The sequence below is a fragment of the Polypterus senegalus genome, chromosome 1 (genome assembly GCF_016835505.1).
Source record: "Polypterus senegalus isolate Bchr_013 chromosome 1, ASM1683550v1, whole genome shotgun sequence".
Classification (NCBI taxonomy): Eukaryota; Metazoa; Chordata; class Cladistia; order Polypteriformes; family Polypteridae; genus Polypterus; species Polypterus senegalus.
Window position 1 is genome coordinate 157,023,834 of NC_053154.1, and position 144,179 is coordinate 157,168,012.

At 38.8% G+C, this 144,179-nt stretch overlaps 1 protein-coding gene across 1 annotated transcript; it reads left to right on the forward strand.

The window, feature by feature from the left end:
• Positions 1-5,819: 5,819 nt before the first annotated feature.
• tmtopsb (teleost multiple tissue opsin b) lies at positions 5,820-91,433 on the forward strand. The gene is made up of 4 exons (XM_039760890.1): positions 5,820-6,334; positions 44,790-45,118; positions 71,825-72,058; positions 89,016-91,433. Exons 1-4 carry the CDS (start codon positions 5,968-5,970, stop codon positions 89,256-89,258), a joined length of 1,173 nt encoding a protein of 390 aa, XP_039616824.1. The 5' UTR covers positions 5,820-5,967; the 3' UTR covers positions 89,259-91,433.
• The last annotated feature ends 52,746 nt before the right edge of the window (positions 91,434-144,179 follow it).

Sequence of the window (144,179 nt, forward strand, 5' to 3'; positions counted from 1 at the left end):
TTAAGAATCCAGAAGATCAAGTGCCCTTGATGTCGTCTTGTCAGCCTTCTAAAACATTATTCAGCAAAAGATATGGGAAGAGCATAAATAATTTGATTTGTGGCCCTCATTGTTCCTAGAGTGGTATATCTTATTACTGTAAGCAGAAAGGGGTGGAAATTTGAAAGGAAAGACAGCAATGTGATGTAGACTCAGGCCTGAAAAATTATTTTGTAAAAAAACAAGGCTATCAAGCAAACCACCCCAGCCCATGTAACCTCAGTCTAGATTAAAAGCTTTTGTAGTGTTGGGACTAATTGACAGTACAGGATCTGATTCTTCACTTTGTATGAGGTGTAGGAAAGAGTTGGACACAGACAGGTAGACATTGTTTGGGCTATCCAACACACGCTATTTACTATATTTACACAGATGACACACACACACAACCCAGCAGTGTCAAGAGCACCATCACCGCGAAAGTCCAGCCTTCAACTCTTCAATATGCCTTTGTTTCGTCTCCTGCCTCTCCTCTCCTCTTTCACACTCTGTCCACTTCATTCGAACCAGCCTTGAACACAGGTGCTGCCACTTCTTACGCTCACCCAGACGAGCCCCAGAAGGACTGGAAGAGGACTACGCCTCCAGACCTCGAGTGACAGCCACCCTGGCTGGTATGTGAATCACGGGAATAAAGCTTGGAAGCCCAACCCTATAGGTGCCTGTGGTTATCGTGCTGTAGCCTAGATGCCTGAAGAGCCCTTGATTCTCAGCACTTCCGCCATACCCGAAGTGCTAAAGAAGATCAGGGACAGCCCCTGAGTGCTTCTGCGCGCGAGTCGGGTTCTTCCGCTACACCAAACAATCGAAAGGCCGGGCGGAAGTTCATCGTATGTCCTATACGCCTATTGATATGGGGTGGCCGCCCATCCATTCAATGGCTGGATTTGGGAGAGAAGAAGGACAGAGCCTCGGAGAAGAGGAGTGGAGGCAGACCAAAAGAAAGAGGCATTGTGCAGTAAAGCCTGACTTTGGGATGAAAGTGGGTTGTGCACCTGTAAATATGGACTGTGTGAATAAACGCGGTGTTGGGTTTTGTACCTACGGTGTCTGCCCTTGTCTGTGTCCGGCCAAGCTTCCCTACAAAGGGTAAGTGAGAAAATGGAAATGCACACTATACTGATTCCAGCAGTATTACATAATTTAAAGACTGGTTGGCACCTGGAAGTGGAGAAATAGTTAAAGAAGGTGGATGTCTTTTCTAATGTCCAGGATAGACACACAATGTTAAACTGGTGTAAACATGTGAAGAGCGGCAACCAATGAAGCAATGGACTAATAGTTTGGGCTCTTTTACAAACCCTACAGCTAGTTATCCATTAGTGTAAGTGGCTGTAGAAATGGCAGGCCCATTACCCATTTTAGATTTTGATACTTGTTGTTGCTGATTACTTGAGAAAATGGACAGAAGGAATTCCCCATTTTGAACAAGAAAATAGGCAATGCAGCTAATGATTTTGCTGAGTAATTTATATGCAGGAACTGCAAATATGATTCATTCTGGTCAAAGAAGAAATTTTGAATGTACACTTTTTTAGGAAATCCACAGTTTTCTGGATATTCATAATACTTCCTGTCATTACAAGTCAGTGTAATGGGTTAGTGAAGTGGTTTAATCAAGATTTAACTCTGATGTTGCTCATATTTGTTATTGTTAACCAAATGAGTTTGCCTCACAGACACAAAAGCAATTTTATGACTTGAAAGCTCAATACCAATTTTACGAGGAAGGGGAGGGTGTCTGGTTATAGGACAGAAAAAAGAAGGAGAGGATGATGTCCAGAATTGCAAAGATGTAGTTAAGAAAAACATTTTTCACCTTCACTGTAGATTAAACAGTAACCAAAGGGGTGCTTTTAATTCCACAATAGTAACATTTTATGATTCCTGTTTTAGATATCCATCTGTTTATCCTGATAAGCCAAGTCTTGGATCAAATCAAAAGTAAAGATTTTTATAACTATTTAGAGCTTATCCCTAGACATACAAATAGTTATAAATGGCAAAAGAAACTTAACTGTTGTTTTAGCACTCCAAAGAAGAACAGTGCAGTGGCAGGGTGATGGTGCATTCTATAACTCAATGGTTGCTCGTGGATTGTTTGGAGGCTTACAGACATGCTCAACATCAGGATGCACATCCGAAGCCACTGTGGGAGAAAAAGAACCAAGTGTTAAGTGTGAGAATATGGCGGCTTTAAAGGCTGAGACAGGAAGTGACGCTATCTGGACCTGAATCGGAAGTGATGTCATCGGGACTGGAAGAGGCACCATCAATCGCACTCAGAACCGGTAGTGAGGCCAATAAGCAAGAACTTATACATTTGATGGTCAAGAAACCACCTGGTGACCCACAGATTTGACTCCTTGTGTAGGGCTATCCACTGTAGGGGTGTATGATCCATAACAAGACTGAATTCACAAGAGGTAGTACCTCAACTGCATAATTGCCCATTTAATCACAAGGGCTTCCCTTTCTACCGCGATACCTGGTCACCACCATCGATGCTCTGGCTCAGCGCGGCACCCGGGCCTGTGTCTGAAATGTCAGACTGGTGAATGAAAGGAAGTGAAAAGTTAGTTTTTTCAATACTAGTGCTGATATAAAGGTCTGTTTTAAGTCACCAATTGCAGCATCTGTCTTATCAGTCCATACTACGTTGTTTGGGGCCCTCTTCTTTGTTAAATCACTCAAGGTTGCCACCGTCTCCAAAATCCAAGGTACAAACCGGCTGTAATATCCGGCTAAACCGGGAAATGCTTGGACTTGCCATTTGGTTCATGGGGCCAATTCAATATGGCATTTACCTTCGAACACTGTGGCTTTACGGTACCCTGACCTACCAGGTACCCTAAATATTTAGCTTCCACAACCCATGAAAACATTTTTCCAATTCGATTGTGTAACTGCTCGATATATTCTAATATATTTGTAGAGGGAAGAGCCTCTCCTTCCCAGCCTTCTTTCAAAATATCAAATATTCCCCAAGATTCTCCTCCATATAATAATTTGAAAGGCAGGAACCCCTGCAAAGGCTTGTCTGTGGTTGGCCTTGTCACACATGTGTGATTGGGAGGCAGCTAGTGGGCCTGAATAATAGTAGTACCACACCAGACTGGGGGTGGCGAGCTGCACTGACTTTCTCTCTCAATCCTCTGCACACCATCCATGGGAGATCCCACTAAGTCTTGCCGCTATTGAGGATGTCATTACTTCTGGTCCCGGTGACATCACTTCCTGTCCCAGCCTTTAGAGCCACCATATTCTCACACTCAAATCAGTTCTAGCTTAGGCTATTGACCACATCTGCACTAAACCTAGCAGTAAAGAAAAGTCTTTAATTTTGTATGTATTAGTAAGAAACAGCATTACTTCCAATTGTACATATTTTGGGTGGAAAGAATCTATGGTTGTGGGTGCTCATTTTTTTCTTCATTATTGTGTTTGTGCTTAATTTTTCCATTTTTGTTTAGTTTACTGTCTAAGAAAGAAGAACGAGGAAGAAGTTGTTTTGTTTTTTTAGTTTTCTGATCACTTTTTGCACTTTAATTAATGTATATAGCACCAATAATTATTTTTCTTGTTTTTTTTTAATGTTCTTGCCTTGAACTGTGCATAATAATATATAACATTATTGTAAATATTTTTAGCATGTCTGGTATAAACCATAATTTCTGTTTTTGAATAGTCATCATTGTTTGTGTTCCAGTTCTCTCATTCCATAGTCACTTGGTTACAGCTCAAAGGTGTCTGGAATCATAAGTTTGTATGGGGTACCACAGCAATAATGTCTGAAAACAGACAGAGAGCCTTTACATTAGGAGTCTAACAGTCATGTTTTAAGGGCTCTATAGATAAGACAGAACAAGTCAGTAGAACAAGTGACCCCAGGGCTCAGAGTGGGGAAATGCTATGTTTCAAAGGAAGCAACTAGAAACTACAAGAGAAATTCAAGGTGATATTTTAGGTGCAGAACCAAAAGAAAATCTTAGAGGTGAGCTGGTGTGGAGATCTACAAGAGAAGGGAGACAAATCCTTTTATTCCAGGATTTTGGTACCTCTTGGTTATATTCTGGGATGTGTTCGTAGAATGTGGTAGTGTAATGAATAGAGTTTATCTTCTTGCAGTAAGTAGACATTTGAATTAAGCACAAGAAATAGGTGATTCCCACAATGCGAGCCACTTCATTAACACAAGTACAGAGCAGGATAAAAAGAGAACTGCAGCAGACACTGAGGATCAGATTGTGGATGGTTAGAGTAGAGGGCATGCAGCAAGGGCTGAGCTTGGTTGCACTTTTAACAGCGCTTGAAGAGCCATTTGACTGGCTTTATACACAGCATGGTCTGAGATAGGTTTACACAGTTAACCGTGTCTGAAGAGCAGCTCTATTGCTGTTGATGTCGAGACAAACAGTCAAGTCTTTCAAGAAAAGTCCACCATTGGTCTATTACTGTTAAGCAGCAAAATCAAATTATTTTGCAATTTTTAACATTTTACATATTTTATTTTTACATTTTGCCTAAATGTAAATGACTTCCCAGGGAAGTTTTCTTTACTCATTTAACTTTAATGTTGATGTAAGTCGACAAATTGTCATTAGTTGTTTTGGTATTTTTATCAAGGGGTGAAAAATAAGGGGATTTTATTTATTTGCACTACAGTCCTGCTTGTGTAGTTGTTACATTTATTTGCTTAGCAGACGCTTTCACTTCTCTAGCAAGTTTTTAACATTTAAAGATCCTTTTACTACAAATCCAAACATTTTACAATTTAGTTACATAAAAAATGAATACAAGTGATGCTGCATTTGCCTTCTAAAAAGAATAAAATATTGTATTGCATCTTTGCAAATTCACGCTATATATCGTACTGTATTCATTTTCTAAAACAATAGGTAAAGGATAAAGACATGCACTTGATACATCATATTCTTTGTGTGTATTTAGAAATGTTTAATCGCTAGGAATTCTTTTAAATTAATTTTCACACTAACGCTCCAAAATGAAACATTGCACCACACCATTGAATTTAAAGCATTACTTAAACCAGATAACTAAGTTCGTCCTTTGACGTTACTAACTAACAAGAAAAACTAAATTTAGGATTTTACCCACTTTTTTGACACTTCATCGCGAGATAAGAGATCCCGTTATTTCATTTAAATCGGTTCAATCTATCGATCCACTGGTACAATCATTTTTTCAGACAAAGGAATACGATAATATAAGTAAACTTTTAAATCACGACCCACCAAACAACAGACATTTAGAATCAAGTACTTTGGAAACTGAGAAGCGCCAGCGGAGAGCACTCCGGGATTGCCCCAGAAGAACGGGTCACGGCGCACATTCAGCTCGCCTTAACTTTACCTCGGGGTTTCCAATTTCGGTCATGCAGGTTGCTACATTTTTGCAGACTACCCTGAAGATACGTTATCGCTTTTCAAGGCGAATTCCACCTTTCTGTCCTTCCGTCCCTAAACAACAGTTAATCGAAACCAGAAATTCTATGGTGACGTGTGACGGCTTCTCCTATGTTTCTTAGGTCAGCTGTCGCCCCTCTTTATTGCTGCCCTCTTGACCTACATTTCATCTCGGATCATTTCTCCAATGAAGACGTTCGTCGTGATCTGGCAAAACACGTCAGCTGTACGGGAGAAGACCTGTGATATAAAAGCGGGTAGTTTGTCTGGTAGCGGAGAGCACGGAGGCCGCCACACGGTGGAGCAAACGCAACTACAAAAAAAAAAAAAAAAAAAAAAGAGGTGCATGTGGAAACAAGTCAAGTAATTTCTGCAAGAGGGAAAGTTTACAATTTTTCTAAATCCGGAAAAAATAAACACATAGAGGTTTAAATAGTGCTTTTATATCCAAAGTTATTAATGTGAATTATATTCCACCCTCGCCTTTTCACGTAGACAAAGAATGTTGGTGTCTAACGTGAGCCTCAGCTGTACTCCGGACAAAAGCATTTGGTGCCTGACAGACTCGAATGGGCATCGCGAGGCAAAGTTGGATCATAACCTCACGCCAGCCGGACACCTCGTAGTAGCCATTTGCTTAGGTTTTATCGGGACGCTCGGTTTTTTCAACAACTCCCTGGTGCTCGTGCTCTTCTGTCGCTATAAAATCTTGCGGTCGCCCATCAACCTGCTGCTGATGAATATTTCAGTCAGCGATCTGCTCGTCTGTGTGGTCGGCACGCCCTTTAGCTTTGCGGCCAGCACCCAAAGACGCTGGTTAATCGGGAAGACGGGATGCATCTGGTACGGCTTCATCAATTCATTTTTAGGTGAGTTGAACACACCCAGTGGGTTCGGTGTTTTGGCAATGATCTACCCACTTCCCGTTAAAGTAATCTGCATTTTCACAGGAGAGGGGACGATTCTTGTATTTACAGTTAAAACGGTTGTCCGCAAGCATGTGCAATTGTCTATACATAACGCAATCAAAGTTACTAAAAAGTGAAGTGCATTGACGGAGCAGGAGGCAGTTGTGTAGCGTTACAGGCACAACAAGCAGTTCATTTGGATTGAATATACTGTATAACAGTTTGATTGCACGAAGGTAAAGTTTAAATACACATCGAGAAAACGGTAAGAAGATGAAAATGACATTTTATAGGTAATAACTCAGGGAAGCTGGCACCTGTTTTAAGGTACATCTTGCTTGTGCCTATAAAAACCTACAATGGAAAAGGTGACACCAGCAGAGTTATAATAGTAACATACAGACATTATCATTTGTCTACTACTGTTATTGTTTATCGGCGTTTTTTTTTACGTTAGATATTTGGGAGGAGTGGACCTTTGGGTTTGAATCGTTGTTCTTACTAGCTGAACAGAAAGGTTACCGTGTAATATCAAACCTTTGGAGCAGTGATGTGCACAAACCTTCTGGTGTGCATAACGGGGAGAAGGGGCACTATATAAGACAGGATTTATTACTTTTTGTAATGACCAGTTTTATTTTAGTGGTTTTAATTTCAATGGGGAACTTTTGGGGTATTTTAATATCCACAAACCTGGTAAAAATATTTGTCCGGGATCACTCATAATGCTGGATTGTCAGAATATACACTAGACCAGTAGTGCAAATATACTTTATTTGTCTAATATACCGTACCACATCTTAACAAGGCAAAACAAAAAATAACACAATTTCCATCTAGTTACTTGAAATATCAAATGTATACCTTAACAGCAAGAGTTCACCTCACAGCACAACACTACAACTTTAAATGCTGTGTCTTTCATTTTATGTTATATGATTCTAACCTTAAAGGTAGAATAAAGATATATTTCTTGAACACCGTCATTCATTGTATGACAGTAAAGAATAAACACCATTTTCTGCTGCCACATTTGCCTTGTACTTCATTACATTTCAGAAATGCATTGTTACCAGTACATTATACAACTGTGCCAAGACAATAGTTCTGTTATTTTACTTTTATTTACTTATTTGACCGATGCCTTTATCCAAGGTGGCTTATGGCATTTGATATACATATATTTCTTTTGTTTCCCAGTAGGTGCTCAGTCAGGTGAAGTGACTTGTTCATGGTCACCCCATGTACAGGCAAGACAGTATGACGCAATGGTTAAGGATTTAGACTTTAACCCATGAAGCTGCCGGTTCAGTTCTGCTGTTATTATAATCTTTAGTAAATATGCCTACTATTTTGTCCTTGTCCATGCCATGTATATGTGAATGTCATTAAAGGAAAGACAGTATGTAATATGTAACAGAAAACCTCATCTACATCTGTACTTTAGTGCTTAATATGAACAAGTACTTTAAATATCTTGTCAGCTTACTAGCATTTTTATCAGTTTTTGTATCCCAACCTCCTGATACATTAAAGAATAAAGCACTCCTGAATTAAGCCAACAATGTCCACACGAGGCATTATATTGGATGGCTATGTAGGATGTCAAATGCCTGTTGTCTGAACAACTTGCCAAGAAAAAAAAATGCCAGCCTCTGTCTCTGTTCAAAAATGAAAATAATGAGGCTTCTCTGAATTGCTGTCCACAGCATTTGTGTTTCACATCCAGCCATAGTGTGCTAACTGAGCCTACTAAGAACCCCAATTAAACTACTATGGTACACTAAACATGACTCTTTACCATTTCTAAAATGTATAGTTTTATAAACTACAAACAGCAGCAATACCCTAACTGTACCTGAAAAACTTCAAAGGCTGGTTTTCTGTACACAACAAGAATGCACTAAGCCTCTACTTCTAGGAGTTCAGATAACAAAAGGAAAACCGGTAAATGCATAACTTAAAATATCAAGTACAGTTTGCATCAAAATTGGTAACTATTGGTAGATTCTCTCATAAAGTGTTTAAAAATGACATGTTTTGAAGGCTTATGGACCAATGCATGTAAACAAATGTGTTGTATTACCTAAAGTGTGAACAATTTTTTCCCAAAAAAAGAAATATAGTGAGCTCAAGAGGTCTTACCGAGACAGGTTAAGGTGTGAGGCATGCATATAAAGATCATTTTTCCAAATGTGGATGAATACACAGATATGAATCCTAACTGATATCACAGTATCAACACACAGGTATAATAGTTGCAAACTGTACTGTAGTAACCAGAAGATTACCCAGAAGATAAGCAGGGCTGGATGAGTGATTGACATTCAGATGTCACCAGGTATGCTGTGCTCTACATTCCATGAACCGCTGGAACATTCCATGCACTTTCCAAGACCGAGGGAGGTTCAAGAAGGCAGGAGTAGACTCCTGAGATCCTGGATAAATAGAGCCTCAAAGAAAATAAGGGAGGATCATGGCGAGGGGCACAGAGCATCATGTAACTCTGTAAGAAAATCAGGAAAAGTGTAGCAGTGGACGCAACTTCAGTAGAGTACAAGAATAGCTGTGGCTAGTTTCAGTAACTGTTGCTTTACAAGGCGCTCACTGTGGTCATAACAGCAGGAATGAGATTCTTCTGGAAGTACAGCTGTGGATCATTTATTGTTAAATAAATCAGGCTTAACTCTCATTCAGTGTGTGTGTCTTGATCTTTTGGACATGCTGACAAAGTACATGTGCAATGCCACTCCTTATTGACACATAGTTTTAGGAAGTCACTGCGCACTGGAGAGTTTTCGAAGGACTGGAAAATGGCAAATATCATCCCATTATATAAAAAGGGTGACAGGGCAGATCCAAGCAACTATAAGCCAGTAAGCTTAACATGCATCACAGGAAAATTAATGGAAGGAATTATTAAGGATAAGATTGAGCAACACATTGCAAGGACAGGAGTTATTCTGAACAGTCAGCATGGGTTCAGAAGAGGGAGGTCGTGTTTTACTAACATGTTGGAATTCTATGAGGAGGCAACAAAAGGATACGATCAAAGTGGAGCTTATGATATTATTTATGTGGACTTTCAGAAAGCATTTGATAAGGTGCCACATGAGAGGTTGGGCATCAAGTTAAAAGAAGTGGAAGTTCAGGGTGATGTTTTTAGATGGGTGCAGAATTAGCTCAGACACAGGAAGCAGAGGGTGATGGTGCGAGGAACCTCATTAGAACTGGCCAATGTTAAGAGTAGTGTTCCACAGGGGTCAGTGCTAGGGCCGCTGCTATTTTTAACATATATAAATTATTTAGATAGGAATATAAGTAACAATCTGGTTAAGTTTGCAAATGATAACAAGATAGGTGGATTAGCAGATAATTTGCAATCCGTTATATCATTACAGAAGGACTTGGATAGTATACAGGCTTGGGCAGATTTGTGGCAGATGAAATTTAATGTCAGTAAATGTAAAGTATTACACATAGGAAGTAAAAATATTAGGTTTGAATACACAATGGGCGGTCAGAAAATCGAGAGTACACCTTATGAGAATGATTTAGGAGTCATAGTGGACTCTAAGCTATCAACTTCCGACAGTGTTCAGAAGCCATTAAAAAGGCTAACAGAATGTTAGGATATATAGCACGATGTGTGGACTACAAGTCCAAGGAGGTTATGCTCAGCCTTTATAGTGTGCTGGTGAGGCCTCATCTTGAGTACTGTGTGCAGTTTTGGTCTCCAGGGTGGAAAAAGGACATAGCAGCACTAGAAAAGGTCCAGAGAAGAGCTACTAGGCTGATTCCAGGGCTACAGGGGTTTAATTATGAGGAAAGATTAAAAGAGCTGAGCCTTTACAGCTTAAGCAAAAGAAGATTAAGAGGTGACATGACTGAAGTGTTTAAAATTATGAAGGGAATTAGTACAGTGGATCGAGACTTGTTATTTTAAAATGAGTTCTTCAAGAACACGGGGACACAGTTGGAAACTTGTTAAGGGTAAATTTCGCACAAACATTAGGAAGTTTTTCTTTACACAAAGAATGATGGACACTTGGAATAATCTACTAAGTAGTGTGGTAGACAGTAAGACATTAGGGAGTTTCAAAACTTGACTTGATGTTTTCTTGAAGGAAATAAGTGGATAGGACTGGCGAGCTTTGTTGGACTGAATGGCCTGTTCTCGTCTAGAGTGTTCTAATGTTCTAATGTTATTCAAGAAATGATCATTTACAAAAGTGCGACGGCAGCTTCCACCTGCAGCTATAGACATGTTAGTATGCAAGCAACTCTCCATGCTAGTTTTAAGATCTGGCAGTGCCATGCTGACACTTCGTTATGCGAGCAATGGTACGAGAATGCAGTCAGATTTCTTTTTTTGGGCTATACACCGTCAGATCTATAGCTGCAGGTGGAAACTGCCATCGCACTTTTTTGTAACTGATATTTTCGTAAATAAGTAGTGGCATTGCACATGTACTTTGTTAGCATGCCTATGTTGATCAAACACAGGAAGCTGTGCAGTCTACTTGTGACTTTATGCTGTAAGAAGATGAGTAAATAAATATAGGTAAGCAACATTCAATGTGGCGTTAATATAAGTAACATGTACATGTTTTTCATATAAAGACCATCAAGAAACATAATTGAAAGTGGAACTTGCACAATACCTTTGCAAGCTCTGTAAGCCCTGCTGCTTTCGTTGATGGACATGCGTGTGGCAGATTGACTGGCAGGATGACGCTAACCTGTTGCTGCATCCAAACGGTGCCATCTTTCTCCTTTATGCCTGGTGCAGCGGCATTGTTCTTATGTGTGAATGGATGTTTCTTGCGGGGAGAGCTTCTGTTCTCTTTTTCAGATGTAGAACCCTCATCCTCATCTGGGTTCACCCCTGCTATAGCATGTCTTTATTTAAAAACAGCAGTGTCAGATGAGGGGAAGTGTGAACGTGACTGAGAGAATAAAACTGAATAAAAAAAAACCGCTAACCTTTACATGTACCATAAATTTACACTGGCTGTTACAGATCCAAATCAAATGAATGTTTTTATTCTATAATAGTAACAACAAGAGTAGTTCACTACTCAAAAGGGTAATTCTAGGAAATGGGCGGAATCGATCCTGTGACCTCTTCATTATGGGTGAGCAGTTGTTAGTGCTGCACCACTGAAGCGGTCGTGTCAGTGTCATACCCCAAACCAATTTCTTTTTCTTCGGTTATATTCTTGAATAAAAGCGCACTTGTTTTGTTATATTTGTACCTTTTGTGAAAGTGTTTATTTGATATTTGGACTCCAGTTTTCATACCTTATACATTTCATGTCAAAATTTTGTCATTAGTACTATAAAATGAAAAAAGTCTCTGTTTTAGGTATGTGTTCAGCATTTGTTGCATTTCCTGTCATCCTACATTTACCCAGATCGTTGTAGACATGGAAAACATATGAAATGCATATGTTCCAAAAACAATATATTATTTACCCAATACAACTCCAGGTACCTTACACCCAGATAAACAAACTTGAAACGGGAGAAGTTTTTGCACAAGTTGAGCTGCGGTGGTGGGGTGGATGGGATAGCGGGCTGCTTACTGCTTATGCTGATCAACACATTTACAAAACAAAAGACGCTAATGGAGAGGTGTGAAGGAATTTAAGGTGGCCCGGGATTATGAATTTTTTCGTAGGCTTCAGGGATTCTAGAGTTAAGCTGAAAAGTTTTTCTTTCTTGAAGATCCACTCAAAAGTTTTGTTGGCCAGCACATTTCAACCCCAGCCTTTTCAATTATGCCTTTATATGATAATGAGTACAGTAAGTGCAAAGAAAGCTCCTCAGATTTCCCATCAGACCATGTATGCAAACTGGAAGTGAATGTGCTGCTCGGTTAGTAGCTTTGCACCTCTTTTGAGCTCATTCATGATTACATCCTAAATGTTGTAATTTATGAACTGACTTAAATTTTTTAAGGGATCATCTGTATTGATACATTGCACCCTGGGGTGCCATTTGATAGCAACACTGAAAGTTAGCAAACACTATTGTCACATCACGCGTATTCAGAAATATCATCAGGATCATCGCTTTACCTGTTGAGCAAAATCATAACTTTTGTATGTTTCATTTTAACTCAGACTAGAATCTATCATGCTGTTGCAAGCCATTTCTATAGAACTGTCACTTCTTTCACAGGATAAATTGCTTTCTTCATCACATGCTTTTACACTCTGATTGCTAATGTTCTGTCAAAATATCAAATCTATTGAGCAGTGCTGCTAATGATTATTGTGCGTAATCAAGTCCCCATTATTCCATGTTTTCTTGTATTTTGGAGTGTGCATTTGAAGTCATGCTGCTTCAGTTTTTGACGGAGTGTTTGAATATTCACCTGGGGTGTTTGAGAATTATGTGGAGACTTTAACAGTATATGTGTTACATTTGGAATAAATAATCACTTTGCTGTGCTGTTTGCACAAGTTAAAACTTCCAACTACTGTCAATTAAAGTGCAGAACAAGCACAAATACATATACCCGTACAGTCGGTGCCCTTTGTACACTTACAGACAACAGTCGCTGTATATTACTGTTAAGTTAAAATATGGTAAATAAATAATGAGTTTGCATCTTTAAATGAAACAACTTTGTCTGGATGTGTCTACTTTGCAGTGGCTCACAGCTCAGGTCAGGACGATGGTCTGGCTGTAATTGTTAGACCAAAACTGAACATTAAAAGAATACCAATTCAATCTTGTCCTTTGAGTATTTCACTCTAAAACTGATAAGAATATATGGTTCTTTACTATTCATTGTTCTTTACTATTCTCGAAAATATGTTTTTTTTTTTTAAAGTGGTCTGAGTGTTATGCTCTCTGGGTATTTTAATATCTACATTGATATTACTAAACATTAGGTTACATAAGGTATGTTATGTGTTGATTTTTTCTTTAAATTTTTCTTTTTTGATTTTTGGTTATTTTTTACTTACTCTAATTCAGAACTGTGTGTTTCATCCATCCATCCATTATCCAACCCGCTATATCCTACAGGGTCATGGGGGTCTGCTGGAGCCTATCCCAGCCAACACAGTGCATAAGGCAGGAAACAAACCCCAGGCAGGGTGCCAGCCCGCGCAGGGTGTGTTTCATGTATTATCTATTATTTGGTGTTTACTGTTCGATATTAGTTTCTATCCAGTGTTGTGGATGGCCGGGGTTTTTGCCCAGCCGGGATGCCTCCAAGCTGGAAGGACCGGGGAAGCAAGCATGGTCAGAGTGTTACCTCCCCCGGACTGCTAGATGGCAGCCCCACTGGGTTACAGTGGTGCCTAGGACTCCAGCAGGGCTTCATGAGAGTTGGAGTTTGGTGCAGCCCTGTTGGGATCCGTGGGCACTGCCAGGGGGTACTACAGCTGCTTCTGAGCCCATATGGGCAATTCTTTCAACACACCCAAAAGTGCTGCTGGGAGTAGGTCATCAAGCACCTGGTGCACTTCCAGGTAACATACAAAAGGAGCCAGCAGGCAGTACTCGGGTAGCCAAAGTCGGGAGGAGGGAGTTGAAGCTTTCCGAGGTGGAGTGGAGGAAAAAGAAGAAGAGTATTTTGTAGAGGTGTGTTTGTGCTTTGGGATTGTGTTGTGTACTTGTGGGAACAGGGAAGATGTTGCCCACAAGTGAAGAAACAAAAATAAAATCTGTGTGTTTTTATAAATGTGACTCCTGCATCTGTCTGTGTTGGGTTGGGTGGCTGGCATGCACTTGTAGATTTGTCACACCAGTTTTATTTATTTGATCTTTTTTCTGTGCTTTTATTCCTTTTGTTTATTTTGTATACATTTTTGTATGCCTCTTACTCATCACAATGTGGTATAAAATACATTTAAATTCAAGTTGGATTGTATTGTCAAGTACTCTTATATATATAAACCTCAAAGAAAGGGGGTTGGGGGCAGGCTGGCGGTAAAATACATGCAATATTGCAGAGAACTGTGGTGGCGATGTGCCACTACATCTGGGTTCGCAAAGCACAAACATAGAACTGCCAGTATAGCACACCCACCCACTTCAAGCCATATGTACCGCACAAGCCAGGAGTGACAGTATGCTTTGGTCAGTTTAAATTCTTGTACAGCTCAGTAAAGGCAGAAGAATTCACTGTCATGTTATTGAAACAGTCTCTGGATTCTTTAAGTCGTAATAATATATATATATATATATATATATATATATATATATATATATATATATATATAATATAGTGATAATAATGATAATAATTAGACCTCATAAAGGTTTGGGAAGCCACCTATATATTGTTTTCCGGCTACAAAAGTTTGAGTGTTTGAGTTTTAGGCACGTAATGTGCTTAGAACATAGTCCAAAACAGAACTGATTCTCATAGACAAAATGAAGGCTTTAAAGGCCCATACAGGAAGTGACGTCAGCAAAAGGGCCAGAATCGGAAGTGATGTCTTCTGGACTGGATGTGACGTTAGCAAAGGGGCCAGCACCGGAGGTGACGTCAGCAGAAGGGCCGGCACCGGAACGGATGTCTTCTGGTTTGGAAGTGATGTCAGCAAAGGGTGTGCGGTGATGTGTTCTTAGGCTCTGGAACCTTGCAGGTTTTCTCTGAAAAGGTCTGTAGGGAACTGAAAAAGACAGTCAGCTGTTCGGATCTGTTATTACAATTACTCAGGCCCTTTAGCTGCCTCCTACTCGCACGTGTGTAATGAGGCACCCCCCTCAGCCCAGATCCTTCGGGTCTGGTGTCCTGTACTGAGAGGTCGTGGGCCCAAGAGAGTGCTTCAGTGTTGGCATGGAGAGAGCCCTTATGATGAATAAGCAAAAACTTATAAGGTTGAAGGTCAAGAAACCACCTAGTGACCCGTGGATTCGACTCTTTGTGAAGGGCCATTTACTGTAAGGGAGCATGATCCATCACCAGAATGAATTCCCAGCCCAAGAGGTAGTGCCTCAACTGCGTAATTGGCTATTTAATTGCAAGGGCTTTCCGTTCCACCGCTGCTTACCTTGTCTCCCAATCCAACAGTTTCCAGCTCAGGTACATGATGGGGTGTTCAACACCATCAACGCTTTGGCTCAGCACTGCCCCCAGGCCTGTGTCCGTCTGGAGAATAAAAGGGAGAGAAAAATTAGGAGCTTTTAATATTGGTGCTGACATAAGAGCCTGTTTTAAGTCACAGAATGCAGCGTCCATCTTATCAGTCCATACCACATGATTAGGATCCCTCTTCTTTGTAAGATGAGTCAATGATCTCTCGAAAACCAAACGATCTCTCCGAAAACCAAGGTACGAACTGGCGGTAGTACCCGGCCAATCCAAGAAATTCTTATACTTGCAACTTGGTTCGCAGACAAGGCCATTTTAAAATGGCATCTATTTTTGAACACTGTGGTTTCACAGTACCCCGACCCACCAGGTAGCCCAAATATTTAGTTTCTTTCAGTCCAAAGAAACATTTCTTTGGATTGATATGAAGCCCGGCTTCTCCCAGTGTTCGCAATACTGCTGTGAACTGCTGTACATGTTCCTTCCATGTGCTGGAATAGATGACGACGTCATCCATATAGGCAGCACTATACGCATTATGGGGGCGGAGCACTTTGTCCACCAGATGCTGGAAGGTCGCAGAAGCCCTGTGTAACCCAAATGGAAGGACATGATATTGCCAGTGCCCGCTAGGGGTGCTGAATGCCATCTTGCCTTTGCGGAGTCCGTTAAAGGAATCTGCCAGTACCCCTTTGTCATGTGTGAAGTGTGGTCAAAAATTTTGCTTGTCCAAGCCTTTCGAGGAGGTCATCCACACGTGGCATGGGATAAGCATCAAATAGGGAGACCTGGTTAAGTCCGGAAGTCATTGTAAAATCTCCAACTGTCGTCAGGCTTATTAACCAAGACAATTAGACTGGACCAAGGACTATAACTTTACTCTATCACTCCTAGTTCCAGCATTCACTTGATTTCCAGCTCCACTTCTGCTTTCTTTGCCTCAGGAAGTCTATAGGGTGTTCTTGGACTATAACCCCTGGTTCAGTCACTATGTCATGTGCAATCAGAGAGGTCCTTCTTGGTTTTTCACTCACCACCTCCAAGACAGACTGGATGGCTGTTTCCAGCTCCCGCCTTTGTCTAGATGTTAATTCCTCAGCAAAATTAAGGGTGTTGGTGTGAGCAAAGAATAAGCAGGGCTGAGCGGAGGAGGCAATAGAATCCCTCTCCTTCCATGGCTTCAGCAAGTTCACATGATAAACCCGCTTTCTTGGTCGATGATTGGGTTGTTTAATCAAATAGTCGACCAATCCTTTTTCTCCTTTTCTCATAAGGGCCTTGCCAATGGGCGAGTAATTTAGAATGGGAGGTGGGAACTAACACCATGACACAATCCCCCGGGTGGAATTCTTGGAGCGTCATGCCGCAGTCATAATAGCGGGCCTGTGCTGCTTGTGCCTCTTCCATATGACTTTTTAGAACAGAATTTTCCCAAATCTATCGCGTAATTGTGTGATATATTCCAAAATATTTGTAGAGGGAAGAGCCTCTTCTTCCCAGCCTTCTTTCAAAATATCCAGTATACCTCGGGGTTGTTGTCTGTATAATAATTCTAAAGGTGAGAACCCCGTAGAGGCTTGTGGGACTTCCCGATAGGCAAAGAGAACGAGGAGGAGGAGGAGTTGATCCCAATTCCACCAATCCTCGCTGACTATCTTGTGGAGCATCTGCTTGAGAGTCTGATTAAACCTCTCTACTAGACTGTCGGTTTGAGGATGATACACTGCGGTCTTTAAGTGCTTTATTTTCAGTAATTTGGCTGTTTCCCTGAACGTCTCCAAGGTAAAAGGCATCCCTTGGTCCGTTAGGACTTCTTTCGGGATGCTGCGTCACGCACCCCTACTAGTTCCCGTGCAATTGCTTTAGATGTAGCTGAACGCAAGGGAACAGCTTCTGGGTATCGGGTTGCATAATCTATGAGGACTAAATCATATTTATGTCCTCGGGCCGAGGGCTCTAAGGGTCTTTCAATATCGACCTAGATTCTTTCAAAGGGGACATCAATTAAGGGAAGTGGAACAAGAGGAGCATGGTTCCACCTAGGAATTTGCTGTAATTGACATTTCGTCCAAGAAATACAAAAACAGCAAACCTCCTCGTTAATTCCTGGCCAATAAAATCAGAGCTTGATCAGCTCTAAAGTTTTTTCAGAGCCTAAATGGCCTCCAAGGAGGTGGGCGTGTGCTATCTCACAATCTGCCACCGGTAGGTTTGTGGGATTAACAAGAGTTTCTGGACTCGTACCCAACCGCCCCTTGTTCCACGACCTCACTAAGTGAGGTCCCTGTGGCATGGGCTAATGTGTGCGTTGGCCATTGATGAGGATCAATTATTTGCAAATTTTAGCGATTCAACTTTCCACTGCTCCCTTTTAAAAGAAGCTGGCATTTTTCTAAATTGAAAGTGTATATCGGAGAGAGGGTGGATGACGTATTCGCCTGCAACGGCCCTGGAATCTCCCCATCCTCCTCGTGGACTTCCATATCTCTCTCCGCCGGCTGTGTACATGACATATAGGCAGCTTGAGACGAGTTATCCCCATTTATAATGAGGCCTAAGTTTTTATCGGGTGTAGTCAATTGTTTACCGCATTTGTTATCAGACCAGTCCCGCCCTAGAATCGCTGGGAAAGGTTGATTAGGGTGAACCACCATGGGAAATTTTTTTAGCGATCTACCGTGACTAACGAAACACAGGGCGGTACTGTACATACGGATGTCTCTGTGTATACATTTAATACTGGTCTTTTCTTTAATTCTTTGTCGCAGTAAGACATATTGGCAATCAACAATAGAAATGTTGCTACCAGAATCAAACAAGGCTATGATTTTATAGCTATTAATGACTACAGGTTCCGTATATGATAATGTCAGGGGGTTGGCCAGAGCACACGAACCATCCCACCCCCTCCACCTACAGTCCGCCTTGTCTCCAGGTAGATCGCACATCCGGCAGCCGGGGAACTCAGAAACAGGCTTCGATTTATGTGGGAGAGATTATTTTGTAGGACATTATCTCTAGGAAATCTCCAAGATTTCAAGACTGGCCCGAGCGGTTTTATGAGCTGTATAAGCTCTTCAATTGAATGGAATTCTCCCCAGTCCAGCTAGGCAAAGTTCTTTGGAAGGCCCTGAAGAAAAATAAAACAGGCTACCTGCTGTACTGTTTGGCAGGTGGTTAGTTCAAATGGCCTTAGCTATAAGGCCACCTGCTCTTGGATTGATCTCTCTGGATCAAATTTCCATTCTTTTATTATTCCTGCCTGCTGGACTGGGGAAAGCCAGTATTTAACTGGGACCTTAGTCACAATGGGCAGCTCAGCTCTCTCTTCCGAGAGGGCATAATAAGCCCTTTTCGTTTCATCCCCAGAAACCAGCCTACATCTGTGTGTCCCTTTCACACTCTCCCCTTGATAGGTTATAAGCCCGGATTTGTATTTTGGGAGCTGAGCCTGTACTGAGTCCTTCCTGACCCCCAAACGCACTCCCCAAGAAACTCGGCCCTATCTGGTTTATTATATGTTCGTGTCCCGGTTAATTCTGGGAATTCATCCTGCCGACTGTGCCACTGTGATAATAATTAGACCAAGACATCATAAAAGTTTGGGGTGCCACCCGTATATTGTTTTCCTGGCTGCAAACGTTTGAGTTTTTAAGTGCACAACGTGCATAGAACAGTGTCCAAAACAGAACTGATTCTCATAGACAAAAATGGAGGCTTTAAAGGCCCATATAAGAAGTGACGTGAGCAATAGGGCCGGAATCGGTAGTGATGTGTTCTGGATCGGATGTGACGTCACCAAAGGGCCCAGCACTGCAAATTATGTCTTCTGGTTCGGAAGTGACGTCAGCAAAGGGGTCAGCACCAGAAGTGATGTGTTCTGAGGCACCGGAACGTTGCAGGATTTCCCGGAAAAGGTTTGTAGGGAACTGAGAAAGACAGTCAGTGCACTCCGTCGACCCCTGGTCGAATGTTTAATTACAATTACTCAGGCCCTTTAGCTGCCTCCTACTCACACGTTTGTGACAATATATACTTCAGCTATAAAAGGATTAATCTAAATTGAAATAATGTTTCAATAAACTTTTACATTCAGATATATCAGCTCCAAAAACCTGCAACACACCATTACACTGCCACAGCCAACCATCAATGTTAGCACCAAACTGGATGGATCTATGGACACTTAAAGCATTCATTTTGCAGGTTTTTTTTTTCTCTGAGGTGTATACACATGCAGTTTCTCCATGCCAGCCCACCTGCTCTGAAAAGCATTGTGTGCTGATGTGATACTGCTCTTGACTGAGTATTCATTTACTTAAAATGGAAAGATTGCTCAAAAAGTGTCCATTCAGTTTGTGTGAAAAGACAAGGGCTTATTATACCAAAGATTCAGTTTTTCTTGTGTTGTCAACAGTAATGAACTTGCTAAGAGGGCGCCATTTGGATGAAACAAGTAAGACTCAACATATTTAAACAGCGTTCAAGGGCTGAGCCTGTTATATTGAAGTTTGCAGCCTTGACAACTACTTTTGTTAAGAAATAAGAAGCATTGCAGCTGGCAAAATAAAACTGTGAACATTTTCTAGTTAAACACACCACTGACAAGCACGTTGTGAAACTAAGCATTCTTGTCTATTTGAAATGCAGCCCAGACACTTAGCCATTAGCTTTTTCACATCACACTGTGAGCTAAGGCCGTCTTCTTTATTCTAAACTGGTCAAGACAAACCTACTGCATTGAAAAATCTACCTTTAGTACCAGACGCCAAGGATTAACATGATAAGCTGCTAGCTACTTCTTTACAAAATAGTTTCTTTAGTGGCAATGATGGGAATTTACTTTAATTAGCAGATAGTGGCACCACTGCACTCAGCTGCATTTCCTGAGCAGCCCAGTTCTGCCATTATATAGTATTTTACATCAAATAAAATGTCAGGTCTTATCCCTTTCCTTTTACATTCCTTGCCAATGAGGTGTCATTTACATTTGAGATGAGTGTTTAGCATGATTTGACAGTACAGCTATTCATACATTTAATGGCCTTTATTTTCTTTCCTTTTAGTTACATTTCTAAAATTACACACATTTTATAAAATGCTTCCGTTAATGGATGAAAAAATGGTAGCTCTAAATTGATATGTAATTTGACATTTAATATAACATCGTTTTTTCTGGACTGATGTTATCATGTTCCTGAAAGGCTCTATGTGAAGTAAAAACCATAGAGGATGAATTACATTATATTATATATAAATATTTTTTCTACTGCTTCAGAAATTATCACGAAATAATTACAAATTAATTAGCATCAACACCATCTGAAGACTGTAAATGAGGCACAAACAAGGCATAAAAGTTTGGGGCACCCTTAGGCAAGCCCCAGATAATCAAAAAGAAAATAATAAACATGGTTTTCATGTGTCGTTTGAATAATGTCTTTCCAGATGTGAGTCTGTGACAACACTGAGGCAAGATGGTGGTGGAGCTGGCTAAGAGATGCATCATTACCCCAGGGGGGCTGGAACACAGAAGTGATGTCATGCCATCTTCCTGTCAACAATCATCAGGTGTGCAGGAGAAGAAAGGCATTAGGTGATAGTGCCAACCCTCAACTCGGGGTTGAATTACTATTAGATGAGCCCTGATGTTGACTCCCAAGCATTTTATAGTTGTTTGTAACAATTATAATGGCGTGTACATCTCAGATAGTTTAGAGCAGGGGTCTCCATCCTTTTTTCCCCCTGAAAGCTACATTTACAAAATGAAAATGGCAGAGAGCTACTCATGTTTTCTAACGTTTATTCTGAAAGCTTATTTCAACCCAAACAAACCGAATAAGCTTGTTTTGCCTGAACATTTATAAAATGTTGGTGTCCACAACTCACATTTTACATAAGACATCACAAAAAATATTTAGTTCACCTGCAAGTGCATTTTGTATGTCTGTATGCATTTTCTAGTGTATCTCACAGTATTGAATTAAAACATGAATGCTGTCAAAACAAAACAATGCAATTACAAATATACAGATATTCCTTATTCATTTGTTACATGTCACTGTTTCACTTCACAAGAGTATTCACATGTCCAGTTGCATGTGTGACATGATTTTTAGTTAATGAGATGACTGGCACTGCATGGAGTCAACAAGAGAGGTGTATGGTGGAGTGTAGCCACTTAGATTCACTCTTATGGAGTAATTTAAATGTTCATCTGTCAGTTTTGTTCTGAACTTTGATTTCATGACATTCATGTCAGAAAAGGCAGACACACACAGGTACGTAGACCCAAACAAGCAGACATTTTCAAAGCTGCATTGTGAAGATTATTATAGTTATCTGTCTCTAGTAAGCTCCAGAAATGCTGAGAATGCTGTTCAGACTTTAACTGCACATTATTTTGGAGGTTTACTAATATATAATATATAAAATCCAATGTCTTTCTGTCTGTCTGTTTTTCAAGAGAGAACTACTTAACGGATTTAGATCAGGTTTTTTTCTATAATTTGCTTGAACATTCTGGTTGATTTTGCGACTTCTCTCATTTCGCTGTGTATCATAGTTCGCTTGTGGTACCGATTTATTTGCGCGAATCCAAGATCCATGCCACGTGCCGAGGGGAGGGGCCTTCCTCGCTCACTCGCCATCTTCGGGACATGTTCCTTAACTCTGCTTAGCTAGCAAACGAAGAAACAATTGAATTCATCTTTGTTTAATAAAGTGTTACTTAGGTCTAGATGAGTTTGAGTCAAGATATTCTCAAAATTGTATGCCACATTGAAAAGACAGATTGCAATTCAGATTGTGGATCGTGATTTTCTGTTAAAAGGATCGTGATATAATTTTTTGGAAAGATCGCCCACCCCTAATTTGACTAATCAAGATTTCAAATTTATGTAAGATTCATTAACTCTTTGGCGAGCTACTTGGAAAGGGGTTTGCGAGCTACCGGTAACTTGCGAGCGACGTGTTGGAAACCCCTGGTTTAGAGTGTCTTATTTTCATAAACAAGTGCCTGCGAGGCTGCTGTGTAATTTGTGTGAATATTCATTTTAACTGCCTTATACTTCAGAGTAACAGTGATGCCAAGCATTTCAGCTGCATTTAAAATGTCATGTTGTGAGGGTGTGGTGTCACACTGTATGTAATCATATTGAAGTATTCTACAATACTGTATAATATATACTGTACCCTGTTTACAGTATGTATACAGTTTGATCTGCTTCTGCATAAGCCCAAGAGACAGTGTTTGAATCACAGCCTGGGCTCTACCTGTGGTGAATTTGTACTTTTGGTATGACTCCAGGTGCCTTGGTTTTCCTCCTACATCCCAAGATGTAAGGGCCACACTGAGTGGTGTCTTATTGAATGGGATGCATGGTTGATTTTGACCTACAGAGGTAGGTCAGGGCCAGGGCTGATTATTGTCTTGTACTTGATGATGCTTGATAGCCTCTGGTACACCAATGATTCTTGAATTGCATTTAGTCTTATGATGGTGTTAACCAAGCTAGCCAATAAGCTGTCAAACCTATGAAAAATGTTTAGAATTAAATCATTTTATTTGTTACTGTAGTTAACTCTAGTATGAATAGATATAAAGTTTTCTATAATATAAAGGTTAATTTGCACTGTTAGATGGTTATTGCTCTAAGTTCATGTGTGAGTGCAAATTATTTTAATGAATGTCAACAAATTGCAGCCCTCAATATAAGGAAATTAAATTAGGACTGAGCCTGAAAGGCACAAACATTATATTACTTCAATTCCTTTGAGACTTCCATTACATTTATTTCAAGCATCACAAGTTACAAGGTTGTCTTTTGCTTAGTGTAAGTTCAGCTGACTTGAGTTTCCTGCTCCTACATAGTGGGTGTGAAAATGAAGAGCCCAATATGTGCCATCTCTATCCATATCCTCACCAAGGACAAGATAAGCCAGTAAATACGTAACCAAGTTGTTGTCCATACACACTATGGTATAAGTACATAACTCAGCCAATGGTGGTAAGTGCTTCTTGTTAAAATTTTCAGTGACTCGGATTACACTCAGCCAAAGTTTGTAACATTCAGTTATTCTGCATGTACGTATCTCATTAAAAACATCACCAATGAAGAGGCTTTTGAGATCCTTGAAGCAAACCATGAAGCTAAGAAAAAATAAAATACATTATTCATATAGAAATATTGCTGAAAATATTTAAAACCCATACAAGCTGCTGTACTGAGCAAATCCAAGAAGCAAACAGATATATATACCCATGTGACTCACTAGGATCGTCAGCAGCTACATTTAAATTTATGTCACGGTCAGTGTGTGATTAGGTGTTGACGCATTTGTCCCAGGTTTCAATGTTTTATTCCTATACTTCTGTGGCTGCACCCTATTAGGATTTATCGTGTATTGTGTCACTATTAATAACATATTGAATAGATCTGTGTTAGTTTCAATTATCCATAAATATTTGCAGCATTAAAGCATGCAAGACTGTTAACATTGTCTGTGCTGTTTTAAGATATGTACAACAGACACTATTCATCATGAACTAATTTACTCTTTTGCTAGAGGGGGTTTCTTGTGCCACTAACCCTTTTTTTTTGTTACTAATTATTCAACAAAAGCATAAAAGCACATTTTAGATGTAAAAAAGGAGCACTATGGAGGCTTTCTCTTTGGTGGTTTTGTGCAACAATATGAAATGATTAGTTTATAATAGCTTTAATCATAAATAGCCTAAGTGAACAGAACTATTATACTGACAACATAAGAAAGGGGTCATTTATTAAAAGAAAAGGTTGTAGAGACCAGGAAATGTGAGACAAATCATGAACAAAACACAGGCCAGGGTCAAATCCAGGAGATGAAAACATCAAATCAAATAAATTGGCTAAAAAAATGTCTTCCTGAAAGTATTTTAGCACTAGGTACCACATGAGATTTGATTGTGATCTTCAAAAACATGGACATCAGGATTGGCATACAACCATTTTTCATAGACAAGAAATGATGACTCAGAATGTCCAAGCAGAAAGTTACAAAATGGTGGCGAGGCTGTGAAAAATAGAACGCAAATATGGCCAAGATCCTAAACAACTTATAAAATTCTGGAGCAAAAATGTCATAAACATAACAATAAAATGTTTTCAAAATCCAATGATCCATGAAAATGAATTTTGAACCCTTCAGCCAGGTAAAAAAAAACCATGACAGTTTAAGACTGCATTAATTAAAATACATGGGCATTAATTTTTATACTGTAACTGTATTGTCAATATAGTTAGGAGGTAAACAAATACAATTAGTATTGAAAAGAATGTAAATAAAGGATATTCTACCCCACCAGTACTCATCCTGTGAGGGTGATAGTGAGGGAGATAATAAATATATAAAGAGTCTTTTATAAGAGAGGGCAACAGATCACAACCGGGCCAAAAGAGAAAGAGCCAGCAAATAAAATGGGCCTTCATGTCACTGACTACTTACTGGCTTACCAGCTACCAACAAGTAGAGCACAGGTGTCAAACTCCAGGCCTGGACGGCCGCAATGGGTGAAGGTTTTCTTTCTTACCGTTTTTCTAATCGGTGTCCAGTTTTTACTGCTCTTTCGCTCTATTTTAATAGCCCTGTTTTTCAGGATTAAGTCTTCTGAATTATTCTTTTCTTCATTAAATGACAGCCAAACAGAAATGAGACATGAAACGAGCCAACAGATGACCAGCTAAATTGGTGCTTCAAATTCCAACCAGTTCCTTAATGAGAAGTTGATTCTTGCTGTTAATTAAACCCGTTATTTAATTCCAATGGCATGTTGCTGCTCTCTTTTTGCCACAGCAGACATTTCCAAAACTGTTGATATTCTGTTTTTTTCTAAGAACTGCTAAAATGTTTTGGTAACCTGAGGGATCAACCTTACTGAGACCTTCATTTTTATTTTCAGATTTTGTTTGATGGATACAGGTGAGTTGGTCTTGTCCTGCTTGTTTTATGTCTCACTACTGTCCGGCTGCTAATTAAGGAAAACACAACTAAGGGGCCTGAGTCAAGCTAATTAAAGCTAAGGCTAAAGAAGTTAATTAGCATCAAAAACTGGTCAGTAATTAAGGAGATAGTTAGAATGAAAACCTGCAGCCACTGCGGCCCTTCAGGACTGGAGTTCGACACCCCTGAAGTAGAGCAACAGCTGGAAGGAAGAGAACTCAAGAAATATCAAGTTATGAAAGGTGGACTTCAATAAATCAACAGAAAGGGGAGTATTTTTTCCAGTAACAGGTCAGTACTGTCTTAAAAACAACTCATCTACAGGTAAAATAATCTTCTGAATAAAAGTAAAGAGAAAAATCTGCCTAAGGAAAGACATACATGAGATGATAGAGGAAATGTCAGTAGAGAGACACAGAGAATAGAGGAAAGAAATTTACAAGTGAAAACCAAAAGCAAAAAACAAAGGGACAAGTCCAAAACATTTTGAGGAAATTTCCAAAAGCAATTAAACATTATTCATGACAGTATGGGTCACTAGCCAAGTCCACAGTAAAACTTTTTTGAGGTGTAATTATAAACAATTCATAAATATAAAGTGAGTATGATATTGATTGGGAGGTTTTGCAGAAAATAGTTTTATTTTTAAAAATGATATTCCTAGATAGCTTGGTAGAGGATGGAAAGTCATGCAGCTAGATTAAACAGTTATGCAGTGGCTTGAAAACTGCTTTAGGAAGTGTTGCATATAAAATAGTGACTGGATTTTTCAGGGAGAAAGAGGACAAAATAAAAAGACAAGAGGAGAGTGGCAGGGAAAATCACAAAACTCCACATTTTAAGCACTGACCTTAGCTGAAGATAGAAGAGGAATGAATAGGAAGGGATAGAAAACCCAGAGCTCAGGGACTCGAATGTACAAAATCCAAAGCAGGGGTCTCCAGCTCTGGCCCTGGAGTGCTACTGTGCTGCAAGTTTCCATTTTAACAATTTTCTTAATTAGTGACCAGATTTTGCTGCTAAGTAACTTCTTTTACTTTCATTTACAGTGACTTGTTTTTTTTAAGATTCATCTGAATTTCCTTATTTCTTCCTTAAATGGCATCCAAACAGAAATGAAAGGTAAAGCAAGCCAAGTGATGACCAGCAAAGTTGGGGACTCAAACTCCAGCAGATTCTTAAGTAGAGGCCAATTTTTGTAGTTAATTAAACCCATTATTTAATTCAATGGCTTGATGGTGCTCTCATTCTGCCACAGAAGACATTTCCAAAACTGTTAAATTTCTTTTTTCTAAGAGAACCATCAATTTTTTATGAGATCAACATTACTGAGACTTTCACCTTTCTTTATTTTCAGATATTGCATGTTGGACACAGTTTGGTGGCTATTAGTGATGAGCAATCATTGCCAAATTCACTTTACTGTGAGTTTCCCCGAAATTACGGAAATGTTTGCAATATTTGCCAAAGTTGGCGAATTTCATTAAAGTTAATGGGGAAGGACAAATTGAACTAGATTTGACTGGTTTATAATTGTGTAGTTGTGTTTAATGTGTCCCTGAAGTCTAGGGAAACATCGGCCAACTATACTGTGTCACGCTTGGGTCACAGATTTGCATAGAAACAAAGGAGGTTGGAGACAGGAACTTTATTCAAACACTGCAAACAAACATTTGTCTCTTTTTCAAAAGTTTAAACGTACTCCCCACGACAAGACATAGATGACAGAGAGAGAGAGAGAGAGAGAAGCAAAACAACTCTAATACTGACAGGTGCTGTACATGCTTTTAAGTATGCAGAGTACCGCATGAGAGGTTTATCACGTGACAGCGTGCAAATAAGGTAAGGAGCAATGTGAAGGTAGTCTATCAACGTTTTTCAGGGGTTTCCCCAGGAACGTCTGTATTCTCTGAGGGTGCGATCAGCCCCCCAGTTCACAACTGGACCGATTATTGTGGCCTAAAAGCTGACCTGAGCTGTGCAGCAGCTGTGCCAACCACTGCACCAAAGTTCCTCCCTGATATCAAAGAAGAAAGTCCGCAGTCAGAGATGCACAATCATATATTTCATCAAAACAAATTGGAAGTGCAGAAATTGTAGTCAAAAGTCAGAAAAATTATGTAGGTCTTTTAAAGGCAGAAAATTAAACTGGCATGTCATGATTGAAGCCACTGGCTAGTTCTGTCTTTTGAAGTTGTCCTGAAGGCTCTTTAAACTGTCTGTGCTGATGCTTTGCACTTTTTATTTTATCAAAAAGAAAGAAACAACTTGTAAATAGCAATACATCTTTTGTAATTATTTATTATTTCATAGTCTCCTCTGTTTTGTCAGGCTCCTCAAGGTTTGTTTTCACTCTCGCTGCGCCATGTGTCTAATTATTATGTATACACAGGGCACGAGCCTCTTATGTTGTCATGGATCTCGAAGATCGAAATGCATATTTGAATACAAGCACAAATAACTTCGTCGAGTCTGTAATGCAGATGATCAGCATTATATACCCAGGTCACAGCTCCAGAGGACGTCTCATTGGCTTTGCAGAGCATTATGGGGTGCTGGTATTAAACAGAAAATTCTGCTGCATTATCAGTAAATAAATTGACGGAAAAGGGTGAACACAGCAAATTCGCTGCAGATAATGCTTTGGGAAATTCACTGAGTTTGGGTCTGAGTCTTAAAATATAGCAAGTCAATTAATATTAAGGCAAAAGAGTTAATTAGCAGGAAAACATGCTTACAAATTATGCAAAGGGTTAGAATGGAAACTTGCGGCCATGGTAGTGCTCCAGGACTGGTTTTGGCAACCCCTGGCCTAGAGTCATCAAAATTATCCCCAAGTGTATTAATACCCAGGTACATCTGGCATGGAAAGAAGATGGAACATGCTTTGTGAAAGGCTAGTGTGTCTATATGTTTGAGAGTGTCTATGTTTTTTTTATCCTGATGCCAAATCCCAAGATCACAGAAGATAAAAAAGACCAAAATTAAGGAACTGAGACTTTACTTTTAAAAACATGAATAACAGATCAGAGAGAGAACAATGGGGAGATCAGTTTATGTTCAATATAGATCAAGGATGGTGGGCTAGCAGGATGGTCAATCAAGCTCCAGCAGAGGGAAATCAGAAGGCGTATGCCCAGTGATATACTGTACTTCTAAATCTTATGTTAAAAATCTCATCTAATCTCTCATGGATTAAAGTTGAACACTTAAAGGAAGGTCTTTTAGCATTCTGAACAAGGCAGGAGGAGGAGGAAATTGACTTTGGACTAACAAAATTAAGGCAGTACAAAATTAATTTTATTAATAGCAAATCCAGAATAGAAAGATACAGAGAGATGTGATTAAGAGGAAAGGGACTCCACAACAGTATGTAGAGGCTACAATGTCCTGAATTATTTTAGTATTGTCTTTGCCCAGGTACTTAAATGAGCTTGTTATTGGGATGGATAGAAGAACATCAGGCTGCTAACAAAGGCAATTCAAGGCAAACAGGGGTGATTGAGACCAACTCATTTTATAACCCAGCAAAACTTTATGAGAAGTGGGCAAATTAAGAATAAGTGTAATGTGTGCAAGAATAACCAAGGAAGAGTGTTGTTGGCATACAGATACACTTTTAAGATACTCCATTTGTAACCATCTTTTATATGAACATTGGAAAATACAGCACAATGGAAAGAACAATTTGTTGAACTACTTGAATGATCAGCTCTGCCTCATTATTGTGACCTTTAGCAGGTCAGTTACAGCAGTACGTCTCAAGTTCAGTCACACATAGCCCTCCAAGGGTGAACGTTTCTGTTCCAAGCCTTTTCCCTCCAATTGATCTCATTGTTTAATCAGATGGACTTATTGTTCTATTAATCTGTATTTAGAAAAGGCAAAGCAGTATGAGATTTACATTTCTCTCTATTATAAAAAAAAAATCTTGAAAGGAGATGAGGTGATTTTCTCAGAGAGACACTTTCACGTCCCTCAAGACAAGTCTTTGTGCCAAGAGATTTAACCACGCCAGGGGCTGGAAATAAAAGACAAAGAGTAGATGACAAAGTAGAATGTCATAAAGAATTCAAAACTGTTGGCACGGTACACATGCAGAGTAGGTTAGAGATAATGGAAGTATGAAAATTTGAAAGTCTCAGAAAAAGGATAGTAAAGATTGCATTAGCGCAAACAAAAGGAAATTATTACTTGGTGAAATAATGGAACAGCGAAAAGAGATTGAATATATTGTTTGGATTTAAACTTTAAGTCAGAGACCTGTAGATCATCTAATTTGTGTTGCCATCAGGGAAAAAAAAGCAGTGTTTCTTCGCAATGAAGAGGCGTATCCGTGGGAATTAAAAGATTTGTTGTTTAGTGAAAGTAAAATCCCGCAAGTGAAAATTTCAAGCCCCGCGAGACAAATTCACTCATGGGCACTTATACGTTGCATTGTCACGACGTAATTCCAAACACGGAATCAAAATTCAATGCGATATTGATGAAAAGGTAAAAGCGAAAAGAGATCGAATATATGGACATAGGTGATATGACAGAAGTATGTAGATATTGTTTCGCTTTAAACTTTAAGTTGTGTTGCCATTAGGGAGAAGTAGTGTTTCTCACCAATGAAGAGGCGAAAGTGAAATCCACTTACGCAAATGACAGAGACGCGAAGTTGCTGACACACCCCCCTAGTATAAGTAAATTACAAATATCTGTATTTTTGACATAGCTTTACATGCTTAACTCTATTTTTTCATTTTACACTGATTCACCTTTTCCTGTGGAGTTTGCTCCCATAATTGTATCCTAATAACAAAAATTAAAAGCAAAAGGTGCCTCCTCATTAATGAATAGCAGATTACATAACAAGATCACCAAGAAATGAAGAATGAAACTCATGATTATGATGAAAATCTTAAAAACCAAGATAAAAATATTAAATCATTCATGTAGCATATATGAGTACTTGCTACATTCCAATAAAAATTAAGCTAACCCAATTTTGTAATGTCTGACTTGACATCAAACACGGAAACTTTGGAATAACTGCTTGCTTCATTAAGGTAGGAGTTGAACTAAAAGAAGGATTTTTATTTAGACAAAAATCTGAGCTTACTTGATGCTTTTGTGACAATTATGAATGATTTCAACAATACTTTAAAAATGTGTTGTTTTTTTTTTTTAATTTTATTATTTTTTTACTTGAATGTTTTTAGAATCCATTTAAGTCCACCACAAGGTTGCAGAAAGCAAACACCTTTGTATTGCTGGGCATTTCACTCCCTGCACAATAATTTACTTACACACCCACATAGTGCTGCTTTCACTGAAATCACAGTAAAAATCATAAGTAGTAATTAAACTTAAAAAAAATAATCATACACAATAGTGCTGTGAAAGATGGGAGTTAAAAATTTAGTACAAGTTTGTCTTTGTGCAAGTGAGAGTAAAATCAATTAACCAATAATCTTTGCAAGTTAAATAATGTTTGCTGTGTAACTAATTGTTAGCTTTATAAGATACACAGGTACGAAAAAATGAATGCTTTGAATACGCTTTTAACCTTTTGGATGCATTGTGTGATATTAGTCTATTGCCCATTAGCATTATAAAAAAATGCTAGTTCTTAAAAAAGAAAAAAAAATGTAAAAATATGTACAAGACGTGTTCTTTTAGCTGCCTACATGATTAATATTCATATCAGGTTGTGTTAAATCAATAGTTTTTTTAACAGTAACAGCAAGCAGTGGTACAGTATAGATTCTTAATAAAAGGATAAAACACTAGTGAAACACATACCTACAGTCCTAAAATAAAATGCCACAAAAGGCTTGATATAAACAACATCAAACTCTCCACCTGTTTAATATAAGAACTTACACTTTATTACGAATTCTTAATACATACTGTAGGTACCATGTCCTAAGGGTTTATCAGTACATAGGCTGGCAGTAACTCTGCTTTAATTACCATAGTCTTTTCTCTCAACCAGTAAAGTGCCCATCAGGTGGCTTCTACCTAGAATTTCCAGGACATATCAGGTCATAAGCCTTTAATTAAGACCAAGACCAAGGTTCCAGCCCTATTAGTTCATGACTAATTGCATGACAGATGGACAAATATTAGCATTTTAAATATACAGATTATACTGCAGTTTTTAAGCAATATAGAATCTATAATTTACAATTTCAGCACAAGCACAATAAAACCACATCTTACGGTAACAGAGGCAATGGTGCTGTAAGAATTATGTTTTTGGACTTCTCTAGCACCTTCAACACCATCCAAACTCTGCTCCTTAGGGACAAGCTGACAGAGATGGGAATAGATTCATACCTGGTGGCGTGGATCGTGGACTATCTTACTGACAGACCTCAGTAAGTGCGTCTCGGGAACTGCACGTCTGACATTGTGATCAGCAACACAGGAGCACCGCAGGGGACTGTACTTTCTCTGGTTCTCTTCAGCCTATGTACATCAGACTTCCAATACAACTCAGAGTCCTGCCACGTGCAAAAGTTCGCTGATGACACTGTTATCGTGGGCTGCATCAGGAGTGGGCAGGAGGAGGAGTATAGGAAGCTAATCAATGATTTTGTTAAATGGTACGACTCAAACCACTTACACCTGAACACCAGCAAGACCAAGGAAGTGGTGGTGGATTTTAGGAGGCCCAGGCCCCTCATGGAGCCCGTGATCATCAGAGGAGACTGTGTGCAGAGGGTACAGACCTATAAATACCTGGGAGTGCAGCTGGATGATAAATTGGACTGGACTGCCGATACTGATGCTCTGTATAAGAAAGGTCAGAGCCGACTATACTTCCTTAGAAGGCTGGCATCCTTCAACATTTGCAATAAGATGCTGCAAATGTTCTACCAGACGGTTGTGGCGAGTACCCTCTTCTGCGCGGTGGTGTGCTGGGGAGACAGCATAAAGAAGAAGGACGCCTCATCCCTGGACAAACTGGTAAGGAAGGCAGGCTCTACTGTATTGTAGGAATGAAGCTGGACAGTTTAACATCCATGGCAGTGTGACGGGCGCTGAGCAGGCTGCTGTCAATCATGGAGAATCCACTGCATCCACTGAACAGTGTCATCTCCAGGCAGAGGAACAGCTTCAGCGACAGACTGCTGTCACTGTCCTGCTCCACTGACAGACTGAGGAGATCGTTCCTTTCTCACACTGTGCGACTCTTCAGTTCCACCCGGGGGTGTAAACATCTATATATATAATTCACTAAGGCAAGACAACCATAGAAAGCACGTCAGAAGGGGTGTGGATTCACTAAGCTGCCGACAAGTGAAACACCTATGGCGCACGCAGGAAGGAGCCACGCCTACCAACTCCAAGACCATTGGATACGACGACAACTCACAGAGCCACGCCCACCAACTCGAACGCGACGACACAGAAAAACCGGCCTCATTTATAGTTGTCTGTCGTAGAGGTCAAATGCAGCTCCGACCCACGTTGACTGTTAATAGAGGCATGTTTATCGCGGAGGTGAATCGCCATATGCACCGTGTAAAACTGTTTGCAAGGGGTATCCCATGGGATCCTTAAAATGTTACTTTACAACTGAGGTTAAGACACAAAGAAGTGAGCAGTCTTTAAAAAAACAGTTTTCGGTTACGACGCATGAACGCGTGCACTATAGCAAACTGTTTTACACGCTACATACAGCAATTCGCATCCGCGACAAACATGCGTCTTCTTAGATACTCCTGCACTTTGTACACACCCCCCTCCCACCGTGGTCGGGTGTCTTGGTGGATTATATATAGAAAGGTAGCCAAAACCGCACAGAGCAATGAAAAGTCTACGTGAGTCACAGGTGCATCTGGACTGTACAAAGACGACAACGACTCGAGTGATGAGATGGAGGTGGGCACATGAGCAGGCAGTGTATACCGAACGAGAAATCAGCAGACTAGCATGACGGAGGGAGCGGAGTGGATGTCCTTCTCCTCTCCTCCCATTCCACCCTGAGCGCCGCACGGACGATTGTGTGTTGGTTCGTTCCGTGCATTGGTTAAAACCCAATGAAGGAAGCACTCTTTAAAAACCAATAAGCCCTGTGCCTCTGTTTCATTACCGTCTCACCTGTTTCACCAATGCAGGCCCACAACAGGCGATTCGGCGGCGTCATTCCCATGACCCGCTGGGCAGCCAACCGGGTAACCAAAGTCTTTGGGTTCAGGGGGGAATATGGTTACAAAGCTGAAACTTAAAGGAATTGACGGAAGGGCACCACCACATGTGGAGCCTTTCGCTTCATTTGACTCAACACAGGAAACCTCACCCGGCCCGGACACGGACAGGATTGACAGATTGATAGCTCTTTCTCGATTCTGTGGGTGGTGGTGCATGGCAGTTCTTAGTTGGTGGAGTGATTTGGCTGGTTATTTCCGAAAACGAACGAGACTCCCACCTGCTAAATAGTTACACGACCCAACAGCGGTCTTCTTATTCTTAGAGGGACAAGTAGCTTTCAGCCACGTGAGATTGAGCATTAACAGGTCTGTGATGCACTTGTATGTCCGTTACTGCACGCGCGCTACACTGAATGGATCAACGTGTGTCTACCCGGCATGGGTAAGCTGTTGAACCCCATTCGTGATGGAGACCGTGGCTTCCAATTGTTCCCCACGAACGAGAAATTCCCAGTAAGTGCGGGTCATACGCTCGCACTGATTATGTCCCTACCCTTTGTAAAGCCCCCCATGGTCGGGTGACTTGGTGGATTATATATAAAAAAAAGCAGCCGGAACCGCAAAGAACAATGAAAAATCAGCATATCTATCTATCTGTGATATCTATCTATCTATACTAATAAAAGGCAAAGCCCTCACTCACTCACTCACTGACTCATCACTAATTCTCCAACTTCCTGTGTAGGTAGAAGGCTGAAATTTGGCAGGCTTATTCCTTACAGCTTACTTACAAAAGTTGGGCAGGTTTCATTTCGAAATTCTACGCATAAGGGTCATAACTGGCAGCTATTTTTCCCATATAATGTAATGGAGTCTTGAGTTGGAGATGGCGGGGGGAGTTTAGTGTGACATCATCACGCCTCCTACGTAAGTGCGTAGAGAACAAGGAAGAACTCCAGCGATGAGCACAAAGCGCCATTTCACAATTGAGAAGGCAGAAAAACATTATGAAGCAAATGATGCATACAAGCATATTCATAAGTACAGCTACTGCGGAAACAAAGCAGCGTGAACCGTAAGTTTATATTAAATTAAGTTCATAGACAGGCTGCCACTAGCGTTTGTAATTTAGTGCCTGCCCATATATGGCCGTCCATCAGCGGCAATCCAATACAAACACTGCGGTAAATATTCACGTGTGAAGGACTGTGCTTATGCAGAGGAAGATGAGATGGTCAGGGTGGTGTTTGGCACAAACTCATTGAAACTGCGAGAGAAACTTTTAAGTGCGGGTCTTAGCTGACATTACGAGATGGCACCAGTACAGCTGGGAACCTTCGATGCAAGAACACCAAGCGGCTCCGTGAACTGGCGCGTGCACAGACAAAAGCAACAGTTCCAAAGAGTGCTGAACAAAACCGAATTACACAATTGAGAAGGCAGCAAAAAAATATGAAGCGTCTTATACATACAATCATATTCATAAGTGCAGCTACTGCGGAAACAAAGCACGGGTGGAAAAAGTGAATGTCCTGCTAAAGGAAGACAGTGTAAAAAAAACCCGTGCATGCAGTTTGTCACATCACAGATAAAAGGAAGGCGAGCTGTTTATTGATGCAGTAAGGAACTAATCGATGAATGAAACCTCTTATCTTTACAGCGATTGACAAACACGGAATGTAACTTGAACACATCCTACAAATCGAGCCTGATTGAAAGAAATAATGATAATCAAATCCTTGATGACAGCAACATTCAATAACACTCACAAAACAATTACTGTATATTGACAATCATGTTACGTTATTTTTAAAATGTTCCCTTTTCTTTTCATAACTTCTACTTCTCCACTGCGATACGGGTATATATATATAAATGTATATATATACCCGATCTACAATACATACTTTAGCATAGACAAGCCACGCTGTGGCTAATTGTAGAGTCTTAAGCCTCTAACGCCGACATTGAGGTTGATTCGAGAGGGTGTACTGACTATGTGCAGCTACCGATTCATTTACCTTAGCATCTCCTTGGTTTGGGGCGTATGAAAAAATATTAGGTTAGCAGAATCATGTTACGTTATTTTTAAAATTTTCCCTTTCTTAGCACAAGCACAGCTGAGAAGCTTGATGCATGTACTCCATAGCAGCGTTAAAAATAGCATTTAATCACACTTTCAATTCCAAGCAAGCGGGAACTTTTGTCAATGCATGATTTCCTGGTACATCCATTACACTGATGCACACATCACAGCTACAAAAATGTTAGAGTCGGAATAAAGCGTTCCTCGACTGATCATTTCGACTACCAGAAGCCTTGATAAAAGCATGGTTTTGTGCACACTGAAAAGCAAGCAAAATTAGATGCATTACAGAAGCGGACTTTGTGGCTCTTACTGGGGATCATTGGACTTCCGTGACCGTTAGTAATTCTAAATACATCTAATTACAAAATGTTCAATGATCACACTGTTTTAGCCTAATGTACAAAATAATTTTGGCTAATGTTACTCAGAGTTTAAAGAGTAAGCTGGTCAAATTACCTTTTATGTTTCTGACTTATTTTTTAAGAAGAAAAACTGCATTTTATGTTGAAATTTTGGTTATTATTATTTAAAGACAATACTATTCTGAAAATGTACTTAAAGTACTTAAACTACCACTTTATTTTTAAGTCTGCCCAATTTTAACCAGGGATGATATTTTTGTTTCTGTTTTGAATTCAAATGCAGTTTAAAGCTTTTTTCAGAAATTAAAACAGCTTCAGTTTACAATATTCATGTCCATGTCTATTATTTGATTCTGTAAGCCCACTAAAACCGTTTTAAATAAAAAAAAACATTTGCGATTTGGGGCAAATTCGTGTCGATTACATACGATTAATCAAGATTAATTCTTACACAGCCTCTAATTAATTGGATTAATTTTTTAATCGAGTCCCACCTAATATATATATATGTAGATATATATATGTAGATTTGTATATATATGTGTATATACAGTATATATGTAGATATGTATATGTTGTATATACAGTATGTATATATATGTGTGTGTATATATACAGTATGTGTATATATATGTATATGTATATATATGTATATATATATATATATATATATATATATATATATATATATATTATATATATATATATATATGTTTATATATGTGTCTGTGTGTGTATATATATATATATATATATATATATATATATATATATATATATATATATATATAACACTCATGACAATGACAAAACAATTACATTGTCAATCATGTTACGTTATTATTAAAATGTTTCCTTTTCTTTTTACTTCTCCGCTGCCAATGTGTCATAAGGTATTTTGCTATATATATATATATATATATATATATATATATATATATATATATAAATAGATAGATATGACAACAACACTCATATCAATGACAAAACAATTACATTAACAATCATCTTACGTTATTTTTAAAATGTTTGCTTTTCTTTTCATAACTTCTTTAACACACTAGGCCTGCCTTGCAGCTCCTTCGAGGATTCTTGAAGAGAAGCCTGCGTTCCTTTAAAAAAGCAGGAGGAGCTGGTCCCAGTTCCTGCGTCCAGCGCTGATCCTTGCAGCATCTTCTATAAATCTCTTTGCGGGTGATAGACTGTTTCAGGTGCTTTATCTGCAGTAATTTGGCTACCTCCTTGACGTATCCGAAGTGAAGGGCGTACCCTGGTCTGAGGACCTCCTTGGTATGCCCACATTAACCAGTTCCGTCGCGATGCTTTTAGTATTAGCGGGCGCAGGGGAACCGCCTCTGGGTACCGGGTGGCATAGTCCACCATGACTAGGATATACTTGTGGCCAAGGGCTCCAGGGTCCCACCAAATCGACCCCTATCCTTTCAAAGGGGATGTCCACGAGGGAATAGGGACTAGAGGAGCACGGTCCCTCCTAGGAATCTGGCGGGTCTGGCACTCAGGATTGACAGAACCGCCGGACCTCCTCATTGATCCCAGGCCAGTAAAGGCGATAATTAATCCTCTCAGTGTTTTTGGCCCGAGGTGGGCCCTAGGAGGTGAGCATGTGCCACAATTATCTCCGCCCGGAAGGTGCAATTAGCAACAACTTCCACCTCGCCCTCATGGGTAGCCACACAACAGATCATTCTCAAGGACAAAGAAGGGTTCCAGCGGTGTGGATCCGTCCGCTGTTGAGCTGTTAGGCAGAACGATCGCATTCGGGCAAAGCGCGGGAGTCATCATTCCACTGCTCCCTCTTAAAGGAGGCGGCGTGGACGAAATTGATGGTCCAGGCGCCGAGGGAGTCTTGGGGCCTGGGCCCAGAAGAGTTCCTGGCTAGTCCCTTCTCCGGCGGAATCTTCGGGTCAAGGTCCGTAGCCACGGAAGGTCCCCGAGACACCAGCGCCCATAGGGCCTGCCCTTGTGCACGCGTGGAGGCGCGGGAGGGTGCCTTTTCCCCTCATAACAAGATCCAGAGGCCCGGGAGGCGAATGGCTTACCGCTGATTCTTTTAGACCAGTCTTGTCCCAGAATCACTGGGAAGGGGGTCAGGTAACACAGCGACCGTCATTTGGATTGGTTCCCCTTCCAGGTGACATAGCAGTGGCGGAGATATGACCTAGTCCCCCATGCACACAAGTGACCAACAAATGCTGTTTTAACCACTGTTGCGGTAAGACAAAACGGCGAGCAACAATGGTAATGTTGCTGCCGGAATCAAACAAAGCCACCACGGCGTGCCCATTTAGCAACACCACTCCCGTGATCGGACTCGCCAAGGGATGCGGCGGGTACAATACCTCTCCGATGATGTCCAGCTGCAGTCCATAGGCTCCGGGCGATGTGATGGGGCAGTTTGGCAGCAGGTGACCGGTCTCGCCACACTTGAAACAGCGGCGGACCCGCCTCTCTCTGGCTCTGGCTGGCGCTTCTGCAGCGCGCCGAGGGGCTCGGGTGGCCGCCCGTCCCTGCCGGTTCCCGCGAGCAGGCTTTTCTGACCCCCCAAGTCGGAGGACCGCCAACTGACGCTCCAGGACGTCGAGGAGGCCCGACATGTTCTGATAGGCGTGTCCCCGGACCTGCTGGGCGAGGGAACTGGGCATCGCATTGACCAGGCCTTCACAGGCCACCCGCTCGACCACTTTCCGCCCGTCGGGCTCTCTGGCCGTAGCCAGCGCCCATCTTGCCCCAGAACTCGACGCCTGGGCGCGAAGGGCTTTTCGGGTCAAAGACCCAGTTCCGCCATTCGCCGCCTGCTGGCCCGGCTAATGCCGTAGCGGGCCAGTATTTCGGGCTTGAGGAGGTCGTAATTCGGCCTCCTCAGGGAGGTCATAATAGGCCGCAGCGCTGGTCCTTCAGGTATGGCGCCAAGATGGACGCCCACTGACCGCTGCCACTCGCTCCGGGTGGCCGCCCTCTCAAACATGCCCAGGTAGGCATCGACGCCCTCCGAAGGGCCCATCGGAACCATAGGAGGAGGCGGCTGCCTGGGCGGGTCTGGTCTCGCCCGTTGGGCTTCCACTAACCTGGCCTTCGTGGCCTCCAGCTCCCGGTGGTGGCGGCTTGCGCAAGCTGCAGCGCCTGGAGCTGGTCATTCATTCCTGCAGCACGTGTTGAGGTCCTGTCCCTCCGTCATTCCGGGATCTCTATCCTGCCGACTACGCCACTTGTAAAGGACCGAGGAGACAGTAGCAAGGGTTGGGGTTTTCCGGCCCCGTATATTGTAAATCACAAACAAAAAACTGGTCAAAATTATAAACAAACAGTTCATATGCGCGCGCCGACTCCTGGCGCCGCGCCATTTTATTGGGGAGGAGCCGGAAGTGGAGGGATGCGGGAAGGACCGCAAGGGAGGATGGGAAGGATGACGTCAGGGCAAGATGGCGGAGGAAGGGCGGAAGTATCGCACTGCGGTCAATCCAGGCCTATGGTGCAGGAAGGTCTTTCTTTCTATGAGGAAGCAGAGGGAGAAAGTTAATACCCGCCATTCCCTGGCGGCGAATGGTTTCCCAGGTGCTATCGAATCAATCCAGCGGCCTCCTACTCGCGCATGCGTGACAATATATATATATATATATATATATATATGCCAGCAACACTCATGACAATTACAAAACAATTACATTGTCAATCATGTTACGTTATTATTAAAATGTTTCCTTTTCTTTTTACTTCTCCGCTGCCAATCGCGGGTATTTTGCTATATATATATATATATATATATATATATATATATATATAAATAGATAGATATGACAACAACACTCATATCAATGACAAAACAATTACATTAACAATCATCTTACGTTATTTTTAAAATGTTTGCTTTTCTTTTTCATAACTTCTTTAACACACTACTTCTCCGCTGCGAAGCGCGGGTATTCTGCTAGTACTAATATAGAGGAACTAAAAAAGGGCACATCAGGCTCCTTCTTCTTAGAAGACTGCGTTCCTTTAATGTAGGAAGTGACATCCTTCACATCTTCTATAACTCTGCGATATGTTATTGTTATTTTCTACACTGATGTGTGCTGGGCTGGTAACATCATTTCAAGAGAGGCCCACCAAATCAAGAAGCTAATAAAAAGGGCAGGCTCAGTTATGGGATGCACTCTGGATCCCTGGAGATAGTGAAGGAGATAATTAAATCAAAACTGAGTGCCATTATAAACAATTCAGCACATCCACTCTCTGACCCACTAACACTGAGGACTTTCAGCCAATGAATCGTTCAGCAGAATTGTAGAATACATCTACATAATGCCTCACTGTGACTGTGACCAAGGCGGATATTTTCTTTCTTTATAATTTTCTTGCTTTATAGTAATTCTGCTGTGTTTAGACCATAGTGTGGGTGAATATATACAGTATGTACTTATCTATCAAATTATGTATTTATTTATTTAAAGAGTGTCTGTTAAAAGGGGGCAAATAACTGTCTATCTATCTATCTATCTATCTATCTATCTATCTATCTATCTATCTATCTATCTATCTATCTATCTATCTATCTATCTATCAGTTGATCGATCAATCTAAGTCCCAATCTTAGACTTCAATACAAAAAACATAAATGAAGACGATAGAAAACTAATTATGTACAATTTTATAAAGCATTTATCCATAGTACTGTATAACTGCCTTCTTCAGCTGCTGTATGCATTTTTATGCTTTTATCTTGTGGTATGTCCTTTAAAGTCTTGAAACACTATTAAAATGCATAATTGCTGTTTTTTTTATTTTATACTACCAAACTTTACTTTTAATTTTTACTGCTGCTCTGGAAGATGGATGCAGAAGGAATAATATTAGAATCGAAGGTTTACCTGAGAAAGTACCTGAAACTCCAAACCCAGTGAAATTCGTAGCTGAACTATTCTCAAAAATAATTGGAGAGGACTTTAGATCAGACACAGAGATGACAGCAGCTTACCGCATACAGGGATCAAATTCCTCTAAACCTAGGACTCTTGTTGTGCGCTTCGAGAAATTACAATCAAAATTTAATTTAATGTCACTTCTCAGGCAGAAACAAGAGATTATATTTGAAAATAACTACATTCATATCTTCCCTGATTTCTCACTCTCAATAGCTGCTAAATGAGGCGATTTTTTACAACATTAAACAGCGCTTACGGAAAGCCGAGATCAAATACAGCCTCTTGTATCCTGCCAAACTGAAAGTGTACATTCAAGGCATGCATTATATTTTTACCACTATGAAGGAAGCAGAAAAAGAACTAAGAAAACCGAGCCGACACTCTTCTGAAATACGATCGTGAGTCGCACCCTATCATGGCATGGGAAAGAAGATCTTACCGGCTGTCTGATCCACTTGCAATGATACTGGCACCGTAATTATACATCCTTTCCCCTTCTCGGCCACTTTCTTTTTTTTTTTTTTTTTTTTAGGAGAATGTTTAACATCATACCTTTGGTTTATTGTTACTGTTATTATTGTATTCGGGCTTGCTTATCCAGGTCCATTTTTAACACCATTTCCTGGGTTTACTATGTTACTATTTCAAGACTATATTTTATGCTTATAGTATTTGGACTGTATTGACAATAGATATCTCAATTTTAATCCTCATATACTGCTGCTGGGGGCTTGTTTTGTTTTGGATTATCTCTGTCTCCAGGTATGTCAGAGGACTGGGACTTTGTGAAATGAGGTCCACCCTCAAGTGGGGAGGCAAAATGGGGGGTGGGGGGACTAGGGGGAGAGAAAGAGAGCAAACTATATCAAATCTATTCCTTTAATCCTTATAATGATAAGTGCCAACGTAACAATAGGCTTCATGGCAATAACTCCTGGGGAAATTGGAAATTTAGGTCAAAGCTGTCTCATTTTCAGTTAAGATTACAAAATGACATCAAAAATTCAGAATCAATGTCTCCATGACCGGACAATTAACTTTGTGTGCTGGAATGTTAAAGGCCTGAAATTATCACCTAACAGGTCTAAAAGCTAAAATAGTATTTTTACAGGAGAATACATTTATTAAGCAAGGATCAATTCTGGCTGCAAAAAGACTGGACTGGCCAAATATTCTATTCGAGTTTTACAAAGAAAACTAGAGGTGTAGGAATTCTTATACATAGAACAGTCTCATTTGTAGTATCAGATGTAATATCTGATCCTGAAGGGAGATATGTGATTATCATGGGTAATTTATTTAACTGTAAAGTCAGTAAGTCAGTCATTATCCAACCTGCTATATCCTAACGCAGGGCCACGGGGGTCTGCTAGAGCCAATCTCAGCCAACACAGGGCTGACGGCAGGAACAAATCCTGGGCAGGGCACCCACACACCAAGCACACGCTAGGGGCAATTTAGGATCGCCAATGCACCTAACCTGCATGTCTTTGGAGTGTGGGAGGAAACTCACACAGACACGGGGAGAACATGCAAACTCCACGCAGGGAGGACCCGGGAAGCAAACCCAGGTCTCCTTACTGCGAGGCAGCAGCGCTACCACTGCACCACCACCTGCGCCGCCCTTAGCTGTAAAGTGATTTTAATAAATGTACATGCACCCAATGTGGATATAGGGAATTTATGCCAAATGTACAAAGTATTTGCATCCATTCCCAATGTGAACACTCATAAAATTATAATGGCTATGAACTTTAATTGTGTTTTAAATCCAGACCTAGATAGGTCTCCTGTCACAGGGTGAGGACATCTAACACTGCAAAGACAATTACACAGTTTGTAACTGATTACAACTTAGCAGACCCCTGGAGATTTCTAAACCCAAACTCAAGAGCATATTCCTTCTACTCACCAGTGCATCATTGCTACTCAAGAATTGATTATTTCTTTGTAGATAACAATTTCTTTCCTACGATTAAATCTTGTAAGTACGACGCTATTGTTATTTCCTACCATGCCCCTTTGATCTTGGAGCAAAAATCATTATTCCACACATACTCATCTCATAGATGGTGTCTTAACCCACTTTTATTAGAAGACAAAAACTGTACAGAATTTATATCCAAACAAATTAGCTGTTTTCTATTGACAAATACACCCTCAGAGGTCTCTGTAGAAATACTCTGGGAATTCCTGAAGGCCTCCTTAAGAGGACAGATTATTTCATGTCTTTCCCACAGAAATAAATTGGAAACCAAGAAGGTATCAGAGCTAATCAACGAAATTACTAGAATAGACCAAGAACATGCCAGGTGTCCAAGTGAGGCTCTTCATAGGAAAAGGTAGGCTCTGCATTCAGAACTCCACCTCATGACAACTAAAGAAACAGAACAACTCATTTTTGAATCAAGACATCATTACTATCAACATGGAGAGAAAGCTAATAAGATCTTAGGTCAACAAATCCACAAGCAAGAAGTTCGCAATGCAATCCCAGCAATCACCAACACGAATGGAGACAAAATCATTGACCATAAAAATATAATGCACAAATTTAGAGACTATAAATCCTTATATTCTACTGATCTTAAAGAAGACAAGACACAATCTAATGCATTTCTGGATGCATTACAGATACCACAAATAGATACTCTCAGTGCAGAGGAATTGGATAAACCTCTGGTGCTATCAGAATTACTAGATGCTATAAAGTCACTTTAGAATGGGAAAGCAGCAAACCCTGATGGCTACCCTCTCCAATTTTATACGAAATTCTCTACTCAGCTACCTCCCATCTTATTAGCAACATTTACAGAAGCTAGAGACAATAAAATTATACCTCAAACTTTTCACCAATCATTAATCACCATCTTTCCTTTACAAAATAGGGACTTATTACAATGTGCATCATACAAACCAATTTCACTTATGAATAGTGATGTTAAGATGCTCTCCAAAGTCCTATCAAGAAGGATGGAGAAAGTGCTGCCTTCAGTAATATCACAAGATTAAACAGGATTTATTAAAGGCTTCCAATCTCGCAAAGTCAAACACCCCAGAGATATTATTATCATTGGATGCGTAAAAAGCATTTGATATGATTGAATGGAACTACTTTTCACTACGTTGGAGAAATTTGGATTTGGTCTAAACATTTGTGTGTGGATCAAACTACTGTATACCAATCCAGAAGCTTCAGTTTGTATTAACAATATTAATTCAGACTACTTTAAACAAGAACGTGGTACCAGACAAGGATGCCCCTTGTCACCACTGCTGTTTGCAATCACCATTGAGCCACTGGCACTTGCTGAAAATTTCTGAAAAGGTGACACTCATGCAGTCCGCTGCAGGCAGTGCACCACAGCAAACTTCCTTGTGCCATTTCAATGGCTATATCTGTATGTATGCTTAGATTGGTTTAGTTGTACAGTGTTTTAGTTTTCATTTAGCCAAATAGATCAATCTGTTCTTTATTTAATGGGGAAACTTCAAATTTTAAACCTGGAGTCTCAGCCAAGGTTGGTTGAGGGTTTGTCCCTTATCCTACACTGGCTTACTATAAAGTTTTAATGAACAAAAAAGGTGTTGAAAATACATGTGTAGAAGAATAAAGAACTACTAACAAAAATCACTTCTTAAACTTCTCACAAAATGAAACAAAAATATTCTTTTAACCACATTCAATTTTAAAAAAGGTAAATTAATCTAAAGCCTGCATGTGACCAATAAATAAGTGCAGCAATGTAAGATGAAATATATAATGTAATGAGCTGTGAAACTGAGCTACTTGTTTTCAATTTTTAATTTATTCTGTACTTTTTAATTTTTTTTAGGTACGGTATCCCTTATTTCCCTTGCTGTTCTTTCTTACGAACGCTATTGTACAATGATGGGCTCAACAGAAGCTGATGAAACAAACTACAGAAAAATTTGTCTTGGTATTTTGGTGTCCTGGAGCTATTCCCTTTTTTGGACTTTGCCCCCACTATTTGGATGGAGCAGCTATGGGCCTGAAGGACCAGGGACTACGTGCTCAGTTAACTGGCATGCAGACAATGCCAACAACATCTCCTACATCATATGTCTCTTCATTTTCTGTCTTGTGCTGCCATTTCTGGTTATAGTCTACAGCTATGGAAGATTGCTGTATGCAATCAAGCAGGTAATTTATAAAATCTAGAGGTAAGAAAAATAATACGTAATGCAACATTTCAATTAGTCTCTCATTCAGTTTTAAACGTATATGCTACAGTAGCTTACTCTACTAAGGTCATAAGACACTTTCTGAAACAGAAAGTGAACAAAAATAAGAACTAACAAGGAAGATTACAAACTAATGCAATGGCATGATTAAATGACAAAAATATGTTGTTACACTGAAGAATCAAATGAATGAACCTCAGGTTTTTGGGTCGATTGTGCTTTTGAGGAATGCATGTGCAGAATGTACATTATAGGTAATTCCTTATTTGTGTTATGTGTACATTTTACAGCATTCACAGATGGTTGTAGATTGATGATATTGCTGCTGTGAAGTGTGTTGCCTCCATGACTGTAAACATATGCACTGGAATCTTTCATGTTCAGGGAATGCAGGCATTTTGGAGAACACTTAATTTAAGCGTTGCAGTTGTGCTTTTAAATGGTTAAACTTACTCTGAACTCTGAATAGACCTTTATATTATAAAATACTGTGCTGAACTATTTTGTTATTGGGTTTAATAGATAAAGATATGTGCATGAAGTAAGCCTTAACATTTTGTTCTCTGAGCCTACAAGAAATAAAAAAGTCTAATATAGATTTCTCTTAGATAACATGTTTAGTTGTTTTCAGGTAAGAATAGTTTCTGGGGTGAGTAGAAGTGGCAAAAGATTCAACCAAATTTAATAGCCAATATTTCATGACTACCAACATTAGTTTTTGTTTTTTTTTTCATATGAGATAGGTTTAAAAAAAGGAGGAGCAGAATAAACATTGACATTCTGATATCATCATAATTTTGGTGTTTAATGCAATACTTGAAAAGATACATTCACCCATTTTTTGACCTGGTTGTATGTTCTGTTATGTCTGGCTCATCCTGTTACTTCAAAGTAGAATGTTCATAGTGCCTAAATTATGAAGAAAGGCTGACAGAATAGGAGTTAAACAACAAATCCTTATATTTTGCTCTGCTGCCACTTACTTCCACTTTCTAGTGAGCCTCACTGAACAATCTCTGCAAAAGCGTAGCCCACCAATGAGAACAGACTATTTTAAACTGCCCCAATGCTGTATATACAACATTTTGAGTGTACTATTCCACTTGTTTAATTAATTTATGACAATAATTTGTAAAACTGGTAAATCTGTTTAATTGTTATACCAACGGAAGAGGTGGCCAATTCAAGACTACTTCGAATTTTTTGGGATATATAACTCTTTCTTTATTAGAAATTTCACATCATATTATTAATAATGGGAACTTTTAGAAATCACATTTGTGCACTTTGCAAATAAATGTTTCTTTGAGACAAGACAGCAGTTTTCATGAAATCACTCATTCAATATCCGAATTACTTTCAAAATAAATCAGAATATCAACAATAGAAAATCTGTTGTAACATTTACATGTAGCTCTCTCACTGTTGCCCCTATGCAAAAAGAGCTTAGTTATTTCTCTCCTATTGCACGGGAAGAACAGTATCAGTGATATCTACAAATAAATGGCATAAATACAGGGTTCTGGTAAAAAGTAAAATGAAAAAACACCCACTTTCTTAGGAATGTAAAAAACAAAATGCGCCTGAAACTTCTCATGTAAAATAACAATCAATAAACAAACAAAAAGTACAAACTTGTCATGCATTATTCAGGAGGCATTCCATTCTTAAATTCAAACCCAAATGCAAATGTATTGTACTTTAACATAACTTTTTAATTAAATAAGAAGATAGAATATATGCCCCCCATGATGCCTGGGAGAAAGATACAAATTTCCTTGATTTATTATATTATTTTATTATATTATTTTATTATATATATTATATATATACATACATATATACTTTACTATAATGTGTATATATACAGTATATATCCATCCATCCATCCATTTTCCAGCCTGCTGAATCCGAATACAGGGTCACCTGGAGCCAATCCCAGCCAACACAGGAACCAATACCAGGCAGGGTGCCAACCCACCGCAGGACACGCACAAACACACCAAGCACACACTAGGGCCAATTTAGAATCGCCAATCCACCTAACCTGCATGTCTTTGGACTGTGGGAGGAAACCGTGCCTGGAGGAAACCCACGCCAAGAACATGCAAACTCCATATATATATATATATATTATAGTTAAAGTAACTGCAGTTGTAGTCTGAGGAAGCTATCTATTGTTGGTGCACGTTGGAGCTCATATGAAATGATGACAAAGGAAGAAAATCCTTTACTTACAACCTTACTGTTGCCAACAAGCTGCATCTAGATTGACTCCATAAACTTCATAAACAACAACAACAACAACAACAACATTTATTTATATAGCACATTTTCATACAAACAGTAGCTCAAAGTGCTTTACATATTAAAGAATAGAAAAATGAAAGACATAATTATAAAAAATAAATCAACATTAACATCGAATAAAAGTAAGGTTCAATGGCCAGGGGGGACAGAAAAAACAAAAAAACTCCAGGGCTGGAGAAAAATAAAATCATTCCAGACCATGAGACTCCCTCTGGGCATTCTACCTAACATAAATGAAACAGTCCTCTTTGGATTTAGGGTTCTCACGGAAGGGCTTGATGATGATGATGGTCACGTAGACTTCTTCCTTTTAATCCGTCCATCATTGTTGGAGCATCATGAAGCAGTAGGTGGAGGTGGCAGGCCACCACCACAAAGAAACCGGAAAAAGAAACAGAAAAGAGAGTAGGGGTCAGTACCGATTTTAGAGCCACCATGAATAGTTGTTATGATGAATTGAACATACAGAGTATCAGGATTAAGTTAAATTACGATTAAAATGAAGTTATAAAAAGGCCATGTTAAAGTAATGTGTTTTCAGCAGTGTTTTAAAGTGCTCTACTGTATCAGCCTGGCAATTCCTATTGGCAGGCTATTCCAGATGGTGCATAACAGCAGAAGGCCGCCTCACCACTTCTTTTAAGTTTTGTTCTTGGAATTCTAAGGAGACACTCATTTGAGGATCTGAGGTTACGATTTGGAATATAAGGTGTCAGACATTCCGATATATAAGATGGGGCGAGATTATTTAAGGCTTTATAAACCATAAGCAGAATTTTAAAGTCAGTCCTGAATGACACAGGTAACCAGTGTAGTGACATCAAAACTGGAGTAATGTGTTCTGATTTTCTTTTCCTAGTTAGGATTCTAGCAGCTGCATTCTGCATTGTAAGCGATTTATATCTTTTTGGGTAGTCCTGAGAGGAGTGCGTTACAGTAATCTAGTCGACTGAAAACAAGCAACTAATTTCTCAGCATCTTTCAGTGATAAAAGAGGTCTAACTTTACTTATGTTTCTTAAGTGAAAAAATGCTGTGATCTGATTAATATCTCATTGGACTTGAATATTCCAGGTCTGTTTAAGAAGCTCTTTTCTTCTTTCCTGACTCTAGCAGAGCATGCCAACCACTCCTTTTTCCAGGTTAACATTAGTTCATGACCACAATGCCAAACCCCCAAAACTCCTGTGTCTTTCTTAAGCCTTGCGTCTCGTGTCTTTTTTTGTACCACTTTTTACGAATGTTCTTCTCATTCTTTTACATTCCTCCTCAACTCAGGAAAAAAAAAATCACCCATATGCCCCCTCTCCGCACCAGTACGCCTCCTCCCACTCTTTTTTCTTTATAATTTTCATTAGTCTACTTATAAACATTTTCCCATGTTTTAACTGTAAATCAGTTTCCTTGGAGCTAATGCAAATATTATTTAAGAAAAAAATATTTCTCTCTATGATATAAAATAATCCAGGGATGAGACAAGACTAATCCTGTGACGAGACAAGACTTTTTGAAGAGAATTTTTGGAAGCAAGTCCCGCGAGTCGGAGACTTTTGCCATGAGATTCTTTCAAGTCACACCCTACTTACAACCATTTTCAAACAAGACCATGATCATCTCACCTCTCAGTCGTGTGAATGCTTTTGTCAGACACACTTCCTAAACTCTCATCTCTTAGTCATGTGAATGCAAAATGAATACACGGGCAATCCTAGCAGCAGGAAACAATGAATCAAACGAATTAACACAAAAATTGTTGATTGGTTACACGGCAAATTGATTAAATGCATATCAGTAGACTATGCTGAAACAGTTGGTGGTGATAGTGTGGATGATGAAAACATCAATTTGCAATATCCCGTAGAATATCTACAAGCGTTTACATCGTCCGGTCTTCCACCAGCTGAATTACTGTTGAAAGAAGGATGTATCGTAAAGTTCTTGTGTAATTTATGTATGAGTGATGGACTATGCAATGGGACAAGATTAGTTGTATTCAAAATTGGTTGAACAGTTCTAACATGTAAAATTTTAACAGGCGACAAGAAAGGTAATGTAGTACATATCCCATGAATTACATTAGAAACCAAAAGAGATCTTTATATGTCATTCGTATTAAATTGTTTACAGTTTCCCATTAGAATAGCTTTTGCTATGACAATTAACAAATCACAGGGACAAACATTCCAAAAAGTTGGCTTATTTATTAGAGAGAAAGAAACGATATTCACTCACGGGCAATTATACGTTGTGTTGTCACAATGTAAATCCAAACATGGACTCAAAATTCAATGCAGTTAATTCCAAATATTGTTTTTACTGAAGTTTTAAAGTAAAAGTGAAAATAATACATATGTAATAATTCCCATGAAAATAGCAATCTCTTTAAATTGTATTTCTGATTAAGCAAACCCGGGGATTGGTGAGCAAAGCGAGCAGGGGGTGGAGCCCCCTAGTATTTATTTAAAATAATTACAATTTGATCTGTATTTTCATAACAAAGATTCAAATACTCTTCTAGGGTGCTACATACATATTGTAAATGCCTAAAATAATGTGAGGACAACATGATGGTGTAATGGTTAGTGTTGCTGAGTTCAGTTCTCATAACCATTTGGTCCCTGTGGACTTTGCCCATTCTCCTCATTTCTGAGTGGTTTTCTTTTGGGTAGTGCAGGTTAGGTTACTTGTCAGTTCTAGACAGGCTGAGTACAAGTGTGTGTATGTGTGTGTGTTTGTGTGAGTCTAATGATGGACAGGCTTCTTGTCAAGGACTTCTTCCTACTTTGTACCTACTTCTGCTGCTTCAGACCCTGAACTGAAATAAGCAGATTAGAGAATGCTACAAAGACAAACTGTACATTTACTACCCCATAGAGTATGATTATGTACAGATAATGATGAGTAGCCAAAAAAAAATCCTTTGTCCAGTCATCTCTTTTCAAATCAAAATATAACAAGAGAAATTACAAATGTATTACAACTTTAAGATTAATTGACAAAAAATTTTGTTTCACTGAAGCATCACATAAATGAATAACAGCATATGCATCTTAGTGGTTTACATCGAAACTTAGATCTGCGATAGTTATTGAAAGCTGTTACTGTTTAATGGCTTAATCTTGTCACATTCATGTCAGAAATAGTAATTGCAAATGTTTATTAATCCAATGCTTCTTTGTATTTTTGCTACCATTTCTTAATGTAGCTGGAAAGAAAAAATAAAAACTAGAGCACTAGTTACATCTGTTAGAGTGATTCAGAAAAGTTGTTTTTCCCATAAAATAATAAAATCCAGCTTATTATTTGTACATAACATTAATTATAAGTCAAAAAAATGATTATCTTGTTTGACCATTTTCTGCTATTTTCGTTCAGTGGATTCTAGGAGTTCTGAATTCCAGAATTGGATTCTCCCTTTAGTGACACCAATGGTTCACAATCTGTGGAGAACAAGGCATTGTCTAGGGGATTGTTGTTATTGTGAATGAGATGGACAGCGAAGCATATTCTTTGAGATAAAAAGGCAGCTAACTGGAATATAAACAAAATTTGGCTACCTGTGTTCAGTGCATACATTGATCAAAAACATCAGAAGAAAAAAGCAAAGAGGTCAAAATATAGGAGGCATGAGAACAAGCTGAAACAAGAGCTAAAGAAATTCATGAATGAGTGCTGTTCTGAAAAACCTGAAATGAACGACTGATTTGTAAGGAGCACAAGAAATTGGAAATCTAGGAAAGCTGCTTAATAAAGCTGATGTCACCTTACTTCTAATCAGAAAAGATGTTAACCAGTTGCTGATCTCATCATTGGAATATGGCACTTTACATGAGTAGAAATGACTGACCATGTCAGATTACACAACTGTGAGTGATTTGCCCCCCCGATTTCACATGTCAAAGTATAGCAAATGTAGCTGTTTTTCTGACATTCAATAACATGCAGCCAGTTTCTGTGCAAAGGGTTAACAGCAATGGCAAGTTCAGCCACAATCTCTGCCCTCATTTTTATTTTTTTCATTCTGTCATGGTATGTAAAGCACAAGACATCAGACAGATGAGCCTCGCTTATATTTTTAATGTCCAAAATGCCTGTGTTCCTGATTCTTCCTACCTACATTGTATGCATTGAACTTCTAGACAGCTAAGGCCCCTTCATCAGGCAAGGTGTAACAAAGAAACTGAAAAACTCTCGCTTATATTGGGGCAGCAACGTGATTTTTTTCTTTCATCTTAACAACCTTTTTGTTCAAATGTTAGCAAAATGAATACACCTGAGATGAATTAACCCTGAAAGAAGAGAACAATGAAGTAATAAAATGTAGAGATAAGATAACCATCACTAGAGAAAGTCCTGTAAGGCTTTTTTGAAGTGCATTGTCTGTAAGATAGGCCACTGATGTAGTCAGCTTGTCAATCAGTCTGTTAGTCCATATATCTGCTCATAAAACCTTTGTCTCTATTCAGACCATTTTGTAGAGTGTTGAATTTCAGCATAAGTTTGTATTCCCATTCTCTACGCTCCTGTTGGGTCTTGAAATTACCCATAAGCACAGTGACCCTCAGATCCTTTATGCTGTGGCCAATTTATCTTATCTCTACATTTTATTATTTCATTGTTCTCTTTTTTCAAGGTTAATTCATCTCAGATGTATTCTTTTTGCTAACATTTGAACAAAAAGGTTGTTAAGATGAAAGAAAAAATCACTTTACTGTCCCAATATAAGGAAGAGTATTTTTCAGTTTCTTTGTTACACCTTGCCTGATGAAGGGGCCTTAGCTGCCTCGAAAGCTTGCATTTGTAATTTATTTAGTTAGCCAATAAAAGGTGTCATTTCACCCTACTTTCTCCTGTATCAATCTATGCCTGACACGGTACAACATTCTACTGCTTTGAACTTCTAGGTGAGCCCTCGATGGTTGTTAGCTTGTGCATACACACAACCTGCATTTACAACTTCAGATAAAATCTTGGCTGGGATAGTTGCAGGCTAGTGGGACTGAGTTTCTGGAGGTCATGGGAGCATGCCATGACCGCCCCCAACTTATTAAGATTATATACAGTAAATTGTAGGTGCCAAGATGGACAAACTGGACAGAAGGCCATAAGGTAGAGATCTGGATGGACAGGCGTCCCTGCCAGGTTGATTGCAGGTAACTTTCCTGGTAGAGAAGATATAATAAAAAGACAGGGAAGGACTGTCATTTGGGGACTTGTAGTCCCCCAGTATGCTAGACAGCAGTATCCCTTGAGTAGAGCTCCCATTTGTACACCTGCAGGACACCTTAGGAATTGTAGTCCTGATGGACAGCACTGTTGGGGTAAATAGGTGCAGCTAGAAGGAGCTGTGGGGAGAAGACTTACAAGTTTTTAGGAGGTTCCTTGACCCATAAGTGCTTCCTGGGTGTAATCATGTGGCATCGGAAGTATTCCTGGGTCTGGCACAAAAGAGGCCGCTCAGTCTCATCCAGGTAAGTTGGAGTCAGGAGGTGGTAGACAAGGCCTGCCTTTAGGGAAAGTAGAGGAGAACGAATATATAAATTGTGCTTTTAAGTACTTTTTTGAAGAAAGGACCAGAAAAAGGTGTTTGTGCTTAATAAAATATAGTTTACTAGCCAACCCGCGGCATACCATACTGGTTTTTTAATAATTTTTAAGCACAGGGAGAAAATTAACATTTGAAAAATTGGCAGTTTAATAAATCAGCAAGAAAAGCAACATTGTAACAATACACGGAACGAACCAACACACAATCGTCCGTACGGCGCTCAGGTGTGGAGGGTGGAACGGCAGGAGAGGAGAAGGACGTCCACTCCGCTCCCTCCGTTGTGCTAGTCTGCTGATTTCTCGTTCAGTATACACTGCCTGCTCATGTGACCACCTCCAACTCGTCACTCGAGTTGTTGTCGTCTTTGCACAGTCCAGATGCACCTGTGACTCACATAGAGTTTTCATTGCTTTGTGCGGTTTTGGCTGCCTTTCTATATATAATCCACCAAGACACCCGACCATGGTGGTAGCGAGGTGGAAGGGGGGTGTGTATAAAGTGCAGGAGCATCTAAGAAGACGCATGTTTGTCGCGGATGCGAATTGCTGTATGTAGTGTGTAAAACAGTTTGCTATGGTGCACGCGGTCGTGGCGTCGACCGAAAACTAATTTTTTAAAGACTGCTCACTTCATTGTGTTTTAACCTCAGTTGTAAAGGAATGTTTTAAGGATCCCATGGAATACCCCTCGCAAACCGTTTTACACGCTGCATATGGCGATTCACCTCCGTGAGAAACATGTCTCTATGAACAGTCAACGTGGCTCGGAGCTGCATGTGACCTCTACGACAGACGAATATAAATGACGGCGGTTTTTCTGTGTCGTCGTGTCTGAGTTGGTGGGCGTGACTCTGTGAGTTGTCATCGTATCCAATGGTCTTGGAGTTGGTGGGCGTGGCTCCTTCCTGCGTGCGCCATAGGTGTCTCACTTGTCAGTGGCTTAGTGAATCCACACCTCTTCCGGCGTGCTTTCCATGGTTGTCTTGCCTTAGTGAATTATATATATAGATTTTGAACCCTTGGCTGTGAACGTGCACTGCTTCTGGAGATTGTGGCTCAGTTGTGTCCACTACTGGTCACAAAATAAAAATCTACAACTGAAAATCTATAGAAAAGTTTTGTAATGCGATATGGCCATAGGAGGGGCGTGGTGAGGAGTGGGAATGGGTATGCCAAGTCAAGTCAAGTCAACTTTATTTATAAAGCACTTTACCTACAACAGCCACTGATCAAAGTGCTGAACACAGACTAAAATAAATTTTAAACAAAGACAAAATAATAAATAAGTAGATAAAATACAATAAATAAAACAAATTAGAGCATAGTAAAAACAACTAAACAGAGTTTACACAGAGTAAAATCAACTGCTCACACAGGATCAAATGCCAAACCAAAATGGTAAGTCTTAAGAGCAGACTTAAAAAATGGGCAGTGAGGAGGCATGTCTAATGTGGATCGGCAGTGAATTCCAAAGCCATAGAACCACAATGGAAAAAGCCCTATCCCTCCTGAGCTTTCGCAGAGTCCTAGGTACATCCAGAAGCAGCTGACCAGCTGATCTGAGTGAGCGGGAAGGAGAGTGCATATACAGCAGCTCAGCAAGGTAGGGCGGAGCAAGCCCATTTAAGGACTTAAAAACAAATAAAAGAATCTTAAAATGAACTCTAAACTGAACAGGCAGCCAGGCAACCAAAAACTATAACCTCTGTCTTATTTTCTTTAAAATTTAAAAAAGTTCACTGCCATCCAAGCTTTTACCTCTTCTAGGCACATAACCAAAGTTTGTATAGAGTAAGCATCCTTGCGTTTGAAGGGTACATAAACCTGAGTATCGTCTGCATAACAATGGAAAGCAATTTTATGCTTTCTAAGAATAGAGCCAAGAGGTAAGAGATACAAAGAAAATAGCAAAGGACCAAGTATGGAGCCTTGTGGAACCCCACGCGATACTGAAGCAGAGGAAGACCTAAATTCATCTAGCCTCACTGAAAAAGTTCTTTGAGTCAAGTATGATTTAAACCACGCCAAGGCAGTACCACGAATGCCCACACAGTGCTCCAGATGAGATAATAAAATACTATGATCTATAGTATCAAAGGGCAGCTGTTAAATCGAGCAGAACTAAAATCACATAATCCCCTGAGTCTGTTGCCAAAAGGATGTCATTAAAAACCTTCAGTAATGCGGTTTCAGTACTGTGAAGCGGCTTAAAACCAGATTGAAACACTTCGAGTACATCACTTTCATCTAAAAAGGCTTTCAATTGAATATACACACTTCTCTCCAAAATTTTGGAAGGAAATTGAAGCTTGGAAATCGGTCTAAAATTGGATAGCACAGTGGGATCTAGGCTTGGTTTTTTGATCAATGGTTGCACTATGGCATGCTTAAACAAATTAGGAACTATGCCTGAGGAAAGGCTACTATTGATAATAGCAAGAACAGATGGCCCTAAAACAGAAATAATCTCTTTAAAAAGAGAAGGTGGGACAACATCAAAAGGAGAACCTGAGGGCTTCAATTGACCAACAATCTCATATACAGTAGACAGGATAGAATCGCCGGCTCAAACTGATGTGCCTGAATAAAGGCTGCTTTTTTGTCAGTTTTGTTAAGTTTAATTTCAAGTAACCTTTTATTAGCCCACAAAGAAGCAATGTATGCTCCATGTATTTGGTGGCAGCAGCTTCAATTTGTGCTTCTTGTGCAGTGAACTAATTTCCTTGATTCCAACCAAGGCAGATAGTGGAATGGAGGACATTTTTAGATAAAAGAAATTCTCCTTATTCTTATTATAAGGCAACAAAGGTTGAGAAGAGAGTCATAAAGTGCATTTATGTTAATATTTTTTCACACTCTTTTTTTTTGAGTATATGAAATGTAGTAAAAATTTAGTTATTTTTTTTTTACATTTACTCTTTCATTCTAGCTTTCTCTGTTAATTCTTTATGTGCTGTTAAATTGTTTTAAATTGTTAAAAATGTATAAATTAAAAAATACTGGTGTCCAGGCAGGCTGTATTATTTATGTACTTGTTTGATGCTACCTATTCACTGCCTTCTTGATAATTTTCTTCTTCTTGATTACACAGATGTCATATAGTTCAAAATGTTAATGAACTACATCTGTATGCAATGACAGAGATGACAAAGTGTAAAGCTGATGCTTATTGCAACAACACACAAATCTAAACTGTAAGAACCAATATCAATAATTAGCTGGCCACAAGCTCTTTTATGTCAAGAAAGAAAGACAAGTCACCGTTTTATGTGAAATTCAATGAACAGTGAGATCTAAAGTGATTGATTAAGACCAGTGGGTGCATTAGTCTCAGCTCAGCAGCCTTCCCCACTTCCTAGATCACCTAGTGCTTCTCTGTGGCTTCCAATATAATTAACTAACAAAGTAAACTCTGTTTGCTTATTAGATCTGACAGAAGTAGAATCCAGGGCAGGAACCCTGTAGGCTACGAGACAGAAATCAAAGCCTTTCCCAGCAGGTTACCTGTCCTGCTTGTGTTAGCAACAGAAAACTTAGCAAGAACATAAGCGACGTTACGTGATAATAAACAATGTTGATGGCTTGCTTGGTTTCTGCACCGCCACTATTAATTAAAATGCCGAAAGTATTTTGGCACATGCAGACTTTAAAAAAAAATGTGGTTAAAGGCCAGCAGTGTGATCCTTAGGCTACCGTTCTTTTCGATGACATTCAAGTGATTGTGGATGAGATGATTGCTGTTCCATTTGTTGTAATTTCTTGCTCTGCACTTAATGTCCCAAATTTACTTTAAGGCATCATGAGAAAACAATAAAGTCAAGACTTTCAAAGTGAATCATCACCAATGTTTCAATCTGTAACATGACTTTCAAATATACAAATCATAGCAAGAAAGAATGGTTTCATAATTGCAAGCTAATCCCTGCTGGTGCCCTCATTAATGACAATAAAAGATGGATGACAATACACTGTAAGTTGCAATTTCGGTTAAACACTTGATAGAAAAATGTTTTTGTCATCCATTTAATTAAAGGGAAATTAAATTTGAGTCTACATCAGTATACAAATGCAATATAAGGCAAAATTGTCTTAGCTTCTATAAAGCATATGAAAGACTGAATGTAATGTTTTCAGTGTACATTGTGTTAAAATGTTTTGAGAAAAGTTAATACGGCTTGTAACAATGTTAAAGGTATACATTCTTCAATGCAGATTTTTACCCTGATTAATCAAGTCAAGGGTTGAAAGGAACCAGAGGCCAGTAGAGTTAGACGTGAAGCACCACGAGGCACACAAAATTATTTAAGGCAACATACTAGTCATTTGGGGGGAAAATACAAAGAGAATTCGCACATTAACAGGGACTGAGCTGAGATTAAAAACTGAGGATATGCAAACCACTGAGCCACAATGCTGTGTTAGGCAGCTCCCTAAATGTCTTCAAATTAACTTTAAAAAGAATAACAAATCATAAATGAATTATTTATCTTCTCAAACTAATACTGTAACATGCTTATTTGCCATTACGCAGCAGTGCTTTTGTCACACTGCATGTTGTAGGTGCTGTCATGTTATGGGGCTTCAGGTGCTTTGATAAAGTCCTGTTTGGAGGTCCAACCTGAATAAATAAACAGGGCATCAGTTTGTTTTCCTAGAAATATTTTCCTGTCATTCTTTAGTGTTTGATTAAAAATTTTATTTGATCCTTTTTTTTGATTTATCACTAGAAATATAGGCATACATGTCAGTGACTTACAGTATACCTACTATTCATCTAGCTTTGAGTTTAAAAGTCATAGACTTTGGGCCATTCTAACTGTCATATCACAGTCACCATAAAAGGACGACCACCAGCTTACAAGCTGTATATACAGTACAAATGGAAAGGTAATAAGTAGTGTCAGGGATGCCAGGGGCAACGACCCGGCCGGGACGCCGTGAGGGACCGGAAGAGGGTCAAAGCCCACCCTGGATCACGTGAGGGCCACCTTCCTGGTTGTTCTGGGGGCCACGGGTTGAGGGCATGGAAGCCCTACCCTGTAGGGGCCCATGGTCACCGTCAGGAGGTGCTCCAATGCCTTGGGGACCTGTTGCCCCAGCACTTCCGCCACACCCGGAAGTGCTTGGGGGAAGATATAGGATGATACCCGGAGAGCTGCCGGGAGGACAGCCGGCACTTCCGCCACGCTGGGGCGTGGCCAAGGGAGGAATGCCGGGAACACCTGGTGCTCATCCGGGAACAGTATAAAAGGGGCCGTCTCCATTCATTCAGGGCTGGAGTCGGGAGGAGGCAGGGCGAAGCACAGAGGAGGTGTGGAGGCGGCCCGAAGAGAGGCATTTGTGATGATTGTTGGGGTTTGTGCACGGGACTGGGTCTGTGTGACCAATATTTGTGTAAATAGTTTGTAAATAAACGTGTGGTGGTGCTTAAGAACATGTCCACCTGTCTGTGTCCGGGTCGGCTCCACAGTAGTTAAGTTTTTTTTGTTTTCTTTTTCCCTTACTCTACCAAGTCAGCCAGAATCACTGGTAATTTTGGGATCTCTCACTTGCTTTTCAGTATTAGTTTCTGTTGCTTTTGAACTGATGTGCAGTTGAATCTGCCACCCTGCCCTCTTACACTGAATGAGACACTTGACCACTAGCTGAGCTAATCAGGGAAATCACAGTGTTTAATTCAATGTCCTCTGTCATTTGTAAATGTTCTAGTGCTCTTAAATAGATAACTTGATGCAGATTTAGACAAGAAATAGCATTTGAAATACATTCTAGAATTAAAAAAAAGAACCCAGCTTTGTGACTGTATAGCAAATAAAACAGTTGAACAGACATGGTGATGTTACATGGGTACTGTAGATTGTCTTCAAGCAAATGTTCTTAAAAATTATCTTGTAAATCCCATAAGGTTATTAATGCTTGATAAAACTTGAAGACTCGCATTAGGAAATCCACACAAAAAAGACCCATGATCGCCAATATCATAGTATTTTGGAGCTTGTAAGTGTTCAGTATTGATACCATTAGTACCAATATATGTAATTTTAATTATTATTAGAAGGGGTATTATTATAATGTGCCTTGACAAACTATAAACATTTCTTTAATACCAGGAACATACAGTATATGATCCACAATAAACGGAATATGATATAAAGGACCATGAACTATCATAGACTGTAACTTGCTTTTATATATTGCACAATTATTTTTACTTTGTAAATTATTGAGAACTTGTGATGAACATTAAAGGATCCTGTGGAACTTAACAATAATATTACTATTGAGTACCAAGTAAGTTTTGTTGCAGGAATTTTATAAAGATAATAAGCAACTGAAAAATACAAAGTTTATTGCTACTTGAATGTACCATGTCTAGTTTGCACTAAACACCTCAATGTCAGCTGAAGAGGCTTTTACCAGTAACACTTGTGTTTAGCTTTAGCTGTGAAAACTGTTTTAAAGAGACCATTAAAGTAGGAGACAGATTTCCCATGATTTCTGTTAACTACAACAGTGCCCTTCTGATAACACATTTGTTGGAAAGAAAGCCAGAAGTTATAAGCATGTCTGAGGACCAGATTTTTTTAAACAATTTGGGTTCATTTTTTTGTGGTAGTAGAATAGATACTGAGATATTTAAAAAGGAGGACATTTTGGCCTTCCATTATCATGTCTCTTACTATTTGCATATATGAGGTGATCACTCAGAGTTGTGTTCCTTGGCATACTGGATAAAGGGAGAAGGTCGAAGAGACAGCTGCTTTGATTCATGGCCTCTCTCTCAATGATTTTGTAGTGTTTTTTTCATTCTTGATTTTCAGAATTGCTAAACCTCAGAATGTTGTATTTTTACATTGATTTTTAGATTGCCCTTGAAAAAACCTTACCATCCCCTCAACAAACCAATGGTAATTATTTCCATTGTCTGTACTTAAGTTTATTTTATTGATAAGCAGTCTCCAATTATATATTCAATAAACTTAGTGCTTCCAAGCCACTGTGCCTGCACTACATAAGTTCAAAGATGAGTCTTTGAGGAGAAGTTCAGATTGCTCATACTGCAGAATAAGCACAAGTAGTAGTTATAGTTAGCAGCATACAGCATTGTCACCTGACTCTAGGAAATGTTCTTTTGGAGATTCTCAACAAATATTGGGTATGGTTATAATGAATATCGAAAAACAGTGACTGTTGACATTACTTTTTTTTATCTCTTCATGTAACAATGCAACTGCGGTGGGCTGGTGCCCTGCCCGGGGTTTGTTACCTGCCTTGTGTCCTGTGTTGGCTGAGATTGGCTCCAGCAGACTCCCGTGACCCTGTGTTAAGATATGGCGGGTTGGATAATGGATGGATGGATAATAATGCAAATAGCTGAACGCTGACACCAGTCTCACCATGAATTGTGTTAAATGATGAGCTCTCTCAAAACAATAATTTTAAAGCAGCAATGGTACCAAATAACATTACCCAATGACATACTTCAGCTGTAAAACCAACACTAGCCAATCAAAACTTCAACTTGCATTATCTTACATCTGCTCCTGAAACAGATTGTCACTTTTCTTAAACAAGTATTACTTCCTTGTTGTTTGTAGTGGCATCCTGTTTTTACCCCTTGTGTGTGAGATCTTAACTGTTGTAATGACAGTGAAGTAATATCAGTCCAAAATGTCCCGATTCATCTGGAATCAGTGAAGTGAATTCTGCTTAGTACATGTTCTCTCCTAAGAGAGTAATTCCATTTACAGACAGAAAAATGAGCACTTGTTTTGACATGAATTCCACAAAAAGGACTAATTTGATTAAAAAAACAATGCTACCCAAAGGCTAAGCAAATATATGCAAAGATTTTAATGCACAGGTTTCATCAGCATCTTGTCCTTTGGCGAATGTTTACTTGAAAAAATACTGACTGCAGCTGGAAGCAAAATGGATGACTGAATAATCTGAGTTCCAGTTTTAACAGCCTGGCCAAAGGCTGCATATAAATTCATAGCTTCAAAACCCTAATTAGAGTTCTCAATTAAGAAAAATTTAAAGTAGAATCTGCACCAAAGGCTAGTATTTCTATTAAAGAAATTATCTTCTAAAAACATGTGACCCTATAAACCTTCATGGTACCTTTAGCTTTTCATAGCTTTGTAGATGTGTTCACCTCCCTTCTTACTTCCATAATTATAGAATCAAAAGTTTTGTTCTGGAGTGGTTTAAGTCCTTCTACATAAAAGAACTGTTTATACTGTAATGGTAGTCTGGAAAGTAGACAACTGGAAATACCAAGTAATGGTTGGGGTACCACCTTTGTAAGCCCTTTTAATATTAAAAAAGACAGCTCAAATAGAAACAGTGAGAGACTCAGTTTACAAGGGCAAACATTCGGGACTCCATTAAGTATTAGTTATGTATCTGACACCTCCTCCAAGGAACGGGTTGGCTTTGTAGAGCTGAGATTGGAAGAGGCAGAGGTTTTCTCAGGGTGACAGGATGGAATAGAGCTTTCGCTGAGTGTTGGGGCAGACCATTTGCTAGGTGGAGGAGCGGGGTCAGGTGTCCTTCTTGGGTGCCTTTTCATGGCTGCGGTGGAGGAAGACGTAGATAATGTTAACGCCAGCACCTGGTCTCATCAAGAGTGGAACTGCTTACCTCACTAGAGCCAAGAAGGTGGTCCCCAAATGTGCATGCATGACAATATACATTTTAAACAATTTTCGTTGTTATAAGTTGTTATTTGGTTGAAACCACAAATTTTATTATACAAAAATATTTTCAGAATCAATGATCAATATGCATAGCACTAATTTACTAAACATAAAATTTACATAATTAATAGAGTCATCCATTGACTGCATCTCAGAATTTATTCCCTTGCCAAAATTCTTAGTATGAAGTGAAATAAATAGCTTCTACATGTTAATTAATTTTAATAAAACACTGAATAGTTGACAATAAAATTAAAATCTAAATATACTTAAGATATTATTTATTAATCATTTTAAGTCTGACAGAGTAAAAACTAAACCCTTTGATGCTATACCCTTCTTTATAAATTCAAGCTGACATTATTTTGATTATTACTGCAGAGGGTGCTGATGTTTGCTCAGAATATCACTTGCACGCAGCTCCTTTTCTACAGTTCATATACACTGCCTGAGAAAGCCTAACAATTTTAATAAAGATCTCAGCCATCACCGTTTCTTTACTCAATCCTCCATTCAGTCCTCCATAAAACAGGACAGTTAGCACTCACAGCATAATACAGAAGGATTGTTTTTTATCCACTTGTAATAAGGATACTTAGCAGCTGCTTGAACTGACAACTGCACGAGTGTTTCTTGTATATTTTGTCAGATGTTGAATTTACTGTATTCACTGTCTGGGATGTATTAACAGTTTGTTGCAGGCATTACACTACTGTCACTAATCTTTGGAAAACAAAGAGGTAAGAAGTTCGTTGTGCATTCACAATAAATTTCAACCTGAACTTTATTATTAATGGTTTAATTTCATTTTCAATATTAGTTCCAGCCTTTCACCCAGTGCTGCCAAGGTCTCCATCATCATGACTCTGAGTGTACATCAAGTAGAGGAAATTAATGCATAACAATGATACTCATAATAATGTAAAAGACTGACATCTACAAGTATTCCAGGACAGATTCCTGTCCCTTCACATGATGTGGTTTTGATAACTCTTCATATCTCTGTTTTAAAGTATATTGCTTTATGGTAATTTATAATAACATTTTAGAATTTTTCAGAATAAATAGTGGTCCAAAATAGAAGTGCAGATACTTTTCTTATATCTGTTTATCTTTTTTATTGCAGAAGATCTGTATAACATGCATCCATTTAAGTGGATTTGTAATGGTATTCATGGGGCTACTCTTAGAAAATCAGCAAAATCCTCAAATACAGTGTTCTGTTTTAATGTCACTCTTCCATACTTTCACAAAAACTTACAGTTGGAATTTCAGGTACTTGTAAGTCAGGATTGCATAGCTAGAAATTTTGTAGGCCATACTAATGATAACAGAGTAAAGGAACCCCAATGAAAGAAAACTGTTTCCCAACAGAAAGGAGACTGACGGAAGTGCTTTTGAGATGATAAGCAAAGTAGTGTCTCTTTTAAAAGAAAGGAAGAATAAAAAGAGAGCAGAAAAAACTAAAATTAAGAAGCAAAAGGGGTAAAAGAATGAGTAACCAACTAAGCTAAGATGTGAGCCAGCTTAGCCACTTCCCACTTCATTACAATATACAACATACACTTCCTTTGTAAAATGTACATTTTTTATAGCAAAAGTTGTATTGCAAAGGTTTTTAAAAAACAAATTATGTTAAAGTCCGAAGTCTTCCTGCGTGTGAGATCTGCATCTAATAAACACCCCACATCGTTATCATGTTACAAGCAGTCGCTGAACACATAAAGTCAGTGCTACGCAGATTCCAGACAATTGATAGCTACCTGTTTTTGTAGCTTTGGTTCAGCAAAGTATCCACAAACCTAAGCAACACTGGCTGTGTAACCCCCATGAGTTTATTTTGTGCAGAGCAGCAGAAAGGTGACTGGGCCATGAGGGCTGCAGAAAGCTTTTTAAAAGCTTAACACCTTGAGAACAGTCAGCTGCAAAGAGGAAAGCAAGAGAAAAACATTGAGCCCTACACGACACTCAAGAAGACATCCATTTTGTCCATTGGCACATCACACCATTAGGACTTAAGCAAGGCCTCTGGGTTTTAAGGCTCATTGCTCTTTGAATTTTCCTTTTGTCCTTTAACCAAGGTGAGACTTTTCATGCACTTTTATATTTCAAAGCTTTTTTGAAGTGTTGCTTACATAATTATTCAGGAACAAAGATGCTGAAGCTTATTTATTTGAACAGTGACGCAAACAGTATACTTATATGAAAGGCCCACAAAATAGATCAAGTAAATAATACCTTTTCACAACAAGAGTTCACTGCAAAAGAGGTGCATCGCTGATTAAGCAGTCATTAAAAGTGGCAGTGAATGTACCATGGGTTGTGAGACTAGGAACACTTAGAGAGAAGCCTTAGGGGGACTGAATGAAGGCATGGCCTCCATTAACACCTGCTTAAAAAGTTAGCATGGCCATACCCAAAAGAAGCATGTCAGGACTCAGTAGTCATCCAAAAATGCAATTATCCCATGTGGATTTGCTGCCAGCTTTTCAGTGCAAAACAAATATGAAGAAATTAAGCAATGTTTACTATCATTGCAATATATTAATACAGCTGGCATGTGTGTCATTAGGATTAATCATCATGATTTTCTGCTTGTCTGAATTCTGCAGATGTGGGTGTCTTGATATAAATGTTTATGTGTACAGTGTAGGGTTTTTCAATCTGTGAATGAATAAAACGTGAACATGCCCAGCAGTAAGAAAAAAAATATTGATAAAAAGAAGACATGCTTAACATTAGCCAGTAAACAACCTTTATTTTATATAATGCCTGTCGTGAAAGAACTGTGCATGTATAGCAAACACTTAAAGCATGCGCACATACATGCACACAATGGGCAGTTTCCATAACATAATTGTTTTTTATAAGTCTAGGTTGTTTGCTCAAAGTTTAACCCCCTATAACTTGGAGGACTGGCGGATCGCACTTTGACTGGCCTCTACTCTTAGACCTGTCTGGCTTGGGTGGCCCTTCTAAGAGCGCATAGCTCCCACCAGCATAGCTCTTTAAGTTATTGAGGCACTCAAGCTCCGCAACCACGGCAAAGTAGCTATCCAGCTGGGAAGTGCCACCAAGATGACATGAACACCATTCTGATAACAAGGCAATGGAGGTGGGTAGGCCATGTGTTGAGGCAGGACGCAGATTCCATAACCAAAATTGCACTACACTGGACTCCAGAAGGCAAAAGAAGAAGGGGGTGCCCAAAAACAACATGGAGGCGTATAGTGAAAAAAGAGCTGCAGAACATGAACATGACCTGGGGAACTGGCCAAGGAAAAATGTAGGTGGATGAGCTTTGTTGCTGTCCTAAATGCCAGTGGACACGATCGGCACACCTGACCTGACATGCACAAAATGTGAAACAGTTTATCTTTTTCTGTTATACATATATATTTTATATAATGCTCTCTTGTCATATAAAATTTACAAACCCCTGGCCCTTGAACCTTCCCTTTGGCTTCAGTCGTCATCTTATGTCATGACACATGCAATATGACTAATGAATTGGAAGTCCGGCCTACAGCAGCCCTGAAATTTGGCTGTGACTCCTACTCAAGGCCAATGACAGTGCTCCTTGACTCACGTGTATGCATAATTTGAATGAGACAAAAGCAACGGCTGAGCAGTCAGTCCACATACACCTTGTCACAGTGACAGACATTACACACAGTGACATGCGTGTCAACTACATGACACAGAATGCAAGGGCAATAAACACTTACAGTTTCCTTATCAAACTTTGATCCCATAACGATGTCATAAACACTGTTTGGCCAAGAAAAACATCAGGGTCCAAGAGCTTTGCTCAGCGCTGGTCCACAAGCAGGACGATCAGTGCAGATGTGTTCACACGAGTGGAGGACTAAAAGAAACAAACTCCACACACAGGTTCCTTACAGGCTCAATAACTTATAATGTAAATACATTAAATATTCAGATAGAATGCTTAAACAAACACTTTCATTGGCTAAAAATGCACACATTTCTCCTCAATTGCTTAGAAAAGTGCAGGATTTCATTCATGCAAATACTATAGCTCTTACACCCAAGCTTTTACAAATGGAAGGCAAGCTGAACAAGAAGTAAACCCATAAGCACAGACAGATGACAGATAGGTTCAAGAAGCTGATAATACTTTCTTGCCACTTTTACATTATTTTAAGTAGAAGAAAAGCAAACACCACAAACAGAGTGGGGAAACATTCAAGGAGCAAAAATGTACTTCCAAACTGATTTTATGCAAAACCATCAATGTTATAATTTTCTAACATCAAATTCAATTGCTGCCAAGTTTTACTTCAAACAATAAGCAAACACCACCACAAACAGACTTAGTCATTAACTCCAAAGATAGTCTTACTGAAGCCAGATGTATAATATACATGTCTGGAGACAACCATGAGTGAATTTTGCCTAGAACTGGGTGGGAACAATTAGATGGCTCACTAAGTGACACGTTTCTAAACCAATCCAATGCCTCATGATGGCGGTGCTGAAATCAGACGCTGTGATTTTAAACGGGAAAGATCAGAGGTACTCTTGTTAAACTGGTCCAACTGACAGCAAACTTTTGATTATGATAAACAGTTGAAAAGTGTACTAAAAAACATATTGCTGTAAAACTTTGTGTCACATGAGCAAACAGCACATTGCATTTTTTAAAAATAAACATAACCTGATGCAAGGAAAAAACCTTTCTGGAGCATCAGATTACACATTGGCATTTGACGGCATCAATGGACGAATGGTAAACATGAATGATATATTGTCACAGGGGCTGTGTGTGCTCCCTGTTGTTCAGCATTATGACGATTGTGTAGGAGTCGAATTAAGCTTGATAGAATTGGCTGCTACAGTATATTCATAAAAATAGGAACTGCAAAATATGCATTTGAAGTAAATGGTGTGTCACGCTACGTCAAAAGGATTGCCATTAAGAGCTGATAATGAAAGAGCCACAGGATATACAAATTTCAGTACTCAAAATTCCCAGATCAACAAATCTGCCTAAAAGCACCAGTAGAGGCACAGATTTGGCATCATGACATCCACATTGTGACTGCATGTGTAAATAAATAACTAAAGAAATTTAACATTAGTGTACAATTAGAAATGCAAACATGCCATAACAAAATAGTTGCTGCATTTTAACATATTGTATATCCTTAGACCTGTACATGTGTGTAAATGAGAGGGAGGTCAGTGGAATGTTGAGGATGCAGGGAGTAGAGTTGACGAAGGTGGATGAGTTCAAGTAAGATGGAGCCCAGTAGCTGCAGTGGTCTATTTGTCTGTCTGCATGTCTGTCTCCACTGTCACAGCACTCATTACAATGTACAAAATAATTATTAAGCTTCAGTTTCCTTGTGCTACTGAGCTCCTGAATGGATAACAGCAATTTTAGTTTGTTATTCTTCTCTCTGCGTCGATCATTTTGCTCAGTATCTAGTACTCTCTATCTAAATCCCTGGAAGCGAATTAAAATGCACAGACTGGTGAAATTGAAGGCAGGTGTTTTAGCCCTGTTGGTGTAGCCTTTGCAGTGCAGGATTTCACGGCTATTTTTTAACAATTTTTAACAGGTTGTCCCCTGATGTGCATTCCCATTTGATAATCACTTTTAGCCCCGTGAGACTGCTCCAAATTATACACAACATAACACCTATCCATTTGAAGCACTCATGTCAATCATTTCCCATTCCCTTTTGTTTGAGGACTAGAGGTCTGCTTGTTCCATTAGATGTTGAATATCCACTTGTGTGCTTTCGCTTTAAAGGAGCTACACTGCTACACAAAATGCCATGAAAGTAAAATTTGTAGGTTTTTAAAGGAATATTCTCAACTACAATATTAACTCATTTACTGCACTTACCTGCAGTTTTGTTTGTGATTTGTATGAAATTTCCCCTGCATCAGTTGCTGTCAGTGTCCTTATCTTATCTTATGTTGGGGGGGTTGGGTAGAAAGATTACAAAGTAATCACCAGCATCCACTCTTCTTCTTCATTTTATAGATTTAAGGACAGCTTTCATATCACCTCTTAAGATTCATTTGTCTTAACAAAAAGATTCAGCTCCTTCATTCTTTCTGCATAACTTAGACCCCACTTAAATCAGCCTAGTAGTTCTTCTCTGGACTTGGCTCCATTTTATTCTTCTTGTGCTACAGTGACCAACACCACAAACATTGTTTCAGATGTGATGTCATTAGTTTGTAGAAAAGCACTCCAATGACCTCTCTTAATTTATACTCCACATAGCACAACTTACAACTCAATATCCTAATCGATGCTTTTTATTTCTTATCTATAATGTTTGGTTCTGAGCAAAGATGAGCCCTCTAGGTATGTTATCAAATTTAACGTTTTTACTTCTTGCATGTAAATAGTATATATTTATTAATATTAAACACCATCTACTGTAGCACTTCTCTGCACATACCTGAATTCTGTCTGGATCAAACTGCAGGAATTCTTCTGACTCTTTAGTTGTTTACTGTTACCTGCAATCTTAACTATCGTTTTAGTTATATTTTTAATGAAGACATTATTATATTATTAATTCTTCTGCATTGATTTCTGTGGAAGTCTACAGTTTCTGAAGTTTCCAATTTCAAAAAAAGGTAATTTTCTCTGCTTGAGTCAGCTTGTTGCACCGCATCCCTGCTTTTTCTAGTCTGATAACCTTTCTCTCATGGTGTTCCTTATCAAAAGCTTTTTGATTGCTTTTTTGACTCATTCCTTTTGCAGTTTAATTGAAAAGGCACATATGTTTAATATTATAAGTATTTATGTTGGTCTAACACATTCTTTTTTGATGTTATCATTTAAAAAGTAGAAGCCAACTACAATTTAAAAGCATGAAAAAATAGGAGTATTCAGCAAGTTGTTTCTTTACCTGTCTTTTTCAATTAGGAAGGGATTTGTCAATACAGTATTTATATGAGCTTTGGAAATAAAGGCGAGGAAACAGTGATTGGGTTGTAAGTGCACCGAGGCCCAGATGTGATAAGAATATGTCAGTTGTTTCAGCAAATGATTGAAAGTGGATCCAACAGTGATGTTAAATCCCATTATAGCTCTCAAATGATCAAGATGGGATCAATTATCATGTAAAAATGCTGGAAATGCTTTCACAGAGAATGGGTTGACACCCAGGGCTTATAATGTACACTTACAGGCACTTGGCTGAGATAGTGACTCTACATAATGTCAGTCAGTCATTTTCTAACCCACTGTATCCTAACACAGGGTCACGGGGGTCTACTGGAGCCAAACCCAGCCAACACAAGGCAGGAACAAATCACACACACCGAGCACACACTAGGGACCATTTAGGATCGCCAATACACCTAACCTGCATTTCTTTGGACTATGGGAGGAAACCCACGCAGACACAGGGAGAACATGCAAACTCTACGCAGGGAAGACCCGGGAAGCAAACCCAGGTCTCCTTACTGCGAGGCAGCAGCGCTACCCACTGCGCCACCATGCTGCCCCATAATGTAAAACACAAAAAACTTTTAATACAGTATACACTGTTACATACAGTATGTGAGCTTAGGGACTACTTGAGGGACTCAGGTAAGCCCACTCCACAGCAGGAGGGGGTGTTGTCACTAGCAATATCTCCTATTTACACTACAGCTCCAGGCTGACTCTGGGAGTTGATGCCAATCACCGCCCCTTCTGGGCCCAGACCTTTATAAGTAGGCAACTTGACAGAGAGAGAGGTCATCTTTTGGACCTTGATCACAAATGAGACCAAGCTCTGTGATACTACAGTCAAAGGCAAAAAGCATTGCTCTGTGATTTTTATTTCTTTTGGGTAAAAGATAATTAAATTTAAATTTCACCAGCTTGGCTCCACAACCTTTTATATCTGTGTCCGACAAATTCTTCACAGTGCATTGCACCCCCAATACTCTAGAGAGCCAAGTTCAGATCATGGCTGAAGCACTGTCTTTGTGGATTTGCACATTTTCATCATGCCTTTATAAGTTTGTTGTTTACAGTGGGATGCAAAAGTTTGGGCAACCTTGGTTGTTACGATAAAAAATGTCAGTTAAATATATCATATAGGAGACACACAAAGTGTTATTTGAGAAGTGAAATGAAGTTTATTGGATTTACAGAAAGTGTGCAATAATTGTTCAAACAAAATCAGGCAGGTGCATAAATTTGGGCACCACAAAAAATAAATGAAATCAATATTTAGTAGATCCGCCTTTTGTAGAAATTACAGCCTCTAAACGCTTCCTGTAGGTTCCAATGAGAGTCTGGATTGTGGTTGAAGGTATTTTGGACCATTCCTCTTTACAAAACATCTCTAGTTCATTCAGGTTTGATGGCTTCCGAGCATGGACAGCTCTCTTTAACTCACACCACAGATTTTCAATTATATTCAGGTCTGGGGACTGAGATGGCCATTCCAGAACGTTGTACTTGTTCCTCTGCATGAATGCCTTAGTGGATTTTGAGCAGTGTTTCGGGTTGTTATCTTGTTGAATGATCCAGCCCCGGCGCAGCTTCAGCTTTGTCACTGATTCCTGGACATTGGTCTCCAGAATCTGCTGGTACTGAGTGGAATCCATGCGTCCCTCAACTTTGACAAGATTCCCAGTCCCTGCACTGGCCACACAGCCCCACAGCATGATGGAACCACCACCATATTTTACTGTAGGTAGCAGGTGTTTTTCTTGGAATGCTGTGTTCTTTTTCCTCCATGCATAACGCCCTTGTTATGTCCAAATAACTCAATTTTAGTTTCATCAGTCCACAGCACCTTATTCCAAAATGAAGCTGGCTTGTCCAAATGTGCTTGAGCATACCTCAAGCGGCTCTGTTTGTGCTGTGGGCGGAGAAAAGGCTTCCTCTGCATCACTCTCGCATACAGCATCTCCTTGTGTAAAGTGCGCCGAATGGTTGAACGATGCACATTGACTCCATCTGCTGCAAGATGATGTTGTAGGTCTTTGGTGCTGGTCTGTGGGTTGACTCCGACTGTTCCCACCATTCGTCGTTTCTGCCTATCCGAAATCTTTCTTGGTCTGCTACTTCGAGCCTTAACTTGAACTGAGCCTGTGGTCTTCCATTTCCTCAATATGTTCCTAACTGTGGAAACAGACAGCTTAAATCTCTGGGACAGCTTTCTGTATCCTTCCCCTAAACCATGATGGTGAACAATCTTTGTCTTCAGGTCATTTGAGAGTTGTTTTGTGACCCCCATGTTGCTACTCTTCAGAGAAAATTAAAGGAGGAGGGAAACTTACAATTGACCCCCTTAAATACTCTTTCTCATTATAGGATTCACCTGTGTATGTAGGTCAGGGGTCACTGAGTTTATCAAGCCAATTTGAGTTCCAATAATTAGTTCTAAAAGTTTTGGAATCAATAAAATGACAACGGTGCCCAAATTTATGCAGCTGCCTGATTTTGTTTGAACAATTATTGCACACTTTCTGTAAATCCAATAAACTTCATTTCACTTCTCAAATATCACTGTGTGTGTCTCCTATATGATATATTTAACTGACATTTTTTATCGTAACAACTAACGATTTATACAGGAAAATAATGACTATTAACAAGGTTGCCCAAACTTTTGCATCCCACTTTATCTCCTACTGCATCCCAAAGATGATCAGTATATTTGTCCAAATCAGTATGTTTGGCCATTCTTAACTCTGGGGCTGTAAGCATTTATGTACCACTGACTTGCATTTTCTGCAAAGTTAATTCATTCCATGGTTTAACTAGAAGAAAATACAAGAATATATTTAACATGGGTGTTCAGCACTAAGCAGAGAAATATGAAAGTGCACGCATAGGAAGAGAGCAAGCATGCAGGTTTTGCATTGTGCTCTAACCACAACACTAACATGTTTCTCATTTTGTGAAGCTGGGTTTCTTCCATGAGTTAATTCAACTACAGGAATGGCAGGTCACATTCTTTTATGTGTGAGTCACTATTGACACTTAAAACTATCACTAACCTTTTGAAAGGCTGCCTAGAACTTTTGATAATGATGACGACACTAGTTGTGAGCAGACTGTTGATTTCAGTTTAACACTCAGTAACGTTTCTCTTGTTTGTTTTCAAGGTGAGGCGTATAAACACTGGAGTGGCCCGTACCAGAGAACAGAGGATCCTCTTAATGGTTATGGCAATGGTTATCTGCTTCTTAATGTGCTGGCTTCCTTATGGGACTGTTGCTCTCATAGCCACCTTTGGAAGTCCAGGTCTCATCACACCAGAGGCCAGCATCATTCCATCACTTCTTGCTAAAAGCAGCACAGTTGTGAACCCCATCATTTACATATTTATGAATAAACAGGTAAGAATAACTCCCAGTTTCATATATAATGCTACATTTCATATAGATAAATCTACATTATACTGTATATATATATATACTGTATATATATATATATAGGAATTTGGGCAGTCTGGTGAACACTAAGTAGTACAAAACATGTGTTGTAACTGGGGATACCACATCTAGAACACCACAAATTGTGAATTTTGTCACCAGATACATAGTAGTATTAGAAATATCCAGAGAAGGCCTACTAGATTCATTTATGCTATGAGGAAACATAAATACAGTAGAAGCTGTAATTTGGTACCATAGGCGGAGTCAAAATGCAAGTATTCTTGGATATTTTTGCATCCATTTCAAGTAAGCAAATGCCTGTAATAAAATAAGACAAGCCATACTTGCTATATTCATAAAATATAATTTCTTTTCTGTTCTACTATCTTGGGATGTAATTTTTTTGAATAACAAAAGAGCCAGCTGAGGAGTGGCACAGTTGTTAGTGCTGCTGGCTCACAGTTTTAATGTTTCTGCACCATTGTCACCTCTTGATTATTGTCTACATTGAATTTACTTGAACTCTCTAAATCCATGTAAGATTTTGCCAAGTACTGTGGTTTACATCCAAAGTTAAAAACATATATGTTAGCTTAATGCCATATTAATCATTTTCCCAATAAGTGACAGTGGGACCTATAATGGACCATAGCTCCATCCTGCTACTAAATTATGCTTCATCTCCCAGGTTATAAGATCAGGTTAAAAAACAATGGATGAAAATATGTTTTTTTTTTCCAGAGAAATATTTATGTCATATTAGATCTAGGGGCAGCACGATGGTGCAGTGGTAGCGCTGCTGCCTCGCAGTTAGGAGACCTGGGTTCGCTTCCTGGGTCCTCCCTGCGTGGAGTTTGCATGTTCTCCCCGTGTCTGCGTGGGTTTCCTCCGGGCACTCTGGTTTCCTCCCACAGTCCAAAGACATGCAGGTGAGGTGGATTGGAGATCCTAAATTGTTTTTGGTGTGTGGGTGTGTTTGTGTGTGTCCTGAGGTGGGTTGGCACCCTGCCCAGGATTGGTCCCTGCCTTGTGCCCTGTGTTGGCTGGGATTGGCTCCAGTAGACTCCCGCGACCCTGTGTTCGGATTCAGCGGGTTGGAAAATGGATGGATGGATATTAGATCTAGCCTAACAATGCAAAAATCTTTTGAGTTTTCAAAACTTTTTGACTTTTTTGTACTGTTGTGTTAATTGAAAACGGTGTTGGATCAAAATTAATTCTGTGTTGCAATTAGTTTTTCTATATAAAACACCACCATGGAGAGCATCTTATTGTAGAATCCAGTTTATGCAGTGTGTGAAATGGGATTTGTTACAAGTCAGTTGAATCCGTTCTTCATGAACAATTTAACATTAGCAAGGTCTGTGCACTTTGAATGCCCAAAAATATTGACAAAATCTAATATTTTAAGGAGAATATTGATCTAATGAGTTCAGGATTAATAAATGGAAATCAAATTTGGCACAACTTTCAAACAAAGGAGGCATGATGATTTTCCAACAACAAAGAAATTCAAAGCACAAGCCATTGCCAGCAGGAGTATGTCAAAACGTTTGTATGATGTTCAGGTTGTTCTCCATATTGATTTCATTCCCTTCAAAGTTTCAGTGTTGCAGTCAATGTTAGGTGCAATGCTATTTTCTGTGAACTTACTAGCAGTCTTTACAGTTCTTGGGGTTTTGCCATGGTCTATGAGCATGGCCACTGTTTGTGAAGGAAGATCTGTTTGATCGCTAAGGTCAAAACTACAAATATGTATGGCTGTTGATGCATTGCTCCTGTGATCAGGGTTACAATAGTTATGTTTTGTAATATAAATATGGCATTATAAGGGGAGCATAATAATTATGTGTGTACCCAATTGGGCAAGTTTTGATGTGTTGCTATTGTGAAGTTAATTTTGTGTTTAATTTTGGCGAAGCCAAAAACAACATATCATTTAATCTGATTGGTTAAATTTAAAATATGCCATAAAATAGTATAAAAATTCAGTTTATGTCTGAAAGAGCAGAGGCTTTGCAAATATGTGAAAGAAATCCAGTCACCCTGATGTAAAGTAGATAACTATTTCACAATGGGATATTTGCTTTGATTTTTCTTTACTGTGCTCCATCCTGCTGTCTACTTACAGTGTCTGCTCTAGCATAATCTAGTGGAAGAGAGTAAAACAAACTTAAATTTTTTTTTTTTTTTCTCCAAGTAAGCCTCTTCAACTGATTGTAAGCAATCAACTTTAAAAATAAATCGAGCTAAGTACTGTTCTTCATTTTAGTTTTATAGTATTGTAGTTCTCCTTTCAACAAAGGATAAGGAAAGAGATGTTTACCTTATGAACTATCAAATGCTGTTTCACAACAATGAATTGATGGTTGGATGTTCTTTAAAATGCACTTTCTTAAAGTGGGGTCCATAATACACGGCAAGAGCTTCACATAATAACTGGTAAAATTTGGTTAGTCATTCACAAATATCTTTTATACTTGGTGTATCAAGGGTCTGGTCATTATCTTCTACTTTATTCTCTGTTTCACTTATTTTAATCAATCACCACGAGACATCTGATTAGAAAGTAAAAAATAATGTCCTTTAATATGGTAAACAAACCAAAGAAGAGTTAAACAGCATTCAAGACAATGCAGCTGCAGGTCCCGGTGTCAGCATCCCACAAACACTGTTTCCAAACAGCCAATTAAAACCAGACTCACTGTTGCCCTTCACTGTTTTGCCCTATGCTTCAGATTTTAAAGAGGAATCCAGTCTTCTAGCAGACGGACCTTTATAACACATGCTGAGACCCCTTACACCAAGCATGAACAAAAACACACAAGCTTACATTTATGGAAGTCACTCCCGTAATGTTTTGAGTCAATAATATAATCGGGGAAACTTCACATCTCTCAAATTGCATGCTATTGTCAATCACATGAACATTACTCTATTTTGCTCAGTCACAAAAGCTAGTTAGCTAGTTTAGGAAAAAAGTAACAGATTCTTGGGTCAAACATCTACATCATCAAGTGTGAATAAGCCAGATCCATCTAAAAAACGAAAATATATAAACAAGTACATAGAGTTTGGCTAAGTGAGTCCTGGTTCTCAGTACTGACTGCTCTCAAGACAAAGTACAGGGCATTTTTTATGCCTATGAGTCTGCCTATCACCCATCACTCAAAGAGTTCTATGAATTTTGTAATAATAAATGATTTGTTTGGTGGTTCCATATAGTTGGGGTTCATAATTTTTCTCCCTTTTATGGGGTGTATGATCTAAAAATGTTTGAGAATCCCTGCTTTAAAAGAACTGAATTCCAATGGACTTAGTACCCCCTGCTGGAAACCCCCACATAACCAGTCAGTGTCATGCTGATCCGTTTTGATGTTTGCTAGCAGTCAGTCAAGGAAAGCAACGAGGAAGGCTGCTGAACTTCCCCGTTCTGCTTCACAACAATCCTCTCACTCACACTGCATGGGTTGTGATACTGTTGATTCAAGGTTATGGTACACCCACACAATTTTCCAGACCAGGCCCCATCAAACCAACACCTGTTCTCCAATCTGAAGGACCACCTACATAACACATGCTTTGTCAAGTCAACCGCAGAAGAGCTGTTGCACAAGCAAGCAAGATAAAATGTTTTGTTTGAGTGTGAGTGTTCAGTTACTGTTCATGGAGAATAAGTTTTAAATAAAAGTTGTTTCATGATACTGGCAGTGATGTTTCTACAATAAGGGCTTGTGAGTCACAGTTGCGACCAATATTGTGTAAAATAATTAATAAACTTCCTTTAGTAATTTAACATATTATTAAAATGTTTATGGCAACCCTCAGTTTTGCTTTCTTATTTAATTTGTTTTCAGTTTTCCATCATATACTTCATTTAATTTCTTAGCAAGAGAAATATTGATTTTATAGTGTGTAAAACTGTGTTAGTGCCAGGTGCTGCAAACTTATTTCTTGTTTTATAAGTGCTGTAGTATTCTAGGGTTACCTTTGGGTTGTTTTGTTACAGGTAAGGTTTTCATCATGGCTTGTATTTATTTATTGTTTTATGATATTTTTTGTCATTTTTGAGTTCCAGGAAGCTAAAGCCTATTCCACCAGAACTGAATGCAACGCAGGGCACAGCCTTGGAGTCGATGCAATCTCAAGCACTCATCAACATTTATTCCCACTAGGCCAGTTTAGAGCTAACACATATTTTTCGGCTGTTGCAGGAAACTGAAATAATAGCAAAAAACGTGTTCATGTATAGAGACAACATGCAAATGCCACAAAGATGGTAACCAGTCTTTTTTAGCATGACTTTTATGTCAAATTTGACAAATTGTAATGGTTTAAAGCAAAACATTTTAAAACTTCCCAAATGAACCAATTCAGTTCAGTTTGCTTTATTATTCTATACTATGTTTCGATGAAAAAACCCAGAGTATTGTTCATATTGACAGTAAAAATAAAAACTGAAAAGAAAACTTTATAGAAATAAATATGGTTGTGAAAGATGACCATGTAGGGAACACAACTGCAGAGAAATAGTGCAGAACATAAAATGGCCTCGTGGTAAGTAGATGAGGCCGTAATCGACAGGGGACGCTATGTCCCTATACAATGAAGGAAGCACTACTGAGGCATACATACAGATGAAGAACAATAGAGGATAGCAGGAGAGGAGTAGGAATGTCCTCAAGACTTTACAAGGCATGAGGAAGATATACTTTTATTAGTTTCTACCTGGCTTCCTGCTCCCCTTTGTAAAGGACAGGTGACATGGAGGTGGCCTGGCAATACAAGAAAACATTGAGGTGCAGGATTGCAAAGACATCTGGGGCAACTAGGAGGACTGGTGGGATGATATACCTTGGTGTTCATTAGGACATTCCTAATCCTACTAGTAATGCCTGTACTTTCCCCCAGAATTAGCTTGTAGCCAGGTTTCAAAAACCCATTCTGGGCATAAATCTGCTGAGCTTATAGTTGGAAGAGTAGGGTGGGGTGAGGGCCCAACTGGCTGTATTAGATAGATAGATAGATAGATAGATAGATAGATAGATAGATAGATAGATAGATAGATAGATAGATAGATAGATACTTTATTAATCCCAAGGGGAAATATTAAAGAGAAAAGGCAGAATGTGTATTGCTGTAGAAGTTGATGAGACAAACTACAATGCCCGGTAGACAGAGCTCAAATCCCTGTAAAGGTAGGCACAGTGTGGCTTTAGGTTTGTTGTGTTTCCCATGTTTTTTTCTTTTTTATCAACTGTAATCTTTAATATTCTGCACCATTTTCTGTATTATATATTGTTGTTTATGAGATTGTTTAGAGGGACTGGACACACAAACCTTGGTATTTTTTATATAGTAGATATATGGTATATGAAATTATAATCATTATAATTATTAGTTCTTTGCTTGTAGTACATCTGCAATGCATGCCATGCTGATGACTTGTGCACAATTTCTTAAAATAAGCAGGTGAAAATGGCTCAAATGAACATGATACATGAAAACACTCACAAAAAGCAAACTCTCTGTGCACATATAGAGATGTGATGAAAGAAAAATGAACAATGTGAAACACAATCAAATGTAAATGTGTTTTTTCCCCTACGGCCATACTAAAATCTGGCTGCGTAAATATGCAAACCTACTATGCAGGAGTGTTAAACAGAAATTTGTGAGACCTTGGTGGGATGGGGAGTGTCAAAAGAAAATACACTATATTGAACATTCATAATTGGAAAAATATTTATCTCTGCGTGTTGTTTGTAAAAGATTAAACAACACAAGTAGCTGTCTAAATTAAATTGATACATCAGAGCTTAGCATCAGTTGAGCATCATATGAGCAACACCTAATGTTTTTTACACAAAACTATGTTATGTTTTGAAAATTAGCATTACAAACCAAATTTAAAGCAGTAGTAGTAATAGTAGTGTTCATAGTAGTATAGTCACCTGCACAGAGTGCAGTGAAATTCCATGCCCTTGGTAATAGAATTCTAGATGATCAATGAATAAAAGTGGTCACACTGGACTTTAAAGTGATTTGCACTCTACTAGTGTTAGATTTGATATGGAAGGTTATATGGAAGGATGTTTTAAATAGATTCTATTTTTTTCCTAACTGTCCTCCTTTACTTTGGAAATAAAATGTCTGAGCCAACTTGCGTCCTCAGATGCCAGTGAAAGAAATTGCCCTGTATGTCATTTTCAGTCTTCAGTTCCTCCCAGCCCGTAGAGTAGAAGTTGTGAGTTGAGGCGAGCTGAAGACTAAAAATGCTGTGCAGAAACAAGTATTGCTATCCTGCCTGAAAGAAGAGAAGAAGGAAAATACATTATATGAAGAATTGAGGCTTAGCGGTAAGTAAAGCAGACAATTCAAAGTTCAGCCACCTAGCACAACACCATGTGATTGTATTCTACTCATTTGCAACAGTACATTTTTATCAAGTAATAGCAATGATAAGTAAAAGAATTTTGGCTATCATTTGATGTAAGCGTGAATTCTGAAGGCTGTATATTGTTAATTGCTTTGCAATAGCAGTTTTAAGAGCATAGCAGTATTCTGAAACAGGCATATTAGAAAGAAGATAAACAACCAATCTATACAGTGTGATGACTTCTCAGTCCCAGCATTCTGTGGGGCATTGAAACACTTTGGATGGTGCAATGGTAAAAATGAACAATAAAAGGCCCAAGGATGTTCACAAGCTCTGCTCCTGTTAGGGTTATCTGGAGACCACCTTGGGATACCCTTTCCCACCACCACGTTCATCAGAGCCATAATGCAACAGAAAATATGGAAAAACCAGAGAGTCTAATAGAATTACCCATTCAATAGTCCCAAAAAGAGAGTTCCAGGATGGGGTCCTTAGGGATAAATGTAAAGAATGTGTGGGCTAGCAAGTGTAAACACAGTCTGTTATGGACTACCTTAACACCACAGAGTTACTCAAGGATCCTTAAGGTTTGTTGAAGACAGTGGTAAGTAATATATAACTTGAACGTGGGCCAATCTGAGGAAACATTCTGAGGAGATGGGGCAGTGGAACAATGTTATGTTGAGAAGGAGTCCTACATCTGCTGCCTCCCTATTTTTTTACCTTGATGTGCAGTTTATGCAGCACCTTTAATTTGAAATAGTGAGGCCAGTTCTTCTTCACTCAATGGCCTGACTACCTCTGCTAGTTGGTGTACTGAAATGAATAACAGCTATTGTTCTTTTAAGAATAAGCAACCAGAAAATGTAGTTGAAAAATGGGAAAATCAAAACATCTAGTCACTTAAAATAATAAATCATTGTCAGAAAGTCAGGATCAGAACAGAGCCAGAGCCAGAACACTACCTTGCGAACATACATGCAAAGATTTGTGCACAATCTGACACAAACAAGAAGTGTGCAGCCTTTAAGTGTAACCAGGAACACATTTCAGGTGGATGAACAAGTATGTAAATCATAATTCCATTTATGATCTGTCATAAAATAGCTTTTGAGGGGTGTCAAACTTGAATTCCCACCCCACACCTATAGTCATGTTGCACACTTTAAGTCATCCTAACATAGCAACATGGTAGCATGCACCAACACACAGATCACAAAATGGTGAATGGCGGTACCCACAGAAAACAAAATGGCACTGCAGGACAACAACAACAAGATGTGCAAATATTCTAACTGATTCACAAAAGAAAGCAAAAGCAAATAAATGACACTATTGAAATCTACACTATAGAAAAACGTCCTAAATGGTACATTAGACAGGTTAGAGAGAGGTTAGGAGCACGCACTGATACAGTGCATTGCCGCACCCACCACACGACAAAACCAATTTAGGATCCAGATTAGGACCTGAGTGTAGCCATGCAACAGGTGATACCTCAGCACCACACTAGTTCAGATGGATTGAAACAGTGTGAGGTTTTTCCCTGCAGGTTGGAGGGCCTACATGCAGGGATGGATGCAGATTAATGCCATACTCAGGATGGAGCAATTGCAGGTTAAGGGCCTTTCTCAAGGGCCCAACAGAGCATAGACCCTTTTGGCATTTTACAGGATTGGAACCGGCAACCTTCCGATTGCCAGTGCAGATCTCTAGCCTCAGAGCCACTAGAAGGAATGTGAGGAAAATATCAAGCAATACATGATCATAACAGATGAGAAAATCTGAAATGAGGACAAATCTAGTCCAAAGGGTCTTTTCGCAATGCACATTATCACTGCCTGAACTTTAAAGATTCATAACAATTATTTTTTGTTTTCAGTGCATTTTTTACTTATTGTATTAATCTTTACAACAACTAAATTCCAGACTTGTTCTGTATAGTTAATTGATCTGTCTATCTTCCTAACCCGCTTATCCAGAATGGGGTTGCAGGAGCCTAGACAAGCAATCATCAGGCACAAGGCAGCAACAACACAAGGACAAGGAAAGTAGTCCATTGTGGGGTGAACACACACATCAGGGCAATGTTAGCAACATCAGTTCACCTAACTTGCATGTCTTTGGGCTATTAGTGGAAATCAGAGTATATGGAGGAACCCAACGGAGACATGGGACAACATCGAAACTCCACACAGGGATCACCCGGAGTGCAAACCCTGGTCACCTTGTTGCGAGGCAGCACTGCCACTGCCATGCCACCCATAGTTAAGTCAGTATTGGCTAAATATGTTGGACAAATGTACTTGCAAATTGTCTACTGTTTAAAATTCAAAAAATTAAACCCTGATTATTGCACATATTAAATACTTTTCCTTAAATACATAATGATGTATGAATAACCTGAACAAAACTCAGTAATATATTTATCAAACCGAACTTATAATTATGGTAGTTATGACTGATACTAAAATTGGAGAAACTGCAGACTCTGAGTAGGAAGCAAAAACAATTCCAGAAGATTTGGAGAAGCTTCAGAACTGGTTGAACACTTGTAAAATGCAATTTAATATAGAAAAGTGTAAAGTGAAACATGTGGGCAATACAAGGTGGGAGACACTTTCCTAAATTAAGCAACCTTTGAAAATGATTTAGGTTTTTTTGTTGACACAACATTTTCACCATCCAAGCAATGTGCATAAGTAATTAAAAGGGCAAAAAAACACTAGGTTATATTGTAAAAACTGTTTAATATAAATCAAGAGACATTATGCTCAGACTGTGTAATGCATCAGTAAGATAACATGTGGAGTATGGTGTGCAGTTCTGGACAACATGCTACAAAAAAGACATATCAGCACTTGAAGCTTTGCAGAGGAGAGAAACCAAGGACAATTAAACCTGTTTAGTCTTGAGCAGAGGCGATTGCGTGGAGATTTAATCCAGGTCTTCAGAATTCTCAAGGGCATGGTTAAAATAGATCCATCAGAATTCTTTTGGCATACATGAATAATGTGAGAACATTAAGGGGTTGTGCATTTAAGACTGAAGCCAGGAAGCGTGGTGTGTGTGGCATCGCACTATCAGTGAATGCTCCCAACTTCTCCTCTCCTCCTGTCCAGGAAGCAAAAGAGTTTGGGGAATAAGGAACAAACTACCAAGTGTAGTTGAAGAAAATAAAATATCTGGATGAGATACTGGGACATCCTTAGCTTTTAGCTAAACAAACAAGTCTGAAGGACTGAATGGTCTTGTTTGTTAAATGTCTTATGTCCTTAAGACAGGTAAGATACATTTGGCTTCATTTCCAGCCTCTCAGAGATTTTAAATTGATGGAATGAAAGAGTCCAGCTTGGGGAGATAGGTGGCATGCTCACTTGCATGAAACATACAAATCTAAGATAGAAATATTCCACTGAGTATACTTTAAATAAAATTTTCTAGTAGGTGATACAGAATAATTTATACATGTATCATATGATAAGTTATTAAGTCTTTGTGAATAAAATAGACAAATCAGTACAGGCTTTTTTTGTTTCAAATGTGAAACACTCAGCTGTCCACTTATGGATGCTTGAAAGAAACTTTCTCCCTGGATGATTGAAGGGGAGAAAGCACAGCAGCTAATGGAAATAAAAGCTAGTGTTAGGAAACCGTATTTCCCTATTAGTGATTTCTGTTTCCTGTGTGAATGTCTGGTTCTTTGTACATCATAAAATAGGAAAAGGAAAAGCATTTTGCATAGAAAGCAAAATTTGCGCGTATGTTTTTACTTTTTTTGTTTTTGACTGCTCACATTGATCCATTTTTTGTGAATGAGTTTCCGGGGGAAAATTAGTTCATGTTTTATATTATTCATATAACCAAAACTGACATCACACAAGAAAATGCACAAAGGTCACTTTATATTCAGGACCTTTCACTTAGAATTGCTATCTCATTGCATAAATATTAAAACCCTAAGTTCTATAAAACTTTGCATGTAATTATAGCAAAAATGATTAACTTACCACAGTCACAGATAGTAAAAATGTAAAATACCGCTGTGTCATGTCACTGTATTCTACAAAATGGATTCATAAGCTTTGGCAGAGGCTCAATGCAGAAGAAAAATCCTTTAGTTCTTTCGTGAAGCATTTCTTACACTGAAGCTGTGAGATCAAACCTAAGTTGTGGTTGTTTCCAGTTGCATAAGCAGCCTATCATCTCTGATTTACAGTATAAAAGAAAATAAGAACAACATTTTTGTAAGAGCCAAGTCCTTTAGGTTAATGTTAATGGTATATTTTCCTTAGTCTGCTTAACTTGAATTTGAATATAATATAGCTTAACATAGATAATGGAAGGTTTAGTGTAACCCCCTATAAGTTATAGAAAATGGAATGGTCACAATCGTAACTCTGTGTGACAGTAGAATAGCCCATAGATTGAAGTTATACAGCTAGAAAGAAACAAGTGGTCTGACAGAAAGACATTAAGGCCATATATTTTTCTGACCGTCTGCAGCATAGAACAACGCATACAAACCTTAAGGAATGATAACCTAGATATTTAAGCAGAATACCATAGGTTCCCCTTTCTCCCTTTTTTGTGTGTATTATCACCTTTTTTCTCTATTTTATTTTATGAACTGTTTGCTTTGAATTTCACTAAAATCTTTAAAACAAAGACACTTGGGCGCTGTGGAGTATTTTTTATAGGACGAGTCATACTAGTGCCAGAATGTCTATGTGGTAACTGCATTCAGTGCCGGTGCTGCATTATTTTGCACCTGGTACCTAACCTGTGCGGCTAGGTTTTTATCCCCCCCTTGTGATCTGCGCCCTAGGCAAATGCCTAATTCACCTCAATGGTGGCACCTGCCCTGACTGCATTTTAACCATTTTCAAACCATTTGGAAACCTTCGACAAACGCTGCTGCAATTATAATTAAAGTACTTAATATGTAATCAGTCACAGTGTATACTACGACTTTGTCCTTTTGGACATGGACTTTTTGGCATTGTATTTCCTGAGTTTTCTTTTGACTCAGCATTGTCTTTAGATGCTTATTCAGTGATAGTTTTAATCAGGTACTTGTACTAACCACATAGAACCAAACCAGATCTTTCAGGCTGAAACCTAATGACTATAAGTTTAACACTTTTTTTTAACTTCACTAGTATAAGAGTTTGTTTGCATTCATTTTATCCTAGAAATGCTTTAGTGAACACCTCTCCTTAAACATATACCTTCTCTTGCCTGTGTAGATTTTTTTAATATGTATAAGGAGTATATAATGTCTAATTTTGATATACTCTGACCTCAAATGGTCCTTGGTGTATACAGGCTGCACTTTGTATAGTATTGTGCTACCATATCAGTTTATTTACAGCTGTAACCAGGGTTAAAAAAAAATCTATGTGATATTGTGATGCTTGAGTATGGTCTTTGTTACTTATCTTTAGCATACATGCATTTTTAACTAAAGAAGCAAAAGAATCTTTTTAGGCAGCAGTAACAAATAAGAGTAAAGGCTGTAAGTAAAGGTGAGTGACTGGAACAGGTTCACTATTCCAATCGGATTGAAGGAGGCAAAATGGGCCAATTGGAGGATAATCCATACATGGCAAAGATTGGCAGAACACACAAATAGCCCAATGAATATGCTAAAGTGGCAGAAATGTGGGTTTTTAAGGCTTGTCAAGCTTGAAGCTCTGTCGGCACAGATGTGTCGTTGGCACTGTGATAAGAACCATGCCTCTGCACTCTACAGAAATGGAGCTTCTGGTATCAGCGACCCTCGCTGAAGAACTGAACAACAATTGCACTGTTCCAGTGGCTTCTCTTCGGCTGTACTTGTATGTATGAATGATTAGGAGCGAAAGCTACATTTTGAACCAACTTAAATGTATCCTTTTGTACCACATTTCTCTTGTGTTACTACACAGTATACAGTTTCAAGTGTGTGCTGCATTTCTAAAAGGACAGATTCCCAGAGAGCAGGTGCTCCCTGCTGAACAAAAAACTCATATCTTATTGTCTAATGTGCTATGTATACCACCCACACTTTATTTTTTATAGAGCTCTTGTAACCAACTTACTGGAGTGGCCACCTCACTTGCTAACCAACCAAATGTACTTAGTGTAGTAAAGTAAATAGAATTTCAAGTCAGAGAAGCATGCAGTTAACTTAGTTTAATATAATAATGTTTAAAATATTAATATTAAATTGTAGTGGTCAATGCTAAGATTCACACCATTTAAAGATGGTTTATTTGCAGGGACTCCAGGAACACACCTAGCCTTGACCTGGAATGCACACGCACAGACACTGAATAGCAGCTCACTGAATCAATGAATAAAGCATATATTAATCAGATAATAAAGAGAAAGTCAAAATTACACAAAAATGCCTAAGCAATTGCCCTCCCCAGTTTCCCTATGGCAATATTTGTTTTCATACACTAACAACAAGGTCCACCACAGTCTGGTACAGCAGAAGCAGATGACTATTGTGGACAGCTCATTGAAGGAAATGTAAAGTTTTGTCCTACCAGGTTCCCATTGCAATGAGAAAATTTGGTGTGATTGGGAGACAAAGCCAATTAAGATGAATCAACACTAACAAACAGGTACAGGACAGCCAATACATTCAGATGAAACTGTAATCCAAGGTAGTTATAGTGATTTGGTAGTTGTGTGCGTGATTAATAGAAACAAAAACAGAGGATTGCAATCCTCTTTTTGGCTCCTTTTGAAAGAGCTTGCTTGATTAATTTTCTTCCCAATGACCCCTGGGCCCTCTGAATCTGCACAATTGCTTAATAATGCCAGGGCTGCTGGGAGTTGTAGGCTGTTTTAAGTAATACTGCTAAAAAAATATTACATAAAGAAGTGAAAGCAAATCAAGATGTGGCAATCCAGCACCATACAACCTGGTAATGCTATATTTTCTGTCTTCCAGGGAGGTCTGTACTTGTGTTGCTGTTTGCTCACACTGTAATATTATACTGAATACTGTTCCTTTCCCCAAAAGAAATTTTGCCCTTTTGTCTGGGGCTCATAAAACTGCCTTCATGGTTGGCGTTGCCTTTCAGAACTCGTAAAACTATTTTAGGTTTCTACATAACTTCTCTTTCAGAGGCAGGAAGTTGTAGCGAAACACGCTTGTGAAACCACATAAGAAGCAGGAGGCTATAGTGAAGCATGCCCATACAGACCCTGCACCTAGAAGCAGGGGGGTTTGTAGCAAAGCACATTTGTGAAATCATAAACTGTGTATCTACTTTGTGGTAACAGTTCTTATCAGCAAGATGCGCACAGCCAAGAAACACAACAGTATTCCTAAAACTCTAGTCTTACTTTGTACATTGAATGTTTGGTCTTTGACACTTTTCGCTTAAACTAGTTATCAAAATGCTCACACAATTCTTATCTGAATGCAAAAGCATTTACTTTCAAAAAGGGATCTTTGCAAGGGTCTTATGTCTCACTTTTAAACATTATAAGGAAGGTTCTGAAAAGGTCTTCTATTTCCTCCTGCACCATTGCTTTTTATTCTGATTACCCAGAAGGCAACATGCTGTGCTTCTTAGTTGTAATAACCAGCAGTTTTGTGCAAGATTGTTTTAGGTCTCAAGACCAGCACGCGTCAATTATGCCTGAAATCCTAGGCAATGTTCAGATTAATAATTGCAAAGCAAATGTGTATATTTTAGACTTTCATAGTGATTCTTTTAAATAAAATTAAAATGTTCTTTCTTGGGTAGCATGATGGTTAAGTAGGTAGTGCTGTGGTCTCACAGATCTATCAGCCTGTGTTTAATCCTGCATGTGAGCATTGTCTGTGGATTGTGCATGTTCTCCGCATGTCTGCATGGGATTTTCCTCTCACAACCCCCAGTGATGTTTTGGTTGATTTGATTGTCTATTCCAGATTAACCCAGTATGTGCTATTGAGTGGACATGCAGGTCCTGCAGTGGTTTGGGGACCAGTCCAGGGTTGTTTTATGCCTTGCACCTACTAATTCCTGGATAGATTTAAACATCCTGGAATTGGATTAAGCGTGTTTGTGAATGCTCTGTACCACTATATGGAATTAAAAATAAGGCAATGGAAGCAATGCTTTTATCTGCTTGTCTTCAGTTACTACCAGATCCCATGACAGCTGTGCTGTTTGCATTATTATTTTTAAAAAAGCACATTATCTGTCTGTTTTCCAAGACTTTAATGACCTCATTGACACAGCCATCAGCAGTGTGTCTGTCTGCGGTGAGAGTGTCAACCTCATTGAGAAGTTTACTTACCTCAGTAGTGACATGCAAGTCTCTGGTGACTCTTCCTATGAGGTCAGTAGCCGGATTATGAGAGCATGTGGGGGGTCATGAGTTCGCTGGTATGTGGTGCTCCTGACATCTCTGCTAAAGGGCAAAGGTCCCAGTCTTTAGAGTTCTGGTGCTTCATGTCTTGCTATATGGGTGCAAGACATGGACGCTATCCAGTGACCTGAGATGAAGACTGGACTCCTTTGGTACTGTGTCTCTTCAGAGAATCCTTTGGTACTACTGGTTTGTGAGCAGTTGTTCACAGAGCGTCAAATAAGGGTCATTATCTGCATTGTGAGGGCACAGCGATGTGGCACGATTCCCTGAGGGTGACCCAGCTCACAGGATCCTCATTGTTGATGGACCAGAGTGGCTAGACCAGGCCAAGGGGACTCCCACCTAACATCGGGCTGCAGCAAATAGACTATCATTTCCGGAGGGTGGGACTGGACTGTGTGTCTGCCTGAGTGGTTGCCAACCAGGATCACAAGCTGTTTTTTTGTATGTTCGGTACAGCAACATGCTGTACCATTGCATGCTCTCCAACCAGACCTGAGCTTGACTGTGCTGTTCAAATGCAAGGGTCATCCTAGCTAAATGATTTCATTTTCTGTGACTGTGAAAAGTGGCATTTTAGGCGACTGTGTGCCTCTGTCTTGGAGTGGTGTGATTGAGGGGCTTTGTGTGAAAGTAAAGACTGGCTTATACTTCTGTGTTGAGCCTACGTCATACCTACGGCATAGTCCATGTTGCCTATGGCATAGCCCGGTGCACACCTCCTCAGAAATGTGACTACACATTGCGTCACTACAAACTCTACACAGACTCTGCTTGGCCAGTTAGGTAACAACATTTTCTGAAACGTGTTTCCATTTGACTTCCAGTTTGGAAACTTACGAATGTATGAAAAACTGTGTTTGAAATATGAGGGATAAATGCATTTGCCAAGGTAGAAAATGTGTTGCAAGGTGTGTGCTGATCCTGCATGGCATAAACTGTTTGCATTTTAAAAGATCATTCTCTTTTCTTGTGTACTAAACACACCGCCAACTAATGTTCAAATATGTGCCTGCAGCGTGGCGAGACACAGAAGTTTAAACTGCTCTCGACAGAGTAGCCTATGCTCATAGCTATGCCGTAAGTATAAATCAGCCGTAACTTTGTGTTGGACAGGCACCTCATTCAGGGCCATTTACTGTCTTACAGATTTAGTGGATGGGAGGATGTTTAAGAAAAAAACAATATGTGCACTAATTATCGAAAAAATGCATATGCACATTTTTTTGCAATGAAAAGAATTGTATGTATTTTAGAGGCACTAAATGCCTTCTATATAGACATGTCTTGTAAGACAGCTTTAAAAAATAATTAAAGAAGAATTCTAGTAACAATAGAGGTCACTGAACATCATGCTGTGTATAACATCATTAGTAAGGATTGGGTTCTTTTCTGAAATAATTCTAAAATTTTCAAGTAAGAAGAGACAATGCAAGTACAGCAGTTTACGTTCTAAAGAGTACTTTACTCATTCTGAATGCCTGCCCCATTACTTGCTACCAGTAGATCATGCGAGCCTTACTACTTTTTAGTGGGTGACATTGCAGGTTCTTCCTGTTGATCCACAGCAAGGAAATTCCAGTCTTACTTCTCGTCACATAAACACTCAGACAAAAAGGTTTGGAATTTATATAAACAGCTTTCTACAGTGAAAATACGCTGAATATTAGAAAATAATTTTTGCATTCATAATTTTAGCACCCTGAAAAATGAAGGGCAAGGAACAAGAGAAATCACTAATGTAAGTGGAAAATTCTCAATACCAGTGGAGAATGATTGTCATTTAACTTGAAACAAGTTAGATAATCTTGAAATAGGTAATCCAATATTTAATCTCAGATCATACATTTTAAAACAGAAAAATTATTTTACAAAAATCACAGGACTGGATAAGCTGACATGCCTGCTCAAAAGAAAGCCTGTCCATGGTGAACTTCATGGATTCCATGCTTTGTGAGGTGAGGCATAAAATAATAAATACACAGAGAGACCGCTGCATCAACAAATGATGTGTAAATTTTCCTTTCTTTTTAATTGCATTGCCAAGTAGACTCCTCTAAAAAACGTGAACTCTCATGGAATAGTTTTTGGAAAGTTAAAAAAATTCTCAAATTGTGCATTAGACTTTGCAAGTTTCATACTTTTCTCATTTTGTTTTTCCTCTTCATGTTACAGTTCTACAGATGTTTTCGAGCTTTCCTTACATGCCAAAATCCTACTGCCACTCCCAGCACTAAGAACTCATCCAAATCCACCAAAGTGTGTCGAAAAATCCAGGAGAACAATTTCAGTCATTTATTGGCTTCTGTAGAGCATGCGTCCACAGTGCCCAAGAAGAGGGCATCAGATGCAGAAGGGGCATCAGCCAGCTGTGCCACAAAACAGGTGCTGTCACTTGTTGTGCATTACAGTGAATGAACCAGCTGTATTTCAATATTGACTTAGTCTATTTTGGGAGCAATACCAGAAGGAGAATGAAAATAGAGATAAGATTTGAAAAAAACTGCAAGATGAAGGACCTGACCAGCTTCAGTTCTTTGTTTCCTTGATCGGGACCCCAGCTTTTCAAGACATTGTGTTTTAAAGGTGAAGTGCAACGTGAAGTCCAAACTTAATAGCCTGTCAGTTCTATTCCTATGTGTGTATTTTTGTCTGAGCCTGTACTTAACTAATAAGTGAAAAGCCTCCAGTGAAGCTGGAAGTGGGTCTGCTGTTTGTGCTGGATTATCCTTGTGTTTATCCTTCTTGGCTCACTGTATATTCTGTTGGTGGATTTTCCCTCAACTCTGTGTGTTGACAGTAACAATAGTGTATTCGTTAAAATGTATGTGGTGTGTTCATGCAGTACTACGCTATGGAAATTCTTTTAATTGAATGTGTATAGATTGCTATAACATCAAACTTGCTAAACTTTTTAGAAAATGCAGAGAATGAAGCCGCAAGCACATATCACAAGAATGACGTTCACTCCCAATAATTTGATTTATTTGAAAGAAGGCAGCTTTCAGGTTTTAGAAATTATTCAACCTCCAGAAACTGGGGGAAATGATTTACATAAAATCTTTGGACATTGCAATTTGTAATTGGTTTAAAAGAAATGTACAGTATATTTTCAGAAAAACCAGCTCTGTTCAAATGTAGAAGCCAACCATCCATGTATTGATTCCACTAAATCCAAACCCAAGGATGTGAAATGGGATGTAGCCCTGATGGAAAGGGTCTTTTTAAAAAAAATTAAAAATTCTGGACTTTTTTAATTAACATACCATTTTGTTCATTTTCAGCATATGTTAATACATTTCGCTGGCCTGGGGGTTTCTTGTGAAAAGGTTAAACTAAACAGAGATATAAGAAACACCCGTAAGTCAGTGACATTTCTTATTTGTTGCATAGCTTTGTCTCTCATTCTAATTTTTAAAACAGCATCAAATTAGTGTTAATTTCAAGGCGAAATGCTGACAATTTTTGTGTATAATTGAACTAGCCAACTAAATAAATAAAATAATTGTAAAATAGAGCACAGTATTTGATAATACTGCTAGCTATCATGAAATGATGTATCAGTGTTTAGTTCAGTTACAGTAATACACTTTTATTTAAAAATGACCTTATGTTTAAAGGCTCTTTATATTTCATAGTGGGACCTATCCAGACGGGACATTTCATAACAGCATACGTCTCTTTTCAAGCTCTTATTAATCAATTAGTCGTTTATATGCATTGTTGCAATTTTCTTACATTTAATGACTCATTTATATATAATTGCACTTTTTCATGTGATTATTTATTTCATATTATTTTCTAACCCTCCTAATCTTTTGCAGAGTTGCAGAGATTACTGGAGCCTAACCCAGCAGGCATAGGGTGCAAGACAGAAACAACCCCTTGACAGGCTGCCAGCCCATCACAGGGCAAACTCACACACACACACCAAACACACACTGCGGCCAATTTAGTGACACCAATCCACATGTCTTTGGACAGTGGGAGGTAAATGGAGCGCCCAGAGGAAACCCATACAGACATGGCCTCCACATAGTGAAGACCCAAGGCATGAACCCTGCTCTCCTTACTGTGAGGCAACAGCGCAAGCACAGTACCACAATATTTATTTCATAATTCCCTTTTCATTTGTTTCATTTTGGCATTTTGAGATTACCAGCCTAATTTAACACATTTCCGAATCGCAAGGGACACACAACTCATACCACAACAGTAGCTATCTAATGTTAAACTCACAAATTATTAGCAGATGGTATTCTTGACACTTTGCAATCCAATGGAGCTGACTAATTAGATAAAAATGTAGCTACAGTCATAATGTATCGCAGAACGCGAAATTTCTAGCTGAAAAGCCCGACCTTCTGTTCTTGATTATTGGCATAGCTGTTCTATATTCTGGGACGATCATTTTCTTTTTTCTTTCTCCTTTCATCCCATTTTGAAAAACTACTGGTTGCTATAAAGTATCAGCTGATTCCTGCTAGCTACATGTTTTTTTTTCCAGAATGTATTTGTAGTGGTTTTAATTTGCATTTAATTTGTATGTGTTGTATTTTTTAATAAAATGTAAAGGGTATTTTATGAACTTCATACACTTATTATGTTTGATTTTTTTTGACAACTAGCAGCCTACAAGAATCCCCCTAACTGCACCCATGATGAAGAGCCAGATCTAATCCTGGCAGCACTGGTCATAACACACTGAACAGGATGTTATGGTCACTCAAAGCCTCCCATGGTTTAGGGTATGTGTGGACACCAGAGTGCCAAAGACAAAGCACCCACACAAAGCAGATTAGATTAAACTACTAAATATCGGGAAAGCTGAGAATTTAAGCACAAAATGTAAACTTAGTAAATAATAACTAACAGACGTGGATAAGTCTAGAAATAGAAGAATTCTGTTTAGGAACAGACAACTTTTTGAATTTGGTTAAGAAAGATAATAGTTTACTGCCTAAGCTGCAATGCCACGGTCCAGAGATGAAGCATGAAGGACATTGCCATGACATTAGTTTGACAGAAGAAGGTGCTGGGCTGAAGACGTGTTTAGGCATTAGAAAATCCCTGCTGATTCTCGTACAGATTGGAATACATAATTGCCATGCAAAAGCACCGAACAAGCATAACAAGACTGAGTAGATGTACTGTACAAATCATAGAGATAACATGAGTAACAATTAAGTGTCACTGTATGGTGGAAGAGCTGCAGCAAGCAAATAACTGAAAGTAAATCATAAGCCTGAGTTGAAACCGAACAGGCCCCAGATTGTGTATTGTAGATTATAGAGGAAGAAATGTATTAGATGAGGCCAAGAGCATATTGTCAAGGCATGTGAAAGGTCTGCAAGCAATGTAGAAGGGAAAATTTTTATATGAACATAAAATAGCAAATTAACATAAAGAGTCATAAAAAGTAATTGGAAGCTTCTAAAACATTAGATTAAGCATAAATTAGAATGTTAAGAAAATAAGATAGGTCAAGTAAATAGTTAACTAAAAAATCAGTCATTTTGTATTACTTTTTAACCTTACAGCAGAATTGCTAGTGTGGGAAAGAACAGAAAAAGAACAAAAATGACGTGTAGAAACCAGCATAGAACAGGATAAGAAGACTGAGAACAACTGTTTCCAAGGCTGGGAAGCTAAAGGAACGATACCACAGAGAGAAGATGGTTCTGGTAGGCACGTAAGAAACCAGTTGGATTGGTGAATCAGCAGAAAGACAACAAAAGGCTTTTGCTGTAAGCAAGGTCACACTGAAGTAATGCACGAAAGAAACATTAGTATATTCAGGCATTAGCAATAAATATAGAAGAATATATTATAAATTAACTTTAGTGTACTTTAGTGAAATTAAGGCAAATCAAGTATGCCAAGCAAATAATTAAATAAAAGCACATATCATATTTCTTTTAGTTAAAAGCTTAGCTTTGGGCATCAGACAAACCAGCTTAAAAGTCAGAGAAACAGGAAGTGATGAGAGGAAAGCCAATATAAGGAAGATGAATGTCTGTACCGGCCTTGGCCATTGAATGAAATAAGCAAAACAGAAACTAGAAATGAACAATAGACAGTGAAATACCAGGGGCCCAGCTGCAGGGAGATGAGAAATTGGGAGGACAGGAGTAGAAGGGAGTCAGAGGAAAACAGCAAATGAACTAATTGAACGGTCAAAGTGATAAGAAATTGTTATATAAACTTTGATTGCTGAACCGTTCGGGGCTCGGCTCAATTTGGCCATATTGGGTTGAGTCCGTGTTGTTATTTGTGTTGTTTTATTGCAATAAAGCTTTAAAACTCTGTCTGTCTATCTTGAGTTTTAATTGCCTTCATTTTCAGGTAAAAAGCCTTCTGATGACGAATTTTTCAATACGACACAAGCCAGCCGCGTCATAAACAGGGAGCACGTGTGTACAGTACTGTATATACCGTAAGAGGCCTACCACACAAAGGAGCTGCTATTGACCTTACAATGCTCAAAACTGGCTGAAACTACGGAAAATAATAATTAAGAAAGAGTAACAATCAAAATATTTACACGTGAGTAAAAGAAAGAAAGAAAGAAAGAAAGAAAGTTTAATCATGTCATAATCCATTACATTGGTGAAGACGGAGCCAAATTTCTCTTTTAAAAGATGTCTGTATAACAACAAAAAACATAAGACAGAAATACATATGAAGTTTTGTTGATTCAGGGGGTGCAAGTAATAAGGAGCACAAAAAATGACTCCTCATGCCTGACTAAGAAAAATGATAGCAATTAAGTTGCCTGTTTACAGAATCATAGAGAGTAATATAAGAAAACAGTCGGTGCATTACTCTGAGAAAAAGTCCATCTCTGTAAATACTTGTGTTAATGATTTGGAAGTTGAGAAGTCTGAAGATCATGAAACACTAAATGGAGAAATTATTGCTGAATTTGTGTTTTCACTTGTGGCAATTTTCAGCCATTCCACATTCAAAGTTGTATGAATTAATGTACAGTATTTTGTAAGAAAGTCGCTGGAAGATGTAGTAGAAAAGGGAGTAAAGAGTATCTAAGCAAGCTGTCTGTGAATGTTACAAAACAATAAAGACAATGTAGGGGTGACTGTGTGATTAATCAGTTTAATTAAAAAGATACTACTTGACCAGTGACTCTTGCGTCTCACATCATGAAGATCTTTGAGAGGCTCATCCTGGACTGTATGAGTCTTCTTGTGGTAGACCACTTGGACCAACTGCAGTTTGCCTGTTGAACAAAGATTGGAGAGAAGGATGCAATGATCTCTGTGCTCCACAAGGCTTATTCTCACCTGGACAAAGCTGGCAGCACTGTGAGGATTATGTTTTTTGATTTCTCCAGCACCTTCAGCACCATCCAGCCATCCATGTTAAGTGGTAAACTCAGAGATTTGCAGGTGGATGAGCCTATGGTGTCCTGGATAATGGGCTATCTGTCAGGCAGACTGCAGTTTGTGAGACTCAAGGATTGTTTTTCTGATACGGATGTAACACTGGATCACCACAAGGAACAGTCCTGTCCCCTTATCTTTTCACTCTGTACACCTCCAACTATAAATATAATACCAGGTCATGTCACTTGTAGACGTTCTCAGATGATTCTGCACGTATGTTTTACTAACATGCTGGAATTCTATGAGGAGGCGACAAAAAGATATGATCAAAGTGAAGCTTATGATATTATTTATCTGGACTTTCAGAAATCATTTGATAAGGTGCCACATGAGAGGTTGGGCATCAAATTAAAAGATGTGCGAGTTCAGGGTGATGTTTTTAGATGGGTGCAGAATTGGCTCAGACACAGGAAACAGAGGGTGATGGTGCGAGGAACCTCATCAGAACTGGCTGATGTTAAGAGTAGTGTTCCACAGGGGTCAGTGCTAGGGCTATGCTATTTTTAATATATATATAAATGATTTAGATAGGAATATAAGTAACAAGCTGGTTAAGTTTGCAGATGATACCAGATAGGTGGATTAGCAGAAGAACTTGGATAGCATACAGGCTTGGGCAGATTTGTGGCAGATGAAATTTAATGTCAGTAAATGTAAAGTATTACACATAGGAAGTAAAAATGTTAGGTTTGAATACACAGTGGGAGGTCGGAAAATCGAGAGTACACCTTATGAGAAGGATTTAGGAGTCATAGTGGACTCTAAGCTATCAACTTCCCAACAATGTTCAGAAGCCATTAAGAAGGCTAAAAAGAATGTTAGGTTATATAGCACGATGTCTGGAGTACAAGTCCAAGGAGGTTATGCTCAACCTTTATAATGCACTGGTGAGGCCTCTTCTTGAGTACTGTGTGCAGTTTTGGTCTCCAGGCTACAAAAAGGACATAGCAGCACTAGAAAAGGTCCAGAGAAGAGCGACTAGGCTGATTCCAGGGCTACAGTGGTTGAATTATGAGGAAAGATTAAAAGAGCTGAGCCTTTACAGTTTAAGCAAAAGAAGATTAAGAGGTAACATGATTGAAGTGTTTAAAATTATGAAGGGAATTAGTACAGTGGATCGAGACTTGTATTTTAAAATGAGTTCATCAAGAACACGGGGACACAGTTGGAAACTTGTTAAGGGTAAATTTCACACAAACATTAGGAAGTTTTTCTTTACACAAAGAATGATAGACATTTGGAATAAGCTACCAAGTGGTGTGGTAGACAGTAAGACGTTAGGGACTTTCAAAACTTGACTTGATGTTTTTTGGAAGAAATAAGTGGATAGGACTGGTGAGCTTTGTTGGGCTGAATGGCCTGTTCTCGTCTTGCATGTTTTAATGTGCTAATGTTCTAATATGAGGTACATTGATATTTGGTATGAAATAGAGTATAAGAGTCAGGTAGAGAAACTTTGTTTTTTGGTGTAGGAAGAATTGTCTATATATTAACATCAGTAAAACCAAGGAACTTATTATTGACTTTCACACACCTTAGAGTCTCTATATCTGATTACTATTCAAGGAGTAAGTGTTGCGGTGGTCCACTTCTACAAGGACTTAGGGGTCCACATTAATGAAATGCTTGGCTGCTCTCGGAACACAGAGGAACTACTGTATATAAGAAAGGGCAGAGCAGGCTCTTTCTCCTTAGGAGAAAGGGGGGAAGCGACATCCTTCACATCTTCTAAAACTCAGTGATGGCCATTGCGATTTTAAATGCTGTGGTGTTCTGGGCTGGTAACATCACTTCAAGAGAGGGCCTTCAAATCAACAAGCTAATTAAAAAGGCTCGATTATATGAAACACTCTGGACCTCCTGGAGGTCATAGCAAAGGAAAGAATTAAAACAAAACTGAGTGCCATTATGAACAATACTGCATATCCTCTCTTTGATACACTAATACTGACGACTTTCAGCCAACAAATTATTCAGCCATACTGTGTCAAGAAATGCTACTGGGGCTCCTTTATTACAACAGCAATATGTCTGCATGATGCCTCATTGTGACCGTAACAGTCAAGTCAGAACATTTTCTTTCTTTTGTGTTTTTTTACTGTATAGTCATTCCAGTGTGTGTTCACACCAAAGTGTGAGTGTGTATTTATTTAGTTATCTACCTATGTACAGTATGTATTTATTTATTTAAAGAGCTTCAATAAAAAGTTAAATTTCCCCCTGGGGACAAATTAAGTTCTATCTGTCTATTTAGTTGAGAGAAACTGAGGATGTGTAAAGCAGAAGTGGAGTGGTGGCTCTGAGGCTAGGGATCTGCACTGGCAATCGGAAGGTTGCTGGTTCGAATCCCGTAAATGCCAAAAGGGACTCTGCTCTGTTGGGCCCTTGAAAAAGGCCCTTAATCTGCAATTAGTGGTGAGAAAAGTACTATATAAATGCAAAGAATTAATTATTAGAGGAAAGTCACTTGACTGTGACTGTGAACAGCATGGACATGGAAACCCTACATAATTGTAACAGAAATGTATGGGATGATGAATAACTCCAACCCAAATCCAACATAACACTCAAATCTCATTTATATGTACACTAACTCAATAACATACTGTTAAACATGTGACTAAAACTCTGCCAATGACTATTGGGAAGACAACATGGATTTAATAGAGAGATCATCACATTCCATAATCAATGAGTCAGTTAGGCTGTGGAGAATCACATTCAAAGAACAACAGCAGTGTGGTGAGAATGTGGTCCGTACACACAAATGGCCAGATGCAGATGCAGATGCAGATGCAGAGCAAACACCTAGATGTGCTTTATGGTGTTTGTAAAAATTGAGGGAAATGTTCAAATATATCACATCATTTTTGTAGCTACTCCAAATCATCTTCTAGTTTGGAGGAAAGAGAAAGTACAGGAGAGGAATCAACCAAAGATGTAAGAGTTTGCAGTGTACATGCGAGTCAAAAGGTTTTTGTGGAGTGAAATGCAATAGACAGTAGGAAGAAGAAAGCTTGTAAGTTCAAATGATGAACATCTAATGGAAGCAACAAGGGAGTTGCTTCAAATCATAGAAGTTAAATTTAAAACTAGCCATCCTAAGATAGAAACCGTCTGTCCTTATAACCAGGGGAGTAAAGGAAAAACCTGAAATGAGGGATAGAAATCACATGGATCCATCCATTATATCCTAACTACAGGGTCATGGGGGTCTGCTGGAGCCAATCCCAGCCAACACAGGAAACAAACCCTGGGCAGGGCACACACACACACCAGGGACAATTTAGAATCGCCTATGCACCTAACCTGCATGTCTTTGGACTGTGGGAGGAAACCCACGCAGACATGGGGAGAACATGCAAACTCCACACAGAGAGGACCTGGGAAGTGAACCCAGGTCTCCTTACTGAGAGGCAGCAGCGCTACCTACTGCGCCACCATTCCACCCCTACATGGAGTCCCCCATTCTAAATTTCAGATTGGTGTACAGCTTGTATAAGGTACTCTTACAGAAATTTTGGGATGCAGCAAAGCTCGGTGGACTCAATCCAGCAAAGTGACTGGAGCTCCTTGGGTGATCAGAACAAAATGTGTTTTTAGGTCAAACAACAACATTTTAGAACTACTAAGGCAGGTAAAGTAACAAAGAGGAAGACAATTCAAATTGTGTATTATTAAGAAATTAATAGTCTATCCTCATGGTGTTAATGTCAAGTCGATTGTGACAAACTATATTGCAACCAAAGATAACTGATGTTATTAAAGACAATCTCTTAAAACACTGGAAAGATAACTCTAACAGTACCCTTATTTTTTTATTTTAATTCATTTTCCTTCTTGTGTAGAGCTCTTCACGTAGTACAGGCTCAGACTCACATATATTTAATACATTAGAGTGATGATGACGAGAACAACAACAACAACAGCATTTATTTATATAGCACATTTTCATACAAACAGTAGCTCAAAGTGCTTTACATAATAAAGAATAGAAAAATAAAATACACAATAAGAAAATAAAGTCAACATTAATTAACATAGAATAAGAGTAAGGTCCAATGGCCAGGGTGGACAGAAAAAACAAAAAAAAAAACTCCAGACGGCTGGGGAAAAAAATAAAATCTGTAGGGATTCCAGACCATTAGACTGCCCAATTCCCCAGAGCATCCAGCCCAACAAGCTCATCCATCATGTTCTTCCAGACTGTCCAAAGTAGCGCCAATAACAGTAAAGTGCAAATCATACAACATTCTATAGAGCTAATGACAAAAACTCATTAAAAGAGTTGGAGTACTGAAAAGGTCAACCCAATTCAGCTGCTGTTGGTAGGGTTAAGAAACAATGCAAACCAAAAGTTTTAGATTGGAGGTGCACCTCTAATGCTGGTCTTCAAATGACACCATATTAGAACTAAGCTATTCTTTTAAGTCCTGGAACCAGAATGTACAGGGCTAGAGGCAAGTGCAGGATTCTTCATCATGTCCGTAGAAAAAATAGTTAAAAGACTGTGTCACATCTAAATCCTTCCCCTGGGCACCTTTTAAATCAGTGACATTTTATAGAAGTAATATGCATAAATATGCACAAACAGAGGGGTTTTCAAAATGCTGTGTTTGTGGGTCCACAGCACCCCAGCAGAGGTTGATTCTCTTAAAAAAATATGAAGCCAATTTTAAAGATTGTCTTTTAAAAACTTTACATAGTTTTTAAATAAATGTAACTCAAAATGTTTTTCAATCATTGCTTTATAGTACACCTGTATCAATGAAGTTATTGACTTCACTAGCTGTGCTACTGAAATCTTAATAATCAATGCAGACCTCAACATTATCATTTGCAGTACACCATGCAATGCATACTGTATGTCTATGTTATATGTCATTTGGTATGGAACTTCTAAAAGCAGTGTTAATGTTCATGATGCACCATCTTTTGGAATGACAGACATAGCAACCAAATAGATACACAGATCCACTGACACACAGGCCCTTTTCTTTTTATTAAGAGGGGATGTGCTGATTTCTGTTCGTCCAGCATTATGTATTATTCAATTTAAATCTAGAAAAAAAGGCACAACTATGTATTTTACCTGAAAAGCCTTCTCAGTGGCAGCTGACATTGGAGGTGAGAAGTGCTCCTTGACATGATGGCCATAAACTCTGACATTTCTCTCAATTTTATGCCCTGTGTTTCAAACACCATGTAAAGTTCTGTCTGTCCAGCACTGTGTCCGTCCAGTTGCTATGTTTCTGTTACATGCCATTTGGTACAGGATTCATAAAAGCAGTGCTAATGTTTTGTCATCTGTGATGGGCTGGCACCCTGTCCAGGGTTTATTTCCTGCCTTGCGCCCTGTGTTGGCTGGGATTGGCTCCAGCAGACCCCCTGTGACCCAGTAGTTAGGATATAGAGGGTTGGATAATGGATGGATGGATGGATGTTTTATCATGCGCCATCTGTTGGATAACAAACACATAGCAACCAACCAGACACAAAGTCAGGCACATGGACACTTATCTTTTTTTTAATGTGGACACTGCCAGTCAACACTCTGGACACACCAAGAAACCATCATGTTCTTGACAGAAATTGATATTTATTTTCAATATACAATTAAATTGATTTGAAAATACAGCCGACTTTTCTTTCTAATGGCCTTTACTACTTGAAATGACTAAATTTTGATTTATTATTCACAAACAACTACAAAGACCCATTTTCAGCTGACATTTGTGTGCTAATTAGAAAAAGAAAATTGTCTAAATAACTAGAAAATAAAAATATATATTTAAAGGGAAAAGAAATACATTGCTACCCATCTAACACATATAAATTCCTGCTTCATTCAGTAAATATATAGCACAACTAGTTTGAAATTTTTGCATAAATGCAAACACAACTGTGTCACAGACATGTGTCTGAGGGTCGCCTTGCCAACTCTGAACAGGTATGCAGTACCACCCCATGTTAAGAGGATTCTCTGTCACTAACTGTCTTGTCTCTTACCTTTGCAGTACAGAGAAGGTCACCCAGAAAGCCGACTGACCACACCCCCATCACTTCCTCAAGTCCTGCCCCTTTCTGGTCTGAAACATATAAGAAGAGGCCATCCCTGGAAGGTGGCGACTCATTTCGACTCAAACTCACAGCTCAACAGAGCTCCCAGTTGACAATGCAGATGGATATTTTGTGTTCTAGTGCCCCTGGGCACCTCTTTATTTAACTACAACATTTTGATTTTGAAAGAAGTGTTGGACTGAGTGCCCCGATCACCTCAACTGTTTTTGAGACTCTGCAGTTTCATTCGTTGAACACAAAAGAAATCAGGAATTAACAGCTTGATTAATTAAGGTAGGAGCCCAATTAAGAGAAGACGCGGGTTCAGACAGAGACCTGCAGTCAAAGGGGGTCATGAGAACTGAACTGAATCAATCAATCTATAAAAAGTGTGGTAAAATGACTGTATGAGCTTTCGTCTTGGGTAAAGGAATCTACCAAAATATAATTATAATGAAAATACTAATAGTTTTATTATGGTTGTCTCTCCTGTCAGGGAATTCAAGGCAATGTCTAGGGCCAGCTACATGCTCTAGAATACTGTGGATGTGGTCTATGAAGTGGCTTTACATTTTTGTTTTTTCATTGCCACAACGGCCGTTAAGTCATTTTTTTAATATCACTATGGTGCATTCTTAAAGCATGGAGATACCACAGATAGTGAAGCAGGTAAAAATATCTGAATACCGGGGATAGCTGCCTTCTATAATTTTAGAGAATGTATTGTTTGCATGCTGTTTGGGCCTTTTATTGCAGGTGTTGTGCTTTTAATGGTTGCATACACATCACTTTCAGCAAGATGCAGTATAAAACCCCCTATCTCATTGAAAACATTGATGGAAGGTTTGATGTTTTGAAGTGAGTAGACATAGTGATTTCAGCCCATTCCCTTTGAGAGCTTGCAGATTCTGCAGTCCCTGGATGCCTCTGATTACCTTTTTGTTTGTCTGACTGTTTTCTTCAAGTCATGCCCACTACACTAATTGTTTAGCCTTGTATAATCCAAATTAAGACTGATGTCTTTGGCACTATTTATGTTAGATAAAGTAATTTTTGCCCAGTGTTGTATGGTTTTCAAAGTGAGTGCAAAGAAAATGTAGAACGACAGAGGCAAAGTCCAGATGTGCAGTACAAGGGAACATCCCTCTAATGGTAAATCTGCATATCAGGAATTCTGCTAATAATGAAATATAATGAAAATATATTTCAGTTACAATTGCTTTTTCTTGACTGAATCCTCCCACCACAATGAATTTAACTTCCAGGTGCAGGTGCTATGAAAGTTAGACTGCAGTCAAAAAAGCAGAAGGCACATTTTCTGGGCACATAGGAAGGGTAGAGTAGCAGTAAGAGAAACACAATTCTCAGTTTGCAGAAACTGTGTGTCATTTGTCTCTTAAAGCCATCAACAACAACAACAACATTTATTTATATAGCACATTTTCATACAAACAGTAGCTCAAAGTGCTTTACATATTAAAGAATAGAAAAATGAAAGACACAATTATAAAACAAAATAAATCAACATTAATTAACATCGAATAAGAGTAAGGTTCAATGGCCAGGGGGGACAGAAAAAACCAAAAACTCCAGACGGCTGGAGAAAAATAAAATCTGTAGGGATTCCAGACCATGATACCGCCCAGTCCCCTCTGGGCATTCTACCTAACATAAATGAAACAGTCCTCTTTGGATTTAGGGTTCTCACGGAAGGGCTTGATGATGATGATGGTCACGTAGACTTCTTCCTTTTAATCCGTCCATCATTGTTGGAGCATCATGAAGCTTTGAGTAGGTGGAGGTGGCGCAGGCCACCACCACAAAGAACCCGGAAAAAGAAACAGAAGAGAGAGTAGGGGTCAGTACAGATTTTAGAGCCACCATGAATAGTTATTATGAGGAAATTGAACATATAGAGTATCAGGATTAAGTTAAATTAAGATTAAAATGAAGTTATAGAAAAGCCATGTTAAAGTAATGTGTTTTCAGCAGTGTTTTAAAGTGCTCTACTGTATTAGCCTGGCGAATTCCTATTGGCAGGCTATTCCAGATTTTAGGTGCATAGCAGCAGATGGCCGCCTCACCACTTCTTTTGAGTTTTGTTCTTGGAATTTTAAGGAGACACTCATTTGAGGATCTGAGGTTACGATTTGGAATATAAGGTGTCAGACGTTCCGATATATAAGATGGGGCGAGATTATTTAAGGCTTTATAAACCATAAGCAGAATTTTAAAGTCAGTCCTGAATGACACAGGTAACCAGTGTAGTGACATCAAAACTGGAGAAATGTGTTCGGATTTTCTTTTCCTAGTTAGGATTCTAGCAGCTGCATTCTGCACTAGTTGCAAACGATTTATGTCTTTCTTGGGTAGTCCTGAGAGGAGCGCGTTACAGTAATCTAGTCGACTGAAAAGAAACGCGTGAACTAATTTCTCAGCATCTTTCAGTGATATAAGCGGTCTAACTTTACTTATGTTTCTTAAGTGAAAAAATGCTGTCCTAATGATCTGATTAATATGTGATTTAAAATTCAGATTACAGTCAACAATCACCCCTAAGCTTTTTACCTCCGTCTTGACTTTTAATCCTAATGTATCCAGTTTATTTCTAATAGCCTCATTGTATCCATTATTGCTAATCACTAAGATTTCAGTTTTCTCTTTATTTTACTTGAGAAAATTACTGTTCATCCATTCTGAGATACAAGTCATTGTCTCTTAACGCCACCATGGATGAATTAGCAAAAATGATGGCAAACTTGTATTACATTTTAAATGCTGTAAGACAGCGTTTCTCAACCTTTAAGTATTTGCGACCTGAGTTTTCATAACAGTTTTAATCGTGCCCCCCCCCCTAACATTTTGTTGAAATGTAGATGCATATTTTATTATATCTACTTAACTTTCATCGACATTTATCTAACTCTATATTTATTGTTCTACATGTAGTATCAGAATGTAGTTCAAGTTAATTTGTTTTGGTTTCAACAGATTTATTTATTTTCATATTTTTGATTCTTGTTTTCTTTTTTTCATATCTTTGCATCCCCCTTTTTGTTATTTCACGCCCCCCTCCAGGGGCCCGCCCCACAGGTTGAGAACTACTGCTGTAAGAGGTTGGCAAATCTAGAGAAGCAAGATTGCGTTGGTTTTGACATGTGCAGAGGAGAGATGGTGGGTATATTGGGAAAAGGATGCTAAGGGAAGAGGAAAAGAGGAAGGCCTAAGAGAAGGTTTATGGATGTGGTGAGAGAGGACATGCAGGTGATGGGTGTAACAGAACAAGATTCAGAGGACAGAAACATATGGAAGAAGATGATCCGCTGTGGTGACCCCTAACGGGAGCAGCTGAAAGAAAAGGAAGAAGTAAGGAGGATAACATTTCTGTCTGCAAAGTCACTTTCACATGTGTAGTTTTATTCACAAATAATTTATTCTGCGACTAAATGTGAAACAAAATGTTGGGAGCGTGAATCTGATGCTAAGGTAGGTTGCAAGTATTAAAGGGGAGATTGGCCAGCACTTTGGGAAAAGTTAACCTGGAAGTGTTTCGACATTTACCTTATATGAGGAAAGGGCTAAAAAATTAAGCTGGTAGCCGCGTCTTCACCTTTCATGTGGATGGAAATTTTATTTGCCCAATCAATTACTGACTTCTTTGGACAGGGGTCTTCAGTCACAGTCCTGGAGGGCCACAGTGGCTGCAAGTTTTTGTTCTAACCCGGCTGCTTAATTATAAAGCAATTCTTGCCAATAATTTAATTTCATGGCTTGTTAGTACTTTAACTCTGCTATGTCAGATAATTCTCATATCCTAGATTTTCTTCCCCTTTCTAAGGATATCATCCAAATGATTTGAAGGCTAAAATGGATGAGTAATTCTCAGTCCTTCACTTTTTTCTCTTCACTTTCCTTCCAAGTATTTAATTAAACCCAATAGTGCATGATAAATACACACAGGTTTAAATGGTAACAAGCTAAATGGAGAAATGCTGCTCTCTTTTGCCATTTGCATGTTATTACTAATTAGGAGCAATTAAAAACCAAGAATACAGCTGTTTATGACTAAAATAAGCAATAAGGGTTCAAAATCTTAACGAGCGAGACAACTAAAATGAAGCAGAAGTGTTATTTGAGCAATAAGTGCTTTTTATTAAGCAACTGGGTTGGAGCAAAAACCTGCAGCCACTGCGGCCCTCCAGGACCGTGATTGAGGACCACTGTCTTAGGACATTGAATTTTAGCTGCAGTTAATTTAGGCAACATTATAGAGAACAGCTACAGTCTCAGATAGCTTTCAACATGTAAATGTCAGGCTGTGGACTTGCTGAATTACACTGAGGTTTTTCTTGATTTTCAACAAATCATTTTGTATTGCCCTGCCATTACCTGTAACAGCTTATGGCGGGTAAAAGGCCTTTAGAATGGGAAGTGTAAAACCTTGACTGAAGACGAATCTGTTAGATGAATGGTTATCTGGCCTGCAAATAACAAGAATCTTGAGTGTAAGAATGAACTAGCGGATAAAGATATTTACAAATTTAGACAAAAACAGTGGCAACTACAACTGTTGTTCAAACAGCATTGATTTAACTCTCATTTATGCTCTTTTTTATTCAACCTCAAATTCTTAGACTTTATCAGTTTATCGGTGTACAATATCACTAACTGGGTATTCTTACTGCAAAAATATATTTTGGAATAAAGTAGATGCTATTTGAGGGTTTAATGTCTAATATTACTGTTTAATACTGTTTAATTATGTATCTTTTTCTATAAGTTATTGTGGTCGATCAAGTTACAACACGAGTCCAAAGAATAAATGTTGGGATCCAATCAGGTCACCCCTTTTATTCTCGAAACAAAAGAAATATCGTTCATTGGTGAAGATTACAACAAAGAAATGATAAGGCTGCAGTTCCTATTTTCAATAAGCAGATGCTTGTTTGAGGACACCACCTTGTGGGTTCACCTTTCTTGAGCGCCTATGATTTTTAGCCCTCTGAGCAGAAGGGGAAGAGTCAGTTGCTTTCATTAAGCATCTTCTCAAAGCTTTGGGCATTAAAAGAGATGACACCATTACTAACCATGCCCCCACATGTCCTGGAGTACTTACCCAGAAAGGGACCCTCTGACGCACATGCATGATATCATATTGTTCTCTATTGACATTCCTAGTTTTGTGGTTTACAGAAAATTTTGCCCCCTGAAATTTTTCTGTGTTCCTTCATGGCTGACACAATTAAGGTCATCATATAACTACTTCTCTGTGGTGAGCTGGTTTCCTGCCTTGTGCCCTGTGTTGGCTGGGATTGGCTCCAGCAGACCCCTGTGACCCCATAGTTAGGATATAGCGGCTTGGATAATGGATGGATGGATAAATACGTCTACAAAATCACTACATTGTCTAGAATGTCATTATATGCTTTGTCGTGTTAATAAAGTAATTAAGAATTATACATGCGTGACCTTCTATTTCTGATACAACAGTATGCAGTCTCACAAAAGGTCGCAACCATTGAATTACCAGGCAGTGAATTGTGATTCACTCCAGAAAATGTGTTTCGTAGACAAAATCGCAAAGCTTTTGAAAATATGTTTAACAAGGTGAAGAGCAGGCAAGATTGTGCATAACAGTTTAAAATCTATTATTTTAAGAAAATAAAGACATGGATCACGATCATTTTTGTGTGTTATCTTTTGCTACCAGGAAAGAGTAATAGAACACACTTAAACATTGCGACACATGCAGTCTTATTTGTATTTGACATTTCCTCCAAAATAATTATTTAGTTTCTAACTAACTGTTATAACACCCATCACCCTGTCAATATTCTACAGCTTCTTCCTCACAGCTGGGTACCTGCAAGCTGCCTGACATCCTCAGTCAGAGGCCATTCTTGTCATTCTTTTCTGTTAGGCTCTTTTACATTAGGGTGCACAGGCAGGTCACGAGTCAGCGTGAAAACACAACATAGCTGCCTGCTTTACCTCTTTCACACTTTTTTCCACACGTTTATATTTTTGCTATTTGACTCAAGAAACACTTTACATTTATCTTGAAACGCTCATAAGGCAGATCCTCTGGGAACAATACATCACAGAACTTTACATGGTGTTTGAAGCACAGGGCTTAAAATTAAGAGAAATGTCAGAGTTCATGGTCATCATGTCAAGGAGTGCTTCTCACCTCCAAAGTCAGCTGCCGCTGAGAAGGCTTTTCAGGTAAAATGCATAGTTGTGCCTTTTTTTTTTTTTCTAGATTTTAATTGAATAATACATAATGGTGAGAGCAAAAAACATTTTAAGCAAAAATGATACCTATTACATAAAATGCAATTTTCAACAGATTGAGAGTTCTATCCATCCATTTCCTAAACATCACTTAACCGGGCCAGTGTCCCTGTAACCTGCACCATTCCAACACAGGGCTCACTCACATACCAACCAATGATCATTTTAACTGGTTCAGTTTAGAGTTTCCAGTCTACCTAACTTCAATTAAACTCCACAGAGGATACCCACTAAGGTCAAAGGTTTCTTTCACTGCAGCTGTCCTGCATTTCTGTCAACATTTATTTTTAGACTTTTCATTTTCCCCTGGTCCCTTACTGTTTTCTTGTTTACATTTTATTTTGTATTTATAGTCTCTCCCCTATCCCTTGTTCTCTACTGTATATTTTTCTTATTTTGCGGAGAGACCACCTGGAGTCCTCTCATGTTCTGGGAAGTAGCCATCAACGACTGCAGTTTGCTTAAGAGTTTTTTAATTTTGCCCTTGGTTATTTTTTAGGGTTCCTTAATATTAGGGTTAGGGTTAGGGTTAGGGTTTTGAATATCATATTCTTTTTTTATTTGCTCATGCTTTTATTGTATGTATTGTTTAGGGTAGTGGTCGCCAACCCGTCGATCGCGATCGACTGGTAGATCTTTATCACTGTCCCGGTAGCTCCCGAAAATAAAAACGTTTTCAGTTTTGCAAGCATCTGTATCTCTTAATCCAACTGCTTTATTTTCAATGAAGTGACCAATCAGATAAAAGAAGAGCACCCGTAAATTAACTGTCGCAAACGTCAATATGGATCTCCATTGTGATAGCCCGCGCGAGTTAACATACTACAAACTAGAATGGCGGAGGCTCCACGAAAGAAGGCAAAAACATACAATTTTCATCTAGAATGGGAACAGGAATTTCTGTTTACCTTGGTAAAAGAGAAGTGTGTATGTATGTTGTGCCACCAAAAACAAGCATTATGTAAAAGAGGGAATCTGGAGCGGCATCACAATACCAACCACCCGAAATTTAAAGACCGCTACCCGCAAAAGAGCGCGATTCGTGCACGGAAAGTTGACGAGCTGAGATCTGAGTTGAAGGCCCAGCAATCACTTTTACTAAATCTGCTGATCAAAATACGGCTGCTACTGAAGCATCGTTACGTGTAAGTTACTTTCTGGCTAAAAACAAAAAGCCTTTTACGGATGGCGAATTATTCAAGGAAGCCATGGCCATTACTGCAGAGACTATTTTCAAGGATTTCAAAAACAAAGACGACATAAAAGCCTCACTCCGTGCTGTGCCTCTCGGCCCTGCATCAGTGGCAAGGAGGATCGAGTCACTGTCAGAGGACGTGGATCGACAGGTGTTAAAGGACTTGTCACTCTGTGAATATTTTTCACTGCAGTTCGACGAATCTCTGGATGCAGTGGACACAGCTCAGCTTGTTGTTTTTGTCAGAATGGCTTTCCAGGATTCTACAAAAGAGGACTTCCTCACTCTTTTGCACTTAAAGGAGAGAACGCGAGGTGAGGATATTTACACTGAGTTTAAAAATATGTAAGCGAAAATGATATCCCCATTCATAAACTGGTAGCAATTGCCACCGACGGAGCACCAGCGATGCGTGGCGTGCGCCTGGGTTTTATAGCACTGTGCTGTAATGACCCTGATTTTCCCGAGTTCAAGAATTATCATTGTGTCATTCATCAGCAGGCCTTATCAGGGAAAGTCGTAGATTTTTCACACGTAATGTCATTGGTGGTCAAACTGATAAACTCGATACGAGCAAAAGCACTTCAGCGTCGCTTATTCAAGGCGTTACTGGATGAGCTCGATGCTGCGTAAGGAGACCTACTACTTCATGCTGATGTGCGGTGGTTGAGCCGCGGGAAAGTGCTCCAGCGGTTTGTTGACTTACTGCCTGAGATAAAGACATTTCTATCTGCAAGAAACGAGGAGCACAAGGAACTGTCAGATGATGCGTGGCTGTGTGACCTGGGGTTTCTGACAGACTTGACCGCAAAGCTGAATACACTCAATAACGAGCTCCAGGGAAAAGACCGACACCTGCCACACATGATCAGCGCAGTGAACGCTTTTAAGTCTAAGCTTGGTGTTTGGATCACACATCTTAAAACGGAGGCTAACACACTTTCCCAACCTGGAAAAATGTCACAGAGCATTAAAGACAAGGACGTTTTCACCCTGAGAAATACTGTGCTCACCTGGACAAAGTTGCAACAGAGTTCAATATGCGTTTTGGTGAGTTAAACGAAATGGAATGCATTGCTGCATTTGTCTCAAACCCATTCATGCTCATTGATATAGAACAGGTTGCAGCCAAATTCCAGCAAGTATTTTCTTTGTCAAGTGGAGTTGACATGGAGATAGTTGATTTGCAAAATGACATTGAGCTGAAAGCCAGATCAAGGGACAGTGACTTTTGGGGACTTGTCAACAGAGAAAAGTTTCCGCTCCTCACTGCATGTGCACTAAAAGTGAGTGCCTATTTTGGATCAACTTACCTCTGTGAAATGGCATTTTCACAGATGAAAATAATCAAATCAAAATACAGGAGCCGCCTTACTGACAGACACCTCACAGACTGCCTCAAACTGGCTATCTCTAGCTATGAGCCAGACTTCAGAGGACTCACAGAGAGTATTCAGTCACAGCCATCACACTGACTTGAGTGAGTAACATTACTTCAGCAGTTTTGCCTTCTGGTGGCATTGAGAAAAGTGATGTTGCATATGATGGGACATAACTGCACTTAGCTTAATTTGAGATTGTTGATAATTTTGTTGATAAAACAGTTCATTTATAAAATGTTAAGGGTAGGTAGTACCATCAGAAACTTCAGTGAATAAGCACTTTACTGCTGACAATGGCATTTTTCTTGAGTTCAGTGCCACTTCATATGATCTGATTATATGATGGTTGCTTCCGAGTTAAGTAAAAAAAGAAAAAGAAAAGAACATTTAATGTATATTAAATTCAAATACAATTCAAATACTAAATAAAAGGCTTCAAGTTGGAAGTACAATCTGGGCTGTCTTTTTCTATCTATTCTTCGATAGGTAGATCTTGCCTTTCATTAAGGCCGAGGTCAGGGATCTTCGACTTGAAAAGGTTGGTGACCACTGGTTTAGGGTTTTTCTTTTGGTGTAATTATGCTATTATTTATTGTTTTGGTTGTCGCATCTATGGGGAATTCCAACAATGACTTAGGTAGGTGCTGTCTTTTGGATTAAGGTTGACTGGGAGATTGAAAAGAGTATCAAATAAAAAGAAAAACTAAATATGGCTATAATAATGACAAGTAAAAATGCAGAATGAGTAGCCCCAGTCTCACAATCAACCAAACCATCCAAACAAAAACAAATGACAGGAATGATTGTAATGATGTTTGCTAGATTGCTCGAGTTTTTCTTGAGCTTCAAAGATAAGGAGAGGACTTGTTCTCAATAGCAGATAACAGCCAAACCTGTCCGATTACAGACCTCACCTGAACAGTGTGCATCTTGCAATAAATCCAGAGTACCCTTCTCTAGCATTTACTCGGAGTTCCAACTTTGTTTCCTCAAAATCAGTTGAAGTTAGACTCTTTTATATAAACACGTGACCCATGTACAATACAAACAGTAATGTTAGCAGTGTTATAGCATTGCATTAAGGGTGTGCATGATGTTGTGGCATTTAGAGGGCTTACCACTTAATACTTCTGAAAGAGGTATAAATAAAATGCATTTTTTAATTAATTAATGAATTAATTAATTCTTTGTTTATCCATCCATCCATTATCCAACCCGCTACATTCTAACTACAGGGTCACAGGGGTGTGCTGGAGCCAATCCCAGCCAACACAGGGTGCAAGGCAGGAAACAAACCCTGGGCAGGGTGCCAGCCCACCATAGGGCACACACACACCAAGTACACACTAGGGACAATTTAGAATTGCCAATGCACATAACCTGCATGTCTTTGGACTGTGGGAGGAATAATTCTTTATTTATCTATCACTGTCCATAATGCACCTTTCATGTACTTTGAGTTTAGCAAACTGATGCATGTGCTATGTTTTGTCACGGAGTGGGTCATGCACACCACATTTCACTGTGGTCACTTCCAGTGACCAGCCACAAACTCACAACATCTGGATTACAAAAGCCCACAGAAGCAGCTCCTTTATGCTGTGGGCAATACGAGAACTTCTTCACATAGGGACAGGCTGTAAATACTGCAAGCAGACCACTTGCTAGTGACATCATTTGAGCTCTCTCTCCCCTCTTTTGCAGCTCTAAAGGACCACCACACTCCACCAGTTCACAGTGCTAATTCTACCAACTACACCAACAGTTTTGTTATGGAGTGAGTTAAACACACCACAATCCAACCCAGCCAAGATATTTGAAATGTGATAACTGCCAGTGATCCACCACAAACAAGCAACATCTTGGTTATAAATGCCCTCAGAAGCAGCTTGCTTATGTCTTAGGTCAATAGGAGAACTCTTCCGCATCCTGCGCACAGAGACAGCCTATGGACTCTGCAAGTGAAGAGTTTCCTGGAGACATCAGCTAAATTCCCTCCTACTCAGACACTACCTTCTTGTACCGCATCAGTGGGTCACTACACTCTCTGATTCAAGCTTAGGCATCTTCATTGTTGTGTCTACTAAGAGGTGTGTCCCAAAACGGACAATTTTACAGCTAAAGGCCCTTCCAAGGAAAGCTAATAAACTGAGGTGCCCTTAAAAACACAAGGCAGTGAAGAAGCAGAACTAAAAGGCAAGTCCAAAATCTAAAACATGCTTTGTAGCCATGATATCACATGCAATATCATGTAGACCACATGTTGTGTTGTGAATTATGTACTATACAAGAAGCCACAGTAGATGGTGTGCTTTAAAAAGATGGAATCTGTGAGGTGGTGGAGAACCCTGTTCAAAAGTGAGAGTCGTCATTGTTGTTGTTGTGGGGGAAAAGAAGAAAAAAAGAAAAGAGGAATGCTTATCATTACAGGCCTCCTGCTTTATTAAAAAAGAATCCAAGTAGAAATTACAACACCGCAGCACCTAGCAACTGGCATAGCAACATCAAACAAAAAAACACAAAATTTCAGCATCTATGGAATTACAAAATAAAATTATGGTTAAAAAAACATTTTTAAACAAAAAAATTAATTCCCAACAGACAGAATGACGAACAGTGTAAGCTATTGCATGTTTAAAGTTCTATAAATCTATTACATGAGAAAGCTAACAAGCAGATGATTTCACTTTGCCGCCATATTCTGCAAGAAATTAATATTTCTTAAAGTGAATTATTATTCATTTCAAGGATATCTCAGACACGAAACACCCTATTCTGTAGCAGGTAATTGCAAGGCTTACAGACTTTTTAAATGTTTAATTTGCATGGCTATTTGCTTCAGCATACATCCATGAAGACGCATGGAGACCAGAAAGCGCCTTGCAGGTCTGCATATTACACACGGCAGTCAATTCTAATCCGTAGTTTTGGTGCAGTCCCCCAGGGAAGTCTGTTTAAATCAAAATTAGAGCTATGAAGCAGCACCACAGTTTCATGAGATTAGGAAAACTCACCAGGGAATGTCACTTCTATTAATATAGATTTTAAGTGTGGTGGATAATGTTTTGTTTGGAAAATAAATGGACAAATGAATTGATCTTGTATGTCAACTCAGCGTTTCTATAGTATTTGCACCTTAGTACCACATATATCAAGAACAACTGAACACAAAGTCATTCCAAAATGGTTGATTTAGTTTTTTAATTTTTTTCCATCTTTTATGTTTTTGAAAAGATAAGAAAAAGAAGAAAAAATGCAGGGAGCCTTAGAAAAAATCATGTTGACATGATTAGCAAACCAGGCGAGTGAGAAAAACTACATGGTCTCATCTTATTTGTAAGCGTTATTCTGTTTTCTCTTTAAGCACTTAGAAATTGTGCTCAATAAGAGTGTATCTGATATTGATTGACTACATACTTAACCAGCACAGTTCTGCCATAAAATATATAGAGCACATTCTTTTAAATGTTATCATTTAACATTAAATAAATTAATGAAGCTGACTCGTCAAACAGAAAACAAAAAAATGGAGTTAATTGTTCAGTTGTTTCATTATCGGCTTTGTTTCCTTCAGTGAAAGATGGTAAATGTTCTCAACAAAACATATTTCTCTCTAAAGTCTAATCAGAGTGCATTTTGAAACCAAAGCAATTAAACAAAAGGTCATTCAATTTTGTATAAAGTGCCAAGATCAAAATCAAAAGGTCTAACTGAACTCGGGAGTTTTCTTTAAGCATCACACTATAGATTTAGATGTCCCCCATTCTCAGATTTTCTTGTTCTTTTCTTCTCTAAACACCGAGTTAACCTTTAGCTTTAATATCTTTGTTCATACTTTCAATCCCTAATTTTCCTTCTTTCTTTCACTTTTTGATGTCATAGTCTCCATTCATTTGGGAGTAGTTTAATGTGTTTGAACATTTCTATACTCTTCTGTGTTTTTCTTTTCTTTTTTTAGGTTCTTCTTGTCAGGCTTTGTTAATGTGATTCAGAATTGTGCTAATCAGCACTAATCAATTGCTTAATGAGCATCAGGCTATTTAAAGGTGAGGGGTTTCATGGAGACTTCTTTGATTGAATGTAGTGATGGGGAAATGAAGCCTTGTGAAGCTTTGAGGCTTTCTTTCCATTTGTGCCGAAAAAGATTTGAAGCGTTGAAGCCTCAGCCCCAGTATGAACATTGACCTCTGGTGGTTAACTGAGATCAAAGCAAGCTTTCAAGAGCTCAAGTGAAGCAGCACTCACTACTCACTCACTTTCAGTCTCATGTCACCAGTAAAAGGTCAGAAAAGCCTGCGTTCCTTTTATTCTGCTAAGGTCCTTGTCCATTTATACTATTTAACTTTTGAATACCGTTTCCGCTGATAGTTGCCATCTGTCACCAAAGCTCTCCAAGTCTCTCTCTCCTCACAACCCAACATTGTTGAATGAGAATGATGCATTTTATATAGGCTATTTTATATAAGTATTAATTTAGCACCAAAACTGTCAAACCAATGAAACGTGCTGTGAAGCCCTGATGACGTTTGAAGCTTCAGACATTACAGGTCACGTGACAGCGCTGTTTTGACAACCTCCAACACAGTGATTCATCTCACTACGCTTGAGATTGACTGACACAAGCTTCAAAGCTTCGGTATCATTTTCCCATCTCTAGTTGAATGCTACCTTCAAAATCAAAAAACACTCCTTCTAAAGCATAAATAAAAAGATTTATTTGAAGCTTTGTTTTCAGCAGAAGCACTTTCTTGACCATGATTCTTGGCTTGTCCCTTTTGCCAAAATTTGTACAACCATTTGTCTTTGACTGGGCTTATCGTTTTGATTTCAGGCTTATGTCTTCAATCCATGCCACAGTAATGGTGTTGTAGGCCAAAGCCTTAACCACTATACCACACTACCTATAATCAGCATGAGATCAGAAGGACACCATAATGCAGTGGTCCCCAAACTTTTTGACACTAAGTCATACTGAGTCATACTGAGTCTGCAGAGTGAGTAAAGGTGGGGTGCCTAATAGTGCGTTTGCAATCATTTCAATAGCTTCTTTCTCGTTAATTTTAATCTTCTCCTGTCTACAAGTTATGCTGACGAGAATTTTTCTCAGCATTTATTTGCGGTAATACACTTTCAGGGTGCGAATGATACCCAAATCCAATGACTGAAGCACTGCTGTGCAACGCGAACATTATCTGAATGTGGAAGTATGTTGTGGGCAGCACAGTTATCAATCAGAAGCCGAATCATCCTTTTCTTCTTCTTCATATTGTGAGGTTTCTCTTTTGGGAAACGGGAATGTCACACTGAAGTGCGTCCCTAAGTGTGATTGCCGCGTCTGTGTAAGATTGTTTGTCCATTGCCGAGGCAGGGCAACAGCAGGCTCACAGCACTGCAGTGACGCGCCACAGAAGCGAATCCTAAAAGATCGTGGTCGCACAATTAAGTCCCTGTCTTACACCCCAAAACATGAGGCTGAGTCTCAGTACTTTAGCAAAACCAGCTTTATTCAGCTTGAAACAGGAACAGTACTGTTATTTATTGTAGCAAGATCTGCCACTCTCCTATACACAAATACTGCAGTCAGACAGGGTCATGGCCAAGTTAGTGGCCAAGTAATCCTTTTCCCTGCATTTACAATGTTCCTTGCATCACCCATCCAGATCTTTTCTGTTTGCTTTGGTAAAGAGCCGTAGCAGAGCTGTGAGACAGCTGTTGCCCTGCCCTGACAACAGACAAACAATCTTACATAATGTTTCTGTTTGGGAATTGTTGTGTGCAATTGAGCTGTGACCACAGAACTAACTGCTCTGTGGATGATTCATTCAAGCATTTCAAGGTCACTTCATTGTAATGAAAGTATCTGCTGAATGTACTTCATAGTAACGAGATTTCTATAGACTCTTGTCATATGGGGAAACTGTTGGGACCATAGAAATACTTCATCGTAATGAAAATTTAATTGTAAAGATATTCGTAATGGAATTTTACCTGTAGTACGTGCTTGTATATCTCTTCATCTTTGCCTCTCTCAGCTTAGTCTCTCTCCTTTTTCTGCGCCACTGCAAAGCCCTGCCTGCCTAGTGTTCTGAAAAGTGTCTTCAGTGAAGGGGGCAGCCATTTTGCTGTAGCCCTTCACTGAGTGAGTCTCCGTTGCTGGCAGTTCTCGCTAGTGGGCCACGGCCTAGGGGTTGGGGACCCCTGTCTTAATAATGTCTTACATGCTACTCAGCATTTTAATTTTCCTTCTTATATACAGTTTGCTCTATTAGCATACCACCAATAACAGAGATCACACCATTATTATTCCTCCTCTTCATCTCCTCATATCAAATACAGTGCCTTAACATACAGTATAACATTTGTACAACACATACCGTTTAGTTTCTAAGCCCTAAACATTATATGCCTTGCCCATTCTTTAATTTATTAACAAAATCTCACCTCCTTAATATATGGTGCTAGCAAAATACTCGCGCTTCGCAGCGGAGAAGAAGTGTGTTAAAGAAGTTACGAAAAAGTAAAGGAAACATTTTAAAAATAATGTAACTTTTTCTGATTTTAACAAAAAGGCAGGACTCACCAACAGGAAGACATGAAGCAACGCCAACAATAACAGGTTTGAAGTGTTGGAGTACAGAAGAAAGGAGCAATGAGCATGACAAACAGCTGAAGAAAGTAAGGAGGCGAGTGAGTAGGCACACGAGTGCTGGATGTTGTTAATGTATATAGGCAGGGAGCCAACCACGTGGTAGGTGCGTGGACATCAGCCGTGTGAAAACATGAAGGGGGACCGGAGGCGGCCCTTGTGCGTCTCTGCCGTGAAATAAATCATCTGTTAATGGAAATAAGGAATGAAACAGTCAAAAGGAGAGGTCAGTTCTTAAAGTTCCTTACGGCATAATGATGAGAACCACCAAAAAGAAGACGTTATTTTCGAAAGGTCGTTACGGGGCACGGCGCGAAATGAAACAAAGTTAATGTTGGTAAGTACAGTTTTAAAGGATGAGTATGGGAAATTTGGGCTTCCTACGTATATTGGAAGTCGCAGAAATAGTGAGGAGGGGTTTCCCCTATCTATATATACAGTTTAGGGGCTACACTCTCCCCCCTTGGGTGTTGCAATAGGACATGAAACATATCTAACTTGTGTACACACAAGTACACTGCAAGGAATGAGCATGTGAAATTGCAGCTTCCCACCTATATGGAAAGTAGGAGAATTAGTGATGAGTCAGTGAGGGCTTTGTCTTTTATATGTATAGATATATGTGGTGTTTCTGGTCAGAGCCATCTGTCATACTAGAGCTTTTGAAATCAAAACAAAAGAATTTCATAGAAAGCATGATAAATCAGTTATTCCATTGACTCTGCGTGTTCAATTTAAAAGATAAAATATTCTGTAATCAAAGTATAAATGCAAAAATAATCAATAGTAGAATGTTGAGTGCTTTTGTCTGCCAAGAATGTGTCTTGAGTCCTCCATTCGTCAACATGTTGATCCATGACTGTTGTGCTTGGTACAGCATGATCCACACCATTAAGTTTGCCTACATAGGCCTCATCAGTGGTAATTATGAGATGGCTTACAGAGAGGAGGTCAAACAACTCATGGACTGGTATAAAAATAATATCCTGACCCAGAACGTCAATAAAACAAAGGAAATGACTGTTTACTTCAGGAAAAACCATGCAATCCACTTTCCCCTACCTGTCAACACCTCAGTTGTGGAATTCATTCCAGACCACAGAGTTCCTGGAAGTGGAGATAACAAATGATCTCTCCTGGACTGAGAACAGAAACGACTGGACTTCCTGCCATGCATTAGGAGAGTTTCCTTTTCCCTCCCACCCCTCAACCAATGACTACATATCAACATAGACAGCACAGAGAGTGTATCGACCACCTGCATCTCTGTCTGGTGAGGGGACTGTAATGCTTCAAACTGGATTTCCCAGCAGAGAGTGGTGAGAGTGGCTGAGAAAATCATTGGGACATGTTTTCTTTCTGAACATTAACTCTACAGTAAACAATGCTAAATCAGGGCAATGGACTGTTTGCTCTTCTGTCCTCTGGCGAGTAGTACTGAAGTATGAGGTGCCGAGCTGCCAGTTTTCAAAAACATTTCATCCCACAAGCTGTTAGACTAAAAATCACTGATCATACAGAGCTAGTCTATTAGTACAATACAATACATAGATCATCTGTGCAGTATGTTTATGCCTGTCTATTGTCAGTATCATTCTAGTTTAGTTTTGTTGTCTATTCTTGCACATAGGCTGGGCGATGTAATTTTGTTTTGGTGTGCATTGCTTTATGTGATTTCAAATAATAAATAAATTTAACTTTGACTTGACCTTGACTTGATTTGAAAGTATGTATATTTATATTATAATGTCTTTTTGAACATAAATCAGATATGCTGTTACTGAAAGGACAGAATTCAAGAAAATAATGTTGAATATTTTTTTTAATTCATAAGATCTTTCAATCAACAAATGTGAGTTAAACAAATTCATAATTTTTAGGAAATGCCATTAAATAAAAACAATATTTGCTTTAATTAGGGCACTACAATATATCTGTTTGGATTGACCTTTTTTTTGTCCCATTGATATTTTCAAGAAACATTCAGGCTTTGTTGAATTGTGAGGGAATCTCCTGTGCTTAGCCATCTAAAGGACTGAGGTGTAGGCTTAGACTTGACCACTCTGGAACACTGCTTACTGTAATAAGCAATCTCAATGCACGTAGAAAATCTAGGCAATACGGCATAAACTCCAATAATCTAATTAAAATTACTATTTTAGAGGAGCAATGTATTAAAACTATAAAACAGATCACAGATTAAGCAAAAAATACACACAGAGCGCTAATAAAAATAATTTAGTTCCTATTCCAAATATCAATAACACATATTGTATTCATTTCTGCCCATCCAAAACATTAAATATGGCACTATTAAATGTTAGAGCTTTAACTAACAAAATGTTTTTTATTAGTGATAAAAACATAGATTTTATTGCACTAAGTAAAACGTGGCTTAACTCAGATGGCGCGGCTGTTTTAATGGAATCCGCGCCTCCGGATTACAGTTTTATTCGTGCAGACCGCCAGGGAAAAAAGGGGGGCGGCTTGGCAAACATTTACTCGAGCCGGTTAAAATGTAAAGATGACAGTTTTGGTAAGTTCAAGTCCTTTGAGTATCTTGCCATTGTTATCCATGGAGATTCTCAAGTTCTAGTATTATCCGTGTATAGACCTCCAAAATTCAACGCGTCTTTTTTTGAGGAATTCTCTGACTTAATGTCAATTTTAATTACTAACTATGACACACTCCTAATAGTTGGCGACTTTAATTTTCATATAGATAATCAGTGTGATCTAAAAGTAAAAGAATTTATGAACCTCCTGGACTCTTTTGATTTGAGACAACACGTAAATCAGCCTACACATAAAGCAGGTCATACGTTAGACTTAGTGATTACTAAAGGACTGAAAGTTGATATAAAGCAGATCATTGATATTGGTCTATCAGACCATTTTCTTCTACTTTTTAATATAGAAATAATGATAAAAACACTCATGAGAAGCATATTGTTAATAAACGCTTCTTTGACTCAGCAGCAGCTTTAAAACTTACAAACATTCTAAGCAATCAGTCCGTTTATAGTGCCACCTATAATAGCGAGGATAATGTAAATAGTAAGGTGGAAAGATTTAATACTAAAGTGAGAGCTGCTGTTGACATAGTTGCACCTGAAAAGACAGTGAAAAAATCTTCTAGCATTGGTATACCATGGAAGACCCAAAGAGTGTCTGATTTAAAGAGAACATGCCGCAGAGCTGAGCGTAAATGGAGGAAGACTAAACTTACTATCCACTATGAAATATTAAAAGTTAAAATAACAGAATACAATAACACTGTCCGTCTTGAGAGGCGCTGCTATTTCTCTAAGATTATAAATAACAATGCTAGTAATCCCAGAGTCTTATTTTCTACAATTGATCGCCTACTAAACCCAGGTAACTCAAAGGAATGCCTCCTAAGTACTTCCAGTAAAACCTGTGAGGCTATTGCTGTATTTTTCAATCAAAAAATTAATGATATTAGAAATAACATAGTATATCTCCCCAACACTAAGGATCCTCCTAAACCCCAGCATTCCGTTATAAACAAATTAAACTCTTTCACTAGGATAGATTTACCTGATTTACAAAAAATAATATCTCAATTAAAACCCTCCACCTGCGTCCTTGACCCAATACCAACAAATTATTTCAAAGAAGTATCAGGCGTGCTAATTGATAATGTTCTTGACATAGTAAATTCGTCATTAGATACGGGGGTCTTCCCAGACTGTCTTAAGACTGCTGTAGTTAAACCCCTACTTAAGAAACATAATCTTGACCCTCGGCTCTTGAAAATTTTAGACCCATCTCTAACCTGCCTTTCTTAAGTAAAGTTCTAGAGAAGGCAGTCATTATGCAGTTAAATGACCACCTAAATAAACATGCTATTCTTGATAAATTTCAGTCGGGTTTTAGAACAAATCACAGCACAGAAACTGCACTCGTTAAAGTAGTAAATGATTTGCGAGTGAATGCAGACAGAGGCCATTTATCTGTTCTCATCCTCTTAGATCTGAGTGCTGCATTTGACACCATTGATCATAATATTCTTAGAAATCGCCTTAGTCGATGGGTGGGCCTCTCTGGCAGTGTCTTAAATTGGTTTGAATCCTACCTGACAGGGAGAAAATTCTTTGTTAGTTGTGGTAATTACAACTCGAAGACACATGATATCCGATATGGTGTTCCACAAGGCTCTATCCTGGGTCCGCTGCTCTTCTCAATCTACATGCTTCCGTTAGGTCAGATTATCTCAGGGCACAACGTGAACTACCACAGCTATGCTGATGACACACAGCTGTACTTATCAATAGCACCTGATGACCCCGATTCTCTTGATTCACTAACACAATGTCTGACTTGTATCTCAGAATGGATGAATAGTAACTTTCTCAAGTTAAATAAAGACAATAATGACAAAAATGTTATTCATAGCATAATAAAAACACTATTTAAAATCAACAAAAATGACAAAACATAAAGAGAATACACTTCAGACTGCTATGGCTAAAACATAGCAGTCATACTTGCTTGATTATCACTGTGCAAGCAGATTAACATTTTCTTAACTTTCACTTTCTGGCAGAGAGTCCAGCACATTTGCTCTCTTTATCCTGTTACCACTGAAGTGAAGCAGTCCCATGCCATGAATCTGACACCAACATGTTTGATGTTAAGTACTATGGTCTGCAGTTGGACTTATAATTAATGTATTTCTAGCTTAGTTGCCTTAGATTATATTACTATTGAATTTCTAAATGATTCATGGAAATTCACTTTGGCTTTCATGCTTTCCTGTTTGTCAACTTATCAAAGAAGACTTGTTAAGAATAAGCTAATTTGATGGTGGTCAGTTACTGCCATGCCTTCCTGCAGCCCATTTAAGGTTGTTACTGGTCTCTTGGGAGCGTCACTAATGACTGATCTCCTTGCCTGGTCATCAGTTTCAGAGAGACAGCCTGATGCTTGCAATGACTCGGTGGCACCTTATTTCCTCCATTTTATAATGGTAGTCTTCACTGTATTCTATCCCCTTTCTGATATGTATGTATTAAAAAGATCTTATTGAAAGGGAAAAAAAAGTCTACACGACATGTTCAACCTTTACTTCAACTCAAGCTGAAATTTCAATAATGGCATGTAAACTTAAGCAAGATTGTGGTCTGCTTGTTTAATAGTGACGTAAAATGGGCTATTAAAGTTATATATAAAAGCATGTAATTTATAATTCATAATTAGTTGGTTGTCCTTCTGTACACCTCCACCTGTTATAATAAAGGCATTCCCTTTTTAGAAACAACTTACGCAAGCTTCTGGAAAATTCACTATAAAGTTCTGTGAAGAAAATTTTATAATGAGGCTCGTACCAAAAACATCTGCGAGAAAGCACAGCACACTCCAGGGGAGTGTTACACCCACCTGTGAAGGGCAAAAGCTAGTAAACGAGAAGTCAATTAAATTTGGAGATAATAAAGACAAAAGTGCGAATGCCAGACATTTCATACTGACAATCTGGCTTCAAGGAAAACATGAGGTCCCTGCGGCCCACAAGCAACAGTAGTCATCACTCTGTGAATGATGGAATAATACTAAGTTAAAGAAAAAAGATTTGCTGATAACCCAAAGATGTGTGTGTTGAGGTCAAGAAAGACCAATCTATAAATTGGTAACTGGCTAATAAATTCCTAAAGAGACCAAGATAGTAGCAGTTGCCAAGAACTTCAAGTATTTATTAATAAAATAAGCCATTATCTTGTGAAACAAAATGTGCTTTATTATAGAAGGAAACTTTTTTAATGGCTATATGGTTGGCACTGGAGTACTAAAACATATTTCATTAAGGGCTAGTTTTGCCCTTTCCAAGTATTGTTCATACCCTTATACTCTAACCAATGCTTACTGGAATAGAATGCCTTGTGATTCTTTCCTGGATGAGCGAGAGAAAAGAGAAACTCTACATGTCTCACTGATATTACAACCTGGAACAAGGAGCACCATTTACAGCTAAACCTAGAAAAGACAAACCTTTTTGTTATCCCGATTCATTTGTCTATTCAGAACATTTCTCTGAAACCAAGTCTGCATGAAATTTTGGGGTGGATATTGATGACGAGCTATACTTCAAGGACCATGTTGCTCTGGTCTCTTGGTCTTGCAGCTCAAGATCAGACCATAACTGACATAGTATGCAGCAGACCAAAACTGACATAGTATGCAGCTTTGATTTTGTCACTCCTGGACTACTGCATTTGTCTGCTGGCAGGAGTACCATGTTGCAATAGTAAGCATCAGTAGATGATTCAAAATGCAGCAACGCATCTGGTGTTTAACCAGTGTGAACATTGCCCCGGACACAGACAGGCAGACACACTCATGTCACCCAGCACACGTTTATTTTTTATCATTTGACACAGTTCAGTGCTCACAAGCCCCCCAATATCCCTCAGTCCAGGCCAATCCAATGCCTTTTCTCTCTCTTCTTCTCTTCTTCAGGCCGCCTCTTGCCTCCTCCAAAGACCTTGTCACACTTCCACCCGACTCTTGTCTCTTCTGCAGGGAGGCGGCCCCTTTAAATAAGCACCCAGATGTGCTCCAGGTGTGTTCCCGGCAATCTCCCACCGACATGCCCCAGTGTGGCGGAAGTGCCGGCTGTCTCCCCGGAAGCACTCCGGGTGTCCCTGATTTCTCTTCCCCCCAGCACTTCCTGGTGTGGCGGAAGTGCTGAGGTCTAGGGTCTTCCAGGTATTGGGTTCCCCCTGGCGGTAACCCCAGGTCCCTACAGGGTCAAGCTTCCCAGCTCTTTACCCGAGGCCTCCAGGGTGGTCGCCCTCTTGAGGTCTGGAGGAGGCACAAGCCCTCCTTTTGTCTTCTCAGGCGTCCCGGCTGGGTACCACCTCCATCCGGTTATGACACAAGCCATAGTGGGCAAATGTCACTCCTCTTTTCAGATAACTACATTGACATCCCGTAGCAGCAATTATTAACTTTGGATTCTTGATGTGTTCCTATAGAGTAGTCAACAGTTCAGCCTGTATAGACAGTATATAGAGACACTTGTGAGGTCTTATGCTCCTTCTCGGCCACTTAGGTCTGTTGTTGAATGGCGTCTGGTGATGCCATTTCTGCGTGGTATCAAATCTCAGTCCAGACTCTTTTCAAATGTAGTTCTTGGCTGGTGGAATGCACTGCCCACGTCCATTTGGAATTCTAACTCCTTCAGTGTGATTAAAAGCATTTGAAGGCTCTATTGTTGTGAACGCCTGTCTAACTAGCTGTTAGGTTTTATTATCTAAGAATTGGAACTCGTTTTTTTTTGTTATGATTAATTTTGTAACTTTGTAATGACCGACTCACTCTCCCTAACCGGCAGCTACACCATCATGACCCGTGGCCTGGCAAGTTGAGAATGTTAGACCAAACAAGCCATACAAATAAACTTCTCCAAGTTCAAAGATCAAGATAAGCCAAAAGAAAACAATATGCAAATTAATAAAGTGAGTATATATTAAAATATACAGTATATATATAAAAAAATACTTTTTAAAAATCACTTTTCATCAATCAATAAAATCCACGCCCACGCTTTTATTTTACAAGTAATGTATGAGAGACTCATTTTTTACTTTTTAGTACACTTTTTAACTTCATATAAGCGTGGTTTTAAAAAGTATTTTTTATATATATATTATTTTCAACTTTTTCATCTTGGGTTTGTTTTAGTATAATTTTGTAATCAATATTTTAACACTTAGGGTTAGGGTAGTGGTGAAATCTTTAACTATTCTTCATATGAAAATTTAATTTCTTAATTAACATGGATTAATTGATCAATTAGTGAAACTGATTCATGTATTGTCATCGGAAGTGAGTAAATGTGCAAAATTGCAAGTCATTTGGACAATAGGAAGTGGGTTAAATATCAATTACAAGATTTGTACTAGACAACAAACAGGTGAAGTTTAAAGAAGTGTGGTGATAATAAAAAAAAGACATGAAACAAACTCCAAACAATATATGTACCACACCCTAACCAGCCCTGACATAACATTCAACCCAAAAGTGACTGGCGAAATGTAATAATGAAAAGGTGCAGCAAAAGTTAATATACACCATGAACCCAACCTTGAACCAACACTGAACATGAAATCAATGAGACACAAAGAAAACAAGAAACGCATATAAAAGTCCAGAAGGTTAAACAGAAAATGAATAATGCTTTTGAACCTTGTTCACCTGGAAAAGTGTCCTATTAATTATATATGGATTAAAATGATGGCTTGCTCCTCTCCCCAAACAACAAGAAACAGTCTCACCGTGCTTATCCTCGGTACATCGGCAAAGTCCAGAACCCCACGGTTTTGTGTTGCAAAGGTGAAGTTGTCAGGCGCTGAAAGTGGAGAGTACAATAAGGTGTAAATGATTTGGATCGCTGCTTTCTCCTGGCTCTGCAATGAATTGGCGGTATAGTAGAATGGGACTCTTTGTTTTTTTCATTTTTGTCCTCCTGTTTAAGTAGTGAATGGACCATGGTTCTGCGGTGTTATCCTTCCCCCTTTGTTTCCAGGGGAGCATATTTACATAGACACATAGACCATGTAAACAGGACAACGCTACAAAAGATGGGACTCACAAAATACATTTAGGATGACATTAATCATGTAGCACTGCTACAACCTTGTCCTGTAACATATGTTCCTAAATAGTCCTCCAGACTGATTTTTACTCGATTATTTTAACATCTTTTGTAAGTCACTTGCGATAAAAGCCACTGCTAAGCAAATAAATTTAAACGTAAATGTAAGTAGAGAATGCTCCGAAATGGATGCTCAGATGAGTACATAATTGACTGTGCAAAAAGAGAAAATCCACTATATGAATGAACCTTTTCCAATAAATTATAAATGGGTCTAGTAGCCTGTGTTACACACACGAACTTGGGACACTCAAATGTTTGCATGTTTCCATCAGACCGAGGTTTGGCGCTGTCCACTTACTCTTTCTCTTCTTTCCCTGCAGACCAGCAGAAGAAAACGCCTCATAAAATCTCTTCTGGTCCAGAGAAGGCAATTTATATCACTCTTCCTCTTCCGGTCCTAAGAATTCAGCCTACATCACTTCCCCTTCCGGTTCCAAGAATTCCAGATCCCCATTGCATCACTTCCTGTCTGCCAGCTATACACATAGACATATATAGGTAGACGCCGCATTCACTGTGTTGCCCAGTCGACACGATACATTAGCGCATCCGCCATATTGCAAGTGGCAAAAGTGCCATTTAAACTAATACAGGTAGACGTGGAAACCTGGTTTTGTGATGAAAAAACAATAACGTTTAAAACAGTATAGTTTACATACAACAGATTTTGGTGAATCGTTTAAATCAGCGAAGCAATACAGTACAATCGTATTTGCTCAGACCTGACAGACTGGGATCAACAACTGCAGGAGCTCAGACAAGATTTCATCAGACAAGGTTATACCCCCAAAACAACAGACACAAATAAGAAGAGCTACTGCCATTCACAGAGACAACCTTCTGGAATATAAAAACAAAGACAACAAGAACCGCATCCCCCTTGTTGTCACCTACAACCCACATCTTGAAACACTTCGAAAAATTATAAAAGAACTTCAGCCAATGCTAAACAACGACCAAACACTGAAAAATGTATTTCCTGAACCTCCCCTCCTGGCATACAGACAACCACCAAACCTTCAGCAACTAATTGTCCGAAGCTCCCTAAATGAACCGACAGAAAATGGCACATCTCCCTGCCTACAGAAAAGATGTAAAACATGTGCCCACATCTACAATACAGACCGTATAGTTATACCACACTGCTGACTTGAACATCACATAAAGGGATCATTTTCCTGCAGATCAACTAATGTGGTCTACCTAATTCTCTGCATGAAATGTCCTGACACTACACTCTATGTGGGAGAAACTGATCAAACACTCCGCCAGAGAATGAATTTGCACAGATTCCACATTAAACATTGCAACACAGATGTTCCTGTAGCGGCCCACTTCAACAGCAATGGACACTGTGAGAGGGACTTTAAAGTCACAGTGCTTATGGGCAACTTCAAAACACAGCAAGAGAGAAAAGAATGGGAAGTTAAACTCATGTTAAAACTGAATACATTACAACTTGGCTTGAATAGAGACAAGAGTTTTATAGCCAGGTATGAGGACTGTTTGCATCTCTCAGACTGACACAGACCCATATCGTTTTGAAAAACTCATCACAAACTTCAAAGGACTTTGTTGGACAGTTATCTTATCCAAAGATCTTGGCCATACATTGTTCTTCTCTCTCTTGTTAAATTAATCTTAGCCTGAATGGACCTATAAATTTTTTAAGATTTTTCATTTAAAGATTTACCAATGTTGTTTCTTGTCCTAGTGTGTGGATATAAACACAGGGAACAGTTTCTGTATTACATCTTGCCTGAAGAAGGGGCCTGAGTTGCCTCGAAAGCTTGCATATTGTAATCTTTTTAGTTAGCCAATAAAAGGTGTAATTTTGCTTGGCTTTTCTCTACATTCATAATGGCTAACACGGTACAACACCCTAGTACTACTTGTTCCTTATGTAATTTTTCTTCAAGCCATTATTCTATCCCTTTTATATGTTTTTATGTTTCACATACTTATTTTCAGTATTTTTCTTCTTTTGATCTTCGTGTATATCTGTTCTTATTACTTTTTTCTCATTTACTACACACTTGCTAGTAATCTCCTTTCTTTTAATTCAATGTCATCTTTTCCTGCTTTACTTTTTGTCACTTCTTTTAATGCTTTGCTTATACACTCAAATGAATCCACTTTCTCAGCTCTTCTAGGAAGATACCATAACTTGCTTTCCACTCTTCCTCATTTGTCCAAATGACATCTCAATGGTCTTGTTAAAGACTTTTTCCAGGTCATTCACAATGTCCAAGTGTTTAGATCTCTTTTTTGGTTTGATTGGTAAATACAGTGCATCCGGAAAGTATTCACAGTGCATCACGTTTTCCACATTTTGTTTTTTTTATTTTTAATAAATTTGCAAAAACCTCAAGTAAACTTTTTTCACATTGTCATTATGGGGTGTTGTGTGTAGAATTCTAAAGAAAAAAATGAATTTAATCCATTTTGGAATAAGGCTGTAACATAACAAAATGTGGAAAAAGTGATGTGCTGTGAATACTTTCCGGATGGACTGTAAACCTATTTCATTATCCTCCTGTCTCATACTGTAAATTATTTTGTTTTAACATAGTTGCAGCTATACTTATTATAAACTAGCCGTGGTGTGAAACAAGACAAACTTTCAAAATCATTAAACAAACAGGTATCACTAGCTAAGCAGAGGCAAGGTAGAACGATTTGAGCCGGGGCTGGCGTGTGAGTGAGGAGGGCCCTTCCTGGTTCCTCACTCCTGACGTCACACTTTCTCCTCCCCTGGGCCCGCAGCCTCATTTCAGATTAGAACAAATAAATTGCTGCCACAAGTGAGCTATGATACTTAGCACGATGAGAGAAGTCTCAAAATCAATGAGAATGTTCAAGCAGATTATAGAAAAAAACCCAATCTAAATCCGTTAAGTAGTTATCTTGCGAAAAGCGGACAGACAGACAGATGCTGAATTTTATATATACAGAGATGATAGTTAAACTACTTCTGAGTCTTCTATTTTTGTAAATCTGAAAAAAAACTCAAACATTACAATCAAGGTAATCATTATATCTGTCTCTTGGACTTTATAAAGTAAAATAACCATTCCAGACATTTTTCCTTAAATGAATTAAGCTCAGTTTAGTTTCACTTTGCAACACTTCCATATAAAACATTTATAAAAGGCTCTTCAAATGCCTTATTTTCATGGCTACCAATTGCATATTCAGTTTCCTTAAAGGAATAAGTTGTTTTTTGTTTTGATGCTTTCATTTTTTTTTCTTTTTATTAATTTTATTGCAATCCATACAAAGCAATCGAGTTTTTACAAAACGAAAAATTGAGTTAAGAACAGATCGATCCCCAATTTTTCTATCGTCTGTCTAACTTCACCTTGCTCACTTTCTTCCTCTTATCTGCTTATTTCAGTTTGTTTATTTTATTCTTTTATCTCCTTTACTTCCCTGTCTAAATGTATCACATCTTGGTTCTTTCCTTTAAAGTTTCTAGCTTTTCCATTTACCACGTGTCTTCCCTTCATCCCCACTCCAGGGGGTGTCATTATATTTTTTCCCCTTGTCTTTTCTTCAATGTCTTCTCTAAGCTCTGCTTCCTTGACCTTATTTTCCACTCTAATTATGTTTCTCCTTTCTTCTACTACTTCAGCAGCTCTACTATTCTGTCTTACTTTCCTCTCTTCCATTTCAATTCCTTTAATCTTGTTGGTATACATGAAAATGGCCATTCCATACAGCAATGTGATAAATCATCATATAAATAACACACCGCATCTCTCGCCATGCTGTCACAAACTGCCTCCCTTTGCACAGCTCCGACATATTATTGCTAGGCAATTCACCTCATGTGTCCTTTCTTAATGCGTTTTCCACACCTTTTTGATTATCTGCTGTAGAATTACTATGTTTATCGAACTCAGTCTGTATGTCTGGTGACAGACTTTGAATGTGATATTCAAAGTGGCCTCCTTTGAATCTGTCATCATTTAATGATTGCTACTCCTTTTGAACTTAACAGACCTTTATCAAGTTATTTTCGGTATGTTCCACCTTAACATTCTATTTTCCCTTCATTTTTTCCAACAGAAAAATATTTAACATTGAATTGACTTACCATAAGTTTTCACAATATCCTTTTAGATAATATCTTAAAATTAAAAATTGCCTCAAGGGTCTTCTGGCTAGGCAGAAAGATTGGTATTTTTTTAAATGAAAGTTAAACTTTTCTGTTTAGTTTCTTAGCTTTAGAACTTCTCATCCAGCTCTTCATCCTTTTGGTATTTAAAATGTACAGACACTCTATCCTTTTAATCTGCCATTGTATTCTTCTGTACTTCTCTCTGTGCCTCCTCGCTTCAGGGTTCTTTTTCAGATTGTCTTCCATTATTTAGATTTGTGTTGCATCCAGAGCAAAACTAATGGCAAGCCTTCTGTTTTGGAATGTTGGACGTGCTGCCCTACTAAGCAGTGATGCAGTCTCCAGTCATTCAGTTCACTTCGGTTTCTTCTGGCTTTAAAGTAGCCTTTCTCCATCTGCTTGATTTAAACCAATCACTTAGAAGTGGTTCTTTTTACTTTTTAGGAAGGTCACAAATTTATCTGTTGACCCTGTCCATGAGGCTGATGATCACATCCTACTTACAGCTGTCTACATTCCTGGATTACCCACAAACCAGTTGGTGAACCTGCCATTTTTCATTGCCTGCAGAGAGCACAGCTGGCCAGTGTGAACCAGCATTGTCTTTCTTCCTGCCTCCTTACTGCCACTAAAACACTCATTCTTTTATTCAGCAAACTTGTTCGTGTGTGTTGGCTGGCTTATTTTTGTTTCTGGTTCACTTTCTGCTTCTTGTAGGTATGATGTGTTGTCAGTGTAGTTTGAATGCCTCCTGTGTTTTGCCTTTTTAAGATGATCTGATCTTTTTGTATTGAACATTGGTTCTCCATTTAGAATACTCTTTTTGTTTTAATTTTACTATTTACATGTTTTAATAGCCATTACTGTAGCTAATGTGCTGTTGTGTTTTTAGAAACATTGCTTTAGAATGTGCTTTCCAAACAAAACCAATACAAGTAACATCAAAAACAGCATACATGTATTATGACAAAAGGGTCCCTTAAGTCCCATAAAGCACTTTCAAAAACGCTCATTAGAGGAGAAAAATGTGAAACCCAGCTAGTAACAAGGTGAACACAGAACTTAAAAACTTAAACTAAAAGGGTTTTATTCCCACAAAAAAAATACTCTGTCAAACAGATTTGGCTAGACAATACGGTAATCCCAAGCAAATACAGTTCCAAAAATCGCAAATCCAAAGCAAGGACGAAATACTGGACAGAAGGTTAAAAACCCAGAACTCCTAAGTGTATTTGAAATGACCACCAGAAACAGTGGGAGACCCTCTGGATTTATAGGCAGGAGGATGGTATTTGGCAGGTGGTCTAACCTCTTGGGGGTGCCACTCACAAAACACATGGAGAATAACCAAGGCACTGATCAACCTTCACAAAATGAAAAACAAAAAGTACAAATAGTAAACACAAACAATATTCTTGTAAACAAATGAATTAAAAAATGAACCAAAAAGACATTAAACTAAGACAAGAAACACAATAAGGGAAGGAATCCTTGCTGAAACATAACAACACGTGATTGCTTCTCTACAGGGCATTCTTAACCAATTCATTGAATACCAACCTAAAAAAATGATTTCAGTGCTTTTACTGATTCCTAGTGCAACAGTTTAATGTACAAAAGTGCAAAGTGCTAAGTGTGGGCAAAAGGAATGGGAATTCTAAATCCAAGATAGGAGACACAGTCCTAAAGGAAGCCACCTATGAAAACGGATTTATGTTCAAAGTACATTTTAATCATCTAAGCAAAGCATAGAAACTATTAAAAGAGCAAATAATATGTTAGGTTATATCATTAAAACTGTTGAATATGAATCAAGGGATGTTACGCTCAGAGTATATAAGGTACTGTTGAGACAAGAAAAACACAGCAGCATCTGAAGCTGTGCAGAGAGAAACCAAGAGAACAACCTACGCTGACAGACTCTGAGAATTAAACCTGTTAAGTCTCGAGCAGAGGAGACTTTGTGGGGACCTAATCAAGGTCTTCAACATTCTCAGGGGCATTGAAAATGCAGAATTCTTTCAGCTAGGCAGTGAAAAAGCCAGAAGAAGTGCATTTAGGATTGAAGCCAGGAAGCGCTTCTTTACTGAAAGAGTAGTGGGAATCTGGAAGAAACTCCTAAGACATGTGGATGAAGCTGAAACCTTGACAGCCTTTTTGAAGTTTCTGGATGATATATTGGGACAGCTTAGCTATTAGCTAAACAAACAAGCTTCATGGACTGGATATTTTGTCATGGAAAAAATGTGGCATGACTCAATCATTGTTTGCTGGTTTCAAGTCAGATGAAGTTCACTTTCATGTTTCTTGTGGTACTTCATTTGTGCTTGGCACAATTCATAATTAGGTTAGACCTTTGGAAGTACTTTGAGGAATTCAGAGTTTACCTATAGGACATGGTTTAGCTGCTTTTTCTTTTCCTTTTCTATTTTTGTCTCATTACTATTTTTTCTAGCAAAACCTTCTGAATGTCTACTTTATCCTTTTGTGTTTTGCCTTTCCTTTTCAATAATGTATTGTAATAATCCATTGATTTTATCTTTGACTCTACTTATTGTAGGTTCATTTCTTATTCCATGTGTACTGTGGCACTTACCTTTAGCAGTTATTTTCATTAGTAAAGAATTCCACTATCTTTGCTTTCTTTAAACTTTATTTAATTTTTCCTTAATTAAGATTTAAGTGGATTTATTTATGTTTAGATGAACTTAGTTACTTGTTGGGATGTATGCTAGGTATAATCTTTTAGCTGTAGATGGCCTTTAGTACGTGACACTGTATTGTTTAGGAATAATACAAAAAACATACTTACTTACATTTTTTATTTTTTATATTTTTGGTCCCTAAGCACAAATTTGAGCATTAGAGAAACTAAAATATATTATAATAACAAAACCACAACACACACAAAATGTGTCACATAGAGAAATTATATTTGTTTGTTTAGTTGAATTGTACATTTTTTAACGTAGAGGAGCAATTCCTATTTCTTCTAATATCTGGAGAATGTGCGTTCATCATCATCGGGTTACTCTTATTAATGAAGTGTCGCTCTGCAGTTATTTGTGGCATGTGTACCGTTTAAGTGTTCCTATCACGTCAACACTGAAATTCAGTCCTGTTTTCTACAAGCTCCTTATCTCGAAATGTATTGTGGCGTTATTTTTCACTTCTTCTATAAGCAGGTGTTTTTTTCATGATCACTAAAAGATGCTCTGGGATGGTTTATGTACTGAATAGAATTAAACAGATGGCAGTGCATCAGAAACAATGTAAGTATTAAAGCCCATTATACCTTTAATAGGTGTAAAATAGGCTGTTTGACAAGATTTTGAAAATATATTAAAGGTCTTGGCTGCATGGTAGCGCAGTGGGTAGCGCTACTGCTGCCTCACAGTTAGGAGACCCAGGTTCGCTTCCTGGGTCCTCCCTGCATGGAGTTTGCATGTTCTCCCCGAGTCTGCATCGGTTTCCTCCCACAGTCCAAAGACATGCAGGTTAGGTGCATTAGCATTTCTAAATTGTCCCTGATGTGTGTATGCGTGCCCTGTGGTGGGCTGGCACCCTGCCTGGGCTTTGTCTCCTGCCTTGCGCCCTGTGTTGGCTGGGTTTGGTTCCAGCAGACCCCCATGACCCTGTAGTTAGGATATAGCGGGTTGGATAATGGATGGATAAAGGGTCTAAAAAATAATTACTCTCATAAATGTACAGTTCCCACTTACCTAGTGTCAGGGATGCCAGGGGCGACAACCCGGCCTGGACTCTGTGAGGGACCGGAAGAGGGCGTGCGCCCATCTGGAATCATGTGGGGGCCGCCACCCTGGTTGCTTTGGGGGCCACGGGTTGAGGGCTTGGAAGCCCAACCTTGTAGGGGCTCGTGGTCACCGCCAGGAGGCGCCCCGATGCCTTGGGAGCCCTGGACCTCAGCACTTCCGCCACACCAGGAAGTGTTGGGGGGAAGAGAAGCAGGGACACCCGGAGTGCTTTCGGGAGGACAACCGGCACTTCCGCCACACTGGGGCATGTCGGCAGGTGATTGCCGGGGAGCACCTGGAGCACATCCGGGTGTGGATAAAAGGGGCCGCCTCCCTTCATTCGAGGCTGGAGTCGGGTGGAGGCAGGACAAGGCAAGAGAAGAGAGAGTGTTGAGGCGGCCCGAAGAAGAAGGCATTGTGTGGCCAGGACTTTGTGGGGTTGTGTGAGCACTTATTAACTTGTATATATTGTTGTAAATAAACGTGTGGTGGTGGAAAACAACATGTCTGCCTGTCTGTGTCCGGGCCACTTTCACACTGTTTATTTTTATGTTATTTTTTTACATAAATTGAAAAGTCCAATACTTTGCTAAATAAAGTAACTTGTCATTTTTTCTGTATTAAAAACTTAAGCAAATCCTGGAGTTTATGTGTGCATGTCAGCTAAAAAGTCAAATTATTAACATATTCTGTATTTTCAAAGGATTGTAAGAACTTTGATAGCATGTATGTTGTTTGTTTGGAAATGCGTCTTTTGGCTTTTTGACCGTAAGCGACTTTGCTGTATCCTCTTTTATCCCTCTGAAATGATGCTGTTTGTGGTTTCCGAGCTGCATATGTGCTTTCATGTCTTACTGCCCTGTTCCTGTTCTGAACTCCCAGCTGTTTACTTAACTTCCTGTGAGTGACTTTTTAATTTGCTTTTTTTCATCTTTATCAGCCTAAGACAGGTCAACGCAGGAAATCTTTTGTAATATTTTTACATGTATCGGTTTTATAATTAGCAAAACAGGAAAGTATATTCTTTGTAGTTCACCACGCATCGTGTGGGGCTGGAAGACTTTTAAATGGCAGGTGGCATAATAAATTCATTAATTTATATCTACATAGTTCAGACATCTAGCAGCACATCTAATTACATAAATAAAATCTGTCATCTGGTGGCTTCTTTGAACCTAATATGCTGTGAAAAAGAAAAACAGCCAGTTCTTACGAAAGAGAAACTGAATGTGGTGAATATTGCAAACTGTTTAACCACAGGGCTCTTGCACATCTCTGTTGCTGTCCTCCATCATCATCATCATCATCATCATCACCATTCTGAAATCCATTCAATCCAATACAGGGTTGTGAGGGATCAGAGCTAATCCCAACAACAACATTTATTTAGATAGCACATTTTCATACAAATGATGTAGCTCAAAGTGCTTTACAGGATGAAGAATGAGAATAAAGATAAAATTAGGCAACAGCACTGGTTTCATGGAAGCCATCATTCAAGTGTTGATGTTGAAACCTCACTAAGATGTGCTGTGTTGATGACATTCTGGTGACATGTTTTCACAGAATGTTCCTTCTTTTATGTTCCCACCAGCGGACCCTGCCCTAGTAAGAAGTTGAGGTTATTCAGGCTTCTCATGAGGATTTTTTTGATCTACTGGTTCCCCTTAACTGGATATGTATTTGTAGAAGAAGACCAGAAGAAGATGAAGAATTGTAAAGTATATCTTGGATGTTCCTGCAAAAAACAAACAAACAAATTGGAATCTGTCACAGGATTTTGCTTAGTTTGCTTCCCTGTGGACAAGCTCACCTTTTTCCAATCTTGCTTCTTTTTTCCACACTCTGGTACATTCTGGTCACTTTTAATGTTGTCCAATTGGCCCCATTCTCAGTCTTCCACATGAATTATTCCCCTCTAATCTCCCTGTAAGGATATCACTTAGTAGCCCATCATGCCTAAGTGCATGTTCCAGCCATCTTTTCAGTCTCCATTGAATGTTTTAATTCAATGCCCATCTCTCTCACTCTTTTTCATTACCTTCTCATTACTTACTCCTTTGGTTCCGCTTATTCTCTCTATTCTTCTCTAAAACCATGCACATCTCAGAAGTGACTACATACTTAATATCTGCTTATCTCAGTGTCTTTCATAAGGTCAAAAGCGCCACACGTGTTCTTTTGCCATTTGATTTTTCATTCCTTTATTCAATCCACTTTTGTGGAACTCAACTTTAGACACTGAAATACCCAATTTAACTTATCCAGGGAGAATAGACAGATTTTTCTGGTTTGTGACTTTACATTGTGAAGTTAATTATGAATGCATTTACTAATAACCATTAAGTATGTTAGAGTGGTCAGAATGCATGATCAGAACAAGTCAAGATAAGGCAAGGACTCCAAAAAAATGAGACTCTTGGGTGTTTAGTTTGCAATCTTCTGTTGTTGTTCTTTATTAATTTGTATGAATCAGATGTTATGCGCATTTTGCATCTCTTGGATGTGACATCAATCACCATAACACCTAAGGTAGTCAGCATACAGCTGGACTGAAAAGAAAGCAAAGAGATGTGCCCGCTTTTATCTGCCTACTTTAAAAATAATCTCATCAATCATTACATACTCACTGCGTGGTAGCAAGCGGAACTCTCTGTCTGTGTGCTGAACTGCTCACTGAGCGACACTGATTGAGCTTCAAACTAAAAAAATTGTGTAATGATTGTATTAAATCAATGCCTAATGCATGAACACAGCGGCAGATATTGATGTGATTGAACCCTGAAATAGTTTAGGTGACTCATGTCCAGTCCATCTTATCTGTACAGTTCCCATTATTGGCACTGGCTTCAATATGAAATATAACTGACTTCTCTTTAGAGTGTGGTATCATTTGAATAATGTTTTAAATAAACACAAACAGCAGGAAGTTCAGTAAAAATAGCAGATTTACTAGTTAACTGATAACATCGGAAAATTGGCCATGTAGAAATGCAACAATCACCTTCCTAAGAATGAGAGGATGTAAAGGCACTAACTCCATTTAGTAAGGTGCAAGTAAACTCAGATCCAAATAATGTTCTTGTACCATTACTTGCATATTCTTAATGATTAAACGGACAGATTTCCCATTTCTAGATGAATAATAATAATTATGGAAGATTTATTTACCTGACACTTGTTTTCATAGAATCAGAATGAAATTATTTAAAATCTAACCGCGTTTTCTGTCTAAGATGGGTTGGAATCTATGTAATCATCCATCCATCCATTTTCCAACCCGCTGAATCCGAACACAAGGTCACGGGGGTCTGCCGGAGCCAATCCCAGCCAACACAGGGCACAAGGCAGGAACCAATCCTGGGCAGGGTGCCAACCCACCGCAGATCTATGTAATCACCTCAGCATTAATGTTTGCAGTGTACTATCTATCGGAATGTATATTGTGATGCATGTAGCAATACAATGCATTGCATTTTTTATTTCCAACAGGTGGCACATCACAAACATTAGTAGTAACAAAGTGCATTACTACAAATTTTTGTGATTGGCCATCTGTTGAAATGAAAAATGCAATGCATTTCATTAAACAAAAAACACAGGTGGTGGAGTGTTAGTTGTACTGCCTCGCAGTAAGGAGATCATGAGTTTGTGTCCCAGGTCCTCCCTGTGTGGTATTGCTTTGTTTAGTGAGAAAAGCACCATATAAATGTATTTACTTAGTATTATTACAAATGGTGGCGATGACCCATTTGTTGGAATGACAGAGACACAGCAACCGATGGACACACCGATACACAGATACGTCTCCTTTTATTAAGACATATTCTTTCAACTAGATCAAGTTAAGCAACTAGCAACATTCTGTTTACAGAACAACAGTAAGGTGAGATGCCTCATTACCTACAAGCTTTTATTTTGTATAGTAAATTTTCAATTCCTTTCAACACACACAGCATAAACACATTGCTAACAGGCCCACTTTGAGTAATGACCATGACTGAATCCAGATGAGGAATTATATGGAGCCTACAGAACAGCTTCACAAGCTGTAACATCTTGCATTAATCACGATAAAACTCTTTATGGATTTCATCTAAACATAGCCATTTTTCTAAGTACCAAAAACAATGTGGCTATAAAAGTTACAAACAGACTTTTCACAAGTTTATCTTTTCTTGTGTAAACATAAATAAATAAAACAGCTTAAACCCTTAAACATCTTATCGCATTATCCTATGGTATCTTAATGTATAATTGCGATTTCCATGTCGTTATGCTACACTAACAATGTTACAAAAAAATTCTAATGTATTTCTAAGTTAATTACCTAAACATTAAACGTTTGAGCAAGTTTAATTAGGAGCCAGATGAATACATTTGTTTTTATATCCATTTAATCCAGTTCAGGGTCTTTGCAGAGTTACATGAGCATAACATGAACACATTAACTGAAAAGAAAGAACTACAGAGGGAGGAGAAATAGGAAATAAAGAAGGCAAAGCTGAAGTATAAGGACAGAGATGAGAGCGAACTACAAACTAATAACATGGGTTCATTGTGGAATGGAAGATAATGGCTGGTATACACATTATATGCAATAATCAAGTTGAACTGGTAGGGCTCAAAACCTCAATGAGTTCCATTTAAGATTGGAGATACAGGTTTGTGCTTCGACAGTTAGTCAGCAAAAGAACAGACTCAGGACTGGAAGCAGAAGTCAGCACTTCTTTGTTCAGAATGATGTCAAAAAGGTCCATAAAATAAACTTAAATCAAAAAAAGCTCTGGTCCAGACAGTTCTTCCATAAATGGATGTCTGGTTCAGTGCAGAGCATTTTTGCCAATTTTCCACTCTTTATTTGTGAAGCTTCTAGATTTACAGCAGATGCCCAGACTCTGGAAAAAGACAAGTGTTATTCCAATAGCAAAAACAAAACACCCAAAAGCATCAAATGACTTGCAGGACTCTACATTGCTGGCTGCCAGGTTGCCATTGGTCACTGTTCTGAGAATGATTATCAACCACTTTTTGGCTCCTGGTTTACAAAAATATCCACCACTTTAGTGATACACCAGTCTTTCAGCAGTGGATCAGAAATGGATCATTATTCATAATCAGATTGGCATATAACTTTCTAATCACTAGTTGGTTTTTGTGAGACCCCATGTAGTGGGAATTGGCACTACACTACACTTTGGGCTCTTGTAGATCATATACTGAGCATATCGATGGTGAGAACAGACAGACAGAGCTACAATTACAAAAGTGAAAAAAAACAAGTGTTCTTTATTTACAAGTGCTGCAACCAAATCTAGTGGAAAAAAATAAATTTCAAATGAAAATGATGTGGTGTCATTAAATAAAAACCCAGTCCAAAAGACACACACAAACAGCAACAACTGACAAAATCAAGCAAATATTTACAAAAATACTATTTTTCCTCTTACGCCATTCAAAATCACAAAAAGGGAAAGAAAAAGAGCACAGTCATGAACAAATTCCACTTTGAATTAGATGTAATTACAATTCCATCAATCACTCAAAAGTCAGTCAAAGGCCCAGGACTACAGCATCCAAGATATATAAGCAATCCAGACAACTACCAAGGAGCTTGAGGTTTGCTTGACATATTTAAATCCTGGATATATCATCATGGTATATTTGTGTACAAATTAAGTTTGCTATGGAGCCTGAGCATGCAATTCTGTGTGAAGAATAACATACTATAGCTTCCACTCAGCAATGACTGGGAGATATGAGGAGCTTAAAGTTTCTTGCACAAGAGAAGCACTGCAGTACCGAGACTCCAGAGACGCTATGGTTTCAAAAAGAGCTTTGGATTAGAAGGATGTTGAAGGCCCACAATGAGCTGGAGTTGACAGAATCTTGGTTGAGACACAGCCTACTGCTGGGAACACTAGCAACTGGACGAGCAGGGCTAGGTAGCATCTCTAAAACCTAGTATGACAAGAGTCAAAGTAAAGAAAGGCAACAACTCATGCAGGAAGAAGGGCATGCAGGCACAGAGGAGGCATGTATGAGCAGGATGGTAGGAATGAGGCAACAGGAGGCTTTGAATTGGTGAAGGAGTGCACTGGAGTGGACGATTGTCTGGTCTGACATCTTGCAGGCAGAGCCCCATCACATAAAGTTTGAGATTCAAGCTATCTATGATGTCTAACCCAGTCCAGTAAACCTCTAAATCTGGGGCAAAACTTGCTACAACACTTCCCAAGCAGCTGCTCAAAGCCCCTTGAAGAAGGTCACTATCACTGGTGACATGCAAGAGTTAAAAGCATGAGCGGATAGCATATCCTTGGACATCCTAGCCAACAAGAATTATCAACCCCGTAGGAAGAGTCATCAGCTTTGTAAGTGCAGGAGAGCGGCCCCACCACAGTCCAAATCGCAAGTAGATCTACTTCACACTGCACAAGACTGGCCACTAACAGTGGACCTGGGCAAAAAATGTAAGTTCACAGCACACATTACTGTAACATCACAGCATCCAGATGTAGCTGTTCTGTGAGAAGCCACTAAACAACTAGTGTTGACTGAACTCACTGTGCCCTGAGAGGATCATATTGAAGGAGGTGTACAAGAAGATGTACCAGGACTATCTGGAGCAGTGTAGGGGCAAGGTTGGCAAGCTTGTTGCTTGCCTCTTGGAAGTGGGTTGCAGGGGACTTGCTGGCTGGTCTATCTGTTGAGTGTTCACTCAATTTGGCATCACAGGGGTCACAAAGAGATGAGCACCATGGAAGCCACAGAAAAAGCCTCCAGATGGCTCTGGATAAATGTGAACATGAGACAATTTTGATATTTTCACCCCAGGTCTGCATAGGTCATCTACAGGTCCTCTGGATTTCAAGCACATCCTAAAATCAATTAGATTAGGCTGACAGCTAGATTTCTACCCAATAGTAGTGATTATGGGTGAGTAGTACGATAAATGTTGAATGGTTCTTGTATTGCACTCTGTATTGTTAGAGCAGACTCTAGTAGTATTTAACCCTAGAATAATCAGATTTACAAAGTTTAAAATCTACAAACACTACAAGAGTAATGAACAGATTAGGATTTGAACCCAGCACACTGAATCTAGAGCAACATTCACTGCACCGCGTGTCCTCTCTAATTCTAAGGGAATTTCTTAATATGTGAAGCCATTGTTCATAGCTTGTCCCCCTTGTCTTGATTGAATTAAATATAATAAATGCCACGTTAAAGTGGTTTTCCTTTCAGTGGAGATAATCAACCAAACAACATTTACTGAAAAAATTGCCACAATACAGGCTTTCCCAGGAATTTACTTGTTGAATGCACATGTGAAGAAATCTGAGTCAAGAGGCCCGGGAAAATCAACAAAGTAATTTCTGAGTAAAGAAGGACTATAATTCCCAGGGCTAGGTTAATGTAGAAAGTACAAGGTTATAGTGACCTTCAAATGAATCAATAACAACAAACTTTGGGGACAAGCGTTACTGCATCTCAGGAGGGTATTTGTTTTGTACAGCCAGATCTTTGAAAAATACCTGGAAAATGACTATATTTGTAAATAGGGCAGCATCACTTCTTTTGAAGCATTGAGCAGATTGCTAAGTCTGGTTGCCATGCTGTGCTATCCACACAAAGGTCACTGGTTTACATGGAGCACTGCAGTGAAGTGTCTGGGTACAAACTGTTCATTTCAAGAGGAGCTTTTTCCTGGGTTTAGGAAGCAATAATATTTTTGTTCTTTAGATTTCATTTTACTGTTTTTCAGTTTCTCATAGTACTTATTCACTGAACAAAATAATAATTGCATAGGAAGAACACCACACTCAGAGATTGCCACTCACCATGTATATTTTTGACACAAGAGTATTGCTGTTGGTCACTGAAAATCTTCCAATTTATGGTCTTCAACCCTCACCTTACACGAGTCTTTTGCAAGTCAGTGTTATTAGATTCGAAAAAGGCCTGTTTTTTGTGAAACACAAGCACAAGCAAATCCTACTGAATTTCATAGAGCAGTATAAAATATAAATAGCTTATAGTCATTGATAACAATCTTGTCCAGACTGGTGAGAGATCCCCTCATGTTCATCTCACTTGATTCTCACCAAGCTCCTTGCCAGTCTCTAAAAGACTTGTGAAAAAAAATCAGAAGAACAGAAAACCTCAAACCAATGAAATGACACCATGCAGTACCTGTAAAAACCTTAACAGGCATGGTTGCCTACAGCTTTAAGGAATGAAAAAGTTTAAAAATGGAAATCCACTGTGAAGCAATGCAAATGAAACATTTAAATAATGAGGGCATTCGAAAATACCCATATAAGAAATATTGCGATACAGGAAATAGACATAAAGGGCAATGAAAAGTTAAACCTCAATCTTTAGTTGCAAATCTAAATGGTGAAAAAAGTGGTGAAATTATTTACACATTCAACACATGTAGAAAATTCTGATGTAGAAGAAGGAAGATGTCTCAAATATTAGACAAACATTTCAAAAAAACATAACATAACTGGATTGCAAGACACTGCTACAAATAGTGAGGACAGCTGAGAAGATCATCAGGATCTGTCTTCCCTCCATCACGCACATATACACCACACACTGCATCCACCAGCATTGTGGAGGACCCAACGCACCCCTCACATAAAGTATTCACTTTCTTGTCATCTGGAAAAAGGTACCGAAGCATTCAGGCCTTCACTACCAGAGTGTGTAATAGTTTCTTCGCTCAAACTTTTTCTGTAAGCCTGTGTTCTATGTAGCACCATGGTCCTGAAGAAACATTGTTTCGTTTCACTATGTACAGTGCTAACTGTGTATGATTGAAATGACAATAAAAGCGACTTGACTTGACTAGGCTTAACTTGAAATTTTATACTAAGGATAAAAGTGAAAAGTACGAGGACATCTACCCAAAGAGAGGCAGAGTTATTCACACATTGGCAATGAGATGGCAGCTATAAGTGGAATTGTCTAGAAAATGACAGCAACTGGCAGCGGTCTGACTGATCAGTTGGAAATGAGTGTGTTGTGGCAACGCCACTTAAAGAAATAGGAATGCTATGGAGAAGAAAGTGTGGGAAAACAGTTGATAGACTACACCTGTAAGGCTCAGTCTCAGATGTTTATGTGGTGGGAAATGAAAGTGAACCATATTTATTACGTATGATAGCAATTCTGATATCGAGCATATCTTGCTACACATTCATGTAATTCATTACTGTCAGGATGATAATGCGCAGGTTCTTCTTATTCTTCTTCCATTTCTTCTTCTGCACAGCTGAGCAATGCATAGGGTGCAATAATCATCTTCACACGTTTTTGGTGAGATTACTGTAGGGTACCATCTGACGATGCAAAGCTCTGATGAAACCTTTTAACAAACCAATAAAACCCCAGGCGGGGCTGGAGCAGAGAAAGCTCAGGAGTAGGAGTTCATTCAGTTTTGTATTTGGAGTACTGGAAATATTGCTATTTTCTTTGACTTCTTCTGGTTTTGCTGAGTTCTTGCTTCTGTTTTAGAATTATGAATTCTGTATTGCTTATAATCATCTTGTTGGCAATTACTTTTTGCCTGTTTTTGTACTTTTAAGCATTTTCTTGCAATTTTCTAATTCCTAATCAACAAAGATTCTTTGGTTGCCTATTTGTGCAAAAGCCAGGAATTTGTGGTAATCCTCCTCCATTTGGTACTTTTTCTTTATTTTGGGACATATTTGTGTTATTGTGCCAGTTCTCCTTGTTTGAGACCTGCTACAGGTGAAAGGTTTGAGTAAGCTGGACTGGGTTAGTCTCTTTTGGTCTGGCCAGTGATGCCTCTGGCCTACTTCTTGGGTATTTTTGGAGGCCTTACACCCTTTTTAGCTGTGTTTAGGATTCCATCATACAGCAATTAATACATTTTTCCCGCAATGTCTAATATGAGAGCTCGATATTTTTTGCATTAACAAAATCCCATTTATATATACTGCATTTTTATATATATTTTCACTGCTCCATGGTCATATCTATGTACATCCACACACCTTGAAAGCATTCATCATTCTCTAGATATAACTGCAGTTTGTCTATATGGTATTATTCTCATTTTTTTTTTATTGTGTCGATGATGTTTTTGACTTGCTCTTTTTGGTGTTCTAAAATTCACCTAATCAATTATTATCAGTCCATTGGACTAATATTATCAGTTTTTATCTGTCTCTTAGGAATAGAACATAAGTCCTTAATGAGGCTTTTGGGTGATTTATGAGGTTTATTATCAGCAAGTTAATGAGGGATTACAGCGCTCACTGTGTGACAACATGAAGAGCTGTGACTGATTATTTGTACACATGCTAAGGTGCTACTCATTTACTGCACAAATAACTGGTACAAAAATTTACAAAAACAAATACCAAAGGCTGTCTCTCTTTCACCAGAACATGATTTTCTTAAATATTCTACATTTTCAAAGGTGGTTAAGGTTAGAGATACTTTTATAGTGTTTCTGAAACTCAGTCCTGGGGACCTGCACGATACAATGCATCCTCAAAACAATGGGCAAAATAATATATGAATCATATATTGCATATAATGTGTTGGAAAAAAATTAAAAAGATTAGGTATAAAAATGATCAAAAATGTGTACATTCTTCACTGCTTCTGTTTCACTCACCCCAAACATTTTTATTCGTTTTGCGATTGAGAAAGAGCATGTAAAATGAAATTTGGCTGCTTCTCTTGTCCTGCACGCTTCTCGGTTTTGGCACTGTGAACCTCTTTCCCTGCACTGTTTAAGTAAACATGCATGTTGCAAACTTAAGAGACATTTGTACGTGTGACTGACAGCTTAATAACATTTCAGAAATTAACACAATGTTACAAAATAATTTATTCAGAATATGCTATGTGAAAATCAGGGAAAAAACACCAATATAGTCACTGCAAACTACAAAATCTGAAACTTTTAAAATGAAAATATTTCTCACGGTGTTTTTAATGGAAGTCTTTAAGTCGGAATCTGGATGTGTATGTAATGTTTAAGCTTAATTCTTTTGTTTTTTGGTATTATAATCTTAAAAAAATACTGCAGCATGAAAATGACTGATTTGAGCCAATTACCTTGTCTTCTCACCACACACAACAAAGTATTGAAATGTATATTTCTTTAAAGTGAAGCACATGCATATAGTGCCTTAATAATTAACATTATCATAGGCACTTGAAAAGTACAATTCCCTTTTTTACATTAATTAGGCAGTTAGAGACAGATTAAATGATTTGCTGTATTGAATCAGAGGATGAAATTGAACCTACAGACTTGTGTTTAAAGTCAGTCAGTCAGTCATTCTCCAACCCACTATATCCTAACACAGGGTCATGGGAGTCTGCTGGAGCCAATCCCAGCCAGCACAGGGCACAAGGCAGGAACAGGTCCCTGGCAGGGCACCAGCCCACTGCAGGACACACACACACACCAAGCACACACTTGGCACAATTTAGGATCACCAATGCACCTAACCTTCATGTCTTTGGACCGTGGGAGGAAACCCACGCAGACACGGGGAGAACATCCAAAATTCACACAGGGAGGACCTGGGAAGCGAATCCAGCTCTCCTTACTGCGAGGCAGCAGCGCTGTGTTTAAAGTGCTTTAGCCAATTGGGTAAACTGCTGATCATAAAAAAATCAGGAGTGGTTTCCCCTACACTTTCTCGTATACTCAGATATGGGGATGGATATTTAAGAGTAAACTGCAAGACAATGATATTTTTATATTATGTACATTAAAGAACCATCAACAACAAATCAAATCA

Excerpts from the sequence above, each read along its gene's own strand:
- tmtopsb (XM_039760890.1), top strand. The coding sequence starts at position 5,968 with ATGTTGGTGTCTAACGTGAGCCTCAGCTGTACTCCGGACAAAAGCATT. Across the intron at positions 45,119-71,824 it reads TGCTGTATGCAATCAAGCAG|GTGAGGCGTATAAACACTGG; the intron begins GTAATTTATAAA and ends TTTGTTTTCAAG. Across the intron at positions 72,059-89,015 it reads ACATATTTATGAATAAACAG|TTCTACAGATGTTTTCGAGC; the intron begins GTAAGAATAACT and ends TTCATGTTACAG.